Genomic DNA, 118,986 nt, shown 5'->3' with positions numbered 1-118,986 from the left:
TAAGTGGAACTTATCACACAAATGCAGGGGTGATTCAACATAAGACAACTAATGTAATACACCACATTATAAAGTGAAGGGGGAAAAATGAATGATGCAGTAAAACCATTTGACAAAATCCAACAACTTTTCATGATAAAAACACTCAACAAACTAGGAAAAGAAGGGAACTTTCTCAAAAAGATAAACAACATTTATAATAATAATAATACCCACAGCCAACATTATACTCAATGGTGAAAGATTAAAAGCTTTCTGCCTAAAATCGGAAACAAAGATGCCCAATTTCACCACTAATATTTAGCATTTTACAGAAAGTTCTCTGGTGAGAGATGGGCAAGAAAAAGAAATAAAAGGCATTCAAATCGGAGAGGAAGAAATAAATCTTTCCCTATTCATAGATGATATGATGTTATATACAGAAAAGCCCAAAGAATCTACACAGAAACTCTTATAAGTAATAAATGAATTCAGCAGAGTTGAAGGATACAAGATCAACATAGAAAAATCAGTTGTTTTTGGTATACACCAGCAATGAACAATATAAAAATGAAATTAAGAAAATAATTCCATTTAAGATAGTATCCAAAAGAGTAAAATACCCAGGTACAAATTTAACCAAAGAGATGAAAGACTTCTACGCTGAAAACTACAAATCATTGGTAAAACAAAGAAAATATAAATAAAACAAAAGTCACCCTGTGGGGGCGCCTGGGTGGCTTAGTCGTTAAGCGTCTGCTTTCAGCTCAGGTCATGATCCCAGGGTCCTGGGATAGAGCCCCGCATCAGGCTCCCTGCTCAGCGGGGGGCCTGCTTCTCCCCCTTCCACTCCCCCTGCTTGTGTTCCTGCTCTCGCTATCTCTCCCTCTGTCAAATAAACAAATAAAATATTTTTAAAAAAGGTCACCCTGTGTTCATGGATTGGAAGACTTAACGCTGTTAATATGGCAATATGCCCCCAAAGCTTTCTGTTGATTCAATGCAATCCCTATCACAATTCTAATGGTCTTTTTTGCAGAAATGGAGAAGCCAATCCTCAAATTCATATGGGATTGCAAGAGACCCTAATTAGCCAAAACAGTCTTAGAAAAGAACAAAGTGGGAGGATTCAACTTCTCAATTTCAAAACATACTATAAATCTACAGTAATCAAAATGTTGTGGTACTGACATAAGCATAGATAGGCAGAACACTAGAATAGAACTGAGACTCCAGAAATAAACTCATATATCTATGGTCAACTGATTTTTTTTTTTTTTAGTAGACTCCATGCCCAGTGTGGAGTCCAATGCAGGGCTTCAACTCACAACCCTGAGATCAAGACCTGAGCTGAGATCAAGAGTTGGATGCTTAACCAACTGAACCACCCAGGTGCCCCTGGTCAACTGATTTTGAATAAGGATTACAAGACCATTTAGTGGGGGGAAAGAATGATTTCTTCAACAAATGGTCCTGGGACAACTGGATAGCCACATGCCAAAAAAAAAAAAAAAATCAAGTTGGACCCCTACTTCACACCCTACAAAAAAATTAATGAAAATGTATCCATGACTGGGAAGCCTGGGTGGCCCAGATGGTTAAGTGTCTGCCTTCGGCTCAGGTCATGATCCCGAGGTCCTGGGATTGAGCCCCGCATCGGGCTCCTGGCTCAGCGGGGAGCCTGCTTCTCCCTCTCCCTCTGCCTCTCCCCCTCCTCATGCTCTCTCTCTCTGCATCTCTGTGTCTCAAATGAATAAATAAAATCTTTAAAAAAAAAGAAAGAAAGAAAATGTATCCATGACCTAAATATAAGAGCTAATATTATAAAACTTCTAGAAGAAAATATACAGGTAAATCTTTGTGACCTTGGATTTGGCAATGGGTTACTTTTATTTATTTATTTTAAAAAGATTTTATTTATTTATTTGTCAGAGAGAGAGAGCACAAGCAGGGGGAGTGGCAGGCAGAAGGAGAAACAGGCTCCCCGCTGAGCAAGGAGCCCAATGCAGGACTCAGTCCCAGGCATCCCTGGCAATGGGTTTTTATATATGACACCAAAAGCAAAAGCAACAAAAGAAAAAATAGACAAACTGGACCTCATCAAAATTTAGAAATTTGTCTATGGAAGGATTTTATCAAGAAAGTAAGAAGAGGGGCACCTGGGTGGCTCAGTCAGTTAAGTATCTGCCTTCAGCTCAAGTCATGATTCCAGGGTCCTGGGATCGAGCCCCGCATCAGGCTCCCTGCTCAGTGGGAGCCTGCTTCTGCCTTTCCCTCTGTCTCTCCCTCTGCCTCTCCTTCTGCAGCTCCCCCTGCTTGTGCTCTCTCTCTCTCTCTGTTAAATAAATAAATGAAAAAGAAAGAAAGAAAGAAAGAAAGAAAGAAAGAAAGAAAGAAAGAAAGAAAGCAAGAAAGAAAGCAAGAAAGAAAGAAAAGAAAAGAAAAGAAAAGAAAAGAAAGAAAGAAAGAAAGAAAGAAAGAAAGAAAGAAAGAAAGAAAGAAAGAAAGAAAGAAAGAAAGAAAAAGAAAGGGAAGAAGGAAGGAAGGAAGGAAGAAGAGGGGTACCTGGATGGCTCAGTCAGTTGAGTGTCTGCCTTTGGTTCAGGTCATGATCCTGGAGTCTGGGGACTGAGCCCCGTGTGGGCTCCCTGCTCAGCTGGGACTCTGCTTCTCCCTCTCCCTCTGCTCCTCCCCCTGCTCAAGTTCTCTCTCACTCTCTCAAATAAATAAAAAAATCTTAAAAAAAAAGAAAGTGAGAAGAAAACCTACAGAAGGGGAGAAAATACTTGTAAATCATATATAGGGTTAGGACTCAATATCCAGAATATATAAAGAACTTCCATAACTCAAAACCAAAAAGACAAACAACCCAAGTTTTAAATGGCAAAAGGATTTGAATAGACATTTCTCCAAAGAAGAGAAATGGCCAAGAAGCACATAACAAGATACTCAACATCATTAGTCACTGGGAAAAAGCAAATTAAAACCACAATGAAATACCACTTCACACTCATTTAGATGACTTTAATAATAATATAAAATAGGTAAATGGCAAATGTTGGCAAGGATGTAGAGAAATTGGAACCCCTGTACATGGCTGGTGAGAATGTACAATAGTTCAGCCACTATAGAAAAGTTTGTTCCTCAATAAGTCAATAGAATTACCATATAACCTCACTGGTCCACTCCTAGGTATATACTCAAAAGAAATTAAAACAGGCACTCAAACAAATGCTCATACATGCATGTTTATAGCAGCACTATTCACATTAACCAAAAAGTAGAAAAGCTCAAATGTCCATCAGCAGATGAGTAGATAAACAAATTGTGGTGTATCAATACTATGGAATATTACTCAACCAAAAAGGAATGAAGTGCTGATACGTGCTACAATGGGATGAACTTCAGAGACATTATGCTAAATGAAAAAAACCCAGGCCCAAAAGGTCACATATTGTATGACTCCATTTATTTTTATTTTTTTTAAAGAATGTTGGTGTTTCTTTTTTTTTTAAGATTTTATGTATTTATTCATGAGAGAGGCAGAGGGAAGAAGCAGGCTCCCCAAGGAGCAAGGAGCCCGATGCGGGACTCGATCCCAGGATCCTGGGATCATGACCTGAGCCGAAGACAGATGCTTAACCGTCTGAGCCACCCAGGCGCCCTGCGTTTATTTTTTTATTTTTTTAAAAGATTTTATTTATTTGACAAAGAGAGAGAGAGAGAGAGAGAGAGACAGTGAGAAAGGGAATACAAGCAGGGGGAGTGGGAGAGGAAGAAGCAGGCTCCCCACCGAGCAGAGAGCCCAATGTGGGGCCCGATCCCAGGACCCTGGGATCATGACTTGAGCCGAAGGCAGATGCTTAATGACTGAGCCACCCTCCATTTATTTTTTTTTTAATTTTATTTATTTGAGAGAGAGAGAGAGAGCACAAGTGGGGGAGAGGGAGAAGCAGGCTCCTTGCCGAGCAGGGAGCCTGACATGGGGCTCAATCCCAGGACCCTGGGATCATGACCTGAGCCAAAGGCAGACACCCAACCGACTGAGCCACCCAGGCACCCAGTATAACTCTATTTATTTTAAATAGAATAGATAAATCCAGTGGGGCAAAAAGCAGATTTGTGGTTGCCAAGGACTGTGGGAAAGGGGGAATGGGGAATAACTACCTAATGGATACAGGGTTTTCTTGGGGGGTGATTAAAATGTTTTGGAACTAGATAGAGGTGGTGGTTGCACAACATTGTGAATGCTTTAAATGTCACTAAATTAGCCACTTTAAGATAGTTAATTTTGTTTAATGTGAATATCATCTATTTAAAAGTTGCCTATAAAAATCAATTTGCCACGTTTATGTGGGTCTATTTCTGGACTCTTTATTCTATTCCATTGATGTATGTGTCTATCCCTTACCAATACCACACTGTTTTGATTAGTGTATCTTTAGAGAAAGTCTTATAATAGAATGATGTGAATCCTTCAAATCTTTTTTATTTTTCAAAACTGTTTACGCTACTCTAGTTCCTTTACCTTTCCACTTTATATTAAATCTATTGATCATTCTGGGGAGAATCAACATCTTTACTATGTTGAGTCTTTCCAATTTATGAATATGGTACGTCTTTCTATTAATTTAGGACTTCTTTGACTTACTTCACCAGTGGTTTGAAGTTCTCAACATACATATCCTGTGTTTTTTTTGTCCTGTGTTTTGTAAGAGTTATACTTAAATATTTTTTAAAGATTGTATTTATTTATTTGTCAGAGAGAGCACACAACCAGGGGGAGCAGCAAGCAGAGGGAGAAGCAGACTCCCTGCTGAGCAAGGAGTCTGATGTGGGACTGGATTCCAGGACCCTGGGATCATGACCTGAGCCGAGGGCAGATGCTTAACCAACTGAGCCATCCAGGCATCCCTAAATATTTTATTTTTGAAGCTATTGTAAATGATATTGACCCCAGTGTACAGAAAGAGGATTTATTTTGTTTGTTGACTTTGCATCCTATGATCTCACCAAATTTACTTATTCTAGAAATTTTTGTAAGGTTTTAGGATTTTCTACATGGACAATCTATGACATCTGTGAATAGAGAACGTTTTGATTTTTCCTTTCCAATCTAGATGTTTTATATTTCCTTTGCTTGCATTATTGCACTGGCTAAGACTTCTAGTATGATGCTGAATAGGAATAGTAGGAGTGGGATTCTCACCTACTTCCTGATCTCAGAGGGAAATCATTTAATTTTTGACAATTAAGCATGATATCAGGTATAGTTTTTTAAAATAGATGCTCTTTTATAGGTTGAACAAGTTCCATTCCATTCCTAACTTGCTGAGGGTTTTTATCAGAAGTAAATGTTTTATGTTTGTCTCTACTTTTACAACAGTGTTCACTTCCTGGTTTCTAGTTGTGTTGGGATCAAGGGATATCAGAGAAAATAAACTGTAAACTCACAATCAATTCAGTGGTACTTTGAATTCTGGTGCTCTTCTCCATATCACCTCCTGCTACTGGCTCTTTGAAGTCCTAAAATAGCTGCTCCATTTGTTTTATCCAGGTTTTATAGTTGTTTCTATGTGAGAGAAAAGATGAGGCATGTTCATTCCACTTTACCCAGAACTGGAACCTCAATACCAAATAGTTTTGCTTCTGTCTTTCCAATCTTTATTCATTTTACTTCTTCTCTGTATTATTGGCTCTCCCTTCCGAAACCTAGTCCCTGCATACAAAGGAGACTTCCTAAATTAGTTTCTTTTCAAAGCCTTTACTTAATCTTTCTTTCTTTTTGTCCACACTCTTCTTCCCTGTTGCATCCATTAGTTACCTGGAAGCTTACTTGTCACTCTCCACTTTACTCCCATTCTTAGTCAATTTTAATATTGAGCTATAAGTCACTTACCATAAAATGCACCATTTTATTTTAAAGATTTTATTTATTTATTTGACAGAGAGAGACAAGCGAGAGAGGGAACACAAGCAGGGGGAGTAGGAGAGGGAGAAGCAGGCTTCCTGCTGAGCAGGGAGCCCGACGCGGGGTTCGATCCCAGAACCCTGGGACCATGACCTGAGCCAAAGGCAGACGCTTAATGACTGAATCACCCAGGTGCCCCAAATTCACCATTTTAAAGGTTATAACTCAGTGGTTTTATTAGTATAATCCCAATTCATCACAACTATTTAATTCCAGAACATTTGCATCACCTCAAAAAGAAACCCCTTATTCTTTACCACCACCTTCCAGTCCCTTGTGAATGTAAAATCCCAGCACATAAAATAATGCCTGGCACATAGAAAGTGCTCAATAAATATTTGGCCAATGTCGAATGAATGAATGAACACTCACAGTGGATGTCTTTCTAAAAGTTTTAAGGAGCAAACATCCCCATATAGAAATAAGGACAGAACCGGTTTTGGAAGCAGGTTAATTTTAGTGTCAATTTGGGAATTGCAAGTGATAAACAATAGCTTATTGTACCAGCAATTCCAGTTGCAGTAACACTTGGTTAGTTAAGTAGGCTTTTATAAAGGATAAACTACGGAAAATATTAACAGGTTATGAAAGAATCTTTCACAGAAGTATGCAGTACATTTCTTGATGATCAGGGCCCTGGGTGTTGGAATATACAGTGGCTATTTTAGAATAACTCCAGAAAGAGGATCAAGGGATGGAATGGGCACCAACAAAGGAAAAGGAGAGAAAACTTCTCATTAAGAGTAAGTATGATACCAAATGGAGAATAAAATAGAATAGAAATATTAAATTTCCAGGTCACTTTGCATCCTATCTGCTACTGAAGTGTGATGGTCAAATGTTAATTTAAAAAATATTATCAGGCAGGAATGCTGATTTTAGTATAAATCATTTACACATTACACATTATTTCAAGAACAAAAATTTAAAGCCAAGGCAAGTAGGTAAATGAGGACACTTTACCTCGTGGGAGAATGTTCTATACAAATACATAAGGGAATAATAATTATTATTATTTTGTTTTTTAGTTTCCAGAAAACTATCAATTAACTGTTGCCACTGAACTTTTAATGAGTGAATCACTTTGGGCCTTGTTAAAAGTACAGCAGTTGATCATGTAGTTTCACCTTATTAATAAATTACTCTGCTGATTGTTAGAGGCTCCTATCATCCCTCCAGGACCACCCTCATTATGATATATTTGGGTTGCCTGTTTTTCTCATAATTAAATACCACAGAGAGGAACCCCAGAGAGTCCTCTTACATGGCCATCTTGAGAAGTTAGTCAAGTTCTGGTTGCCTTCAGAGCAAGTGAAAAGCAGCTCCCATGTTCTCGATTAAACTTCCCTCTTGTGGGAGAGAGTTCCTCTGTTGAGGGGGAATTTTTTTCTCAAAGATGCTTTAAAATGGAGATTGTCAAGAATTATCTTTTATAAACTAAACTATTTATGGGTAAAATCTTGTAATGTCTGAGATTTCCTTTGAAATACTCCTAAGGGGCAGCTGGCTGGCTCAGTCAGTAGAGCATGCGACTCTTGATCTCAGGGTCATGAGTTTGAGCCCCATGTTGGTGCAGAGATTACTTTAAAAAATAATTTAAAAATAGGGGTTTCTGGGTGGCTCAGTTGGTTAAGCATCTGCCTTCAGCTCAGGTCCTGGGATGAGCCCCACGTTGGGCTCCGTGCTCAGCAGGAGCCCACTTCTCCCTCTGCCCCTCCCCTGCTTGTACTCTTTCTCTCTCAAATAAATAAATAAAATCTTTTTAAAAAATAAAAATAAATAGATAAAACAAAAAATAAAAATACTCCTAAACAAAAAACTCTAACAAAACTAATAGAATAAAAACAAAACAAAAAAACTGGAGGGGATAAATGAAACAAGACTGGCAAAATGTTGAAGCCTACACAGGGGTTCATCATATTACTCTTTTATGTATGTTTAATAATTTCCATAATGGAAAATTTCAAATAGGTGTATATAAAAAGATTCTTCATCTCCTACATCTATATATCAGTTATTTCTCTATGTATTAGGATTCTTTCAGTTATAAAGAACAGAAACTCCAGTTTACACCGGCTTAAACAATAAAAGGAAATGTATAGATTTGTGTAGCTAAAAAGTCAAGGGCAGTTCGAGGTATCAGGTGATGCTTGATCCTACAGCTCAATGGTGTCACCAGGACTGAATATATATCACTCTGCTCTGCCTTCCATGGTAGTTGGTCTCAATCTAAGGCTCACATTTCTCCTAGTTTCAGGAAGACTGCTAACAACCACTGGGTTACATGTATCATCCAGCAAGAGCTGGATTTGTACTAGCATTTTCAACAAAAGTCCTGATGGGACCATTTTAAGGTCATAGGCTTAACACTGAGCCATCTTCCAAACATGGAGGTAGAATCCTCTTTTATTAACTTAGGTTAGGTCACATTCTTTACTCCTAGAAATTAGGGTCGGGAAGCTCACAGATCTCCAAATGGAATAAGTGTTTTTGGGAAAGAGGAAAGGGAGAATGGATGTTAAGAGGCAGTCAACAAATGTCTGCTAAGCTCTCCACATGTAAAGTTTCCAATACAATAGAATAGAGGGCATTGAAAGACATCTTCTAAAACTGAAATACAGATGTAAAGCTATGGTCAGAGAACAGGGACCTGGATAGTCTGTAAAGGTGAAAGATGGCCTTAATGAAAAATGAAAGGACAAGCAGTGTCTGGAGTGGATGGGAATAGTGGTGAGGCATTCTATGAGGCAAGCATTACCACAATACCAAAAACCAGAAAAAAATTACAAAAAAAGACACTTACAAAGCAGTATCTCTCAAGAATATCAATTCAAAAATCCTCAATAAAATACTACCAAATCAAATCCAACAATGTATATTAAGAATTACACAGTCCAGGTGCCTAGGTGGTACAGTTGGTTGAATGTCCAACTCTTGGTTTTGGCTCAGGCCATGATCTCAGGCTCATATCAAGCCCTGCATCAGGCTCTATGCTCAGCATGGAGTCTGCTTGGATTCTCTCTCACTCTCTGTCTGCCCCTCCCCCCTGTGCTCGGTCTCTCTCTCTCTCTCTAAAATAAATAAATTCTAAAAAAAAAGAATTATACAGTGGGACTTATTCCAGGTATGCAAGGCTGGTTCAATAATAAAAAATAAATTAAAATGTCATTCATCACATCAACAGGTTGAAGAATAAAAATCATATGAGCATATCAATAGATGCAGAAAAAGCACTTAGCAAAATCCAACACTGATACATGATAAAAAATTGAGCAAACTAGGAACATAGGTGAATTTCCTCAGCCTGATTAAAAAAAAAAAAACTGCCCAAATACCCTACAACCAATATTGTACTTACTTGTGAGAAACTAGAAGCTTTCCCACTAAGATCAGGAACACAGTAAGAATGTCCCCTCTCACCACTCCTCTTCAACATCATACTGGAAGCCCTATGTAATTCATTAAGACAAAAAAAGGAAATAAAAGGTATACAATTGAGAAAGAAGGAATAAAATGGTCTTTGTTTACAGATGACACGATCATGTATGTGTAAAACAACAAAAAACTCCTTGAACTAATAAAGCATTTGTAGCAAAGTTGCAGGTTTGACAAGGTTACTAAACAAAAGTCAGTCACTTTCCTATACACTAACAATAAACAATTATAATTGAAATTAAAAACAAAATACCATTTACATTAATAAAATAATAAGATGGTTTGCATATCTTATAAATACCAAAACCATGTACAAAATATGTATGAAGAAAACTACAAGATGAAAGAGATAAAAAAATGATAAATGGAAAGATTCCATGTTCATGGATAGGAAGACTCAGTATTGTTCAATGGCATTTCTTCATAACTTGATCTGTAGATTCAATGGAATCCCAATAAAAATCCCAGCAAGTTATTTGGTGGATGTTGATGAAATGATTTTAAAATATATATGGCCAAAAGACACAAAATAACCAATAGAATATGGAAAGAACAAAGTTGGAGGACTATCATTACCCAACATTGAATTACTCTCAACCTACAAGACAATGTGGTATTGGTGAAAAAATAAACAAATAGATCAATGGAACTAAAGAGAGAGCCCAGAAATAAAACTACATAAATATGGTCAACTGATTATTCACAAACGAGTAAAGACACTAAAATAGAGAAAAGATTGTCTTTTCAACAAATGGTATTAAAAGGGGACATCTAGGGCGCCTGGGTGGCTCAGTTGGTTAAGCGACTGCCTTCAGCTCAGGTCATGATCCTGGGGTCCCAGGATCAGGTCCCACATCGGGCTCCCTGCTCAGCAGGGAGTCTGCTTCTCCCTCTGACCCTCTTCCCTCTCATGCTATCTCTCATTCTCTCTCTCTCAAATAAATAAAATCTTTAAAAAAAAGGGGGGGGGGGACATCTACATGTAAAAAAAAAAAGGAAGGAAGGAAGAAAAAGAAAAATGAAATCTAGATGCAGATTTTATACCCTTCAGAAAATTAACTCAAAATGGATTCTAAACCTGGGACACCTGGGTGGCTCAGTCAGTTAAGTGCCTGTCTTCAGCTCAAGTCATGATCCCAGGGTCCTGGGATCAAGTCCCACATGGGGCTCCTTGCTCAGCGGGGAGCCTGCTTCTCCCTCTGCCTGCCACTCCCTCTGCTTGTGCTCTCTCTGACAAATAAATAAAATCTTTAAATAAGAATGGATTGTAAACCTAAATGTAAAATACAAAACAATAAAACTCATGGAAGACAATATAAGGGGAAACCTAGATGACCTTAGGTTTGGTGATGACTTTTTTTTTTTTAAAGATTTTATTTATTTATTTGAGAGAGAAAGAATGAGAGATAGAGAGCACGAGAGGGAAGAGGGTCAGAGGGAGAAGCAGACTCCCTGCTGAGCAGGGAGCCCGATGTGGGACTCGATCCCGGGACTCCAGGATCATGACCTGAGCCGAAGGCAGTCGCTTAACCAACTGAGCCACCCAGGCGCCCTGACTTTTTGGATAACAAAACTAAATACACAATTCATGAAAGAAATGTGATAAGCTGGACTTCATTAAGATTAAAAACTTCTACACTGCCAAACAATTAGACACTGTCAAACAATTAGAAGACACAGACTAGGAGAAAAAATTTGCAAAAGACATATCTTATAGGGGTGCTGGCTGGCTCAGTCAGTAGAACATGAGACTTTTTTGGGGGGGGAGGGGCAGAAGGAGAGGGACAGAAGGAATCCTAGGCAGGCTCCATGCCCATCCCGGAGCCTGATGCTGGGCTCAATCTCACAATACTGAGATCATGACCCGAGCTGAAATCAAGAGTCAAATGCTTAACTGACTGAGCCACCCAGGGGCCTCAGAACATGGGACTCTTGATCTTGGGGTCGTGAGTTCAAGTCCCCCATTGGGTGTAGAGCTTAAAAAAAAAAAAGACATATCTGATAAAGGACTGTTATACAAATTATGTGAAGAACTCTTAAAATGCAAAAATGAGAAAATAAACCCAATAAAAATGGGCAAAGATCTCAACAGGCACCTCACCAAACAAGGTTCACAGATGAAAAGATGCTCCACATCATATGTCATTAGGGAACTGCAAATAAAAACTTAACACTATACAGCTATCAGAATGGTGAAAATCCAAAACCACTGAAAACAATTGCTAGCAAAGATGTGGAGGAACAGGAACTTGTGTTCATTGCTGATGGGAATGCAAAATGGCACAGCTGCTCCTGTTACTCTCCTGCAAGTCTCAGACCCCTTTGAGCCTGAGTATGGTTAGAGGAGGAGCTGTTTCCAGGCCTCAGACTGTGTACAGGAACAAGAAATGATTTTGGAGGACACAGCATTCTGGTTAACTCTTCAGGATTATCCAGGAGAAAAAATTAGGGTTCTTTCTGAAAACAAGACACCATTCCTAAGAAGGGATTTTTAGCCCTTGGAGAGAGGTAAGAGATCAACATTTAGCCCAGAAGCACTTCCCTAGATGTCACTGCCCCAGTCTCTTTCTTCCTTCTGAAATGGCAAGCGCTGATATGAGTCGTCAGGATGGTGGTGGAATGGAGATCCAGCAGGCTGTCTCAGCTGAAGGGGAAGAATGCATAATAAGTAGTCAGCCAGGAGCCCTGATTCTTAAATTCTGTTCCCCAACTGCATGGACAAGAATTTGATTTCTTCCTGGAGCTATCATAATCAAAGGACTTTGTTGTATCTGAAGAAGGAACCAGAAATCCCCAATTTTCTCCCTGCATCTTCTCCAACACAACTTAAGACAATCACTTCCTGACGTTTGCCTTATATACCTCTTAAATGATCACTGTTCTTCGCCCCTCTGGCAAGTAGCATAGATGAGATCCTGTAAGATGAGCTTTGAAGCTGAAAGTTGTTATACTGGATTGATCCTTCACCATAGCCTAGTATCAATGCCCTCTGTAAAATTGAAGTGCCATTATCCAATCCCATTTGCAAAGCACTCTTTGCCATGGCAGATGTTGGAAGCTATTGAGATTGTTCTTGCTAAAACATTCGGACCTTCTAATAGCTATAGAAGATGCCAAACACAATTACTCATGTTGAACTTGGAGAAGTGAATTCTTCTGCCAGGCTCTTGCAAAGAATTCTCCAAGTCATCTCCTAAAAGGAGGATGCACAGGTCCTAGTCTACTGTCTGCAATAGGTAGCATGGGATGTGAAGCTTCAGCTTCCAAAGCTATGTAATAATGATGCCTGTTCCACTAACCGAGAAGCTGTGTGGCATGGGGGAAAAGGATGATAAATTGTGAGTCATGTGTTGTGGGAACTAGTTTTGTCCTACTAAATCAGTTATTCTCCCAGCTTTCAAAAATGGTGAAAGGTTTAACTAGGTCTGTGTTTCCCAAACTGGTGTTTCAAAAACACTCTTGAGTTGTAGGTGAGAGTGTTGCACACAAAAGCCCCACCACAAGGGCCTCCACAAACAGGGCTGGTATTCTGTATGCTTACACTCCTCTATTTTGACTACCCCCCACCCTGAGTTTCACACTACACATTGAAACATAAAAATGCTCTGAGAAATCTTCCTATAACAAAACATTCACTTTATTCTAACCCATTGTCCCCAAATTTACTTGGATGAAGAAAACTTTTCTTCATGGAACATCTCTGCACGTCTCACAGTGTTTTCTGGGTATCGGTTTGGGGCGCACTGACAGGGCTAGATTTCTAAGGTCCTTTCCAGATCCTTCTATCTATGTCCTCCATAGCAGGAGAGGCTCGAGTGCTTGCAAGACCACCAGGTCTATGTGAGCATTCAGGCCCTTATTACCAGCAAGGCAAACGCTAGAGAGCAGACATTGCAGGGATGTGTGCCCGGAGGAGAAGCAACCTGAATGGAGGTGATTTTCCTGCAGTGTACATGGAATCCAGTCCTCCTATTCCACGGTGAAGATCCCTGAGCTTTGAGTTTGAGCATTCCTGTGGATAAAATGATAGCCTTGTATATTCATAGGTTCCCACATTTAATACTATGTGTGATCCTTCAGAGGACTTGATGCTCTTTTCTTCCACCTCTTCTGGTAAAGAGCAAGACAAGGACTCATGGTCATCACAATCAATGAAGCATTTGATACCTCAAGAAGGAAGATTATTGAGCCAGTGGATGTTCTGAGTAAACTAAGCTAGTGTGCAGGGGGCCGTGGCAGGTTCTCTCCTTTGTAATATTCCATTCTTATGTTTATTACATATGATAATGTGTCAGTCTTGTGCTTGACACTGAAGACTCAAGGCTGCACAAGACACAGCCCCTGCCCTGCTTACATTTTAATGGGGGAAGATGGACAAAAACAAGTAAACAAACCAAATAACTCTAAGTGGTGATACATGCTATGATGAAAATATACACAGTGCTCAGAGTGAGAAGAGCAGATATGACTGGTACATGAGTAAAAGGAAGAGAGAGCCCTTGTGCAAGTTTGGATTTTAAACTGTGGGAGTTTTAGAGGGCTCACAGAACTGAATATTGCAAAAGTGCCTCTTCATTGAAAGAATAAGATTGGCAATACAAGCTTTTCCTTTAAGGATGATAAGTAGCATTAATGAGGATGAATGCTCCCCCACCATAGCTAAAGGATGAAGGAAATGTTTTAAAAAACCTGTTCCTCTCTCCACCATAAACTACTGCTCCTTAAGCTACTAATATTTTTAAAGAAAACTTTACTAAAGTTAAACACATTTTACTTTTACCCTTATTAATATTAAAGATCCTTCCCTTTTTTTCTTCTAATGCCCTGACATTGTTCAGTTGTTCATAAACATGGTGGGAAAATACTTAGTGTGAAAATTATAATATCAGAAATCTACCATTTGTTTAAAAAATTCAACAGGAAGCTTTATTACTAAGTTTTCCCTTAAAAGTGCAGAGTATTTAAATACTATAAAGCTTGCTGTTTTTTGTTAGTGCCAAGATCAGTGCAACTCCAAAGTCACCGTCCTGCTGTGTTGGAAGTGAGAAGTGACTCTGACAGTTTTGCTAAATCTGAAACTCAGCATGCTTGATCCCTCTCATGAGAGATAGGGTGACTGCTTTAAAGTGAAGTGCAGGCGTTCTCAGATGTGGTGGGTCGGGTGGGTCACAGGAGAAAAGCCTCAAAAACGTTGCACTGCAGAAAACATTTCACAATAGCCCGGTACCACTGCCCACTGGGGAATTCACACATGAAGGGAAAGCTGCACATAAGCCACACGGCAGACGCTTCAAGAGTACTCCAGCCTTGCTCCCCACTAAACCCACACAAGAAAGAAATGATAAAGGTGACAAGCGTGGACAAGATTTAGTAACAACAATACACTTTTGTCCAAATACGTTTTGCAAGCAACCCTGGAAACACAAAGTGTGAACAAAGGCTCAACCTTCCTACTTGAGAGCACTCCAGAGACTCCGTTCAGGTGAGAACCCACAGAAGCAATGTGAGCCCTTCAGCAAAGAATCCACTCTAAGCAACAAAAGGTAAAACCCAGAGAGGAAAGTAACGGGCAGCCTTGACCCATTACATCGAGTGCAACCGGCCAGGAAATGCAGAGGGTGGTCAGTAAACTCCTGTCTGTGGAGTGACTCAAATGAATGTTTAGAAAATCCTTTAAGGAATTCAAACCTTCTGTGTTATCCCAACTGTCCAGCTGGATCGAAAAGGCTGCTTAGGGCGCCTGGGTGGCTCAGTTGGTTAAGCGACTGCCTTCAGCTCGGGTCATGGTCCTGGAGTCCCGGGATCGAGTCCCGCATCGGGCTTCCTGCTCGGCGGGGAGTCTGCTTCTCCCTCTGACCCTCTTCCCTCTCATGCTTTCTATCTCTCATTCTCTCTCTCTCTCAAATAAATAAATAAAATCTTTAAAAAAAAAAAAGAAAAGAAAAGAAAAGGCTGCTTAGCATTCCTGCTCTCAAGCTCTCCAGGGGAATTAGACACTCTTCTCACGGTTCCAAAAGTTGATCAACCCTAGCACTTTTAGTTTGATTCCAAGCTCTCCTCCTCTGCTTCCCCTCCAGCTAAGACAGTGGAGGGTCTCAAGATCAGCTTGAGGTTCCAGACGCAGTCTGCTTAAGGGTAGGGAGAACCCTGGGTCTGGCACAGTCCCCACACTGTGGCCACTTAGCACACTGCTGAGAGGATTTCAGGGTTACGCTGGTCACTGTTCCAGTTCTTGGAACCAAGCTTGGAGCCACTGTAAGGCTGTTATCTGAACCACCTGAAATGAAGCACCTTCTGGTTTGTCCTAGAATCATTTGGTTATAAAAGACATTTCTGAGAACTTTAATACGAACGTTCCAGGCTAAACTTAAGGTTGTGTGTTGCACTTCAGCTCTACACCAAAGCCTAAATAGGGGCGCCTGAGTGGCTCAGTAGGTTAAGCGTCTACCTTCGGCTCAGGTCATGATTCCAGGGTCCTGGGATCCAGCCCCACATTGGGCTCCCTGCTCCCTGCTCAGCGGGGAGTCTGCTTCTCCCTCAGCTCCTTCCCCGACTCATGCTTGCACTCTCGCACTCTCTCTCTCTGAAATAATATCTTTAACAAAAAAGAAACCAAGCCTAAATAGATTTTATATTGCATTTTTGGTAGTCTGCTCTCATCCCTTTGACAGGGTACAGAAATTGCTTCTTCCAATGTCCACATGTCCACCCCCAAATTTCCAAGCATGAGTTGTGGAATATTGTACTGCTGGTTCTTGGCTATGCAGACATTCCCAACAGAGGTTCTCACTCCTCAACTGCAATGTCCTGCTCCTGCTTTCCTGCATGACCTTCCTCCCAACTACCACCTCTTAGTCCAAGAGGGCAGTCCCCTTCCTCTCTACACTGATCAGGACAAATCTGCTTCTGCCCTATGTCCTGTTTCTGAGGCCAACTTGCAGAAGGTATGAGAGGGGTAGTTACCAAACAATTGCTTAAAATCTGCACTCACAGGCGGAACGAAAGATAACCCCTACCCTCTCTGTAGCCCACTGGTCAATAGCAACCCATCTTTATGTACAAAAGCAGTGGAGCACAGAGGGAGAGCAAGAGAAGAGGAATGAAGCCAGAGAGGGAGGGATGGCTGCTTTGTCCACTTGAAAAAACTGACCAACCTGGACTTGTCTCAGGTAAAAAATCAGTCCTTCTTTCCTATCACCTAGTCTTGTAAGCTCCTCAGTGTGCCTATCAGTGTTACATGAGCTCAGTGGAGCATCTACATGAAGGAAGATCTCTCCTGAGGGCCAAAGTCCACGTGGACTGACACAGAAAGGGCTCCAGAGCTCTAGTAGAATAGCTGTGTCTATGTAGACAGGCCAGGTTATGCTGCAGAAACATACGGCACCAATATCTCTTAAAATAACTTTAACAGAAGTTTATTTCTCATTCCCATAAAATCCATCACAGGTCTAGGGGACCTTCCAGGACAACTGCTCTCCATGTGGGGGGCTCAGCATTCCAGACTACTTTGAACTTGTGGCCCCCGTTTCTGTATACGCTTCCACAACTGAGGTAAGAAGAGCACTATAGAGTGTTGCACCAACAGTCTTCAGCCCAGAAGTGGGGCTTCTGCTCACAACCCTTTACCCACAACTATCCTATGACCCTAATTGCAAGAAGCAGAAAACCATAGCCACTCCTTTATACTCTTCACTAGAATACAAGTCCTGTGAGGGTATGTATTTAGCTCTTTTGTTCACTACTATATTCTCAGTCTAGACCAAACAGTGCCTGGGCACGTAAGAGGCCCCCATGAAACTGAATGAATGTAGCACCGGGAAGATGTCCGCATGTATCCGGGGATGAGATAGAGTATGAGATGAGGGTGATAGATAAAAGCTATGCAGACGAAAGCTTTAAAGCTGGCTGTGCCTAAGAAATAATACTTGATATTGTTCATCTTGGGGAAGAAAACAAAATCCTGCTGAGAGCACCATATCCACAGCTCAGGTGACTTACACCATAAAGTACTGAGGCCAAGGATCAAATCAACTGAGCAACATCACCACCAGCAGTGCACAACTCCTGAAAGGAGCTGAAAATAGCCATAAACACAACTGCTTCCTTACTGCAGTCAGTCTGCCCAGCACATCACTGGGGAACAGGGGAAAGGGAAGCAAATGTACATTGATTGAGCATCTACCACTGGCCAGGCTGTGAAGTGCTTTTCATTCACCAATCCCTCTAGTCCCTAGAATAACCCTGAGTTGAAATAGTTTTCTTTCACAGAACACATGGAGACCTAAGTGTTTCGGGAACCAATCAAGCCACAAGAATGTTTTATAAGTTAGAAGGAGATACAACACTGTGTCATCCAGCCTGGCCCTGCAGGAATAACGTACACATCCTGCTAAACGTGCCTTCAGACCTCCCTGATGCAGCTAGCTGGCAGCGAACAGACCCACTAGCAATAGGGTCTTGAACAAGTCCTGTGTCTCAGCCTTAACTTCATCATTTATAAGGTATTTGGGAGAAATCATTTAACCCCCTTCTTGGTACAACCTAAAAGCTCTAACAGGAACACATGTCACTGCTGTAGGTAGGAGTTCTAAGATCCACAGCCTGGAGAGATGTTCAGCCATCTATATCATTTATCAGCCTAAGGCTGTTAAATGCTGTGTACAGACAGGTAGACCCTGCCTAATAATAGACAGTGTAAGACAACTAACATGAACGTAGAGTCTCCCATCCTTGTCCACCACTCAGCATTAGTTCCCAAACCTTTCCTCTTGGGAACCCAATCTTTTGCCACACCCAGTGAACCACATCCTGCCTGCAGCACACACTATAGTTTTGAAACAACCCTCTGGTGTTCTTATAAATGAAAGCCAAATTAAAAAGCCAGCAAACAAAAACATGATTTGATCCTGAACTTCCATAAATATCCGTTTAGGTCCCAGGAAAGTGCTAATATTTATGGTTGACACTGGAGAGAAAATGTCTAGTTTCTTTTATTGCAGACAATCTTCTTTACATGTAATATATAATCCATGGCTAAAAATTCCAACCCGTTTCCATATGATCTTGATGTTTTCCTCTATCAAACACCACCAATGAGAGGTGTAAGTTAGTACAGTTACTTCTTGCAGATTCTCTAGTGGTGAAGTAAATAGCATTTCATCACAGTAAAAATGGTGCTAAAAGGAATCAAGAGCTAAAATGTTCAAGGAGGAACTCAAATGATACCCAACTTGGGGAACAGTGTCCAATGACAAAGGAGAGGAAGAAAATCCAATTTGGTTCTTGGAAAACTTGACAACAGACCTCATTTTTTGTCATAGGGCTCTTGAAATTGGTAAGCCTACTACCCTGAAGGCAATGGTATTCAATTAAACATGCAGGTTATTCTTTCTTGTTTTGGAAGACCATGCTACAAATGTTTCTATCATGTTTAAAGTGGCTGGAAGATCAATGCAAAACCAACAACATGATGATCACAGAAGACTGATTAATTCCTCGGTGTATTTGCTATTTGAAGCTGAATTTGCTAATTGCCAGGCATACTCATGAAATAGTACATTCTGTACTCAGAATGTTCTTTGAACACCTTTGTTAGGAATTCCCTGAAGTTTTATTAGTAAAATTGTAGTTAGTACAGAACTAATGCACCCCCTGCAGAGTCAACCTTGATTCCTTTCTGAGAAACATGTTTATATCCCCAAATTTTCCACTGATGAATTATTCATGCTTCATAATTTTGTATTTTTCATAAACCTGAGGGTTAAGCTCTACTTGGTGAATTTCCTCAGACTTAGGACACTGGATAGGCTTCTGTTCAGTGGTGGTGTTTCTGTTTTTAAGAAGGCTGGACTGCCTGCTAAAGTTTCTCATGCTTATGCTACATGTGGGTTCTCCGGTGTTTACTAAGGTGGGAATTCTGACTGAATTTCTTTCCACATACGTAACACATAAAGGGTTTCTCTCCAGTGTGAGTTCTTTGGTGTGTACGGAGATTTGAATTTTGACTGAAGCTTTTCCCACACCAGGAGCATTTATATGGTTTTATTCCTTGGTGTATTGTTATGTGCTTATTAAGATCTGATTTCCCTCTAAAGCTCTTACCACAATGTTGACATTTATACGGCTTCACTTCTGTGTGAATTTTTTTGTGTTTAGTAAGATCAGAGGTAAGTCTGAAGTTTTTCCTACACTCCTGGCATGTAAAAGGCTTCTCTACTGCACGGGCTTTCTTGTGAAGATCCATAAGTCTCTGCAGCTCTTCTTCCCAGATTGACAGTTCCTTTGTTTGATTAACTGGAAACTCTTGATGCCACTTCCCCATCCTGTGTGTGTCACCATGATTTTCTTTGCCTGTTGTTTTCTGGGGAACTTTCACTCGGGTCTTTTTTGATACTATGTCTCCTGGTGCTTGTATTTCTAAGTCAGAAAGACACACAGGCTGATGGTTTTCATTGTCAGTTTTGACCTTTAACCCTGTGGGAATAAACATAACAATCAGCCAACTGTATGGCAAAGCAAAACTACAGGAATGGAGAGAAAAATCCAATGATCATTGATTCACAAAATATAGATAGCAGAATTTGAAATGCTAAAGTTGCTATCAAGTCACATTTGTCCTCTTCCCATGGTATATTTACCTGTAGGCAGCCCTCCAGGGCTGTTCTTGAACTCCAAGGGCCCTTGAACCCATGGGTCTTCCCCTTGCTCTAGATAGGAGATCACTTTAGGTTTGGGGAGCACAAATAATGCTGTGAAATGGAAAAAAGGAGGTCAAGGACTGGCAACTCAATAACTGTCCACACTATTTCAGGAAGAGCAAAGGACTGCTTACAGTATGTTACCCAAATGGTCAAATGGGTAGACTCTCCTATCTGGTTTCAGGTTTATACTATACTGCATTTGTGGGTGGATACACAACGTGGAGACAGAGAAATAAACCTAAGCTGGACCCATGTAGAGGAAAAAGGGCATGGGAATCCATCTACACTGCCCCTCTTCTGCCACCAAGATTACCCTGTATTCGAACAAGGTTGAACCAAACCCCAGAGTCTGCAGGGAATACCAATTAGTCCTATTAATTCCTTAGGATTTGCCCAAGTCTAGCAGAGCAAGGTGAAGGTCAGTGGGCTGCATGTCCTATGCACTAGTGATTCCTGTGATGACCACAATAACTTTTTACTTAGCTCTTTTTTTTTTAGAATACATTTATTTTTTTTAAAGGTTTTATTTATTTATTTGAGAGACAGAGAATGAGAGAGAGAGAGCACATGAGAGGGGGGAGGGTCAGAGGGAGAAGCAGACTCCCTGCCAAGCAGTGAGCCCGATGTGGGACTCAATCGAGGGACTCCAGGATCACGACCTGAGCCGAAGGCAGTTGCTTAACCAACTGAGCCACCCAGGGGCCCTACCTTTATTTTTAGAGAGAGACAGTGCAAGCACAGGTGTGCAAGCACACAAGTGAGGGGAGGGGCAGAGGAGGAGAATCTTCAAGCAGACTCCCCTCAGGGTGTGGAGCCCAACAAAGAGTTTGATCTAAAACTCGTAAGATTGTGACCTGAGCTGAAATCAAGAGTCAAAGGTTTAACAAACTGAGCCACCCAGGTGCCCCTACTTTTTACTTAGCCTTTAAGCACCACATACTGGACTAGGAAAGATTCCTCCCACTCCTATAGTTCACTGGTTCTTGTCCAGATGGAAGAAACAGACCAGAATTACTTAATGAAACTTTTCTAAATATACATTGCCAAGTTGGGGAAGTAGTCATCACTCAGTCATTCAAACAATACGTACTGATTGGCTATAATGTGCCAGGAACTCTCTTTGGGCTAATGATATAGTGGTGATTAAGCCAAAGTACCCTGATCTCATGGGATCTCACCTTCCGGTGGGACGAGACAACCAAACCGCAATAAATAAACAAAACGGTCAGCACGTAATAAATATTTTGAAGAAAACTAAGGCAGGTTAACTCCACATTTAAGACTCTGCTTCTCTGAAGCTATTTTAGATGAGGTAGTACAGAAGGCCTCTTTGAAAAACTGATATTGCAGCAGGAATGTAAAAGTGAGTTTTGCCATGTGGCAGAAAACTGTGCCAGGTAGAGAAAAGGGCAAAGTAGAAATGACCATGGCAAGTTCAAGAAACAGACACATCAGTGAGGCTCAAGAGGACTGAGCAGGGGCACAAGTGGCAGCAGATGAGGGCAGGGTGGTGAGTAGGGTCAGACCCTGGAGGACCCTAAGCACTTCAGTAAGGTGTGGATTTTACTCTGAATGTGATGAGAAGTCATCATAAGATTTGAAATGGGAAATGTCATGATTTGACCAGTTTTTAAAAGCGTCTGGCTGCTGTGTGGAAAACAGAGTGTGGCAGGGCACCAGTCAGAAAGTACCTAGCTCATTCTGCTTAGACATGCTGCTGGCTTAAGCCAGGACGCTAACAGCACAAGGAGATGAGACATGGCTGCACTCAGGCTACACTGTGAAGGTGGAACCAAAAGGATAGTGATGCATTACAATGGGGTAGGACAGCAAGATCTCAGTAAGGGATGACTGTACGTTCCTTCCTCTTAGCTACTGGGTGAATGCTCTTTACTGAGAAAAGGGGTCTATGAGAACAGAGTTGGGGAAGGAGAAAAAATAAATCAAGAAATCTACATAGTATATGGAGTGTGCACCTGGACACAGCTCCCCAGGTGATCTGGATACACCTTTCCCCTGTCCACACACCATCTAGTTGAGAAGCAACCTGTTATTGGAACACAACCTCTCAGAGGACTACATTCCCAGTAAGCAGAGAACATGCAGATTACTCAACTTCTACCCAATGGGAGAGGGAGATTCTTTACCTAGAGAGATGACAGTCTCATAGTTTTCCCGCATTACATCATTGTAGAGGGCCTCCTGAGTGGGATCCAGTAACTCCCATTCTTCCTGGGAAAAATACATGGCCACTTCTTCAAATGTCAACAAGCTCTAAAGAAAACAATGGGCTTCAGCTCAGTACTTGCACTACAGAAGCAGCCCTACCATCTGGCCCATGGTAGACCCTAGGCATTCAAGGAATTAATAGCACATTTTTTTTAAAATGCAAAATGGAAAGAAGCAAGGGATCATTAACAGCCTAGGAGGTGCCCAGTTCCCCAGCGAGAACACTAGGGCTAATATGCCTGTGAGCTGGGCAGTCGGGTCCTGGGCAGCAGGGAAAGGCAGCCCTCAATATCTGAATTGCACAGCTCACCTGGGACTCAGGCAAGATGAACTCAGGTGCCACTGTCCAGTCTTTGGTGTTTGTCTTCTCAGAAAAGGCTAGGATCTGGTGAACAGGCATAGCTGTGGGTAGAAAAGAGCAAGCAAAAATTTCTCTCACTTCAGTCTATGAGCATCCTTACCTCATTTCTAAAATACAGAAGATCCTATTCCTTTTGGTACATATGGGACATGTTTACAAATGTTAAGTGATACCTAGTAGTGACCTTCTCACAGTAAATAAGAATCGAGTATCTAATAACCCCCAAAATCATTCCCCAGTTGACTGTCTTCAGTTTTCATGTAGTCAGTAAAAGGAAATCTTACTTTTTCTTATATTATATAAAACGTTTTGAGTTGGGCAAATATCAGGGGTGTTTAAAAATGTAGAACTCAGAGTCAATGTGCCAGTTGAAGAAATGGAAAGGTAGAAATTAGCTTGGTGAGTTAAAGCAACAGCAAAATCAGTGTGGATAAAGAAGACCGAACAAAGACACCAGTGGAAAAAGACAAGGGCAGGAAGGTGAGCAGCAGCCAGATCTTATAGGCTCCTGGGTACCTCAATAAGGAATATGGATTTTATTCTGAATGTATGAGAAGACATCCTAAGATTTACAGCACAGAAATTTCATGATTTGATCAGGACATTAAAATAATAAAAGGATGAGACACGGTTGCACTCTGCCTACACTATGAAGGTGGAGCCAAATGGACAGTGATGCATTAGAAGTGGGTTGTGATTGCAAGATTATGCCTAAGGACGACTGTATTTTTCTGGTGTGACAGATTGGATAAATGATGGTACCTTGTATGGGGATGTGAAAGGTAAAAAAAGAGCAGATTTGGAGGGGATGAAGGGATCAAGAAGTTTAGGGTAAGAAATGACCATGTGCACCTGGACAAAGCTCCCCAGGTGATCTGGATACACCTTTTTCTGTCCACACACCATCTAGGTGAGAAGCATCCTGTTATTGGAACACAGCCTCTCAGAGGAATACATTCCCAGTAAGCAGAGAATATGACAGATTACTCAACTTCTACCCAATGCAAGGGAGATTCTTTACCTAGAGAGATGACAGTCTCATAGTTTTCCCGCATTACATCATTGTAGAGGGCCTTCTGAGTGGGATCCAGTAACTCCCATTCTTCCTGGGAAAAATACATGGCCACTTCTTCAAATGTCAACAAGCTCTAAAGAAGACAATGGGCTTCAGCTCAGTACTTGCACTACAGAACCAGCCCTACCATCTGGCCCATGGTAGATCCTGGGCAATCCAGGAATTAATAACACTTTTTTTTTTTAAGGATTTTTAAAAATATTTACTTATTGGACAGAGAGAGAGAGAGACAGCAAAAGAGAGCATGAGCAGAGGGGTGGGGATGGAGAGGGAGAAGCACGCAGGGCCTGATCCCAGGACCCTGGGATCATTACCTGAGCCTAACGCAATTGCCCAACCAACTGAGCCAAGTAGGTGACCTACTTTTTTTTTTTTTAAAGTGAGAAGGCAAAAAGGAAAAAAAAGCAAGGGATTCCCCAGGGAAAACACTGGGGCTAAGATGCCTGTGAGCTGGGCAGTGTGGGTCCTGGGCAGCAGGAAAAGACAGCCCTCAATAGCTGGATTGCACAGCTCACCTGGGACTCAGGCAAGACGAGCTCAGGTGCCATTGTCCAGTCTTTGGTATTTGTCTTCTCAGAAAAGACTAGGATCTGGTGAATAGGCATAGCTGTGGGTAGAAAAGAGCCAGAGGAAATTGCTCTCACTTCTTTGAACATTCTGACGCTATTTCTAAAATACAGACACTACCAATTCTTTCAACAGAAACAGAACACATTTGCAAGTGTGTATGGTGTCTTAAAGTAGCCTTCTCAACACAAATAGGAGCCAAATTATCAACTGACACCTAGAATAGGTTCCACGATTTTCAGGAGTGACATAATGAAAGAAAAACCGTTTTTAGTTTCCTCTGATGAAATAAATTGTTCTCAATTAGGCAAAACTCATACATATTTAAAAATGAAGTACTCAGGAAATCCAGTGTATAATAAGATACGACTTTTGCATCATTATTCTTTTTCTTGATACATAATTGTGTTCATATTCTGCCACTGATAACCCATTTCTGATCTCAATTTCTTATTTTATGAGAATGAGATGGCTCCTATTACCTCCAGTTTTCTAAAGAGTTCATGGTGTTACTACCAGAGCTCAGTGGTATAGATACTACTATATCATAGGCCAATGTCCAACTTCACCCACAACTGGTCTACTCTACTGACACCTGGGGACTATCATAATTGCTAATCTGTCTGTTTATAGATCCACAGAGCTCAACATATAGAAAATACAAATCGCACAAATTCCTATCAGTTCCTAGGAAATAGTACTTATCATGTCCTGCCCTACCTGTCTCACACACAGGCTCAGTTTCCTTACGAGAATTCCAGCTCAGGTGTTCTTGCAGCCCCTGGTGTATAGTCCAAAATTCATCATGGGACATGTCCACTGGCGGTGACTCTGATGCCTTCCTCTTGAAGCCTGTGACATCTACAGTTTGTCTGAAGAGCACGGCCTCTTTTCCAAACTCTTGGTTTGCAACCTAGAAATAAATAATCTTCACCTACTAACAGATAACTTACTTTTGATTAGGGGGTTGGTGGTAGAAAGAGGAAAAAGCTGAGTACGGATGGTAGGAAGTATGAAACACTAAGAAAAATGACTGAAAGACGAAAGGAGATACTGGGCCACCAATTTCCCACAAGGTATTCACTAAAAACCTGGGGGGAAAAAAAAGTTGTGGCAACTGCTACCTCTCAGACACAGTTGCTCCCACCCATCTGCATGCAGCAAAGCACAGACTAGCAGGGTTGCATAGATTACATATACACGTACTGTCTTGACAGGTTTTCTCCTTGACTTACAACCTTCCCTTAGTGGTTTCCTGTCTTCTACTTTTCATCCATTACCACCTTTTTTGGCAACTGAGACCATGTATGGCCTAGAATAAAATCAATAAAAGGATCTTCTTACTAAAACACTGACAGCAGAAAAAAGTGCACATCAGGAAGAAAGTCACATGAACTTTACTACCCACTACTCATAATGGGTGAAAAATGCACAGAAAATTCCTGCCTTGCTTTCCTTTTATTATGTTTTTTAATTTGACCTTATTTTTTTAAAGATTTTATCTATTTATCTGAGGGGGGGGAGAGAGAGAAAAAGAGCACATGAGAGAAGGGAGGGTCAGAGGGAGAAGCCAATTCCCCAATGAGCAGGGAGCCTGACACGGGTTCAATCTCAGAAGTCAGAGATCATGACCTGGCCCGAGGCAGCCACATAACCGACTGAGCCACCCAGGTGCCCCTGCTCTCCTTTTAAAGAATCCACTGCCAGACCCTTTCTTCTTCTATTATCCACTTGAAATAAGGCACAGCTCATTGATAGAAAAATGCCCACTGAGGACTTCGCCTTTGCAAAAATAATGAGTCAAGAAAGGTTAGACAGTGAGAACATTTACACCCTCTGGAGGCAAGGAGCCTGGGGATTATCCAAAGACTTCATTGCTGTGCTTCCTATGCCAGCTTCCCCATACCAAGGGACATCAGGAGAATATTCTGAGTTCCTCTTAAATTTTAACGTGTCATCCCAGTCTTCTGTCTCTAGTAAGGGGGTCCAACTTCTCTGACCCTTCATCCTCTTGTGAAGACGGAAGCCCTCAGTGCGTGGAACGTTCCAGAGTCTCCTTTCCACTGTACGAATACTGGCAGGAGAGCTGGGACACAGAAGTGAGACCAGAGAAGGAGCAAAGTAATTAGGGAAAAATCAGTCCTATTCTTCTCAGACAGCATCCCCGGATTAAGTAACTAGACGCTCAACACTCTTGTTTGACACTTCCCTGCAAGAAGCATAAAGGGCACCGTGCACAAGATCCATTCCTGTGTTTTTAAATCTCTTTACTTGACCCAGAAAAATCACAGCTGATCTTTGCTTACAAAACGTTTATCCACAGGCCAAGTCGCAAAGGAGGAGAGGAGGAGAGTTGGTGATGTTGAGGGTGACCCTTCGGCCCACCTTCCCTTTCTTCGACGCTCATTTAGACCTCGAGGCGAGACTGAGGAGAGTCCCGGGACCTCGCTTTCCCGGCCGTGAGCCCGCAGGAACGGCACCCAAAGTCGACCAGGATGCCACGGTATTCCCAAATGGCCGGCCGCCGGCTGCCCAGCAAGCTCAGCGGGCACCGGGACGCTTGCCGTGCTTGGGTACCAGCAAAGGCCGACGTCTCCGAGGCTGCACCGCCTGGGTCCCCGGCGCGCGGCAACACCGGCCAGCGAGGCCCCGACGCCGTCTGCGCAAAGGCGGACAACAGGATGGCCTCCGGAGCCTGACGGCGGGGCTTCCAGAAATGGTTCCGCCGTCAGGCTGCGCCGACCGGCCCGAAAACACCGCGGTCCGCGGACAATGGAGGCCGGGGTCCTTCGGGACCTCCGGGGCCGACGCCGCTCCCCCTGCCACCCGCTCACCTGCAGGCCGCCGCCCTCTGCCCCGCGCCGCTCCGAGGCGGACCGGGACCCGCCCCGCGCAGGACCGTCCTCAGCACCGGCCCTCAGGCCCGCGTCACTGCCCGGGCTCCAACCAACACCCCGCTCCGGCCGGAAGCGGAGTGACGCCATTCCGGGGAGGGAGTTGAGCAGCAGCGCGGCGGGCTGCGGCCTCGCGGAGGCAAACCGGTCTTTTCCGGGTGCCGCCCTGGTGGCCGGAAAGAGTTAATGCTACCGAGTGTCCCGTTTCCCGCCGCGGCCTAGAGGGGCCTGCATGCGGCTCGGCTAGCGGCTATCGCCGCCTCGCGTCCCCGCTCCGGGAGGCGCTGCGCGTCCGGCTGGTGCCTGCGTGGCTTTCCGGCGGCCGGCTGCGCCTGATCCCCCGAGCCCCGCCCGGCGAGGGTGGCCGCCCCTGCGCGCGCGGAGCCCTCGGTCTTCCTGGTGTTTGCGTCCCGGTCAGGATCGGCGGCCCCCGAGGGCTTGTTCCCTCCTCTGGGCCGCGCGTCCCTCACAGCGATCACGTTTTCCTGGTGAGGTAGGTTTCAGCCGCTGAGACGGGTCCCATTTGTAGTGTCCTTGACAGGGACATGGAGGCGCGGCTCGGCCCGGGTCCCACGAGCGACGGGCCGCGGCCCCTACTATGGGATTTAGGTCCCCTGCAGTCTTGGCTCCCGCTCCGTCCGCCACGGCATGCTCCCTGGATGATGGGAACCCCCTTCCCATCTTGTGTCGCCTGCAGTCTCTGCCAGAGTTCGTGAACCCTACTTCTTAGGATCCGGGCATTTCGGGTTGTCGGCGTCTCCTGATCATCAGGGCTCTCCTAGCGTCAGCCTTCGCCAGGCAACGGGTTACTTATTAGGTCCGCTACGTGCGGGCAGGGCTGGAATGCACAGGGCAACGTCTTGCTGCAAGGAATCTGGCCAAAGGACCGGGGCATTTTCGTGACCATCAGTAGTTACACAGGCTGGGAAGAGCGCGGGAGGCCTAGGCTGAGCGTTGCGGGAGTCCAAGGAAGTCAAAGTTGACTTATGGTTGGGGAAATGGTCAAAGACCTTGAACCCGATGTGTCCGCACCACGGAGTGGGGCCACATCCACGCAGAGGGAAAGCTGGAAAAGATTGGGGTGTGAGAAGATCCGTCATACGTTTTCACTAAGTGTGATCGGGCTACATTTGGAGGAAGACTTAACAGTGAGAAAATAAGTTCTAGTAGCCCTGTCACGAGGTGCGTTGCATGGCAGTGAAGAGACTGCGTTTAATAAAAGTAAATCCTGGAGCATCGCGGGAGGCTTTCTGAGGGAGCTTCTTTCCAGCGCAGTTCATCTGGAAGTAAGGTGAAGGTGGGAATGAAAATGGGAGACCAGTAGCAGGCCATTATATTACTTTTGCTTTTAGGTGGAATCCTGTTATGCTTCTCTGATCCTTTCTCAAAGGATTAAACACGGGAGATAAGAATAAGCAGCTGCCTAAGACACTTGAATAGGTTTCAGAGCAGGTTCATTTCCATCCGAGTCAGGTTGAGACTTAAGTTTCTTCAAAAGCAATTCTTTCCAGGCTTCCAGAACCAGAGGACAGTAGTGCTCTTAGCATTGAGATCCTCACCATTAGGCCCAAGGCTGAGCATATACTTGGAACTTACTAAACTGAACAAATGAACTTGTCAGTGGTGCCCTTGCATGGTACTGGAGGGCCTGATTCATAACATGGGTACTGAGGTGGTTGGGGGAGAAAAAGTGGGAAAAGAGACCCCCATGAAAGCAAGAAGAAGGCACAAAGTGGTGAATAGTGAAAGAGGGCAAGTAATGATTTTTGTAGTTTGAAGACTGTGCCAGAGTTCCTTTCCCTTGCTGTGGAGCCCACCATCATCCCCTCCCCCAGGGGAATGTGAATCAAAGCCTTGGTACTGCTTGAAAAATGATGAAATGTACAGCTGGGAAGCGATGACAGCAAAACCTGAACTTTATTCTGAGTTACCACACAACTGCAGTAGCGAGCTAAATGGCTTTGCTGCGTGACTGGCTGGAGTTAATAATGCTGCTACTGACTAACCAATTCTCGCTTTTTTCTTTTTCCATTTATATTAGTTATCCCTGAATAATTCCCTTAGTTATGGCTGCCTTTTAGAAAGCTGCTTGATCTTAGTCTGTATTTGCTCCACACCCTATTCATGATCTTATTCTTTCACGATCCTCTCCGTGCTTCATAATCTCTTGAGATCCGGATGTACATGAGTGAGAAGTGTCTAGTAAGGGTGAAGCAGCGGCTCTTGTTGAGGATGTACAAAGTACGCCTGGGCGACAGGTGAGGAAGGGCATTCAGAACCTGGTGAGTTTTGTTATGAAGAACTGAGTGAGAAGCACAGGAATCTGGTTAGTGGAGAGGAACCAAGTTGAGAAATGCACAGAAGCCCTCTCACCCACCAGAAACTATGAGCTAGCTTGGGGTGGTCCCCTGTCCTTCGTCTATGGGGAGAATTTCTCATTTGCTACAATAACGTAGACACTGATATATTCAGGGAATGTTTAGGGTCCCTAATACAAATGTAAAACCTCAGAATAGTTCCGAACAGAAGGCCAGGGAAAGGACAACTATCCCTCACGCAGGGAATCAGGAAAATTAGAGTTGCTGAATTAAAATCCAGTGTCTCTTGCAGAAAGGTTCCTTGAGTGCAGATGCCATGTGCTATACACAAAATAATGTTGTATTAGAGTTCTTCCTGCTGCCAGGATTAAGGGGTCAGTAAGGGATAGTGATGAGTTTCACAAAGTATGCACTTGTCCAGTTAGGGACTAGGTCTGACATCTGGTCAGTGTAATGATCTTGTACATTTTGGGAGAAGGGAGGTGTGACAGGCACAGGAGAAGGAACGTGGCTTTGGTTGTGGGAGATTTGTGGGAAGAAAGCAACTGAGATGCCAATCCCAAGTCTGGGAGAGGCACAGACTAAAGGAGGAGTGTGGGTCAGAGGGACGCTGTAGACTGAGCGGCTCTGTGGTCAACAGGAAGCAGCTCACTGGGTGCGGAGACTGCATCACTGGAACAGGAGATGCTGGTGTCCCCAGTGAGGAGGCAGACATGTCCTCAGGCAGCAGGGGGAAGAGTGTTGTTGACATATGTGGAGAAGGCAGAGCTGTGTGGTGGGGACACTTTGGGGTCTAAGCTGAGGAGGTTCATGAAGGATCCATGAGGTTGGGATAATTAATAACACCTAGGAGGGGGCGGAGAAGGGCAAGCAGTAGCACATGGATGGAGTTAGAGACTGGACAGGAGAACAGCAGGAGCCCCTACATGCTGGTAGGCATCCTGCTCCAGGCCCCCTTGCCCTCTCTCTGTGGGGACGGTCTCTCCCTTGTGACCCCCACCATTTCAGAGCCAAGGTCTTAACAGGAATGCAAAGAGTACAGGAATGTAAGGGTTGAAAGAGCTACGTGAAACCTGCCTGGGATGTGAAGGGCAGAGCAAGAAGTAGAGGTGAGCAAGAAGTGGAGGTGACAGGGAGCAGTGCAGATTGGTAGCATGTGTCAGGACGCCCAGCTGCCTCTCCCTGCCACCCCTTGGTCACCAAGGACCAGTTAGAAGCTTGGGATGTAAGGGATGCAGGTGGCTCTGAGAGACACAAGTAGCTCGGAGGAGCCTGCCACGTGCCACATATTGGTTGGGGATTTCACAGTGAACGTGACAGGCGTGGTCCTTGGCCTGCAGGAGCCTACACTCCGTGGGGGAAACGGACAACAGGCAAAGGAAGAAAGCTACTTTGGGATAAGTGCTCTACAGGAATGAGCAGGCTGACGTGCTGGACAAGGACTGCGGGGCACACAGGAAGCAGGCATGGCCTCTCCAAGGGGAAATTCACAGTACTGTACGATCACCACTTCTGCCCAGTTCCAAAACATTTTCACCCCCAAAAAGGAAACCCTGTACCAATTAGGAAGATACTCCTCGTTCTCTTTCGATTTGCATTTTCTGTGAATTGTAGAAAGGGTATCCTACAACACATGACTTTCCTTGCCGGCCTTCCCTCACTGAGCAGGTTTCAAGGCTGTTATTACTACTTCGTTCCTTTTCATGTCTGAATAATCCATTGCAGGGACGGACCAAGACTCTGTCTTTACACACGTCTTCCAGTGAAACACTGTGGCTGCATACATTTAAAGACGGCCCACAGCCACTGCTGCCTTTTATGGCTGCCTTTTATGCTTAATTGAAAGCTTCCATTATAGGGTGCTCAGTAACTTTTACTTTCTTTTTAAAAAATTACTTATCTAAGTAATCTCGACACCCGACATGGGGCTCGAACTGACAACCTCAAGATCGAGAGCACATGCTCTTCTGACTGAGCCAGCCAGGCATGCCTGCTCCGTAACCTTTAAAAGTCAGCTCTTGTGTCACCTGGGTTCCTCAGTTGGTTAAGCAAGAGCCTTCCGCTCAGTTCATGATCCCGGGTCCTGGGATCGAGCCCCGCATCGGACTCCTTGCTCAGCAGGGAGCCTGCTTCTCCCTCTCCCTCTATCTACTACACCAACGCTTGTGCTCTCTGTCTCTGTCAAATACATAAATTAAAAATCTTTAAAAAAAAAAAAGCTCTTTATTTAATCCAAATTCTATAGGAAACCATGACATGTTCACACTCTGTACGTTGGCTAACTTCGGTTGATGAAGTGGAAAATTGTCTAAGAGGTGTATTTGCTGTAATGTTTTCTACAGATGAAACAATCAGTATCAGTGTAAATCTTAGCATTTACTTCTTTTTAGTCCCTGGGAACATCACTGCTCTCTGGTGTGTGGTTTCTGAGACTCTGGGGTTGAATGTGAAGGGGGGTAGGACTCACCGTGTGCCCAGTTCCGCTGCTGTTGCTCACCCTGGTTTCGGGCTCCTCAGATCCCTAGTACTGTAAACTCCTCAGAGTCACAGACGTGTGTGTGTCCCCCGAGATTCTGTTAATAAGTCAAAAAAATGAACCACTTCCTCACTAGAATTCTTGCAGATGGATTTCTAGGACAGAATATATTATGCTGGCCTGAAAAAAATGAAAGGCTTGAGTTACTGTGGTATCTTTAGGACTACTAGGGTCATCTCTAGGTGGTGGGGCTCGAGCTTTATCTAGAATGTGCATATGAAACATTTTGTTCTGTAATGTGTATATACTACTTTAGAATGAAGCAAGTTTTTGTTTTTGTGTTTTTTTTAAATAAACACCTATTATGCCAGCAATCTGCTGAAAGGAGCTTCTCGCCACCCAGAGGCCACTGGCGCTGGCTCAGACGCACCTGGGGGGCATGTTCGGGCACATCCCCAGAGCTTCAGATACAGTGGGTGCAGGTGGGGCCCAGGAATATGCGTTTGTGACAGGTTACCGGCGCGGCTGGCCTGTGACCCCACTCAGCCCCTGCTCTGTGGCAGCCGCCCTCCACCAGAGGCCGTTTTCTCCCCAGCCTGGCTGATGGCGCAGGCTCCCAGGAACCTTTCCCGGAAGAGGGGTCTTCGAGACCAGGAGACTGTGTGTTGGGCAGCTGGGGCCCAGGTGAGCTGTGCTTGATGCCCGCTGTCTCCCGAGGTTCCCATTTCACTCTTCGCCCCAAGCCCCTTCTTACCAGGGATGTTAGAAAGATCATGAGGTCCATCCACTGGCCGTCCCTTGCATTGTCGTCTGTCCATCTGGCATCTCCACATGACTCTGTGCTCACCCTGGTGCTTCCCTCGGAGGCCTGACCTCCCTGCCTTGCTTTGCCCGCATCTGATGCCAGTGGTCCTGTCTCTGCCCCACGCCAGGCTGGAGCGGTGCTACTTTACAGGCAGCAGCAGCCCCCGGTGTTGTTACAGGGACCAGTCACGTGTGAGGACAGAGCCATATGCCTCTGTCAGGAAGGACAGACACTCTTTGGCCCTACACAGAGGACCCTCTACAGGGGTGTCACTCAGAAGAACGACGAAGATCACTCTCTGCGTAAGGATGCCCATTCCCTCAGGGCCAGACTGTCTGTGTTCCTCTCTTCAGAGAGAGAAGCAGACCCGAAGACCCGAGAAAGGAGGAGACAGAGGCAGTGGAGACTGTTGGGTGGAGGGAGGGAGATAAAGAGGAAGAGTCTACTCACTGATATGAGGAATTCTTAATCTCAGGAAACAAACTGAGTGTTACTGGAGTGGTTGGGGGTGGGAGGGATGGGGTGGCTGGGTGATAGACATTGGGGAGGGTATGTGCTACGGTGAGCGCTGTGAATTGTGCAAGACTATTGAATCACAGATCTGTACTTCTGAAACAATGCAACATATTTTAAGAAAAAAGAAAAAGAAGAAGATAGGAGAGGAAGAATGAAGGGGAGTAAGTCAGAGGGGGAGACGAACCATGAGAGATGATGGACTCTGAAAAACAAACTGAGGGTTCTAGAGGGGAGGGGGGTAGGGGGATGGGTTAGCCTGGTGATGGGTATTAAAGAGGGCACATTCTGCATGGAGCACTGGGTGTTATGAACAAACAATGAATCGTGGAACACTACATAAAAAACTAATGATGTAATATATGGTGATTAACATAACAATAAAAAATTAAAAAAAAAAAGAGGAAGAGTCTAAGAGCAGGCACGACACACAGGGACTGCAAGAAAGGGAAAGCAAGACACCAGAGGGCTCAGGACAGGGTGGACAGCACGTGTGACAGCGAGCGGGAACAAGGGAGGGGCGAGACATGGAAAGCAGTGGGGACAGTGTGGCAGGTAGAGCATGGCACTGGGGGACAGCCTGCAGCGAAGGAGACACGGCCTGTGGGAAGAACAGGGCGACGTGAACGCACACGTGCTCGCGCACACAGCGGAGACCGACCTGAGGGGCAGCGGGCACTCGAACGGAGCCAGCGTGCTTGTGAGCCCAGGCCGTCGGGGGGCAGCGGGCCCTTTCAGACGTCAGACCATTAGAGCCACACTCCCTCAGGGATTCCCCCACCGTGGACACAGGCGAGCATCACACTTACCGTGAGTCAGCTCTCAGGACAAATGAGTGGGATTCAGGATAAGGAGAAACAAAAGGGCAGCTTTGGTAAATATTCCACAGCCCCTTCTCCGTCAGAGAGGATGCCCTTCCCACTATGCCGAGCGTCTGTGTTTTAGGAAAGAAGCCCACAGTGGGGTAGCTTCCCAGGGATGACAGCACACAGTTGTGGCAGAGCCTGACAAACCGGCACGCAACTTCCTGAGCTGCTAACCCGGCCGTGTGGTGTGCAGGGCCCTGTGGTCTTATCGTGTGTCCCCTGGCCCCGGGCAGCAGGTGTACCCTGGGGCGACGAGGAGACCGAGACGCTCCTGGCCACCCTGTGGGATGCTCAGCATCATGAGAAACTCCAATTCGTGAGCACAGCCAGGCCTATAGGGCGGTGGCAGGACGACTCCGGGAGCAGGGCTTTCTGCGGACACCAGAGCAGTGTCGCACCGAGTTCACCAGCCTGCCGTCGTGGTACCACAAGGGGAGGGCAGGCCATGTGCCTGAGCCATGTGTCCTTTATGAGGCAGCAGATGCCCTGTCAAGCTCCCAGGCCGCTGCACCCACGGTGGCAAGCCGTGCTGTTCCTGGCCAAGAGGGAAGGGCTGCAGAGCCCGGAGAGCTGAGTCAGCAGAACGGGGAGCCCACAGAGGTCGAAGGGGCCTGGGCGGATGGTGCAGCCGGGGATGAGCAGGACTTCTGGGATCCTGGCCGGGAAGGTAGGAGACGTGACCTGCCAGTCTTGTTCCCACACAGACTTGGTGGAATTCTTGGCTCTGACAGCCAAGGGACAGGGACGTCCCCCCAGTGGCCATCAGCCCGGCCATCAAGAGGGATCTGCCTCTGCCGCTGGCGTGCTCACTGCCCTGATGGACGGCCTGGCACGGGCCCGGGAGGCCGGCTCTCGGTGTGGAGGCTTTCCCCTTGCCCTTCAGAGCCCAGGCCCGCATGTGCCAGCCTCTTTCACGGAGTACGTGGCGTTTTTCCTGTGCGGCTCCCTTCCTCGGCTTCCTCAGACTGCCAGAGGCTCCGGCCCAGACTCTCTCCCCTGCCCTCCTGCTCCAGCACCACCCTCCTTTCCTGGCCTGAGCGTCTGCTGGCCACGTCGTGGCCACACGCTTACCTCTCATTTCAGCCAAGCTCAGGGCAGCCTGTTGTTACTCAGCTGCCGGCGGCAGGGCCGTCAAGAGTTGAGGTGAAGCCTGGAGACAGACTGGCAGATGACACAGAGCTAGCCTCTCGGCCTCAGACGTGTCACTGTCTTAACATCCAAAAAGAGACAGTACGGGGCGCCTGGGTGGCTCAGTCAGTTAAGTGTCTGCCTTCGGCTCAGGTCGTGATCCCGGGGTCCTGGGATCCAGCCCCGTGTCAGGGTCCCTGCTCAACGGGGAGCCTGCTTCTCCTTCTCCCTCTGCCTGCTGCTCTGCCTACTTGTGCGCACACTCTCTCGGGGTCAAATAAATAAAATCTCTTTTAAAAAAAGAGAGATGGTATAGGACAGTAGGTGGAATCTAGGGGCAATTTTCCCTTGACCACAGGGTTTGGAGCTTGAAAGTACTACAATCGGAGAATGAAACTAGGCTAGTACTTAGCAGAAAGCTGAATCCCGTGAGGAATTCCATTTAGGGGGTGTCTGGGTGGCTTAGTTGGTTAAGCATCTGCCTCTGGCTCAGGTCATAATCCCGGGATTGAGCCCCCATGGGACTGAGCCCCCATGTCGAGCTCCCTGCTTAGTGGGGAACCTGTTTCTTCCTCTCCCTCCCTGGTGCACGCACCTGATTTCTCTCTTTCTCCAATAAATTAGTAAGATCTTTTTAAAAAAAGAAAGGGGGCGGGCGCCTGGGTGGCTCAGTTGCTTAAGCGACTGCCTTCAGCTCAGGTCATGATTCTGGAGTCCCGGGATCGAGTCCCACATCGGGCTCCCTGCTTAGCAGGGAGTCTGCTTCTCCCTCTGACCCTCCCCCCTCTTGTGCTCTCTCTCTCTCATTCTCTGTCTCTCAAACAAATAAATAAAATCTTAGAAGAAGAAAGAAAGAGGGCACCTGGGTGGCTCAGTCGGTTGAGCATCTGCCTTTGGCTCGGGTCATGATCCCGGCGTCCTGGGATCGAGTCGTGCAGAGGGCTCCCCACTCTGTGGGGAGCCTGCTTCTCCTTCTGACTGCTGCTCCCCCTGCTTTCTCTCTCTGTCAAATAAATAAATAAAATCTTCAAAAAAATAAAAAAGAAAGAAAAGAGACAGTATAGAACAGTAGGTGGACTCTAGGGGTTTTTTTCCCCATGACCACAGGCTTTGGAGCTTGAATATACAACAATTGGAAAATGAAACGAGGCTATTACTCAGCAGAAGGCTAAATCCTGTGAAGAATTCCATTTAGGTATTTCTCCCTTATGGTGCTTTAACTGTAACTTTCCTCATTGTTCTGTTCTTTCTCCATAGTCCCATGTCTTTCTGTTCCCTCAGGTCTTGAGATCAAGAACAAAACTAAAACAGAGAATCAGAAATGGGATGATTCAGGGCAAGCAGAAGTGAAGAAGGCCGTATGGAGAAAGTGTAGTGAAATTTTTTGGCACCCTGAGCCCAAGAGAGGCCAGAAGGGTGAGCCTGAGCCCAAAGGGCAATGAAGACGTTCTCCAGGGGAGCGTGCGGGGAGACCCCCTTCCCAGGACAGGAGGAGTCAGCAGAGACTCCATGCCGGCGAGAAGGCCTGTGCGCGTGTCCCGAGTGGGGGAGACTGCTCTCAGCGCTCTCTCTGTCGCCACCAGCCAGTCCCCGAACTGGAAAAAACGTCTAAGTGCCAGCAGTGTGGGAAAAGCTTTAGCCGAGGTTCTTACCTCATTCGGCATCAAAGAATCCATACAGGAGAGAAGCCTCACAAGTGCAGCGAATGTGGGAAAGGCTTCAGTGAGCACTGCCACCTCATTGCCCACCTAAGGACGCACACGGGGGAGAGACCCTACCGCTGTGGGGAATGTGGGAAAAGCTTCAACCAGAGCTCCAGCCTCATCATCCACCAGAGGACCCACACCGGCGAGAAGCCTTATCAGTGCGCTGTCTGTGGGAAGAGATTCAACAACAGCTCCCAGTTCAGTGCTCACCAGTGAGCCCATATCCGGCAGAGCCCCCCGCCGCCCCGCGCACACTGTGGGAAAAGCTTCAACAACGGCGCCCACGGCCATGCCCACCAGAAGACACACACCGGGGAGAAGCTGTACAGGTGCCCTTGGAGTGAGAAAAGCTTCCCCAAGAATCCCCCCCTCATCCACCATCAGGGGGCACACAGGGAGGACACACTCACACCCAAAAAGGGACACATGCTGCAAGGGTGTAGGAAAGCCAACAGATCAATTCCCTAGTTTGAGTCTCCTGGAGCTTCCATCGGCTTGTGGAGGCTTCTGCCAGCCAGTCTGTGGCTCAGCAGGAGAACTACAAGTGGATCTCAAGAACCACAGCGGGACTAGGACTCACCATTAGAGTGCTGAGCTCTCTTTCTACGTCTGCCTGTGACCCCCAGTCCTGTGTCACCGTGGACTTCCATCTGCTTTGAACACAGGATCCAAAGTCCTGCCAGGAAACTAGGGTAACCTTGTTCTGAAGAGAGAATGGGTGGCTAGTGGCCTGGGAACTGTTTCTGGGGCAGGTCAGAGAAGAAATTTTCCCTGCTCATGGGAAGCACATCTGCAAGTGAATGGCCTCGATGTATCCTAAACCAATTAATATCACTAGGCACCTGCTCTCTGGTACATCTACCTCAGAGTAGGTCACTGCTCTGTACTCTAGTCACCCAGAAAAGACAGCAAAGCAGGAGGGACAGCTTAAGCCACAGGGTACCACTACTCTAAGTGACTTAATCTCAGAGCAAGTGTGACATCTGGGCTCCTCTTTCTAAGATTTCTCCTCTAGATCACCCCCACCCAGGTTCCTGGTTTCTTGTGTGTTACATTTAACGGTTTCAACAGGTTTATAAGCATTACTATTTCTAATGAAAATAAAGGTGTTTCTCCCTCCACTCTCTTGGTCCTTGGTGCTAATTTTCTCCATCAGAAACTTTATCCTCATGCGGAGGCCCACAGGGTCCCAAAAGGATCCAAGGGTAGAGCCTGTGGCGGTGGAGAACATACAGAGGAGCAGGAGAATTGGGTTGGGGAGGGTTGCACGCTCACTGGGAGGGGACATCACAGGTGTAAGGAAAACCCAGGGGTGCAGAAGGAATGCGGTGTCAAGAGCACTAAAAACCGATCTAAATCATATTAATTCTAAACAGATATTTAACCTTCTGTGAAATTTCCATGGATAAAACGTGGTAAAAGATGGGCACGTTGTCCTGGTTCCTGGCCTGTGCATACAAGCTGTTAGTACCTTGTCTAATTATGGTGAAAGCAACTGTCATGGTCTCTGCTTCAGTCTTTTTGAAGAATTAAACAAGAACAAAGAAGGATGTTCTACTTCAAAACCAAAAAATAAAACAAATTTAAAAAGTTTTAATTTGGGGGAAGAAAGGTAAGGAAGGCAAGTCCTAAGAATCTATGTCAGTGTTTCCTCCAGTTGAGCCTTGCCCGGGCTCATTTCCCTGCACACACTGTCCCTGAGCATGACCCTCACGACAGGCTAGGCAGGTCAGTTCCCAGAGACCCAGGCTTAACTCTGCTCTACACAGAGGGAAAAAATAACATCTTTCCAGAGCCCGCGTGAAGACAAACAGAGGGGTTTCACTGTGCCGTGACTGGGACAGCTGACTTCACTGGACATCATGGTGGGGAACAGAGACACAGCCCAGGGTGGATCAGTTAGGGAAGGGCTTTGGATACCCGCTCAAAGAGCCGGATTTGCTTAATGAGGGAACCAGTGGAAGTCAATGGAAACAAGGAATGGAGGTGCCCAGGGAGGCCTCTGTAGCAGGCTCCTCCCACTCCTGGGGTGCCGCGGCCAGGGAGTTGGGGGCAACTGCTGACTGCTTGCCTTGTTGGAAGTGGGGGCTGCCTCCACCCTCCAAACTGCTTCATGCTCCAGTCTGCTGGGCAGAGAAAGGAAGTCAGCACAACCCTTGCCTGTCAGCTGCCCCGGACAGTCTGGAGGAGACAGGTAGGAATTGGAGAACACATTCATTTATTCATTCCTTCAGGAAATATTTGATATTTCCTGGTTCTCTGATATACCACATTCCTTAGCAGCCAGATACAACGCCGTCAACGAAGTAGACACTCTGTCTTCCAGAATCACCTCACCAGACCTTCGGAAGTACCAGCACCAGTTGGGCAGCACCACCCAGCTCTGACATCCCCAAGATGTGACCCAGATGTGCAGGGCCTCTCTTCTAAGTCTTGATTACTCCAACCTTTTTGCTGTGTTCCCCCAACCCCATGTGGAGTAGCTGTCCCCTGCACTATGTTAGATACCTTACTGTCTACCTCCCATTGACTCACACAGCCTGATCTCTGCTCCAGCCACTGGAGAATGAATATGAAGTAGGTGTATAAAAGGTAATACCTCCAAGCCTATTGATCTCCTCTCAGGTATAGAACACCCTCCTGGTTTGGTTCAGACCTTCACATGTCTATTGAGAAGCCAGTTTCCCCTCCTGTATACGAAATACTGGGACTCTCCATGTGGTTTCTATACTTCCTCCCTCACTGAAACATTTTAACTAATTGATATAATTTCTCAGTGGACACTTCCTTGCCGAAAATAACTAAGCATTCCTCTAGGCAAGATCCATATTCTCACAACCCAAAGAAGGCCAAAGCCACAGATCACCCTCCCTTCGCATATATCTGTGTGGTTCTTCAGTCTAAGGTAGCAGATGGGTGCCTGTAGCCAAAACAGGAGCTGGATCCCTCCAGCCTCATGACCCCACTTTTTATTCCCCTGGGCACCTCTTCTCAGCCTCTCCTGTGAAGGGACTACCCTACCAGCCAGTGCAGGAACAGGCTGGGGAATCCTGGGACCCTGGGCTGGAGTGTGCCCATTTCACTGCTGACCTCATCACACGCAAATCTCTGCTTTCCCTGTTTTAGCTCCAGCCTCATAGTCCTGGTACTCATCCTTGGCTGGCTTCCTGGCAGACAGTGAGGACTGAGCAATCATTACTCGTGGAGAACACAGGACCCTAGCAAGTAACCTAAGTCCGGTAGGGGTCACGCCTCCAAGAGTGAACTTTGTGCAGCCCTGCTCTGGCAGATGGAGGATGTGGGTCAGACATGGCCATTCTTTTGGCACCTCTGGAGTTTTTGCAGAAGTTTGAGATACACTGAGTATTGCAAGGGTTTCCTGGGAGGCCCAATGGACACTGCTATCACAGGTTAGGTGATGTGCATAGAGATTTGGCGCACGGAGCTGGATTTTGAATGTGGGTCATGTCAATTCCAAAACCTTTAATTACTTCAGTGTTTCACTCCCACAACCTCTCTGGTCAACACTTTCTGTGGAACCTCAGGACACACACCTACTGCATGTTAGTACCATCAGACTAGTCTTGTGGTGCCAGAGACCTGGACCCCCCGAGTATGCAGGCACAGCTTAGGATTCCTGTCACACCTACTACCACCAACTCTCCCAGATGTGCTACAGTGCCTGGGGCACCAGAGTAACAGCTAGGTAGTACAGTAGAGATTAGACATGACGCCTAAGAAGCTTTTACAGCCGCAAGGTGGAAAAGGCTAAAGAAGAGATCTCATTTGTTACAAGCATGCTTACACAGTCCCTCTTACCATCAAGGTATTATCCATTGGAGGGCATCCATGCTTAGCAACAAGCATTGTCCATTGGAATCCGTGGTTGGATTGGCTTTAGGGTCAAGACTTTATACTCGGATACAGTAAGCAGAAAGCAGACATATCCCATGTGGGCTGCCTTACTCACAGTGGTTTCTGGGGTTGGCCAAGCACGATGGGGCCTCATACACTCACCCACAGTCTCCCTCTCCTTGGCTTCCTAGCCTCTGCTAAAAGCTGGGCTTGCAATCATTTTACCTGTACTTTCCTTCTTTTTCAACTGACAAGCAACCTGACATGCCCAAATGGGGTCTTCTAAGTAGAGATGTGTCCCACACCCGCTTTCCCCCGGGTAGTGTTGTCTGATAGATCACCCCTCTGTCCATGCTGAACTAGCTCCCATATATCTGTTCAGAAAACTATCTTATCAGTCTATATTAAGATCAGACACTCTTCCTTGGGTGATGAAAAGGCACCATAAATGCCCCAAGACACAGACTGGTTCATACATGACCCTGCTCAGAGCTATCATGGAATGAGCCTTTTGAGGAGACAACCAGAGGGAACCGTGAAGCCTACATATGGAACTGAGCTGTCTCAACCTGACACCTGCACACCAATTGACTAGCTCTCTGTTCCCAATTCAGGGCATGACACAACTACAAGGTCACGTCTATGATGTCACAGGCAGTGACAAACTCTCATCCCTGATCCTTCCTACCTCTCCCGTTTCCAGCCTGAGACTCTGTATCTCACCATTTTCTTAAAATAATTGGGTTCCCTCTGAAGGCTCCACCGGTCTGAATGTGACTTCTGACTCTTCTCTTGGGAAAATCTCTGTGCATGGGCTTTGTGGGCTCCAAGAGAAGCTTTGCAAGTCCTCACAGAACTGCAGAATTGCTGGCTCTTCTTGGGAGCACACACACCATCACCTGGCAAAAAAACCATCACTGACACCTCACCTCCCCCAGGCAGATCATCATATGGTCCCAGGGAAGAAAGGTATAGGTACACACATTGCTGGAGAGCCAAAGCTAAAAACATAAATGAGGAGTGTGGTATGTGTGGCAGGGCAGAACAGAAAAGTCGGGAACCCAGGGTCACAATGGACAGTGGCAGAGAACACTTCAGAGTCCTGTCTGCTCAGGGGCAGTGCAGGGAGGGCTGTGGCAGCCCCCATGCAGAGCCCTGCAGCTCTGACACCTTGCCACACTGCTCTCAGCCCCCAGCTGGTCTCACTCTGGCCCTCTCCTGAGCAGAAAATCAGTTACATTAGTCTGAGGGAGGGGTATGACCCAGACACTGAGGACACAGCCAAAGCTCTCAGAGCTTGCTGGACATTGCAATTCCTCCACCACAGAGCAGGCCTGTTTAAGAGGCAGAAGGTTCTCCCCACAGAGCTGGCTCAGGTGAATATACCTACAGAACAGAACATTTAGGTTCATTTACAGGGGACAACTATCGCCCTTCCTTCATCCTTGGGGACAGGGACCTACTGAAAGTTCAGTGACTGTGAGGGTCCAACCTCACTCTCCACCCACCATCCTTCCTGCACGGGGGAAGACAGCCTGACCTCGTGGGAAAGCTAGCACCAATGCCCATCAGGAAAATAAACAAGAGCTTAAGCAGCAGCAGAAAAATCAAGTTTCTCCACTTTCAGGCCCTCCACAACCTGGTCTCACTTTCTCTTTACATACTCCCCTTCTCACCATACCTTGGTCTCCCAGGTTCTCACTCCAAATCCTGCACCAAGGTCATTGCCTTCTCAGGGCTTTCTGGATGACATGCCCTCACCCAGGGTTGGATGTCCCCGTGCAGAATGGTCACGAATTGCTTCAGCTCCAGAATCTTCTTTGATGCATCTTGGGCTGCTGCCATCCACAGCAGGCCTCCCAGAGCTGACTGAAGACCTCATGAGGCTGAGCACTTGCTGGTAACTGCAGTCTGAAGAGCTGGCAGGACATCTCCAACTTGCCAAACCCTTAAAGAGGTCAGGATCTGCCATCAGCCGCCTCAGAGAATGTGAGCAATAAAGAGGAATTCACCCCCAACAGATGCTGAACAGTTCCTACAACTTTGAAGATCACCTCCAGGTAGGCCTCTCCAATAAAAACTGCACTCTGGAAAGAGAAAGTGGTGAATGTGAGACTTCATATCTACTTCATTTTCATTAAGTGTAGGAAAAAAAGTAAAGATCTCTTCAAGGGGCATAAGACAGAGTGACACCTAATGGAAATAGCACTGCCTTGGACCATAGGTGGATCCAGTCCCTGCTTCACTCCACACTAATGGATTTGGGGCAAATTATGCATCTTCTCTAAGTCTCTTTTTCACATCTGAGGATAACAATACCTATATTGCAGAAATGAGAAAAAAATTAGAAATGCTATTTGTAAAGCTTCTAGTTCTGTGCTTGGCAGGCAATTAGAAGGTGCAGAGTAAAGGGTGTGTGGTAGTTAAGAGAAACTCCATCTTAGGAATTTCTTCATGGCGTATCTCACCACCTGACATGTAATTATAGATTCAATGTTATTCCCCTGCAAAAATGTAAGGCTCTTGGGAGAGCAGGAATTGGTTTGGTCATGACAGAATCATAGCACCTCCAATACTGTTTGGTGCATTTAACTATTTGGCAAATGAATGAATGGGTGATAAAATACAAGGAAGATGGGGTGCCTGGGTGGCTCAGTCGGTTAAGCATCTGCCTTCAGCTCAGGTCATGATCCCAGGGTCCTGGGATAGAGTCTCACATCGGGCTCCCTACTCCACGGAAAGCCTGCTTCTCCTTCTCCCACTCCCCCTGCTCGTGTTCCCTCTCTCGCTGTGTCTCTGTCAAATAAATAAAAAATAAAATCTTAAAAAAAAAAAGTAAAATAAAATACAAAGAAGACTGGGGTCATCAGATCTGATTAATTGCTTAATTGTCAGGTACTTAGGCATTGGGGCTCCTGGGTGGCTCAGTTGGTTAAGCAGCTGCCTCCGGCTCAGGTCATGATCCCAGGGTCCTGGGATCGAGCCCCATGTCGGACTCCCTGCTCAGTGGAGAATCTGTTTCTCCCTCTCCCTCTGCCTGTCTCTCTGCCTACTTGTGCTCTCACTCTATCTCTCTGTCAAATAAATAAATAAAATCTTAAAAAAAAAAAGGACTTAGGTATTATAAAGAATACAAAAGGAGACAAAACTGAACAGGTCTGTTTGAGATGTCTCTGACATCTGTTTTCCCTCCATTTCCACTATTAACATTCTAAACAGGATTGCTGAACCTCAGCACTACTGATATCTTGGGCCACACAGGTATTTATTGTGGATAGGTGGGGGGGGCGGGGGGGTGTTCCATGCATTATAGGAGACATGTAGCTGCATCCTTGGCCTCCACCCACTAGATGTCATGAGCAACCCTGAGGTGTGACCACAAAATTGGCTCCACTGTTACCAAATCCTTCTGGGGGCAAAATCGTCCTTGGTTAGAAACCCTTGTCTAGGGACAAGTCATTAGACCAGGCTGGTATAAAAGTCTTCATCTCTCCACCTAGTCTTCCTACAGAGCAGATCTGGACTTCCTGACTTTCCATATATCTAATCCAATTGTCTAACTAGTCTCTTTCAAAGCCCTGGAGACTTCCTGTTGCCACTGAAATAAGCCAAGATCTCCAAGCTTACAAGGCTGTCCTCTGCATTCAAGATCCAATCTACCACTCCAGCTTCACTGCCCACTCCTCTATGCGTATTCTCCAACCAGCAGAGGCAATCCAGTCTCAGGTCCTGGAATAAACAGGCTCTGGGATTTCAAGCCTTAGTGCCTTGACCCACTAACTTCTGCCTAAACTACTCTTCTCAGGGTCCGATTCACTGAACACAAGGGGCTGCAGGGTCTCCGTCCCTCCCAACCAGGGGAGGAAGGGCACCTGAGCCTAGAAAGGTAAAAAGATGGATATTTTTATGTCCTCAAGGAGAGCATCATCGAAAGGCAAGCACCCCACAGGATGAGTACTGGCACCACCAACCACCGCCTTCTTGAAGCCTCCGAATGATCTGAATTCCTCGGCCCTGTCTCTTACTGTCTCTCAAAGCGCCTTATCCTAACTCCACCTAATACCAGGATGTTTCTGGTGGGTTTTGATCACCTGTTTGGGAGCTCTCTGAGGGCAAGGGGAGTGTCTGAGTGCTCTTCTGAGGCAATAGCCCTCAGTGAACGAGTGCTTCATCGGCGTAAATCGCAAGGGCAAGAGGTTCGTAACCTTTCAAAGGTCTCTCCCGGGGTAAATGCACGGACGGGTGCCCCGAAGGGAGACGGGTGGCGCGCTGGCCACCTCCTCCCCACAGGGGCGAGGTCCCGGCACACGGCCCCTCGGTGTCTTCGCGTCCCTGGAGGGTAGAGGACGGAGCCGCAGCACTCAGGGCCTTCCCAACAGGAAAGGTCAGCTTCACAAGGATTATTCACCAGCCGCACCATCTTTCCAATGTGCTGGGCCGGAAATAGCCGTGGGGTATGCCGGGACGCCCAGAAGGACGGACGCTAGCGCCAGGCTCAGCCAGAAACGAGCGGGGCGGTACACACAAGCGATACCTAAAGGACCTTTCTGTTGGGGCGCCTGGGTGGCTCAGTCGTTAAGCGTCTGCCTTCGGCTCAGGTCATGATCCCAGTATCCTGGGATGGGGCTCCCTGGTTGGCGGGAAACCTGCTTCTCCCTCTCCCACCCCTGCTGCTTGTGTTCGTTCTCTCGCTGTGTCTCTGTCAAATAAATAAATAAAATCTTAAAAAAAAAAAAAAAAAAGGACTTGTTTCCCCGGTTTCTTCCTTCGCTAATCGACAGCCCTCAGAACCAATGAATCGACAGGATCTTCTTGGCGTCGTGCCCTAGTGCCAATCAGGGTAGTTAAAAAAACGGGGCCCGGGCTATGGCGTTTGTTAACTCTTTCCTATTGGTTACTGCTCTTCTCTTGACTAGGTGCTTCTTGACTTGAATGGGTTCTCTTTCCAACCCTGGTGTTGCTCAGAGGGTTTTATGGATGTGACAGCGACAGTAGTCAGACCGGCACGCTGTTGGTGTGCTAGGCACAGTTGTAAACACGTCCATACTACGTAATCCTGACAACAATCCTATGAAGTCAGTAGTATTACATTTTTCATCCTCCAGAAGGAGAAACCAAGACCGTTTTTAAGTGACTGCCATGACAGAAGTAGGGCTAGAACTCGCTTCCAATTCAGTGTTTAATTCCGTTTCCTTTTTTTTAAAATTCCGTGAGTACCGCAAATCATTCTCACATTAAAAGGAATTCTCTCGATTCCTATTTCCCAAGCTGCACTCTCTTTGCAGAGGAAGTAACTGTTACTTGTGTGTATATCTTTTTGTACCTTCATATGCAATTTTGCCTATTTACCTTGATTTTTTTCTGTTTCAGTATAATGACTTCATTTTTTGTTAAAGCTTCTGCGTTTAGTCATGTACCAGAATATATTCAATCCTCAATCATTTCTTCTTTGATGTACAGCAAAACACTTTCCTAATTTTCACGTATGTTTTTGTATTATTCTAGATTGGGATATTCTGGATTTGTTTTGAAGAGGGAGCTGATGGATTGGGATGTTGAGTGTGAGGGTAAGAATAGTGATCTGTCAGTGTTTTCTGGCCCCTTTATCCATTCATCATTTATGAAGACACTAGTTACACACCGAAGGAGTAGCCCTCCATCAAGATATAAACGGAGGGAGGTGGGATATGAAATAGACTAATAAACCTCCCTTGGAAAACATTCCACTTTGATTAAAAATAACGTGAACGGTTTTCACTAAACACCCCCACATACGTTATCTATTTGATCCTTACCATGTTCCTGCTGGCTATTCTATTCATTTTACATATGATGAAAGGGAGTGCTGGAGAGATCAGATCCATTGGTTACCATTTCTCATTTGCACAGTATACCAAATTGCCCAAGGCTCTTGGCTCCTAGTGTCATGAACTTTTTAAGGTTTCTTGATGCCTCTGTATTCACAGGGCAGTGTAACTGGACCACTACACTAACAGGAAGGAGAGACATAAGAGTCTGATTTGGGGGGGGAGGGAACAATGGCAGAGCAGTGCTTCTCTGTAACCCTAGTTACATGTCTCCTCAGCCTCCTAAAATCTTCTTTAGTGCACCCTTAAGGTCCTTGTTCCTTAGGCAGTGGATGAAAGAGTGGAGTATGGGTGTAACTATGTTAAGAACAGGATAAAGATAAGGAAATTGGTCTGACCAAGGAAGTAGCTATTCTAGGTGAGATTTAGTCAGAGGTAACTATCCCAAAGAGAATTCCTGCACCACCAGGTGGGACCCTTGGGTTCCTAAGCCTTTGCTTTTCTCTGTCCGTGGCTTAGTAGATCCTTGGCCAACTTCTGTAATGTAGATATAGTTGATATAGTTAACAAGGACACAAGGACCAATCCCATGGAGAAAGGATATATGATTGTAGGAAGATGCAGGAAGATGACTGTGGTCACAAAGACATTGAACTTTTGAAACGTTTATGGCCACGTGTACCTTTATCTAGGCAGGCACCTCATAAAGGAAGTGGTCAACTGTCCCTCTGCTTTTTACAGAGGGACAGCTGTAATGTGGCAGGCATCTGAACTAGGGAGTTCTTAAAAACATTATGCAGGGCTGGAGTTGCCAACTTTAAGCAGTTGTATCACTGCTTGACCACAGCATGGTGGAAGGCCAACAGATGACAATGTGTGGCCAAGGTTATCACTGCTAAGAGAATGCTCTCAGAGGAGCTGAGGGCCAGGACAAAAAAAAGGAAAAAAATAAAAATCAACTATAATCTTATGGCATATTTGTGTATGTCTCCAAGTTTCCTAGCTTTCTGGGATTACCATATTTTTTATTATCCAAATAATGACATGAGGCTTCTTCTTGCATGGCTGTAGGATGTTTTTGTTTCACATTTTTCTGCAACTTTTCACTAGACATCTCATTTGTGATACACATCCACGCTGATGCATGTAGCTCTATGTTATTTTTATTGCTGTATAGTATTCCACTGTATGACTACCATATTCATTCATCTATTCTTCTGTTAGTGAACATTTGGGCTATTTTGGTCTTCTATTACAAACAATGCTGTTGTGAACATTATTGTATATGTAAATAGATGTATTTTTTAAAAAGATATTATTTATTTATTTGACAGAGAGAGACACAGTGAGAGAGGTAACACAAGCAGGGGGAGTGGGAGAGGGAGAAGCAGGCTTCCCGCCAAACAGGGAGCCCGATGCAGGGCTTGATCCCAGGACCCTGGGATCATGACCCAAGCCAAAGGCAGACGCTTAACGACTAAGCCACCCAGGCACCCAAATAGATGTATTTTTAAAAGACTTTTGGGGCGCCTGGGTGGCTTAGATTGTTAAGTGTCTGCCTTCAGCTCGGGTCATGATCCCAAGGTCCTGGGATCAAGCCCTGCGTTTTGGGCTCCCTGTTTGGTGGGGATCCTGCTTCTCCCTCTCCTTGTGCTTTCTCGCTCTGTCAAATAAATAAATAAAATCTTTTAAAAAAATTTAAAAAATAAAAGACTTTCTCCAGGGTATGCCACAGGGAAAGAAGTCATTGGTATGCACATCCTCAACCTTAGTAAATAATGCCAAATACCGCAGGCAGTATTTAAAAGTTCCTGGTGTTTGGGGGCACCTGGGTGGCTCAGTCAGTTAACTGTCTGCCTTCGGCTCAGGTCATTATCCCAGGGTCCTGGGATCCAGCCCCGCATCAGGCTCCTTGTTCAGCGGGGAGACGGCTTCTCCCTCTCCCTCTGCCCCTCCCCCCTGCTCTCTCTCTCTCAAATAAATAAATAAAATCTTAAAAATAAATAAATAAAAGTTCCTGGTGTTTCATATCATTGTCATCTCTTGGTATTGTCAGTCTTTTAAATTACTACCAATCAGAAGGAATAAGATAATATTTCATTGTGGCGTTAATTTGAATCCCTGATTCCTAATGAAATTTGGTATATTTTGATAGATGATTAACAAATTGTTTCTTACAATTAGAAATTTAGACCTCAAGTATTTCTCAGATTCTCTAGGAATGCCTTCACTTTCCTGGTTGTCATTTGTCATTTTGTTCTCTGTACAGCTCTGAGTCTTTCCACCTTTCACAATTGGCCCTTTGTTAACTGTTTCTCCACACTGCTTCCACTCTTTCTTGTCTGCTTCTTGCTGCATGCAAAGCTTGGGGCACAGTACTCTTGTTTTGTTTTTCAAAACAGGATTCATATGAGGCTTCCCTGGTGCCTGAGAATAATGGAAATGTAGCACAGAAAACTAAAATCAAAATCAGGTAGTATTCCCTTCTCATTATTGGACATGGCTTTTACAGGGGTTCACCCACTGACTGTCTTTTTAGTTTTTGCCTGACATCATGTTTATGGCATCTGAGCATCTTCTATATTAAAAGCCTCCTTTTTTAAATTTAATGTCTTCACTCTCCTTGTCTCGATCTCCTACTTCTCTCACCAGAAAAAAGAAGTTAATATTATACTGTCTTTGAGATGTATATTACCTTACCAGTAGTAATAGACACACTTGGTGTCCAGAAAGGGGCTTCTAAATACCATTTGAGAGAAATGGTTGGGCTGGGGCAGGGATAATACAAGATGAGCATGGAATATCCTGTGGTGCCAGAAAGCAAAAAAGTGCTGAAAGAATATAGGGAAAAGTCAGAAAAAACAAAAATTTGAATAGGCTCTCAATGATCAAATAGCAGACAATAGTAACAGATTATAAACCATTGGATAAATTAGGAAACCTTGATTCTGTAACATGTAAATGAATAAATTGAGTCTCGTTAGTAACAGGATATTTACCTAGTTTCAAATTACTTCCCCATTAAAGTTATTAATTAGAAAATAAATAAAAATAGATAAAATACAGGAAAAGCCTAGCAGACGCCACCTTCACTTAGTGATCCAAGTAATATCATTAACAATGGGACAAATTGAAATATACATCACCTGTCTTTGTCTGCTCAGGCTGCCATAACAAAATACCATAGAATGGGTAACTCCAACAGGTAAGTATTTTCCCACGTTTCTATAGGCTGGAAAATCAAAGATAAATGTTGTGGGAGGATTCAGTTTATGGTGAGAGCTCTTTCCTGGCTTGCAGATGAACACTTTGTTCACACATGGCATTTTCTTTGAGTGGGTGTGGAGAAAGAGCTCTCCTTTTCTTCCCCTTTTTATAAGGTAACCAATTTTGTTGTATTAGGTGCCTACCTAACCCTAATTAACTCCTAAAGGCCATATCTTCAAATATAATCACACTGGGGACTAGGGCTTCAACGAATTGGGGGGAGGGGGGAATGACACGATTTAGTCCATAGCAATACCTGATAGGATACAATGAGAAGGCAACATCACTGCTGTGGTATTCCTGCCAGAGAGGCAAGACTTGAATCGAATTAAGAGGAAGCATAAAGCCCAAGCTGAGGGATGTTCAATAAAATAACTGGCTAAGATCTTCAAAGTGTCAGAATTATGAATGCCAACAAAAGACTGAGGAACCATGTCAGACTGACAATGATGTGACAGGGCACCTGGTTGGTTCAGTCAGAAGAGCATGCGACTGTGAGTTGGGAGTTCGATCCCCATGTTGGGTGTACAGATTATTTAAAAAGAAGATATCAAAAAATGAGATGTGACAACTAAATGCATGTATAAATCTTAACAAAATCTTCTTGCTATGAAAGACTTTATTGGGACAACTGGCAAAAGCTGAATGGAGTTTGAGGATTAGCTATCATGTGTTAATGTTCATTTAGTAATTTTGATGGCTATATTGTGGTCCCATAGGGGAATGTTCCTGTTTTTTGGAGATACACACGATATTTGGAGGACAGAGTATCAAGTTGTCAGTGTACTCTCAAATGATTCAGAGAGGAAAAGTCCTTTGTATTATGCTTTCCATTTTTCTGTAACTTCATTATTTCAAAAAAGAAAAACTGTTTTTTGAAAAAAGCACAACCTTCACAGTCAAGAGTATTTGGGTTTGATTCCCAGGCCTCCACTATGTACTCTTGAGCAAGTTTCCTCCTGTGCTCCAATGTGCTCATCTTAAAATGGGAACAGTATAGGTTGTTGTGAGGACTAAATGAATTGATTCTGATAAAGAGGTTAGATAATTACCTAACACATGGTAAGTAGTAATAAAGTTAGCTATGGGTGATATAGTCAAATAAACTGGACCTCTTCACCAAATGTTTAATGGAGCTTGCAAATCATTCTGTAATTTAGAGCCCATATGCTAGAGCATAAGCTCACCAAGCCAAACTCACTTTTCAATTCCTATTTCTCACCAACTGCTTTATTGCAACATCTCCTAACCATGGCAATGGAATTGAACCTCAGGGCTGTGAAGACAGGAAAATAACTGACTCCCTGCATCGGCAGGTTCAAAATTTGGTCCTTTGATTCAGGTATTCATACAGACTTCACTACATTATGAGGCACATTATGGTTCTAGATACACTCTACGAAAGGCTCTATATGGTGTGCCCTTAAATTCATTTAAATCCACTGACCAGACTAGCATATTTATATGCTGGGCATCTTTCATTTACTTAGGTTCCTGAAACTTAAAATCGGTCCGGTTGTTTTTTTCATTTTTCAAATTTCCTACTGAGTAAGACACCAAACACACTTTTTCTTCTGGAATTCTGGAAATAGAACTTCAAAGCCCTTCGTGTCAAAAAGCTTGCCTCATATTTAATTGCTTCTTTCCCAGTTTTTGACTTTGTGTCACTGACAAAGTGATTCGCTACTGGGAATGGAATATGAACACATGTGCCATCTGATGTTTAGGATGATCCCCGTGATGCTTTCATGTCCCAAAGCAGTCAGTCAGTCTCCTCCCTCCTGAATTGTTCAGAGTATTGAGAAAAGCAGCCAAGACTGGCTTCTGAAAGACAATCCCAGATGTTGTAATTGCCCACTTTTGCCCGGTTTTCTGCCGATTCCTCCCCTAATTTCACAATACCCCACAAGTAGTAATTTGTGGATTAGCTATCGCGTCAGGAATTGGGATTGGCTGCCTCCTATCATGAAAATTGGTCCTGAGTTGCAAGCACTTCCCATTTGTGACTTTGTGTTCTCAGTATTCTTTGTAGCCTGAGCAATAAAGAAAAATGAAAATTAAAAAAAAAAAAACAAGCATAATCCTAAAATTTTTATCCTCGTAGAGAGGACTAGATGTGTTTTAAGTGTTTAATTTTTTTGGAAGATGGTTGAGAGTGATACTGTTGAGAGGTCAGTTTGTGCCTATCTTGCATGGAATTTCTAACTTACTATTTCCTGGGGACTTGATCAGAATGGGAAATAGGGTTTTCAGTGTAGAATAACATTGAGGTAGTGGGGAAAGTAAACCACAAAACAAGCTTAGTTTAGAAGGATGAAGTCAGAGGAGAAATAAAAGTGAAAATGTCTCCAGTCAGAAAGATTAAGGTATTTGATCAAGGGAAGAGGGATTTTATCCCTGAATCTTAGAATAGGAACACTGGAGAGATTGTAAAAATGATACCGTAGAAGTGCCATTTAACTAAAAAAATAAGAATGGAAATACAAGTTTTTTCCTTTAAGGAGGACAAGTAGCTATGATGCTGGCTAATGCTCCCTCACCATAAAGGATGAAGGAAACATTTAAGCATGCTTTCTGAACTCATCCCTGTAAGCCATTATTCCTTAAGCTAATAATTTTTTTAATCTAAGAAATTCTTTCTAAACTGAAGCACATTTTTTATATTTGTGAATATTAAAGATCCTTCACTCTTTCTTTCTTCAAATGCTTTGACACTGTTCAGTTGTTTTATACACAAAATGGACAAATTCTTAGTGTGAAAATTATGATTTTGGAAACCCATCCATTGGTTTAAAAAATTCAAAAGTAAGCATTCTTAAGTTTTCACTTAAAGGTGCAGAGTATCCAAATACTATAAAGCTTAATGTTGTTTTTGATTTTTTTAGAGGAAGGGGGCAGGGGCTGAGGGAGAGAGAGAGAATCTTAAGCAGGCTCCATGCCCAATGTGGAGCCTGACCCAGGGATCTATCTCACAACCCCAAGATCTTGATCTGAGCCAAAATCAAGAGTCAGAGGCATAACCAACTGAGCCACACACTAACTTTTGTGTTAGTGTCACGATCAGTGCAACTCCAAAGTCATCGTCCTGCTGTGTTGGAAGTGAGAAGCGATTCTGACAGTTTTGCTAAATCTGAAACTCAGCATGCTTGATCCCTCTCATGAGAGATAGGGTGACTGCTTTAAAGTGAAGTGCAGGCGTTCTCAGATGTGGTGGGTCGGGTGGGTCACAGGAGAAAAGCCTCAAAAACGTTGCACTGCAGAAAACATTTCACAATAGCCCGGTACCACTGCCCACTGGGGAATTCACACATGAAGGGAAAGCTGCACATAAGCCACACGGCAGACGCTTCAAGAGTACTCCAGCCTTGCTCCCCACTAAACCCACACAAGAAAGAAATGATAAAGGTGACAAGCGTGGACAAGATTTAGTAACAACAATACACTTTTGTCCAAATACGTTTTGCAAACAACCCTGGAAACACAAAGTGTGAACAAAGGCTCAACCTCCTACTTGAGAGCACTCCAGAGACTCCGTTCAGGTGAGAACCCACAGAAGCAATGTGAGCCCTTCAGCAAAGAATCCACTCTAAGCAACAGAAGGTAAAACCCAGAGAGGAAAGTAACGGGCAGCCTTGACCCATTACATCGAGTGCAACCGGCCAGGAAATGCAGAGGGTGGTCAGTAAACTCCTGTCTGTGGAGTGACTCAAATGAATGTTTAGAAAATCCTTTAAGGAATTCAAACCTTCTGTGTTATCCCAACTGTCCAGCTGGATCGAAAAGGCTGCTTAGCATTCCTGCTCTCAAGCTCTCCAGGGGAATTAGACACTCTTCTCACGGTTCCAAAAGTTGATCAACCCTAGCACTTTTAGTTTGATTCCAAGCTCTCCTCCTCTGCTTCCCCTCCAGCTAAGACAGTGGAGGGTCTCAAGATCAGCTTGAGGTTCCAGACGCAGTCTGCTTAAGGGTAGGGAGAACCCTGGGTCTGGCACAGTCCCCACACTGTGGCCACTTAGCACACTGCTGAGAGGATTTCAGGGTTACGCTGGTCACTGTTCCAGTTCTTGGAACCAAGCTTGGAGCCACTGTAAGGCTGTTATCTGAACCACCTGAAATGAAGCACCTTCTGGTTTGTCCTAGAATCATTTGGTTATAAAAGACATTTCTGAGAACTTTAATACGAACGTTTCAAGCTAAACTTAAGGTTGTGTGTTGCACTTCATCTCTAAACCAAAGCCTAAATAGGGGCGCCTGAGTGGCTCAGTAGGTTAAGCGTCTACCTTCGGCTCAGGTCATGATCCCAGGGTCCTGGGATCCGGCCCCACATCGGGCTCCCTGCTCAGCGGGGAGTCTGCTTCTCCCTCAGCTCCTTCCCCGACTCATGCTTGCACTCTCGCACTCTCTCTCTCTCTGAAATAATATCTTTAACAAAAAAGAAACCAAGCCTAAATAGATTTTGATTTTATGTTGCATTTTTAGTAGTCTGCTCTCACCCCTTTGACAGGGTACAGAAATTGCTTCTTCCAATGTCCACCCCCAAATTTCCAAGCATGAGTTGTGGAACATTGTACTGCTGGTTCTTGGCTATGCAGACATTCCCAACAGAGGCTTCTCACTCCTCAACTGCAATGTCCTGCTCCTGCTTTCCTGCATGACCTTCCTCCCAACTACCACCTCTTAGTCCAAGAGGGCAGTCCCCTTCCTCTCTACACTGATCAGAACAAATCTGCTTCTGCCCTATGTCCTGTTTCTGAGGCCAACTTGCAGAGGGTATGAGAGAGGTAGTTACCAAATGAATGCTTAAAGTCTACTGCACTCACAGGAGGAAAAAAGGTAACCCCTACCCTCTCTGTAGCCCACTGATCAACAGAAACACATCTTTAGGTATAAAAGCAGTGGAGCACAGAGGAAAGGAGAGCAAGGGAAGGGGAATGAAGCCAGAGATGGAGGGATGGTTGCTTTGTCCACTTGAAAAACTAACCAATCGGACTTGTCTCAGGTAAAAAAAAAATCTGTCCTTCTTTCCTATCACCTAGTCTTGTAAGCTCCTCAGTGTGCCTATCAGTGTTACATGAGCTCAGTGGAGCATCTTCAGGACGGCAGATCTCTTCTGAGGGCCAAAGTCCACGTGGACTGACACAGAAAGGGTTCCAGAGCTCTAGTAGAATAGCTGTGTCTATGTAGACAGGCCAGGTTATGCTGCAGAAACACATGACACCAATATCTCAATAGTTTAACAGAAGTTTATTTCTCATTCCCATAAAGTCCATCACAGGTCTGGGCAAATATCCAGGACAACTGCTCTCCATGTGGGGGGGGAGGGGGCGCTCAGCATTCCAGACTACTTTGACCTTGTGGCCCCAGTTTCTGCTGGACTTCCATGACTGAGGTAGGAAGGACACCCCAGAGTTTTGCACAAACAGTCTTCAGCGCAGAAGTGGGGCTTCTGCTCACAACCCGTTACCTTCAACTATCTCATGACCCTAAACTGCAAGGAGCAGAAAACTATAACCAGTCTTCTTTATACTCTTCACTAGAGTATAAGTCCTGTGAGGGTCTATCTTTAGCTCTTTTGTTCACTACTATATTCTCAGTCTAGACCAAACAGTGCCTGGGCACGTAAGAGGCCCCCATGAAACTGAATGAATGTAGCACCAGGAAGATGTCCACATGTATCCGGGGATGAGACAGTACCCGAAGCCTAAGGATGAGGGTGATGGATAAAAGCTATGCAGACGAAAGCTTTAAAGTTGGCTGTGCCTAAGAAATAATACTTGGTATTGTTCATCTTGGGGAAGAAAACAAAATCCTGCTGAGAGCACCATATCCACAGCTCAGGTGACTTACACCATAAAGTACTGAGGCCAAGGATCAAATCAACTGAGCAACATCACCACCAGCAGTGCACAACTCCTGAAAGGAGCTGAAAATAGCCATAAACACAACTGCTTCCTTACTGCAGTCAGTCTGCCCAGCATATCACTGGGGAATAGGGGAAAGGGAAGCAAATGCACATTGATTGAGCATCTACCACTGGCCAGGCTGTGAGGTGCTTTTCATTCATCAATCCCCCTAGTCCCTAGAATAACCCTGGTTGAAACAGTTTTCTCTCTTTCACAGAATACATGGAGACCTCAGTGTTTTGGGAACCAATCAAGCCACAAGAATGTTTTATAAGTTAGAAGTAAATACAACACAATGTCATCCAACCTGGTCCTGCAGGGATAACATACATATCCTCCTAGCCCTGCCTTCAGGCCTCCCTGATGCAGCTAGCTGGCAGCGAACGGACCCACTAGCAATAGGGTCTTGAATCAAGTCCCGTATCTGAGCCTTAACTTCATCGTTTATAAGGTATTTGGGAGAAATCATTTAACCCCCTTCACCCCCCTTCTTGACACAACCTAAAAGCTCTAACAGGAACACATGTCACTGCTGTAGGTAGGAGTTCTAAGAAGATCCACAGCCCGGAGAGATGTTCAGCCATCTATATCACTTATCAGCTAAGGCTGTTGTTAAATGCTGCGTACAAAACAGAGACAGGAAGACCCCGCCTGCTTAGTAATAGTTAACAGTGTAAGACAACCAACATGAATGCAGATTCACCCATCCTTGTCCACCAGTCAACATCAGTTCCCAAACCTTTCCTCTTGGGAATCCAGTCTTCTGCCACACTCAGTGAACCACATCCTGCCTGCAGCACACACTCCAGTTCCTAAACTCTGCCCTTTTTCTTAAAAATAAACAAAGCCAAACAAAAAAGCATATAAAAATGTGAGAAGTTCACCTGAACTTCCATTAATTTTCTTTTAGGCTTCAAGAAAGTGCTATCTTTTATCTTTTATCATACTGAGATTATAAGGGACTAGTTTCTTTTATTGCAGAAAATTAATTACATGTAATACATAATCCATGGCTAAACATTCCAACCCGTTTTCAGATGATCTCATTAGAGATGTTTATCTTTTTCAAACACCACCAATGAGGTATAAGATAGTGCATTATTAGTTTATCTGGCAGATTCCCTAGTGGTGAATAGCATTTCATCACAGTAAAAATGGTGCTAAAAGGATTCAAGAGCTAAAGTTGCTAAAATGTTCAAGAATGAACTCAAATGATGTCCAACGGTGGGAACAGTGTCCAATGACAAGGGAGAGGAAGAAAATCCAATTTGGTTCTTGGAAAATTTGACAACAGACTTCATTTTTGTGTCACAGGGCTCTTGAAATTGGTAAGCCTACTACCTTAAAGGCAATGGTATCCAATTAAACATGCAGGTTATTGCTTTTTCTTTTGGAAGACCAGGCTACAAATGTTTCTATCAATGTGTTTAAAAAGTGGCTGGGAATTCAATACAAAGCCAACAGTATTTACCCTCTGTGATTAGAGAAGACTGATTCATGTATGCATCTGCCATTTAAAGCTGAATTTGCTATTTTGCCAGGTACAACTGCAAAAATGTTTCCCTTACTGAGAATGTTCTTTCAGCACTTTTCTTGCTAAGGAATTCCCCAAAGGTTACGTGTAAAAATGTAAGTAGTACAAAACTACTTACAGAGATCCCTGCAGAGTCAACCTTGATTCCTTCCTGTGAAATATGTTTATATCACCAAATTTTCCTCTGATGAAAACTTATTTATGCTTCATAATTTTGTATTTTTTCATAAATCTCAGGGTCAACCTCTACTTTGTGAATTTCTTCAGAATGAGGACACTGGAATAAACTTCCATTCAGCGGTGGAGTTTCTGGTGTCTAAGAAGACTTGACCTCCTGCTGAAGTTTCTCCTGCATACGCTACAAGTATATGGCTGCTCACCTGTGTGGGTTCTCCGATGTTTAATAAGGTGGGAGTTCTGACTGAATTTTTTCCCACATTCCTGACATGTAAAGGGCTTCTCTCCAGTGTGAGTTCTTTGGTGCGTATGTAGATTTGTATTTTGACTGAAGCTTTTCCCACACCAGGAACATTTATATGGTTTTATTCCTTGGTGTGTTGTTAAGTGCTTATTAAGATCTGAACTCCATCTAAACCTCTTATCACACTGTTGACATTTATATGGTTTCTCTTCAGTGTGAATTCTTTGGTGCTTAATAAGGTCAGAGCTAACTTTGAAGCTTTTCCCACATTCCTGGCATTTAAATGGCTTCTCTCCAGCATGAGCTTTCTTGTGAAGATCCATAAGTTTTAGCAGCTCTTGTTTCCAAGTTGAAAGTTTCTTTCTTTTCTTCACGGGAAAATCTCGGTGCCATTTCCCCATCCTGTGTATATCACCATGATTTTCTTTGCCTGTTGTTTTCTGGGGAACTTTCACTCGGGTCTTTTTTGATACTATGTCTTCCGGTGCTCGTATTTCTAAGTCAGAAAGACACACAGGCTGATGGTTTTCATTGTCAGTTTTGACCTTTAACCCTGTGGGAATAAACATAACAATCAGCCAACTGTATGGCAAAGCAAAAGTACAGGAATGGAGAGAAAATCCAATGATCACTGATTCACAAAATATAGATAAGCAGAATTTGAAATGTTAAGTCTCTAAAGCTTGCTATCAAAGGCGCATTTGTACTCTTCCCATGGTATATATTTACCTGAAGGCAGCTCTCCAGGACTATTCTTCAACTCCAAGGGCCCTTGAACCCATGGGTCTTCCCCTTGCTCTAGATAGGAGATCACTTTAGGTTTGGGGAGCACAAATAATGCTGTGAAATGGAAAAAAAGGGGTCAAGGATTGGCAACTCAACAACTGTCCACCGACTCCACACTATTTCAGGAAGAGCAAAGGACCGTTTACAGTATGATACCCAAATGGTCAAATGGGTAGACTCTCCTATCTGGTTTCAGGTTTATACTATACTGCATTTGTGGGTGGATACACAACGTGGAGACAGAGAAATAAACCTAAGCTGGACCCATGTAGAGGATAAAGGGCATGGGAATCCATCTACACTGCCCCTCTTCTGCCACCAAGATTACCCTGTATTTGAACAAGGTTGAACCAAACCCCAGAGTCTGCAGGGAATACAGGTTAGTCCTATTAATTCCTTAGGATTAGCCCAAGTCTAGCAGAGCAAGGTGAAGGTCAGTGGGCTGCATGTCCTATGTACCAGTGATTCCTATCATAATAACAGTGACTTCTTACTTAGCTCTTGAGCAACACATACTGGACTAGAAAAGATTTCTTACACTCCTTAAGTCACTGGTTTTGTCCAGGTGGAAGAAACAGACTAGAATTACTTAATGAAAATTTTCTAAATATATATCGCCAAGTTGGGGAAGTAGTCATCACTCAGTCATTCAATCAGGATGTACCGACTGGCTATAATGTGCCAGGAACTCTCTTTGGGCTAATGATATAGTGGTGATTAAGTCAAAGCACCCTGATCTCATGGGATCTCACCTTCTGGTGAGACGAGACAACCAAACCGCAATAAATAAACAAAATGGTAAGCACGTAGTAAGTATTTTGAAGAAAACTAAGGCAGGTTAACTCAGCATTTAAGACTCTGCTTCTCTGAAGCTATTTTAGATGAGGTAGTACAGAAGGCCTCTTTGAAAAACTGATATTGCAGCAGGAATGTAAAAGTGAGTTTTGCCATGTGGCAGAAAACTGTGCCAGGTAGAGGAAAGGGCAAAGTAGAAATGACCATGGCAAGTTCAAGAAACAGATACATCAGTGAGGCTCAAGAGGACTGAGCAGGGGCACAAGTGGCAGCAGATGAGGGCAGGGTGGTGAGTAGGGTCAGACCCTGGAGGACCCTAAGCACTTCAGTAAGGTGTGGATTTTACTCTGAATGTGATGAGAAGTCATCATAAGATTTGAAATGGGAAATGTCATGATTTGACCAGTTTTTAAAAGCGTCTGGCTGCTGTGTGGAAAACAGAGTGTGGCAGGGCACCAGTCAGAAAGTACCTAGCTCATTCTGCTTAGACATGCTGCTGGCTTAAGCCAGGACGCTAACAGCACAAGGAGATGAGACATGGCTGCACTCAGGCTACACTGTGAAGGTGGAACCAAAAGGACAGTGATGCATTACAATGGGGTAGGACAGCAAGATCTCAGTAAGGGATGACTGTACGTTCCTTCCTCTTAGCTACTGGGTGAATGCTCTTTACTGAGAAAAGGGGTCTATGAGAACAGAGTTGGGGAAGGAGAAAAAAATAAATCAAGAAATCTACATAGTATATGGAGTGTGCACCTGGACAAAGCTCCCCAGGTGATCTGGATACACCTTTCCCCTGTCCACACACCATCTAGTTGAGAAGCAACCCGTTATTGGAACACAACCTCTCAGAGGACTACATTCCCAGTAAGCAGAGAACATGCAGATTACTCAACTTCTACCCAATGGGAGAGGGAGATTCTTTACCTAGAGAGATGACAGTCTCATAGTTTTCCCGCATTACATCATTGTAGAGGGCCTCCTGAGTGGGATCCAGTAACTCCCATTCTTCCTGGGAAAAATACATGGCCACTTCTTCAAATGTCAACAAGCTCTAAAGAAGACAATGGGCTTCAGCTCAGTACTTGCACTACAGAAGCAGCCCTACCGTCTAGCCCATGAACTACATGGCAGGCCAGGCCGAATGAATTAATAGCAGATAATTTTTTAAGTGAGGAGAGAGAAAAGAAGGAGGCAAAAGGATCAGCAACAGAGTAGGAGATGCCTAGTTCCTAGAGAGAACATTGGCACATGTGAGCACCTGCAGGGCAATGTGGGTTATAGGCAGCAGGGAAAGACAGCTCTCAATAGCTGGATTGCACAGCTCACCTGGGACTCGGGCAAGACGAGCTCAGGTGCCACTGTCCAGTCTTTGGTGATTATCTGCTCAGGAAAGGCTAGGATCTGGTGAGCAGGCACAGCTGTGGGTGGAAAAGAGCCAGAGGAAATTTCTCTTGCTGCTGATTATAAACATCCTTAGCTTATTTCTAAAGTACCGATAATCCCGATTCTTTCTGCAGAGATGGAACACTTTTAAAACCGTTACATGTTACCGAGAAGTAGCCTTCTCATCATAAAGAGGAACTGAGCATTTACTAGCCTCTACAACAGGTTCCACAGTTGATGGTCCTTGGTTTCATGAGTGAAAACAATAAAAGGAATTTTTTTTCACCTCATGTATCATAAATTGTTCAAAGTTGGGGAAAAATTAGATGCATTTAAAATTGCAGAACTCTGTCCAGTGCGCCAAGGATGGGAACGGTAAAGCAAAAAATTAACTTGGTGAGTTCAAGAAACAGCAATATCTTATGTATAAGGAGGACTGAACAAGGGCACAAGTGGCAGATGAATAGGGGCCAGATCTTGGATGCTCCTGGGTACCTCAGTGAGAAATGATTTTATTCTGAATGAGAAGTCATTGTAAGATTTTAAAAAGGATGATATCATGATCAAATCAGGGTTTTAAAAAACCTTGGCTGTTGCATGGTGAGTAGATTGTGACAGGCTCAGAGTGGTGGCAGAAGGCGCCAGTTAGAAAGTACTGAGGTGAGCCTGGTTACACACTCCCCTGGATTAGAACAAGATGCTAACAATTCAAGAGGATGAGACATGGTTGGACTCAGGCTATACCGTGAATGTGGAGCTAAGAGGAGGATTAGGATTGGGGTAGGAGAGCAAGATCAGAGTAAAGAATGACTGCAAATTATCTGGCCTGAAATACTGGGTGAGTGGTGCTGCTCTTTATGGAGATGGGAAAGGTGAAAGAAGAGATTTGGAGGACGGGGGAGGGAGGGATCAAGAATTTTAGCATAGGGGCGCCTGGGTGGCTCAGTCGTTAAGTGTCTGCCTTCGGCTCAGGGCTCCCTGCTTGGCGGGAAGCCTGCTTCTCCCTCTCCCACTCCCCCTGCTTGTGTTCTCTCTCTCTCTGTGTCTCTGTCAAATAAATAAATAAAATCTTAAAAAAAAAAAAAAGAATTTAGCATAAAGAATGAGCATGTACACTTGAAAAAAGCTCCCCAGGTGATCTGGATACACCTCTCCCCTGTCCACACACCATCTAGCTGAGAAACAACCTGTTATCGGAACACAACCTCTCAGAGGAATACATTCCCAGTAAACAGAGAACATGACAGATTACTCAACTTCTACCCAATGCGAGGGAGATTCTTTACCTAGAGAGATGACAGTCTCATAGTTTTCCCGCATTACATCATTGTAGAGGGCCTTCTGAGTGGGATCCAGTAACTCCCATTCTTCCTGGGAAAAATACATGGCCACTTCTTCAAATGTCAACAAGCTCTAAAGAAGACAATGGGCTTCAGCTCAGTACTTGCACTACAGAAGCAGCCCTACCATCTGGCCCATGGTAGACCCTGGGCATTCAAGGAATTAATGGCACTTTTTTTTTTTTTTTTAAGTGAGAAGGCAAAAAGAAAAGAAGCTTGGGATCATCAACAGCCTAGGAGGTGCCCAGTTCCCCAGGCAGAACAGTGGAGCTGTGAGCTGGGCAGTATGGGTCCTGGGGAGCAGGGAAAGGCAGCCGTCAATATCTGGATTGCACAGCTCACCTGGGACTCAGGCAAGATGAGCTCGGGTGCCACTGTCCAGTCTTTAGTGTTTGTCTGCACAGGAAATGCTAGGATCTGTTGAGCAGGCACAGCTGTAAGTGGAAAAGAGCCAGAGGAAATCTCTCTCACTTCTGTCTATAAACATCCTTAGCTCATTTCTAAAACACAGATGATCCCAATTCTTTGGATAGAGTCGGGACACCCTTGCGAGTGTGTGTGGTTCCCTGGAGTGGGTCTTATCATCATACACAAGAGCCAAGTATCTACTGGTCACTAAAATAGGTTCCCCAGTTTTCATGAGTGAATAAATGAAAGACAAACTTCTTATTTTCCCCTCATGATGTAAACTGTTCTAAGGCAAAAATTCAACGTACTCGAAAATGAAGTACTCAGGATATCCAGTGTACGACAGGAGATGTAATTGTTGTTGTTTTTAATCATTTATTATTTTTCTCCTGGTACAGAAGTGTGTTCACATTCTTCTAGTGCTTTCTAAGGAACAGAGTTCATGGGGTTATTACCAGGGTTCTGTAGGTGGAACGTTTCTGTACCCTAGGCCAACGCCCAGCTTTACCCACAGTTGGTGCTCTACTGCCACCTAGGGGACATCATAATTGATAACATGGCTGCGTTTGACCATCCACATAGCCAGGCACCCAGAAAATGCTCACAATGTTCTGGCTGAACAAATTCCTCTAACAGCTCCCAATAGAAGGGAATTATGATGTGCCTTACCCCTCTCACATACAGGCTCAGTTTCTTTATGAATATTCCTGCTCAGTTGTTCTTGCAGACCCTGGTATGTATTCCAGAATTCTTCATCCTGGGCCATTCCCACTGGCTGGGATTCTGCTGTTTCTCCCAAGAGCACTGCCTCCTTTCCCAGCTCTGGGACTGCAACCTAGAAATAATCCCCATCTTGTTACCACAAAAATTACTTTTGGTTTTGGGGTTGAATGTAAAAGGAGGAAATAGTGAACAGTCCAGATGGTGGGAAGTGTGTGACACTAAAGGAAATGACAAAAAGACTTAAAGAAATATCAGGCCACCAATTTTCCAGACAGCTACCCACAAAACGTTGAAATATTAGGGTAAAAGGGGAAAAAATGTGGCTACTGCTAGTCATCTGACACAGCAGGCCCAACCCCTCTGCATAAAGACCAGCTCAGACCACTAGCAGGACTACATACGCCACCTGTTCTCATGCTACTTTGACAGTCTTTCTCTTTGACTCAGATTCCTCCTTAATGTTTTTGTCTTCTCATTTTCTCAAAAGGTCAAAGAGTTGAATAAATGAAGTTGTCTCCTCAACCGTATTATCCCCATGGCCAGGGAAAGTTTTCACAGAACAGGGATGAAATGGAAGAAAGTGTGGCTCAAACCTACCTCCAAAATTTTTTGGCATTAAACATATGCCTGCCCTGTTTCTTCCCAGTAGGCCTGAAGCCAGTTGGTGTTCTGCCACCTGACTAAGGACGTGCTCCCCACTAACCAGTAGAGCCAAGGACCAACCAGTGAGAGCACTGTGGAGGCTCTCACCTGAGTTAGACGAGACTATCCCTCGCCTTCTCTCCGCTACTCTGCTAGGATTTTCAAATCTGTTTCCCTTTCTTCTGCCTACTTTTCTCTCCCTCTGCATTCTTCCCCCATTATTTGGGTTTTCCTTCTCTTTACTATCTCCACTCAACTTTCATTTTAAGTGTTCTCCCTTTTTCAACTCTTCCCCTTCCTCTCCAACTTCTTACTGCCTTTTATTCATTTGGAGCTCAAAACCCATGTCCTTGTACAAGCCAAAGTAGGCTTACTACCCTCAATTCAGTCTGACTCTAAAGAGTACAAAAGCAATCTTTCTCAAAGGCCAGGAAAGTATCTGCCAAGGATCTGCAAAACCTGTGGACTACTGCTGTAGGTTTGTGGTTTCTGGTCCTGCCTTCAATCTGGTCCTGTCCTCCAACAGAACAGTGAACTAATTCACCATATTTCTCAATTAACTGCTCCCACCCCATATCCTCCTTCATTCTATTTCATGGCAGATACCAGGAATCTTTCTTCTCACCCCATTTCTCGTGTGACCAGATTCCCTCTGCAAGTGTTCTACCAGGACCACAGCCTCCTCAATGCTCTGTAGATGGTCCTTCCTTATCCGGCTCTGGGTGTCCCTGGGTAGAATGGTCACAAACTGTTCTAGCACAAGCAGTTCCAAGATCTGCTCTTTTGAGTGGAGCTCTGGTCTCAGCCACTGACGACATAATTCCTGAAGTTGTCCAACAATTTCACGGGGTCCTGCTGCTTCATGATAGCAGAAATTCCGGAAGTGCTGGCGACAGCTTTCAGGACTGAGACTGTCCGTTTGTGCGGTATATTTCTTATTGTGACTGGAACTCGCTATCACAGGCCCCTTGGTCTCCCACAGAACCCTGATCTGAGGGTTCAAACAGTCAGCCACCTTCAGATCTACCATCATTATTCTGCTGCAAGAACAGTTTTACTCCTTTGTTGGATACCCCACCAGCACCACCTTTGGCAAATAAGACCCAGTCAGCTCTGGAACAAAATCAATAAAAGGATCTTCTTCCTAAAACACTGAAAGCAGAAAAAAAGTGCACATCAGTAAGAAAGTCACATGAACTTTACTACGCACTACTCATAACAGGAGAAAAATGAACAGAAAAATCCTGCCTTGCTTTCCTTTTATTTTCTTTTAAAAAGAGTTTATTTATTTATTTGTAAGGGAGAGAAAAAGAGCAGGGGGAAGGACAGAGGGAGAAACAGACTCCCCGATGAGGAGGGAGCCTGACACGGTCCTTGACCTCAGACCTGAAATCATGACCTGGCCCGAGGCAGCCACATAACCGACTGAGCCACCCAGGTGCCCCTGCTCTCCTTTTAAAGAATCCACTGCCAGACCCTTTCTTCTTCTATTATCCACTTGAAATAAGGCACAGCTCATTGATAGAAAAATGCCCACTGAGGACTTGGCCTTTGCAAAAATAATGAGTCAAGAAAGGTTAGACAGTGAGAACATTTACACCCTCTGGAGGCAAGGAGCCTGGAGATTATCCAAAGACTTCATTGCTGTGCTTCCTATGCCAGCTTCCCCATACCAAGGGACATGAGGAGAATATTCTGAGTTCCTCTTAAATTTTAACGTGTCATCCCAGTCTTCTGTCTCTAGTAAGGGGGTCCAACTTCTCTGACCCTTCATCCTCTTGTAAAGACGGAAGCCCTCAGTGCGTGGAACGTTCCAGAGTCTCCTTTCCACTGTACGAATACTGGCAGGAGAGCTGGGACACAGAAGTGAGACCAGAGAAGGAGCAAAGCAATTAGGGAAAAATCAGTCCTATTCTTCTCAGACAGCATCCCCGGATTAAGTAACTAGATGCTCAACACTCTTGTTTGACACTTCCCTGCAAGAAGCATAAAGGGCACCGTGCACAAGATCCATTCCTGTGTTTTTAAATCTCTTTACTTGACCCAGAAAAATCACAGCTGATCTTTGCTTACAAAACGTTTATCCACAGGCCAAGTCGCAAAGGAGGAGAGGAGGAGAGTTGGTGATGTTGAGGGTGACCCTTCGGCCCACCTTCCCTTTCTTCGACGCTCATTTAGACCTCGAGGCGAGACTGAGGAGAGTCCCGGGACCTCGCTTTCCCGGCCGTGAGCCCGCAGGAACGGCACCCAAAGTCGACCAGGATGCCACGGTATTCCCAAATGGCCGGCCGCCGGCTGCCCAGCAAGCTCAGCGGGCACCGGGACGCTTGCCGTGCTTGGGTACCAGCAAAGGCCGACGTCTCCGAGGCTGCACCGCCTGGGTCCCCGGCGCGCGGCAACACCGGCCAGCGAGGCCCCGACGCCGTCTGCGCAAAGGCGGACAACAGGATGGCCTCCGGAGCCTGACGGCGGGGCTTCCAGAAATGGTTCCGCCGTCGGGCTGCGCCGACCGGCCCGGAAACACCGCGGTCCGCGGACAATGGCAGCTGAGGTCCCTCGGGACCTCCGGGGCCGACGCCGCTCCCCCTGCCACCCGCTCACCTGCAGGCCGCCGCCCTCCGCCCCGCGCAGGACCGTCCTCAGCACCGTCCCTCAGGCCCGCGTCGCTACCCGGGCCCCATCCAACACCGCGCTTCGGCCGGAAGCGGGCTGACGCCCTTCCGGGGAGGGGCTTCGAGCAGCCGCACCGCGGGCCGAGGCCTCGCGGAGGGACAGCGGCCTTCCCCCGGGTGCTGCCCTGGTGGCCGGAAAGAGTTAATGCTACCGAGTGTCCCGTTTCCCGCCGCGGCCTAGAGGGGCCTGCGTGCGGCTCGGCTAGCGGCTATCGCCGCCTCGCGTCCCCGCTCCGGGAGGCGCTGCGCGTCCGGCTGGTGCCTGCGTGGCTTTCCGGCGGCCGGCTGCGCCTGATCCCCCGAGCCCCGCCCGGCGAGGGTGGCCGCCCCTGCGCGCGCGGAGCCCTCGGTCTTCCTGGTGTTTGCGTCCCGGTCAGGATCGGCGGCCCCCGAGGGCTTGTTCCCTCCTCTGGGCCGCGCGTCCCTCACAGCGATCACGTTTTCCTGGTGAGGTAGGTTTCAGCCGCTGAGACGGGTCCCATTTGTAGTGTCCTTGACAGGGACATGGAGGCGCGGCTCGGCCCGGGTCCCACGAGCGACGGGCCGCGGCCCCTACTATGGGATTTAGGTCCCCTGCAGTCTTGGCTCCCGCTCCGTCCGCCACGGCATGCTCCCTGGATGATGGGAACCCCCTTCCCATCTTGTGTCGCCTGCAGTCTCTGCCAGAGTTCGTGAACCCTACTTCTTAGGATCCGGGCATTTCGGGTTGTCGGCGTCTCCTGATCATCAGGGCTCTCCTAGCGTCAGCCTTCGCCAGGCAACGGGTTACTTATTAGGTCCGCTACGTGCGGGCAGGGCTGGAGTGCACAGGGCAGTCTTTGCTGCAAGGAATCTGGCCAAAGGACGGGGGCATTTTCGTGACCATCAGTAGTTACACAGGCTAGGAAGAGCGCGGGAGGCCTAGGCTGAGCGCTGCGGGAGTCCAAGGAAGTCAAAGTTGACTTATGGTTGGGGAAATGGTCAAAGACCTTGAACCCGATGTGTCCGCACCACGGAGTGGGGCCACATCCACGCAGAGGGAAAACTGGAAAAGATTGGGGTGTGAGAAGATCCGTCATACGTTTTCACTAAGTGTGATCGGGCTACATTTGGAGGAAGACTTAACAGTGAGAAAATAAGTTCTAGTAGCCCTGTCACGGGGTGCGTTGCATGGCAGTGAAGAGACTGCGTTTAATAAAAGTAAATCCTGGAGCATCGCGGGAGGCTTTCTGAGGGAGCTTCTTTCCAGCGCAGTTCATCTGGAAGTAAGGTGAAGGTGGGAATGAAAATGGGAGACCAGTAGCAGGCCATTATATTACTTTTGCTTTTAGGTGGAATCCTGTTATGCTTCTCTGATCCTTTCTCAAAGGATTAAACACGGGAGATAATAAGCAGCTGCCTAAGACACTTGAATAGGTTTCAGAGCAGGTTCATTTCCTTGGAATCCGAGTCAGGTTGAGACTTAAGTTTCTTCAAAAGCAATTCTTTCCAGGCTTCCAGAACCAGAGGATAATAGTGCTCTTAGCATTGAGATCCTCACCATTAGGCCCAAGGCTGAGCATATACTTGGAACTTACTAAACTGAACAAATGAATTTCTGCAAGTAGTGCCCTTGCATGGTACTGGAGGGCCTGATTCATAACATGAGTGCAGAGATGGTTGGGGGAGAAAAAGTGGGAAAAGAGACCCCGTGAAAACAAGAAGGAGGAACAAACTGGTGGATAGTGAATGAGGGCCAGTAAACAGAAGTAAGCAGACACAAGGCACAAACTGGTGAATAGTGAATGAGGGACAGTAATGATTTTTCATAGTTTGAAGTCTGTGCCAGAGTTCCTTTCCCTTGCTGTGGAACCCACCAACATCCCCCCAGACTTCCCTTTTGAAATTACGTTCCCATACCTGAGCATTGCTTGAAAAATGATGAAATGTACAGTTGGGAAGTGATGACAGCAAAGACCTGCACTTTATTCTGAGTTACCACACAACTGCAGTAGCAGCTGAATGGCTTTGCTGCATGACCGGCTGGAGTTAACAATGCTGCTACTGACTAACCAATTCTTGCTTTTTTCTTTTTCCATTTATATTAGTTATCAGTGAGTAATTCCCTTAGTTATGACTGCCTTTTTCAAAGTTGCTTGATATTAGTCTGTATTTGCTCCACACCCTATTCACGATCATATTCTTTCACCATCTTCTTAGTGTTCCACAAACCAGTTGGCATTTCTAGCAACAAATGTTAGAGGAAAACTAGCAGCCTGGACTCTTTTGGGTTTCTAGATGAGAAGCTTGGGATAATTCTTTGTAGTTGAGGAATGAATGAAAGCCAATCAGGCTCTGCAGTATAGGAGAGGAAAAAATAAGTGAAATGCCATTTTCCTCATTTCGCTGACATACTTTTCTTTCTTCATAGCACCTGAAATGGATAGAAGTTGCAGTTTTTGTTACTTCCCATGAGTTTGTATGTCTGGAATGAAAACAATGAAATTAATCTAGAGTAGGACATTTGTAAGGACATGGAATGGCATTGGGCATCACCAGGAGGACCGGCAAGGAATATCTGAGGATTATCAGAAACACTAGTAGAGAAATCTTTTAAATTTCTTCAAGCAGGGGAAAAAGTGAGTATTGTTTCAAATTAAGCAACATCTACAGTGAAGAGAAATCGAATAAAGTCTCAAATATAACAAATCTGTTACTTAACATCCTAATGTAAATTTAGAGCAAAAAAAAATGAAAGGTCAAATCTTTTTAAAAATGTTTAACTATGATAAAATATTTTTAAAACTTTTGGACTGATCTCTAAGAATGGCCATGACTCTGAAACTCAGTAATTCCGAAATATGGAAAAGCTTCAGTGAAAAATAACACTTAAGAATATACCAGACGTACACAAGGAAGAAGTTCTGAGAGTGGGACAAGTACCACTAACAAATTTTTATATACTTAGAGATTACCTCGGTAAACATAAGAAGTTAAAGCTCCGTCACTGAGAATGCTCCATTGAATGTAATAAATGGGAGATTTCTTCACATGGACAACAGAACCTATTAACGTTCTTTTTCACGTAAAGATACTAAACAGTTGTTCAGGAATGCCAGCTCTCCAGACATCCCAATGTTAGGATAGCGTGGACTCTTTATCCAGGTGGATGGCCTGCTGCCCAGTGAACACTACATACGAGCACCACTTTTGTTTCTGGCAGTGAGGTAAAATCAGGTCGTTTTGGAAGGGGAGAAGCCACTCTGCATCTCTGCTATGTAAGATTACTCTCTCTCTGCCTTTGAGGCTTTCACACTCCCTTCTCAAGCACTACTTTTTATGTAGACTTACCTCACTTGGCTTTGTTCCTGGGGACCCATCTTGCCTCTGCTCCTGTTGTCTGTTTCTGTGTGGAGTTAGGGAGAATATGCAGGTGTTCCTGTCATTCCTGCCTAGTGCTGCCGTACCTGTCAAGAAAGGAGGAGGAGGATGGGGTTCTGAGAACACGTCATCCCTATCTTGCAGGAGCAACAGCTAGATAGGGCTTTGATAGTGGTGGCTTTCTGAGTTCTTAAGACCTTCATCTGTAGGCTAGCACTGCAGTCATGAGCCTTTATCCCTTTTAGCCCAATACCCTTCTGTACAAATGCCTGTGCCTTTTGGGGCTTTAAGCTAGTTTTTTGTTTTGCTTTTAATTTTTTCCAATTCAGTAAGGCTCTTCCTTTTTCTCCTGTTGGTTGTTTGAAACCACCTTCACTATGAATAAAAGAGGGAAATACACAACATTGAATTTGGAGGAGAAAATGAAGGTTCTCAGTAGGATTGAATCCGGACGATCTCTTAAAAGTGTAATGGATGAATTTGGAATCAGTAAGTCAACATTTTATGACATTAAAAAGAATAAGAAATTGATTTTGGACTTTGTACTGAAGCAGGACATGCCGTTAGCAGGGGCTGAGAAGAGAAAGAGGACAACAGGAGCCAAATATGGTGATGTGGATGATGCAGTCTACATGTGGTACCAGCAGAAACGCTCAGCTGGCGTCCCTGTTAGAGGTGTGGAGCTTCAGGCTGCTGCAGAGAGATTCGCACAGTGTTTTGGGCGAACAGACTTTAAAGCTAGCACTGGTTGGCTTTTTAGATTTCGAAATAGGCACGCAATTGGGAATCGAAAAGTTTGTGGGGAACAAGTCCTAAGTTCAGCTTCAGAAAATGTTGAACCATTTCGACGAAAACTCTACATGCTTATCAAAGAGGAGAAACTGAGTCTAGCTCAGCTGTACAGTGGGGATGAGACTGACCTCTTTTGGAAGTCAATGGCAGAAAACATTCAGGCAAGCAGAAAAGAGATCTGCCTGCCTGGGAGGAAAATAAACAAAGAACGGTTGTCTGCTCTTTTATGTGCAAATGCAGATGGAACTCATAAGTTAAAGTCAATCATTATTGGAAAATCAAAGCTGCCCCAAAGTGTGAAAGAGGACACAAATACATTACCTGTGATATATAAGCCTAGTAAAGATGTTTCGTTCACCAGGGAATTGTTTTCAGAATGGTTCTTTCAAAACTTTGTTCCCGAGGTCAGGCATTTTCAACTTAATGTATTAGGATTCCATGAAGAGGATATCAGGGCCTTGTTACTTCTGGACAGTTCTCCAGTTCACTCTCCCACCGAATCACTAACCAGTGAGGATGGTCGAATAAAATGCATGTTCTTTCCCCATAACACTTCAACCTTGATTCAGCCAATGAAGCAAGGTGTGATTTTGAGCTGCAAACGACTTTATAGGTGGAAGCAACTTGAAGAGAGTCTTGTAATTTTTGAAGAAAGTGATGATGAGCAAGATAAAGGAGAAAAAGGAGTTTCCAAGATTAAAATCTACAACATAAAAAGTGCAATTTTTAACTGGGCAAAGAGTTGGGATGAAGTGAAACAAATAACTATAGCAAATGCATGGGAAAATCTTCTTTACAAAAAGGAACCTGAATATGATCTTCAAGGCTTACAAGATGGAGATTATAGAGAAATCCTGGAGAAATGTGGGGAGTTGGAAACCACACTGACTGATGATAGAGTGTGGTTCAACAGGGATGATGAAGAAAAGGGTAGCCCCGCAAAAACAAAAAGTGGAATTACAAAGGAAGTTGTTCAGAAAGGAGGAGGAGCTGAAGAGCAGACTGCTGAATTTAAGTTACCTGCTGTCAGAGAGAGTTTGGACTACCTACTTGACTTTGTTGATGCCACACCTGAGTTTCAGAGGTTCCATTTCACACTGAAAGAGATGCAACAAGAAATAATAAAAAAAGAGTTCCAGAGTAGAATCCATTCTAGGATTGGTAGTTTTTTGAAACCTAGGCCTCATGTTATGAAGGATTCCTTCAATATGCCTTCAACTTCTAGTAATTAGATTTTGTGTTTAAAGGTTTCTGTAGTTACGTATGATGCAGACCTGTTATGAATTGTCATTTTTATCAGCTGACCTCATTTTGCATAGCACTGCCCATTTATATATTGTTTATAATACATACAACTTAAAAATAAATTTCTTTAAAATATAAAAACATTCATTAATCCATTTTTATTTATATTTTAGCCAAGGATCTGAATAACGAAGAGTTATTGTCCCAGATTATCTAAGGTGGAATGGATATGGGAAAAGCATTACGTTCTATCTCATTCAGAGCATATAACAAGAAGCTATATGCTGACTAGTTCTAGTTATTTTTTAAAAGATTTTTTAAAAATACATTAAAAAATAAAAAGATAAGAATGGATTTGGTTTTCAGTCTAATGATGTGACATGCTCTGCTTTCTTAAATTCGTACCACCTGCTGTCCCCCCTTCTTGTGCAAGTAACATGCTGATTATAGAAGATACATATTTAAAAGATGAAAAGCACCCAACATCTGTCGACCAATGATAGTTTAACACTTTGGTATATTTTATGTATTTAAAAAATAGGCAGATTACTTGGTATATAACAAGTTTTTATATCTTACTGTCTTAACATGCTTTAGGTCTTGGCATTAATAAAACGTTAGCATTTGTCTTAAGCCTAGGGTAGGATGGATTGTGGAAGAAGTTGATGGGAATGTCAGATGAGTTTACTGGACAGCTCTCTAGTTCCTTTTAGGTCATTGCATCAAACGCCCCGCTCCCCCGCCCCCCCCCCCCCCCCCCCCCCCGCCACAGGTAATACATTTCCAGAGTAAATGACCGGCAGTCACACCCTTTTGAAAAGTATTCAAATTCTGGAAGCCTCACGTTGCCTGTCCGTGCTAGGTACCGAGTCTGGTGTTGGGCATTTAGACTTGAATTAGAAAGAAAACGAATAGGAACAAACCACCATGCAATGTGTAAGTGCTAGGTGAGTGTGGAGAGGGCTTTGGGAGTGTTTGGGTAGCAGGGGAAGTATCTAAGAGGGTCAAGTGTGACTTCTGAGCTGAGCTTTAAAATTTAGTGCAGGCAGGGCAGTCCGGGCAAAGAGCTCAGGCTCTTCGATTTGAGAGTGAATCTCCCTGGGAAGCTGCAAGATCCCTGGATGGTTGCTGTAGGAGCAGCTGGCAAAGAAAAGCAGGAAAGACAGGTCCAGGCCAAATTTTCATGCTAGGTCATCCTAGGATTTCAGACATCCGTCTGGGCCCACGTAAAGTTCTGTCGGTTCGACATTCTAAATGGCTCACCTTTTGTCTCCACTTCTCCCTCCCTGCTGTTCGTGTCCCGGTCCAGGCTGCCATCACTCCCTGCCTGGACAACTGCATCAGTCTCCTTTCTTGTCCTCTCCCGATCCTTTCTCATCCTGTAGCCCCTTCGTGGGCTTCCCATCGCATTTAAGCAAAGACTCCTGGCCTCAGGTCGGCCTGCAGGCCCGCCCTTCCCGGCGCCTGAACCTCCCCTTTCCCGGCGGCCACACCACCCAGCTCTGCTCTCGCCCCCTGCTGGACCACGAGAGCCGGGCCAGCTGTAGGCCCCGGATAAGCGCACACCTGAGAGACCGGGGAAAGTTTCGTGGAGGGTTGTAGCGCCGCCGGCGTCGGCTGAGGTAGAGGGAAGCCTGCGGCCACGTGGCCCGGCCCAGCCCTATGAGCCGAGAACTGTGCGGAGCGCCAGCCAGTGTGCCAGAGCCACCGGAGCGTGAGGGCGGGACGGCCCTAGGGGAAGTCGCGGCCCGGCGCAGCCATAGGGCGCCCGCCAAGCGGCCCAGAGTGGCCAGGGGAAGAGGCTGCGGGTGGAGAGCCGGCCCAGGGGATGGGCGCAGCCATAGAGTGTCAGGGGGCGGGCCAGAGCGGCCGGGAAGAAGGGGGTGGGCCCGAAGGGAGGAGAGGCGGGGCGCAACCAAGGAGTTCCTGCCAGCGAACTGGAGAGGCTAGAGTTGGGAGGTGCCGCGCCCTAGCTGTACCCGGTCCGGGAGCAGAGGCCGCCAGAGGGCTTGGGCGTGTGGTGAGGGAAGGTTTGTCAGGACTGGGCTGCCAAGCACCCGCCCCGTCAGCTCTTGTTCCTTCCCGGGCCCGCGCAGGAGCCTTTCTCGGTGGGGCAGGAGCGCAGGCAGGCGGTCAGGCCGTCAGGAAGGGGCTGTGTCTTTGGTTCTGGAAATCATATTTTCAGAACTAGAGCTCCTCCCAGAAACCCAGGAACCTCACTCTCGTTCCGGTGGCTGAGCCCCCGCCCCCAGCCCCAGAAGAACAGGAAAGAGTGGGGGTACGGAGGCAAACACGACTCCGCATTATGTCCAAAAACATACCCCAGGATTTGAGAAATAAACTTGGTAATTTCTTTCCCTACCCTTTCTTGCCTGCGGAAATCTGACCACCTCCTCAGAGCAGGTTTGGAACCTGGCGTGGCACCAGTTTTGATTTCTGACTACAGCTTCTTCTGGGACATTTCAGTGATAAATTGAGGATATTAACTGAAAGATTTGTCCAAATGTGTTGGTGTTCCGAGCGACTTTTAATCAACCATTTTCTCATTGTTGAATTTACCTGGACTATTCCCACTGCCTTGACTGCCTACGTGAGGCGTCATATAGCTCCTTTTGGTAAAAATGACTTGATCAGAAACAATTATGTCTCCCTTTCAACAGTGGAAGTCAAATTTTAATCACAAGTGTTTGCAAGCTAGATTGAAGGCTAAAGGAATGAATGCGCCTCTATTTTTTCTAATAAATGCAGCTTTGCTTTAATTAATCTTAACTATTTTTGAGTTGCTGACACCCAAAGTTAGCCCCCTAGCGCTAATAAATTTGCTAGAACTTTTTAATGACTTAGTTGTTCAAATGTTTGTGAAACATTTCCAAAAATTACAAGTCTTAAAGCAGTGGTGGTGATTCTGCACTTTCCAAAATGCTATCAGTTGACAGTGTAATTCAACAGTAAACTCTTCATAAAAAGGCTAGGGGTACAGAATCTTAAACTTTCAGATTATGATATTAAGACCCATAAATCCTTCCCTTACTGCAATAAAAATTCTTAAGTGATTGCTGATGTTTTTTTCTGGAGAAAAAAATTGTTTAATACTTTTTCCAGTCTCTGGCCTTACAAGCTCTGTCCTCAGTGACGTCTGGCCTGCTGCTCTTTAATTTGCCTCTGCCAGGTTTTTTCATAGTGCTTAAATGCGGTACTAATTCTCCACCCAGGATTCCTTCCTTCTGCTGGTCTTCTGTGCTACCTTGGCTCCAAGGACTGTGGCTATTGCTCACGGTCAGTCCACATCTCCCAGGTCTCCTTTGTACCCATCTGGGCTGAGGGGGCAAGGGTCTTTATTGCCCCAGTGTCAGTCTCCCATTGACCTAAGAGCCAGTTGGAGACTTCTGGTTTCTTTTTCAAGGACTAGTGGGTAAAAGTATAAACGTAAAAAGTGTGAGGGTGGCTGGGTGGCTCAGTTGGTTAAGCGACTGCCTTCGGCTCAGGTCATGATCCCGGAGTTCTGGGATCGAGTCCTACATCGGGCTCCCGGCTCAGTGGGGAGCCTGCTTCTCCCTCTGACCCTCTCCCCTCTCATGCTGTTTCTCTCTCTCTCTCAAATAAATAAAATCTTAAAAAAGAAAACAAAAAGTGTGTGTGCAACATTAACGTACAAATGTAAAAAAGCACACATTTGGCCATCCCTTGCAGTGACCTCATGGGACCTCCAACCTGCTCTTTGATATAACCACAAGGAAAGAAATCATCATTCCTGCCTGTCAGTAACAGAAATTTCTGCCAGCGTGGTCTTACACTGGCATCAGTGGCAGGTGCTCAGAAGGCAGTCTTGCCAGTATTTTCTGCCCACAGATGACACCAATAGATGAATACTTTCTGTGTGCCAGGACCTGAGCCAAATTTTTTGCATGGAATATTCTGTGAAATCATCTCATTAAAACAGCCAAGAACAGCTCTGCTTGTGAATTTGCTAGAAGGGGAGCTAAACGGGGGGCGCTTCCTATTGGAAAGACTTTTTAGTGCAGGGAGTGAATTTCTGGGGACTCTCACTGCTCTAGCCTGAAGCTGCAGTGCTCCCAGTAGGAGCAACAGCACTTGAACCACTATCAGATCTGCATGGGTCACACTATGGGGGAGAGGGGTGAAAGGGAGGGGTGCTTTCCATTCTCACGAGATTTACAATCCATGTAAGTTGCAATCTTAACCAGAGTGCTTAGTAACATCAACTTGACGTCACCCACACATTTCATGGCATTAGCAGCCACACCAGTCGGTCCTAAATTAATCTCTCTCAAATCTTCACCCTCTCTCCTGCCCCTCAAACCCTGCACTATACCCCTGCCCTCTTGTGGAGAAAGGAAGAGAAATAAGAAACTAAGATTTTTTTAATCCTTTTTAAAGGTTTTATTTGCCAGAGAGAGCCAGCAAGAGAGCGTGAGAGCACAAGCAGGGGGAGCGGCAGGCAGAGGTAGAAGGAGGCTCCCCACCAAGCAGGGAGCCCGATGTGGGGCTTGATCCCAGGACCCTGAGATCATGACCCGAGCTGAAGGCAGACCCTTAACCAACTGAGCCACCCAGGTGTCCCAAGAAACTAAGATTTTAAATAAAAAACTGGCTCAGAAAACCAAGGATAAACTCATACTACACGGAGGCAGGGCTGAGATAAGGCTGATCAGGAAATGGGGGGAGGGGTATGCACAGTTGTTTCCATAGCCAATTGCCAGGTAATGTTCCACCTTTTTCTCCCAGAGAACAGCTATCTTCCTCCAGGGCCAAATCCTGAGAGGTTTTCCCTGCATCAGAATTACCTACTCCTAGAATACTTCCTGGTAGTCTACCTCTTTCTCATAGATACACATTCCTGGAATTCCTAGTCCCGATTCCCCATTCTAAAATACAAAGCTTTCCCCTAAAAATTTTGCCCTTGCCTCTATCTTCCCTCCATTAACAGGCAATAATTCAGTTATGTCCTGTTTTTGAAGAGCCAGATTTTCCTTCAGCTTTGTCACAAGAAAGTAAACATTCTAAAAATATCAAAGACATTTTTACTGCTGTCCACCACTCAAAGCCTTCTAGGAGACCCTTATGACAACATGACCCCAAGCAGCCACTGGGCTTGACCCTTTGTTACCGTGAAGCAGTCCCAAGCTGGACCGGTCAGGGCCCCCACCCTACCTCAGCCCTCCTCATCCAAACCTTCTTTGACCAACCACAGAAAAAGCTGGTCCTGTGGCCAAAGCAGACAGGAAACAAATCAACACGGAGGCCAAGACAAAAGGTTCTCAATGAAGAGTCACACACGCTCATGTTTCCTGAAGATATTTATTACCATCCAAACATGTTTTCAACAGGGAAAGCCATGATCCCTAATTTCCCCAGCATCCACATTTGCAAAGCCTCCAAGGAAACCCCACTTTCACAGAACCCTCTGAAGACCCCAGAGCTCTGTTTCTTTCTTGGACAGAAGTGGGGTAAGTCTTAATCTCTGCAAGGGTGAACTAATTCAGAATCCGGTTTTCTCTGCCAATACCTGGGCTGAACTGCAAACTCCATCTTACTATTTCCCTCAGGTCTCTGGTTCCTCTTTGTCTGAGGTGATGGTTGTAAGCCTGGCCTGTGCATGGGCCTTCCTATCCGAGAGGCGCTGTGGTGGCTGCCCTGGACTGCCCATGGCCTCCCAGCCATGGCTTCTGGGAGAGCTGCAAGTCACCAACCAGTCTTCTGTGGCCATGAGCTGGTTTCCAGAATACTCCGCTCTTCTTTGGTCCCAGGCTTGAGGAGCCCAAATGCCCCTGCTGAACATTCCAAGTGAGGAAGCGGTAACGGAAAGTCACACGGATTCCCAAAGTTGTTGGGATAAACAATGGATACAGTAAGGCACCCAAATCACAACCTGGCTAAATATACCAAGGGAGTAGGTGTGCCCTGGGACAAGAGGCTTCATAGAGAAGGTCACCTCAAAGACTTGCCACCCTCAATAGTTTGGACAGAATTCCATTTTAGTTCTACGCTAATCCTTTGCTGCCTCTGCACCTCCCTCACAATGACCCCCACCTTGTTCCTCTTTATAGTAATTACTTTAAAAACAGATCATTTGGTAGGCTGGGCAACGAAGACCAGCTCTTAACAGGACCCTCTGAGTATGCCACCTTATCTGGGCCAAAGGGAAATCCCATTGTTTCTATCCCGTGTGAGTTCTCTGGTGACTCATAAGGCGTGAACTCCGAGAAAAGCTCTCTCCACATTCAGAACATTTATAGGGTCTCTCTCCCGTATGGGTTCTCAGATGACGAATCCGATTGGAGCTGTGAGAAAAACTGTCTCCACACTCATGACAGGTATAGGGTTTTTCTCCCGTGTGAATTCTCTGGTGCCTGATTAAGTTTGATCTATGAGAGAAGTTTTCCCCGCAAAGGTTACACTTATATGGTTTCTCCCCTGTGTGCGTTCTCTGATGTCTGGTGAGGTGCATGCCCTGCCGGAAGCTTTTCCCACAAGTCAAACATTCAAAGAGTTTTTTCTCTGCCTTGTGGGTTCCATGATTTGTAAGAAAGAGTGTGCTGTCACTCACTGCTTCCCCACACCCAGAGAAAGGGTAAAGCCTTTCTTTCTCGTGAGTTCTTTCATGTATGACAAGGTGTGAACTGCGAGAGAAATTTTTCCCACACTCGGCACACTTATAAGGTCTCTCTCCCGTGTGAATCCTTTGGTGTCTAAGGAGGTTGGAACTATGAGCAAAGATCTCCCCACACTCGGGGCACTTGTAGGGCTTTTCGCCTGTGTGTGTCCTCTGGTGCCTGTGAAGGTTTGAGTTGCAAGAGAAGCTTTTTCCACATACGTTACATTGATAGGGTTTCTCACCCGTGTGGGTGCGCTGATGGCGAGTCAGGTGGGTATTCTGACTGAAGCTTTTTCCACATTCCAGGCACTTATGGGCCTCCTCTCCCAAGTGTGTTCTGTGTAGTGACAGAAAGTGTGGGTTCCCACCAAAGATTTCGCCACACTCCACACCCATACACAGTCTCTCTGCTGCATGTATTCTCTGGTGCCTAATTAGGTTCGAGTTGTTAGAGAAATTTTTGCCACACAAGGGACATAAGTGGAGCTTCTTCGGCTGCAATTCCTTTGGTCGCCCCAGTTCTCTGCAACTTGTGGCCCCCACTAAGGACGGCTCCATCCCTTCCTCTGGGGGAGGCTCCCAGTGCCCTTCTGCCCTGTCCCGAGGCCTTCCCTGCTCAGGACTCCAGGGCACCTCCCCTCTGGCCTGGCCAGGCAGCAGTGCCTGTGGGTGGACGCTCTCAGGGGAAACAGACTGAGCACTTTCTTCCTGGTTCTCAAACTTCTCTTCTCCTGGCAGAGCAACAGAAACCAAACCCCTGTGTTATTCCTACACCAGAAGAAAGGAATTCCCACATATCTGCTACTTCCTGGAGGTCAGAAGCCCAGAAGGGATGGTTCTACCCCAGTTTCCCATTTTCCACATGTAGGTAGTGTACTCTAGAGAGGAAAAGGGGTGGGGCCATTGCTCAGGAACCAGCGCTCACTCAGACCAGTCCTGAGACCAGTACAGGCAGGCCCCCAATTCCCTCTACAACTGAGCCTCCAGCTTCTGCCCTGTGGAAATGGGTGGGATGGAGCACAGCTGGGACTAGGGTGGGGCCCAGGGGTGAATGCCTCCTTGCATTCTGTACCCTGGGATGGAGGCGGGCAGTGGGGACAAAGGAAGCAATGTATCTTCCTGGCAGCAGCGATGAGCTAGTCCTACGCCCAAATCCTCAAATGCCTCCCTCCCAACAGTGGGAGGCTGGCTGGGCAGGCTGCTCATCTTCATTCCTTACCTGGAGCTGGGCTTCTGAGACTCAGGCCCTCCTTGCAAGTCTGAACACTGGGATCCCATGGCTTTCCTCCTTGTTCCACATGGGTGCTCAGGGTCTCCTGACTAGGAACCTGAGACTCTGTTTACAATGAAAGAAACAGATTTCTATGTCACCGTTTTTCTCTAACAGGCAGAAGAAACAAAGATAATCTCGTTCCCCGCACTTAGTGGACATATCCACAGAAGGTGCATTAAGTCTGACAGCAAATACTTGGAATGTACACTCAACTGTTCTCAGTAATTACCTCCAGAGAAAGAAATTGGAGGAGGGAGACTATGGCTTTTTTTTTTTTTACACTTCTGTAGTACTTGGGACCTTTTGTAATTAAAACAATCAAACAAACATGATTAGAGTGATCAGTTCTTGAGGAATTAGTTTAATATTATAAAAGAGTCCTGACTCTCACAGATAAATATAAACTAGAACTGAGTTCCACTAGACAACTCCAGGAGAAAACATAATATGATGGACAATCAGAAAGAAATCTGGGGCTCTGGGAGAACCCTGAGGTTAAAACCCAAAAGCACCATTCCTGTGCTATGCTAAAACTAAAACCTCATTCCAATCCCAGCAAACATGGACTTTAAACAGTTTCGTTCTAAGAACTTGTGATCCAAACTTCTCTTCCTATGCAGCACTCACTGAAAGCTCTGCTTAAGTTAGGGCACCAAGCCAGGCCCAAGGATGGATAACCTGGACAAGATCCCAATGAAGGGAACCAAACCCAGCGGTGACTCCTATGCAGAATTAGTGCAAGTGAGCTGATACCTGTGCCTCTTTACAAACACCTGATGTATGAAAAAAAGTACGTGTGACTCTTCTCTACCACGTGCTAATACAGCTATAATCTACTGTAACATATAGAATTGTTTTACATTAAGACTTCCTACAACTTTTTATTATGAGAATTTTCATACATCCAAAGTTGAAGGAATTATACAATACCTGTACACTCTTCACCCAGATCCAACTATCAGTTTTTTGTCATATTTCGCAAGCCTCATTTTTAATCTCTGCATAATAGTTCAACACAGAGATGCATCTTAATTTATTTATCCCGTTTTATACATATATATCATTTTCAAATTTCGAAAAGTCCTCCCCCGTTCCTGAATTTTTAAGGGCTGGGATAACTGCTAAGCTGAAATACTGATGCCAGTGCCCCCTGAAAGTTGGGGAAGGGCCTAGAAATACTAATGAAGCATAGAAAATACAAGGTCAGAAGAATAAGCATCTCAAAATTGCAAGGCATCAAGAACTGAGTCTGTGTGATGTGGGGGTGGGGGAGGCTGTCAGTGGATTTGATTTGCTCTGCCCTGGGAAGTCCATAAAGCTCACATTCCCTGCCTCCAGCTCTGGCAGCTGGGGGCCATAAGTTTGCCAACTGCGCCACCTGCCAGATGTTTAAATGATCCTCATTCAGGGGGCTTTAGAAAAAGGGAGGTCTTCTGGCAAAACTCAGAACTTATGTCCTGGAGGTGAGTGGCTAAAGGACAGGCCCCTGGTAAGAAGCGGCTCAGTCTTCATCCCTGGAAAAGAAGTCCTTACCCAGTGAGTCCACATTCTCATAACTCTCCTGCACCGTGTCCCTGGAGAGGGCCCTCTTACTAGGATCCTGATGCCCCCACTCCTCCTGGGAGATGTACATAGCCACGTCCTCTAAGCTCTCAGGCAACTGAAACAGCACAAGATCTCCTTTAGCCCGAGGCACCAAGAACAATTCAAGCAGAGTCATGAGTTATAGGGGCAAAACCCAGGGTGCCAAGGACACATTTCATGGGGAAGAAGGGTGCCAGGCCCACAAGTGAGGTGTGGAGGAAATAAAGAAGGCGGGGAGGCTGCGCGTGGTGAGAGAGAAAGGATCCTCTCTGAGAGGCAAAAAGACCCCATCCCCACAAGAGCAACTGCAGGGAGAGGTACTGGGGGGGAGACAATGGGAACTTCCACATCACCTGGGGCCCAGTCATCTCCTTGTCTTCCATGTTTCCTTCAGCAGGAAAGAGAGAAAGCCAGGGAGCAGACAATGCTGAAGTGACAGAAATCATGATGAGAATGGCATTTGTAATTCTTGGTATCCATTCCCCAACACCCAGTCTCTGCTGAGGACTGTACAATGAGCAAAAGAAGGCAACAGAGGCATAATAAAGCGATATCCAAAATGGCGGGGTGCGGGTAAAAAACACCAGTCAACTGCCCTGCTGGCCTGCAGCATTCAAGTCCTCAATCATCCAAAGCTCTAAATGTCTGTGCTGGGCTTACTTAGAGATCCCCCTCCCGCCTCCCATCCCCAGAAGAACCCAAGCCACCACTTTTAGGTCCTTCACTCCACATCTGGGAACCCTGAGATCAGAAATTCCCTCACCTAGGGAACCGTACTCCACCTGCTTGTGTCAGGGGGCAACCCCGAAGCCCCTCCTCCCTCCCACCTGCCCAGACAACTGTTCCTCACCCCTCTCCTTTACAGCTTGGGGGTCCCTTTTGGGGCTGGGGCCTAGCAGCTCCTGCAGCCTGGGGCCAGGGCTTCGCTCAGTCTCCATTGGCTCCAACTTGAAGCTCGGTGACTCTCGTGCTGTTTCCAGAGGCAAAGGCTCCTCCAAAAGCACTTCTGTTCCCCGCCTATGGTTTGTGACCTGGGAACCAACCCACATCACTTATCATCACAAAAGGGCCCGAGAGGAAGGGAAATTAGTACAGAATTCTGAGGGCAAGCCTTCGACAGAGAACCACTGGCAATCCTTTTGGATCCAGCAAGAGAGAAGGATGGTTCACACTAAAAGCTTTCCTGATCCTCCGTGCATGGGAGAAAATAGGAGGGGAGGGTGTCCGCTCCCAGGGCACCTTCCCTGCACAGCTCTCTGACACACCTGACTTCCTCTTGCCTCCTCCCACTCTTTCTATATGCTTCCATTCCTCACTCCTGGATAAGTTAAACTTGGGTGACCCTGGGGGAAAATGCCCTCAGAACCTCACTGCCAAACTGTTTTCCTAAATTCACCAGTAACCTGACCTAGCTCTGCAGAGGAGACCAGACTGCTGCACCTAACATAACAACAGCTAACAGCCATAAAGCACTATTAGCCAGTAGTGTGATCAAAACTTCATGATGTTCTCCCTGCAACCCTCAAAACAACCCTAAAAAGATGTTTTATCGTTCTCACTTTACCAGTGGCAAATCAGAAGCTCAAAGAGATTAAGTAACTTAACCAAAATCACAAAGCTACAGAGCAGAGTGAGGATTTGAACCCTGCAAATTAACTCTGGGGGTCACACTAATGCAGAACCCCTGCCTCCATGTGGAATTGGACATTCTTCACGGGTCACTCTGTCCTTCCGGGGAAAACCTGGAAAATGAGCCTTCCTGACTAAACTATGAAAAGACCTCTTGCCCATATGAAGTCTACTCGGGGGACCAAATAAAGTTATGGAGAACAGAGCCGCCGCAATGTCCTAGTCCTCGGGGCCAAACCGCAGGTAAGACAGCTCTTTCTCTCACCTGTAGTCGCAGCCTCCCAAGCTCTCTCTGCATGTCCTCCACAAGGGTCACCGCTTCCTCGCCGCTCTCAGGATGCAGCTCCTGCACCCTGCTCTGGATCTCCTGGGGCAGGATGGTCAGGAACTGCTCCAGTACCAGCAGCTCCAGGATTTGCTCCTTGGTACGCATTTCAGGCCGCAGCCACTCATGGCAGAGCTCCTGGAGCCGGCTAAGGGCTTCCCGGGGCCCAGCTGCCTCTTGGAAGCGGAACCGTCTGAAGCGTAAGTGGGAGGCCTCAGGGCTGGGCTCTGGATCTGGCGGGGGCAGCTCCTGGCTCCAGGCGCAGTCCTCCTCCAGTTTCACTATCAGGAGCCCTTCCCGGTCTTGGGAGCCCGGGCCTGACGCCATCGTCAGGCCCCGGGAGCGCCTTGGCCCCGAAACCAGCTGCGCCCGCCCGGGAAGTCTCCCCGGGCCCCGCGGCTGCAAGTCCCGGCCAAGGAGCCCAGCCCCAGCCCGGGCGCAGCTGGCTCCGGCACCTTGGTCTCAGTCGATCACGAGCGCCAACCCCGATCCAGTCACCCGCAGGACGCCCCCCCCACCCATCCACCCAGGGCGCGACCTGAACGCCGAGCTTTCACGATTGTCGCAGTCTCACGTAAGACTAGGCGCTCGGCTTCACGCCGGAAGTCCCAGCGCGCGTTTGGCGACCACAGCCAACGGCGCAGCCTCGGGACCAACTTCCGGGTCACGATCCGCGAACTCTAGCGGCCATTGGGACAGGTCTCGCCACGGACTCACCGCCGACCAACCAGAAGGGAAGATTTGCCTCCAGGGGCGGGACGAGCGACGGGCCAATTAGAGACGAGAGGCGGGGCAGGTAAGTTTAGTGGAAAACAAGCCTAAGGAGGGCGTGACCGGTGGGCTACCGCCGGAAAGCTTGCTAAAGTGAAAATCCCTGAGCCACACGAAATACAGTGCGTCAGTGTCCGGGGGAGGGGGGCAGCAATCTGAATTGTTAAGCTCTTTCCCCAGAGACAAGTTTGAGAACCACTGTCCCGATTTAAGGGCAGTCCCCACCCGCTCTGGTTACTCGGGGCTGCTGGAGAGGGTCCCGTGGCCCCGACGGCCTCAGAAGCAGGCAAGCCAGGGTGCTCGCCGCCGCCGCGCTGCTTCCGGGGAAGGGCGGGAAGCGTGCGGACCCGCCCCGGTCAGCGTCGCCCCGGGGCTTGCCGGGAGACGTAGTCTGTGACGGGCCTCGCGCCCCGAGTCTGCGCCCACCCCGCTGCAGGTACCCACCGGTGGGGAGCTATACGCCGCGGCTGTGCGTCCCGCGGGTTGCTGTCCCTCACCCGGTCAGAGCTTCGCTCCTGGAGGCTGGACGTCCCCGAGGGCTCTTGGAGGCTGCTTATTGTCCATCCCTGCGAGGGCAGGATCGTTATTCAGCTCCCTCCTAGGTCCTAGGTCTTGTGATGAAAGCTGTGAACTTCACTGCGAGGGGCGAACGGAAGGAAACCCCAAGAGTTGGTTCAGCATCTCCTTTCCCCTCGGCGACATTCAAGACCGTGGGCTCAAGAAATAGAGGCTTCGTAGAAGTGAATCGTGACAACCAGTAACCTCTTATTGAGCGCCTGCCTAATGCAGCTGGACGCTCACAGCACACAAAACTGTGGGACGGAGACGCTATTATCATCCCCATGTACGGATAACAGCATCAAGTGTCAGTTAACGCCCTGTTCGGGGTCACACAGCTAGTCTGTCGCTAAAGTTCAAGGCTGCCATAATAGTAAAGGGTGATGTGAGGACCGAGAGGCTGGCTTTGGACGACTGGGTGGAAAGAGTCCTGAGTATTTTGGTTTTTTCTTGTGCTCGAGGGAAAGAGGTCCACAGCTGTTGTGGCAAATATGGCCTCAGCAGCCGAAGAGCACGCAGGCAGGTATACGTCCATTTCATAAACCCTTGTTGAGACATGTGACCTCAGAGTCCTCTAAGGCCATTTTCATGTTTTTGACATATTTCAGAAGACTACAGATTCTAACCTAATAACCATTTCGCTGGCATTTACTACGTTATCTCAAACAAGTTATTCAATCTCACTAATCCGCAAACTTCAGTTCTCTCACCTGTTTTGAGGGGATAAGACTATCCCGACCTTGTAACATTGGGTGAGGATTAAATGACCTAACGTGTAGGATGCTTAGAATGGTACCGGGCACTTAGTATGAACTCAGTGTAATACTAGCTGTTACTAATGCACAGTAAACTCCTGAAGGCTCACCCTATCTCACAGAAAAGCCACTTGGATTTTTATTGCAGGATGTGGGACATGGGAATGTTTGCAAAACTACACATACCTTGAGATGGGGAAGAATGAATCATCTGTTATTTAAGTTTAGGGTTTTTAAAAAAGATTTTATTTATTTGACAGCGAGCACAGCAGGGGGCGCAGCAGAGGGAGAGGGAAAAGCAGGCTCTCCACTGAGCAGGAAGCCTGCGATCATGATCTGAGCCGAAGGCAGATAGATACCCAATTGACTGAGCCACCCAGGCACCCCTAAATTAAGGTTATTAATGGAGACTTGAAGCTAGATGGACTTTCTGAGTTATTAAAAATTACTGTTAATATTCCTCCTCCGTTTCTTTGAGGCCTATTCAGACAGAGAAAATAGCTGGAATATTACTGGGAGTGGGGTTACAGGCCAGTAGATCTACAGGGGCTCATTTGGGGCAGGAGTTCTTAACCTAGAGTCCATGAAATTATGGAGCAGCACTGTCTAGTAGAATTTACTGCAATGGTAAAATGCAGCTCATGTTCCTAAGTGCCACTACGTGGCTACTGTCCTGGCTAGTGCAGCTCTTGGAGGGTCACAATTGTTGGATTTGGAGATCTTTTAACTTTTGATACTGTATGCAGAACGGCATGTATATGTGTATTTTCTAGGAAGCGGATCCATGGCTTTCATGAAGTTCTCAAAACCACCAAAAAAATTAAGAACCACTATTTTAGGTCTTTGGTGAAAAGTAAATTCAGGGAAGTAAATATGCCCTCTGGCGACCATTATTGATTCTGCTTTCTTATATTTTCTTGTCCTCGGCTGTCAGTGGCTCCCTGACTATTATAACCGAGAAAAACAAATTTGAATCTCAGATAAAGAATAATCCTGGCCTTAGCTGTCATGGTCACTAGATTCTGTCTCTGGAGCTGCTTTCTGTCCTTACCTAGGTCTTATAGATTCCCCTGCACTCAAGTGGGGCAGTTGTCTGTGCATGGTCTTCAAACCGGTATTTGATGAAATACACAGTGTTAAGACTTTTTGGTCTGTGCTCTTTGGTGAGGGAGCAGACAAATAAGCAGCTCCTCTCAGTCTGAAATGTTGCTTTCCCTGCCTCTCCGCTGAGGATACCCTGGCCTCCAGGTTTCTGCCACCCTAAGCCTTTGCTATTTGCCACTCTTCCCAGCTTTGGTTTGATACTACTTTACTGGACTACAGATTTCCTGTGGTCTATGGCTCAGGATTTGGCCTTACATGTATGAAATTACTCTGATCTTACTCTTAGCTTTGAAATTCAATTATAAACAAAATACTGACTTACAACACATTTTACTTTTATTAATCTGAAATATGTTGCCTTACTCCATGAAAATAATAAAATAAGGCATGTTGCACCACTTTCTGTATTTTGATAAAATGTTCTAGAATTTAAGTTTTCCTTCAGATTAACATTAACGAAACTAACTTGCTAATATTGTTTGGTAATGTTAATATTTAAACATTTTCCTCATGTTTATTCCTCATATTTAAACATAATTATCATGTTTAAACATTTCCTCATGTTTCCTCCTTGTATCATAAACCACCATTTACCAACCCACACTTTATTGCAGAGCAGTAAATTTTGTCAGGGGTGAGGAGGGGTAAGAAGGGACACAGAAAGAGGTTGCAACCTATAGCTGCTCTCAGCGAGGGAAGCAGTGGTAGGACGTAGCAGGGACCTAAGCTGGACATGATTTTCCTAGCTGTCTTTGGCTTGCCAGAAACACTGTTAGATAGTTGTTTCAGTTAACTTCAAGATAATCCACTTCTAGGCTTCAGCTAAAAGAAACATATAAAGACAGTATTTGCTGGTCACCACCAACCAAGTTCAGATATCAATTTTTATTTGAAAATCTCTTAACTGAAATTAATCCAGGACACAGTTCCCAAACTCCCACTTTTACCCCCCTCTCTCTCTTCTTTTGGCGTTTTAGTCCTGACTTAGATAATTCTCTTAATAAAGTCTTCAAAAGATAATATAAAACTAATTTAGTGCATTGATTTTAACACAGAATTAATTCACTCCTCGTCCACAGATTGGATGGAGGACAATAGCCTTGAATTGAGCACAAAAGCCTTCCCCTCATTTTGGTTTTATATTAACACTGAAATACTGCCTGACAGAGGTTCTAGGTGAAATCATCCTTACTGAAGAAATAGAGGCCGTCTGCCCCAGAAATCGGCCTGAATCCAGGAACAATCAGTGGTGACCCAAACTCTTATGCTTCCTGTCTTTCTTGTGGCCAGGATATCCAGTACCAAAGCCTGGCCTGAGCTTCCCAGCAGAGCACAGAGAAGAGCCATGGGTAAAAGGACTGCAGAATTCCAAAGAAATGAAACAAGGATTTCGCTTCAAGTTAAGGCGTTCACTGGATACAAGGGAAGAAAGAAAAGAAAACATCAGACTTAATTGGAGTAAAAACCTTTGAGATTTACTTAGGCGTTTCTATCATCCCATTACTGGTTTAATACAACTTTTTCTCCCCCTCACTTTGTTTCTCCTTGGAACAGGACGACATTTTCAATTTTCATTTTTTCTCTCAGGTTTTAAGATCAGGAGAAACCCAGATATGTACCTGCGGCTATTTGGTCAGCTAATCTTTAAAGAATATCCAGTGGAAAAAAGACAGTCTCTTCAACAAATCGTGTTGGTAAAATTGGACAGCAGCATGCAGAAGAATGAAATTGGATCGCTTTCTTATACCATACACAAAAATAAATTCAAAATGGATGAAATACCTAAATGTGAGACATAAAACCATCAAAATCCTAGAGGAGAACACAGGGTGAAACCTCTTTGATCTCGGCTGCAGCAACTTCTTGCTAGACACGTCACTAGAGGCGAGGGAACAAAACCAAAAATGAACTATCGGAACTTCATCAAGATAAAAAGCTTCTGCACAGCAAAGGAAACAATCAACAAAACTAAAAGGCCACCTACAGAATGGGAGAAGATATTTGCAAATGACATATCTGATAAAGGGTTAGTATCCAAAATCTGTAAAGACTTATCAAACTCAACACCCAAAAAACAAATAATCCAGTTAAGAAATGGACAGAAAACATGAACACTTTTCCAAAGACATCCAGATGGCTTACAGACACATGAAAAGATGTTCAACATCATTCATCATCAGGGAAATACAAATCAAAACCACAATGAGATGCCACCTCACACCTGTGAGAATGGCTAAAATTAACAACAGAAGAAACAACGGGTGTTGGGGAGGATGTGGATAAAGGGGAACCCTCTTTCACTGTTGGTGGGAATGCAAAGTGGTGCAGCCATTCTGGAGAACAGTTTGGAGGTTCCTCAAAAAGTTAAAAATAGAACCACCCTACAATCCAGCAATTGCACTAGTAGGTATTTGACCCAAAGGATACAAAATACAGTAGATATTTAACCCAAAGTATACAAAAATACAGATTCAAAGGGGCACAAGCACCCTGATGTTTATAGCAGCATTATCAACAATAACTAAACTATGGAGAGCGTCCAAATGTCCATCGTTGACTGATGAATGGATAAAGATGTGATAGACACACACACACACACACACACACACACACTGGAATATTATTCAACCATCAAGAAGAATGAAATCTTGCCATTTGCAATGACATGGATGGAGCTAGAGTGCTAAGTGAAATAAGTCAGTCAGAGAAAGACAAATACCCTATGATCTCACTCATATGTGTAATTTAAGTAAGAAAACAGACGAACATATGGGAAGGGAGAAAGGAAAAAGGAGAGAGGGAAACAAGCCATACATGATTTTTTTTTTAAAGATTTCATTTATTTATTTGACAGAGACACAGCGAGAAAGGGAACACAAGCAGAGGGGGTGGGAGAGGGAGAAGCAGGCTTCCCATTAAGCATGGGAAGTGCGGGGCTCGATCCCAGGACCCCGGGATCATGACCCGAGCCAAAGGCAGACACTTAATGACTGAGCCACCCAGGCGCCCCGACCATATGTGATTCTTAACGATAGAGAATAAACTGAGGGTTGATGGAGGGAGTTGTGGGGGGAGGGACAGATGGGTGATGGATATTAAAGAGGGCACTTGTGATGAGCACTGGGTGTTGTGTGTAAGTGAGTCATTGAATTCTACTCCAGAATCCAGTATTGCACTGTATGTTAAATTACTAAAATTTAATTTAAAAAATTAGGAGAGACGAAGCTTCTTAAAAGCAGAAAAAACCTGGGAACTCTGCATCCATTCACTGTTACCTTAGAATGGAATGCTCTCTGAGGTTCTGTTTTACAAAAAACAAACAAACAAAAAATAGAAAATCAACTTGGAAATCCCAAGATTTAGAACTTACAGAGCATCAAACCACTCTATACAGAGGAAACCCTGAGAACTTCACCCTAGAAGAACCTGTCAACATTAGACTCCCTGAGCATCGGGGCTCATTCAGGAAAGGAGCCTCACTAGTGCCCCAGCTGTGGGAAAAGCTTCCTTCATTCAGACCTTTATAGACACCAACATCTCCCAACGGGGGAGAGACCCTGTAAATGCATTACACTTTATGGAAAGCAATTTGATGGTGTGTTTTAAGAATCATAAATTTTTTTCCTTTTTGATCAAGTAGTTCCACATCTGAGAAACTATTCTGAAGGGGAAAAACAAAACAAAATAGTAACAACAAAAATTTAAAAGTTTAGAAAAGTCTACACACACACACACACACACACACACACACACACACACATACACACACACACACCCTCCAGTGGTTCCCCACTGTCCTGATAATGAAGCACGGACTCCTAAACAAGGCCCTGAACTGTGGCAATAAGCACTGCAGTTGACTTTTGCTACCACAAGTCAAAATCACTTTCTTCTGGGCTCCCATGATACTTTGTTAAGACCTTATTTTTTAGCACTAAAAGTTTGCCTTAACTGGGAGGGTTAGTTACAATCATACTATGACCTGTGTCCTTTTCTGCCCTTCCAACATACATACATCAACGTCACATACACTGACTGGAGTATAGGGTAGAGAACATCAATTATTCATCTCTTCATCCCTTAAAGTTCTGTATACATAATAAACATTAATAAATGTAGCAGTGAATCAAGAAAGGTGTGAAGTACTCTTGAAAACTAAGAACCTAGGCCATTGCATGGATAGTGCTAGTTATACTTCAGAGCATTTTGAAAAGACAAGAGCAGGGGCGCCTGGGTGGCTCAGTCATTAAGCGTCTGCCTTCGGCTCAGGTCATGATCCCAGGGTCCTGGGATCGAGCCCCGCATCAGGATCCCTGCTCCGTAGGAGGCCTGTTTCTCCCTCTCCCACTCCCCCTGCTTGTGTTCCCTCTCTCACTGTGTCTCTCTCTGTCATATAAATAAGTAAAATCTTAAAAAAAAAAGACAAGAGCAAAAAATAGTGTCTGCCTCATAAGCACTACAAAGATTAAGTAAAATATATTTAAGTGCAATTTCCATACGAACTAAACTTTCAATAAATACCAGTGTATTTAATTTTGTTAAAAGATCTATTTATTTATTTGAGAGAGAGAGCAAGTGCATGAGTGGGAGGGGCAGAGGGAGAGAGAGAATTTCAAGCAGACTCCATGCTGCACCCAACATGGGGCTCCATCTCATGACCATGAGATCACAACCTGAGTGGAAATAAGAGTCAGATGCTTAAGACTGTGCCACCCAGGTGCCCCAGTGTATTTAATTTCTAGTCTCTGTTTAATGATAAAAGCATTTAAGGCTATGAGTTTTCCTCTAAGTGCAGCTTTGATTATTTCCCATAATTTTAATATACAATATTCTCACTGGTCGTTTCAAAATAGCTTGTCATTATAGTTTTTATTTTATTTCCTCCTTCAGCCAAGAGTTGGTTAACTGGTCAAAAAAATTTTCCTCTTAAATTTTTTTTCCTGCATTGATTAGAAAATGAGGTTCATTCTACTGTGCTTGAAAAGTTCATTTATGTTTTCCTGTAGACTTATACTTGATAAGGCTTGTTAAGTATCCCCAAAGCCCTAGAAAACAAGGGTTCTATTTATAGGACACAAATGTAGTCTTGGACCTCTCAAATATTTTGGAAACACCCTTGGTGTTTGCGTAAAGGAGAAGTGAGGGAGAGGAGTTTGGGTTGCTTCCCATTCTGCCTCCTTGAGGTTTTTTTTACTTCCTCTTCCCTTGTTAAGAGGCTTTAAAAACAAACAAACAAAACTATTTTATGGACTTTATACAGCAATTCTTAATAGCTCCCTAGCTATTAAAGCTAGCAGTGAGAATAGAAGGCCAAAGGGCCTTGGAGAGGCTTCATCCCTTTCTCCAGCTGAGACAATCTTCCCAAAGATGCCATAGCTGTTTGTCTTCTTGAAAGCAGAAAAAAACCACAGGGACCACATTAAGATTTTTCCAATTGTGACCTTCCAGAATTTGCAGGGATTCTTTCACAGTGGGCTGTCTAGACTAAAATCAAGGAAATCAGGGAACAGACTGGTGACTGAGCCCCCAAGGGACTCATGACATGGTGGGGGTGGGGGAGGGGTGAGGGTGAGAGAGCATACATAGCCCTCCTGCACATGCAGTCATCTTCACATTCCTGAAGAAACAAAGGGCGATCCAGGAAACTGATCTTTAATTCTGAAATGAGTACTAGTCTTAAAACCCCCTCTCATTTCTAGCCTAGTGATCTGGGCAGAATAATCTCAGAAACACCCAAAACTCAGACTTAAGCTTACAGGCCCAGCTCCCTGCTTCCTCCCCTTGAGTCCCCTGTAAGGACGTGGAACAAGGTGGAAAGGAGAGCTCACCTCTTGGACTCTCCTCAGCACTTATATTCAGTTCAGTCAGCCCCCAAATCTGTGTGAGTCTGAGGGTTTGAACAACTGGCATTGGGGATTTTTTCTATCCCCAGAATGAGACAAGTCACCCTCCATCCTGTCTTTTCCAGTTGATCAGACAGGATTTCTCAGAAGTCTAGCAAAGCCTATCCCCACATTTTTTAAGCCTCCTAGAAAATTAAGATACTATAAAAACTGTGGTATAGTTTACATGTTTGCATCTGGCATTCTTAACACCAAACACAAGAACACAACTAGGTGTTTTCCTGGAGAGAACTTCAAAAATAAAAAACTTGAGACCTTTCATAAAGGTGAGACCATACCAAATGGCCCTAAGAGAAGCCTATCCATACCACTTTGCATTCTATAGTAACTCTTTAGTCACCTCTCTAAAACTTGGGCCCCTTCCTAAGGGGAAGGGAGAGTGTAGGGGAGCAAAAAAGAACAAGTGGCCCCTCACCTTGATCTGGGCTCAGGGCACACTTCCAGTGCCTTATCTCTTGAGACAGTATAGTTCACCCTGGGCAGGATGGAGTCCCTCCTCCTAAAATGTTTTTCTCAGGGTTGTCCAAATGCTAGAGAGCTCCCAACATAAAAGGTCTTGCACCTTCCACTTTGTTGACTAGAAGAATTTGCTCTGGAATCTCACCTAAGTAGTCTAACTACCCTAAGAGTACCACACATAGCCTCTCCATTCATGGGCAGTCCAGAGGTGCCTGGTTTCTTAAAAATAGAAATAACAAAAATCAAGTAAATAGCCATCATAACATGTGTTAATTGTGAGGGATGGTTACATAGGTAATTATGTTCTGTGTATTAAAAAATATATCCATCTCCAAGGAAAGAAGCATAATGGCATAATTACCAAGGTTATTCCAGGCAATCTCTGACTATTGGTTTGAAGAAAGGCTTACACTCTGGCCACAAGAAGAAATCTCTTCCAAAAACAAAAAGGAAAAAAGTTGTAGGTTCTGCTGTGGGGAGGGTGGTGGGGAACACAAGAGATGGGGATCTGGGTCCTTGGCCCTGTCAAGTCTTCCTGTCCACCCTACCTGCTCTGAGGTGCTGGGAGTACCCCCTCAGACCTTTGCATTTTTTTCCTCAAGACCTTGCTGGCAGACAGATGAGCCATTCACATGAGACCTCTATTTCCCAAAGGCTCCCTTCTGTCTCCTTCCCCCAGAAACTCAGGGTTTGCCAAGTTCCCTGTGGTTCTATCAGGCAGCTCCAACAGGATAGAGCTTCCCCTGGGAAGTAAACAGGCAGCTTGTAGGATTTATGTTACTTCAGAAAGTGCCGTGTTCTCTGTCCTTATAACCATTTGCTCAACCACAAGGTCCTTGAGCAAAGGACTTATAGAATAGGAGTCAGACCCAGCACAGGCAGAAGCTGCCCACAGAGATGCTTCATCCTTGGAGCTGGCTGCAGTAAGCAGGTGAAAGATGCAACCTCCTTAACTGGAGAGCTTGAAGGGGCCTCCGTGGAGCATGGCAGTCAACCCTGGAAAGGGAGGACTTGGCTTTAGCCATCAGTCAAAACTTCTTGCAATTCCATGACCAGATTCACACATCCAACCCATTGCTTTGCCAACAATGACTGTTGGCTGACAAGTGCTAAGCAGCCACTTCTGGAAGCCACTGGTGCTGGAGAAGTTACTAAAAATCTGAACCAGAGATTCTGATCCTTATTAAACACTGGAATCATCTGTGGAGCTTTAAAAAATCTGACACCTAAAACAGTCTTGATCTATTAGGGCTACTGTAACAAAATATTATGGCCCGGGTAGCTTATAAACAACAGAAATTTCTCTTTTTTAAAGGTTTTATTTTAAGTAATCTCTATGCTCAACGTGGGGCTCAAATTCACAACCCCAAGATCAAGAGTCACATGCTCCATTGACTGAGCCAGCCAGGCACCCCAGAAATTTATTTCTCATAGCTCTGGAGACTATGAGAAATCAGGGTGCCAGTATGGTCAGGTGGATGCCCTCTTCTGGGTCTCAGACTGCCAACCTTTGTGTCCTCACGTGGTGGAAGGGACTTGGGAGCTCTGTGGTGGTCTCATATACAAGAGGATTAATCCCACTAATGAGGGCTCTACCCTCATGACCCAAGAAATTCCCAAATGTCCCACCCATCTAATATTATCACATTGGGCATTAGGATTTCAACATATGAATTTTGAGGAGACACAAACATGCAGACCATAGCACCTGAGTGGTACCCCCTGGAGACTCTGATGTATTTTGTTTGGGCAGCAAGAGTTTTTAAAGCTCCCCAGATAATCCTTTTTTTAAAAGATTTTTTTATTCATTTGAGAGAAAGAGAGAAAGCATGCAGAATCAGAGGGAGAGGGAGAAGCAGGCCCCCTGATGAGCAGGGATCCTGATGCAGGGCTCGATCTAAGAACCCTGAGATCATGACCTGAGCTGAAGGCAGTCGCTTAACCAACTGAGCCACCCACGTGCCGCCTCCCCAGATGATTTAAACATTTTTTTAAAGGTTTTATTTATTTGTCAGAGAGAGAGAGAGCACAAGCAGAGGGAGCGGCAGACAGAGGGAGAGGGAGAAGCAGGCTCCCCACTGAGGAGGGAGCCCGATGTGGGACCCGATCCCAGGACACTGGGATCATGACCTGAGCCAAAGGCAGAACTGAGTCACCCAGGCGTCCCTCCCCAGATGATTCTAATGTGTAACCAAAGATGAGAATCACTGAGTTAAACATTAATTTGCAGAATGGCATAAGAAACTTGAATGGAAGCAACAGTCCTAGTAGAGGATTTCCAAAGAGACTGTACATTTGCAATGACTGGTGAGAGAAATGAAAGAGGTGGGTGTGCTCTGCTGGAATGAAGGTCACTATAAATCATAGGTCAGGGTGAATTTCCTGTAAAAAGTCTTTATTTTTAACAAATAAGTGTGGTAGGTTAAAAACAGCTACAAATTCCTTATTACTTATTGAGAGGGGGTTCCTAGACTAATCTTAATGACATGCTTAGGCAACAGAATGAAATGGAAGTGACTTTCTGGGACTACCTAAGAAGTCTTAAAGCTACAACCAGAGGCTTCAGGGAAAGCTACTTCTGGGAACACCAGCTGCCATTTAAGAAGGCTGATTATCTTGAGACTGCCATGCTGTGAGGAAGCCCAAGCTGTGCACATGGACAGAAATGGATGTGCAGCAAACTCTAGCTGTTCCAGCCATCCCAGCCCAGGCACTCCACATACAAGTGAAGAAGTCATTTGGATGTTCCAGTCCCAGCAGAACAAGGGGAAGAAACAAGCAGTCACCCAGAGAGCCAGTACCGAGGCCCCAGACACATAGCCCCAGTCAATTATAGCCATTCCAGCAATCTGCAGACATAGGAGCCACCCCAGTTGGAGCTCCAGTCATGCAGCAGACATGAGTTGTCCCTCCTGTGTCCTGCTCAAAATCCTGACCACAAAATCATGAGAATAAAAAGGGCTTTTATACCACCAACTTATGAGGTGTTTGTTATGCAACAATAGTAATACATGAATAGTCATTGTACAAGATTCAAAGAATACAGATGTATACAAAGAAAGTGAGGAAACTTTTCATCACCCCTTTATTTCACTTCTACTCATTTTTATAGGTAACAGTTGGCTGTACATTCTACCAATCTCCTTCTGATGTGTTCACATATACGTATTTATTATGTGTAGTACATGTTTTCCCACTTTTCCCTTTAATAACAGTGCCTGGATCAAGATGAACAGGGCTTTCTTACTCTTATCAGATGTACAGTATGCCACAGTATGGGTGTACCACAATTGTACTTACTATCTCCTCTACTGATGGACATTTAGGTTGTTTCTAGTTCTTGGTTTAATAAACAATTCTGCAATGGACATCTTGGAGTGCAACTTTCTGTACACTCAATAATTATTTTAGGATGCTCCCAGAAATAGAATAATTGAATTGAGGAGTATGTGTATTTTTGAGGTTTTTGGGGTGGTAAAATATACATAACCTAAAATTTCCATTTTAATAATTGTTAAGTATACAATTCAGTGACATTAAGTGCATTCACATTGTTGTACAACCATCACCACCACCCATCCCCAGAACTTTCTCATCATCCCATTCTGAAATTCTAACCATTAAATAACTCTCCATTACCCTCCATTCCCAGCCCCTGTTAAACACTATTCTACTTTATGTCTCTGAATTTGACTATTCCAGGCACCTCATAGAGGTACAATCATACAACATTTACCCTTTTGTGTCTGTCATGTGTTGTGCCATTATCAGAGTTTCCTTCCTTTTCAAGGCTGAATAAGTAGATAGGTCCATCACTCAGCCAGTGTCACACAAATGGTTAACTGTAGGCACAGTATTCTCACTGAGGCAGTCCGACTCCAGAGCCTATGCTATGAAGGCATATAAGGCACTCATATGATATATCACACACAATGTGCCCAATATATGTTAGCTTCAATCGTAAGTGTCACTCATGTGTTTCTCTATGGGCACAGTGTGCTTTTTAAAAACCATTTTCCTAATCCTCTGCACTATAATGAAAAAAATATTCCAGTTCATGAGATTTTATTTGTTTTTGTTATAAAAAATAATGAGCAGGGACACCTTGCTGGCTCAGTCAGTAGAGCGTGTGACTCAATCTCAGGCTCTCAATTTGAGCCTCATGTTGGTCATGGAGCCTACAAAAATACATAAACAAATAAATAAATAAACACATAAATAAATAAATAATGAGCAAAACATGAAAGTCTTCCTCTAACATTAGCTTGTTATATTTTCTGTTTTGCCTTATTATTTTACACTTAGAATATATTCACAGATGATTTTTCATGTGTCATAAAATGTTTAAATGCTTATTGAAAAACACAAAAACATATAGAAGACACAGTGAAAAGCACAACCTCTATCCCTAATTCTACTCTCTGGAGGTTGCCATGGTATTTCTTGTTCCCCTTTAGATATTTAAGTTTTAAAGATATTTTTCCTGTTATTTACAAACGTGGGATTATATTGTCATGTTGTACTGTAAACATGCTCTTTTTCACCTTACATATTGACCATCTCCACACATTAGCATACAAAAACCCACTGCAGGGGCGCCTTGGTGGCTCAGTCATTGAGCATCTGCCTTGGCTCAAGTCATGGTCCCAGAGTCCTGGGATCAAGCCCCCCATCGGGCTCCCTGCCCGGCAGGAAGCCTGCTTCTCCCTCTCCCACTCCCCCTGCTTGTGTTCCCTCTCTCGCTGTGTCTCTCCCTGTCAAACAAATAAATAAAATCTTAAAAAAAAAAAAAAACCCACTGCACATTTTCAACGGATGCGGTGCAGTCCATAGAATAGATTCACCAAAATTTACTCAGCCAGTTGCCTGGTGATATTCATTTAAGTCGTTTACAGTTTCTAACTAATTGGCAAGTGTGGCAGGCAAGGGAACGTTCCACGAGGGTTACAAGGATTTGAGTAAGAAGGTGCCCCTCACATTACCAGGGAGGTGAATACAGTATGGTTATGTTTACCTGAGACTAGAAAGTAGTCTTGATGGGAAGGACTTAAACAAATAGAATGTTGGGACTAGAAATACAGATAGACCGTCTGGATGGGTGTTCCTCCCCCGCTCCGCCCTCGGTGGATCAAAGGAAATCTTCCTTGAAGGTGAAATATATAAAACAATTTAAAAGTACGGGCGGCTTTGACTGACGGGAGGGTCCATACCTAGAGCTCCGTGCCAGGTTCCTCCCAGCAGATTTCAGGAAGTCACGAATCCCCTGAAATGATACACGAAACTGCAGGTCCATGTGCTTTTTTTCTGAACAAAACCATTATCTCCACTACCCATAGCATTTCCCTAGATTTTTCAAAATGAATCACGATAGAAGTTTAAGAATCGGTACCCTAGGGTTCCTGGTGTTTGAAAACCGACAAGATGACAGTGCTGGCGTCGGGCTGAATGAATTCCTTTCACTGCTCTCGCCGCGAGTGGAGACCAACCCCCTCCCTGTAAGTCCTGAGACAAGCGCCCTGGGGCAGGGGAGCCGCCTGACCTGCCAGTCTTCGCCCCGGCACAGCAACGGGTGCACAGCAGGCACTTGGTAAATACTTGCCGGTAACACGACTGAACGAGGACTAGGGGCTCTTAAAGGGTGGAGCAATGTAGGGAGCCACGCTGCAGCGCAGCCCCCGGGCACCCTCGCGCGCCAACCCCGGGCCGCGGGCGGCCGCGTTGACTGCCCTTCTTGGCATCGTGCCCAGGATACCAGCGGCGATGGCCACTCCTTCTCCGCGCCAGGCGTTGGCCCCTCTGGGGAGACACAGCTATAGGCTGCTGGGGCTGCCGATCCCGACCACGGCGCCGCGCCCCAGCACCCCCTGGGAGACGTAGGCCCCGCTGAGCCCGCCTACTCGCCCTCCGATTGGTTCCGCTTACTCCCGGGGCCCCCTGGAAGATGTAGTTTAGGGCGTGGCCCTCGGACGCACTAGCGCGGCGGTAGGGGGGCCGGCCGCCGGGAGGGTCGCGCCTCCTCGGGCTTTCCCGCCTTGGGCAGAGCCCGCGGGGCCCCGGACTCTATGCCGGGTTGTCTCTACTCCAGTGCCTGCCAGCCTGCCTATCGGGGCTCCTCGCTGACACTTCCGTTTTATCCTCGGGCTACTCTTCCCGCGGACAAACCCCCTCCCGCCCAGGCCGCTTCCCCTCGGAGCGACTGCCCCAAGGGGGTTGCTGCCGGGCGTGAGACCCGCGGAGTGGGGTCTTCCTGCCCCCACGCGCGGAAGCGAGCGCAGCGGCCGGGAACCGCGCGCTGTGGGCTGGGGTCTCGGAGGTGACGGCTGTGCGGGGCGGGGATCCTGTGTCCGGCCCTCAGACGCCGCCCACGACTAGCCTGGCGCTGTGCTAGGCGCTGGAGCATCAAAAGACCTAGCTGACGCTGACCCACGGTGCCAGGCTCTTTAGCATACATTATCTCATTGAAATTCCCAAACCACCCATTTGACAGGAAACTCAGAGACGTCGGGTAACTGGCCCAGGCCACACGTCCTAGATCTTGGAGTCCCGTTTTTTTCCCCCACTACTTTGTTTATATTCGAAACTTACTGAGTAGGCATTGACCGAAGCACCCGGGGCAGGTCTGCTGCGGGTAAAAGGACAGGGAGATCCGAGTGGGACAGGATTATGTAAATCAAACCTCAAAGGGTGCAAGGGAAGGGAGAGCAGGCAACTGGGTTATTCCCCTTCACTAACATGTAAGCCTTTGGCGGTCAGGGACTGTATGCCCACAGCCAGCCTCCTAGAAGGGTCCCTAGAAATATTAGGAAAACAAAATTTTTTCAGTGTTTTAAATTATAAAATGTTTAAATATGTAAAAAAAATTAAAGAGTAAAATGAACACCCACTTACTCTCCGTCTAGATTTAACAATGAGAATAAATAATGTGTATAGCACTTTAGAGCTCATAAAGCTTCTTGCTTGGCGTTACCATATTGCAAATGAAACTCTCACTGGTGGACCAATCCGGGAACTATTCCGACCCTACTACTGTACAACCTCCACAAGTCAAGTCCACCTAGGAAGCTGCCTTTCTCTCCCTGTTTCCAACCTGCTCAGGAGGTTGGAGGTTGCACCAGAACTTGGTGTGCTCTCAGAAAGCCCAGTTACAAGTATGTTTCCCAGTGGGAGGTTCATTGCCTGGAAATTCACTTTGAAATTGAGATTTCTCTCAATTTCTCAGATTTCAAAGTCTCAGATTTCTCCCTTAAAATTCAATATACTGGAGGGTGAGGAAGAATTTGGGTCACAATGGGATCCATTACTTCCAACTCCGGATTAACACAGGAACTCTTCCATGATCTTGCCTATGGCTCTCTCAATAACCAGTATGTACTATATTTAACTACCATAAACCTCAACATGATGGTTGTGGGGACAGAACTGATATCCCCTTGGAGGCTGAGCTAATTATAAAATACTTTTTTAAAACTATCCTTTTCTTTTATAAAAGTAATACATATTGATTTAAAAAATCTCAAAGTGATGCAAAAATGAATGTGTTAGAAAGTGAAACCCTGATGGAGTAAGTTAGAAAGATGAAACCCAGGCATGGATTTAAGGTTGGGATGTCTGGGCTGTGCATTACTTAGGATAAGAGCGGAGGCTGAAGTAGCTCTGCTTGCAGCAGCTGCGATAGATTTAGATTGGTCATGTTGTTCCCAAATAAGGGCATACATACAGTCACAGAGGCACAAGAAAGATTTCATCGACACTCCACTACCGCTGTTCAAACATTCAAAAGTCACCGAGAGCTATAATCGTCTTTTCACATCTCTTCATTTTATTTATTTATTTATTTTTAAAAGATTTTATTTATTTAGTTGAGAGAATGAGAGAGAGAGAGAGCATGACAGGGGGGAGGGTCAGAGGGAGAAGCAGACTCCCTGCTGAGCAGTGAGCCTGATGTGGGACTTGATCCTGGGACTCGATCCCAGGACTCGATCCCAGGACTCCAGGATCATGACCTGAGCTGAATGCAGTCGCTTAACCAACTGAGCCACCCAGGTGCCCCCACATTTCTTCATTTAAAAAAAATTACTGGAACCTCAAAAAATGGAACCTCTTTCAGCTTCTCTTGACCTAGAAATGCCACTACCTCACAAGTAAGTCCATGCCTTGGAGCAACTAGGTGGCTCAGTTGGTTGAGTGACTGACTCTTGGTTTCACCTCAGGTCATGCCTCAGGGTCATGATCTCAGGGTTGCAAGATTAAGCCCAGTGTAGGGCTCCAAGCTCAGTGGGGAGTCTGCTTGAGATTCTCTCTCCTCTTCCGCTGCCCCTCCTTCCCCCCCACCCCTGCTTGCTTACTCTCTCTTAAAAAAAAAAAAAAAAAAAGGCAAGTCCATGCCTCAGAATTGCTCCCTGTTGCAAAAGGTATCACTGCAATTGCAAAATATCCTGCTATAGACTGGAAAGCCCCAGTTCCTGCCCAATCCTGCTGTGGGTGTGTTAGTTTGAGCTTAAAGGAGTTTCCTGGCCAGTTAAGACAGGGTTAGGGACCCCAGGAACAAGAAGGACCGTGTGTTATTGCACAATTTCAGTTGTCTCAGGAGTGGGAGGCTCCCTGTGAGGTGGCTGTGTTACTGCCTTCTGAAATCTTGCACAGGCCATGATCCCAGAGATGCTCAGTCAACACCCTTCCGGCCCAACCTGAGAATATCACACATCCAACATTTGCACCACAAATATGCATGCATTTGAGTCCATCCATTTTTTAGTGAGTATGTTGGGGTTGGGGTTATTTTCTCAGCAGGATCCAGAAAACTGGATGCTGTCAGCTATTAAACCAAAAGCACTGAGTAATCTGTAAAATATGAAGTATGTGGACCAAGTGGATAGTAAGATAACATTCAACCAAGCAGAACTCATCAAAGCCTTGGTCCCAGCTGGTCACACACAGGCTGGTCACACACAGTGTTGTTTGTTCTGCCAGGCATCAGAATGTTGCAAATGACCTGTGGGGAGTGGTCAGAATAGCCCATTTTGAGTCTCGTTAGACAGCTGAAAAAAGTAACAGCTGGCCTTAGTGAGGAACAGTAAAATAATAAATTATTATCATGCACGGAGACGATATTGCAAAGTGGTTAAAAGAGGGAGTTTGAATCCTGGCTCAGTCACTGAGCAAGTCACTGAACCACTAATCCTGGCAGTGAGGATGATGAATCCTTCCCTGAAGGCATGCTGCAGAGATTTTAGGAGATAATGGATATAAAGCAAGCTGTGCCTGGCACACAGTAACCACAATTGTGTTAAAAACAAAACATCTGGGGGTGCCTGGGTGGCTCAGTTGTTGAGCATCTGCCTTCAGCTCAGGTCATGATCCCAGCGTCCTGGGATCAAGCCCCACATTGGGCTCCCTGCTCAGCGGGGGGCCTGCTTCTCCCTCTCCCACTCCCCCTGCTTGTGTTCCTGCTCTGGCTATCTCTCTCTGTGAAATAAATAAATAAAATCTTTAAAAAAAAAATCTGTAAGCCAAAAACTTCATAAGAAATGCGGAAAGCTTAAACCAGGACATGCAAATGATGCCAGCTAAGTGATAGAAATATAACCATTTTGCAAGTACCATTGTAGCAACTGATTTAGGAAAGGATCATTAATGAATGCTAAAATCATGGGGTGAAAGATTGTAGGAGAACAAGACGTTTCCACATTCTCAGGTTACTTACTAATTACAACAAAAAACATCCTTTTACAATGGAGACATCTTGAGCACCTGAATATACCTTCAGTCTAATAATGAGGAAATGATGCACAGACCTAAATTAAGGGACATTCTGCTTGGAACGGACTTTTCCAAAAACATTGACAGAATTTAAAAAGGCGGGGAAGTGTGAAAGTGTTCTAGTAGAAGCAGAGTATAGAGATGTGACAACTAAATGCAGTGCAGGATCCCTGATCGGACCGTGGGCTGGAAAAAATAAAGCTGTCAAGGACATTATCAGTCCTTTGGAGAAATTTGATTATGGACTCATTATAGTATTATAATGATGTTAATTTTCCTGAGTATGATAATTGTATTCTGATTATTTAAAATAATATCCTTATATCCTTGTTCATTGTACTTAGGGTATTTAGGATATTTGGAGTGACATCTGATAATGTTTTCAATTCATTACCAAATGGTTCAGAGGGGAAAAAAGGAAAAATGAAGTGCATGCATGTGTGTATGTAAGAGAGAGAATCACTAAATACTGTAAAATGTAAACAGTTGGTGAATCTCGGTAACTTTTCTGTAGGTTTGAAATTTTTCAAAACACAAAGTTCGGGATAAAAATCAGCGTATGCAGAAAGACAGAAGCAGTTAACTGGAAGAAGTCCGCTCACCCACATACAACTTCCATTAGCTCTGGAGTGACTTCTGGAGCCCCACACTGGGACATGAGCTCCAAAGGACACCTATGTCTTTTTTCACCCTTGTTTCTCCACATCCTGGCAGGGTGTCCAAAATATGTGTTCAGGGGCACCTGACTGGCTCAGTCAGTAGAGCATGTGACCTTTGTTCTCGGGGTTCTGAGTTCAAGCCTCACATTGGATGTAGAGCTTACTTAAAAAAATAAAAACACAAACACAAACAAAAAAAAAAAACTTGTTCAGTAAAAGTGCATGGACAAGCATCCTCCCTCATGGGTATGCTCTCGGGAAGCCAGGCAGAGTAGAGAACACACAAATCAGGATGACAGTTCCAGGCATGGCATTTTGAGCCTTCGTGATGCTGAAAGTACCAGACAACTGGAACTACATCAACAGGGGTGACACCAGGGCTTGTGTCCTGGCAGTGTCCTTCTGGCTTCACCTCCTTCTTGGGCAGGGAAGGGCAAAACTTGCAGGGCTACATTTTTGCCCCCAGTCCGACCCTCCCCACCATTTGCTTTGGAGGGCCAATAAAATCCCAAGAGTCTGGAGGAGAACAACTGGCCAAAGAGACTGACCCTCATCATGGTCCTCTGCGGCGTGGGACCAGGGAGAAGAAGCATCTGAGTGCCTGCCCAGGATCAGTACTCTGGAATCCAGCCCCAGCCCCTCCTTCACATACTTACCACTGCTCTGCTGGGCAGTATTCGAAGGTGAGGGCTGGGGCGCTAGAGGACCACGTGGCTGACCTTGAGCCCTCCCAGCTGTAAAAGCCTCCAAATCTGTGAGAAAGAGAACACAAGTGTCATCACTGGGAACAAACAAATGATGACACTCATAGCTCAGTTCCCGCCAGAGCGCAGAGCATTTCCTGTGCCTCTTCCGTTATTTCACAAACAGCTTCTTTTTACCCAGCCTCTGGGTTTCCAGGGCAGAGGCTGTTTCAGACAGCTGTCTCTGGCCTCTCCTGGTCAACACCATGATCAAGACCCCCAGTGACCATGTGCTGGAGTCCCTGGAGTCGCTGGTGCCCAGTGACTTTGAGAAGTTCAAGTTTAAGCTGCAGAACATCAGCCTGGAGAAGGATCACTCCCGGATCCCTCGGGGCCAGCTCCCGAATGCCAGGCCAGTGAGGCTGGCCGATCTGATGATCACCCACTATGGGGAAGAGTATGCTGTGAGGCTGACCCTGCAAGTCCTGAGGGCCATCAACCAGAACTTTCTGGCAGAGGAGCTTGACAGGGCCATCAGCCCAGGTAAGCAGGCCCCATGCCCCATTCCTCTCCCAGTGTGACTGCTGGCTATTCATGGAGTGGGGTAGAAGGTGCAAGAGGGAACTTGTGTTTAGACCACTGTGTTGTGACTTGGGGGGTTAGGAGTCCCAGGTCTACCATGACCCCAGTGACTCTGGCCGAGCAAGTCCTTTCTGCTGCTTAGGTCTCTGGAGCTGGGTTAGTACAGCTAAGGCTCCCAATGGCTTTAAAAAAGGGCGAGGGAGGCTGAGATTCTCACTGTGGGGCAGAATCGGGAGAGCAAGAGCTAAGATGCCTGATCTTAGAGGGGCCCTAACTTCATTGTGATTAACCCCTATGTACAGACCAGTATCTTCAGGAGAGAAAAAAAGGGCTTGCTAACTGACCACATCAGCTGGGTGGACTGGTAATCTTCACGTTGAAATCCACCTGTTTTCAGTTTTGAGTTCTTCTTTGACATATTTCACAAAGGTATTCTAAAATTCTCAATTCTTTTTCTTCCCTTCTTTCATCTTTTCTCTTTCCTTGTTTTTCTTCCTTCTTCTCCTCCTTCTTCTATTCCTGTTTTGCTGTAACTTCCTGATTTTATCCCACTGTGATCAACGAATGTGGCCTCTATGTATTTTTCTGAAGTAAATGTTTAAATAACATAAAATTTCTCCACTCTTTGAAAGACTGATAAGACTAAACCATAATCTGAGTCCAGTGTAATTTGATGAGTAGAATTTTTAAGTTACCTTTTCATGTTTTAAAACCTGGTTATTTGGACACCTGGGTGGCTCAGTTGGTTAAGCGTCTGCCTTCGGCTCAGGTCATGATCCCGGAGTCCTGGGATCGAGTCTCACATCGGGCTCCTTGCTCAGCAGGGAGCCTGCTCTCCCTCTGCCTGCTGCTTCCCCTGCTATGCTTTCTCTCTCTCGCTCTCTGACAAATAAATGAATTTTTTTAAAAACCAGAAACAATAAAACCTGGTTATTAGCATCTTTAGGGCTTTCCCATTAGTTCTTGAGCCAGTTCAGGGAACTTAACATTTTCCTAGGAAGCAAAGTGTTTGCAACAGCAAAGTGTTTTAACAACTCTGAAGCAATTTTAATAAGAGCCTCTTCTACCACAAATTAAACTGCTGATTACAGGATATCTTCATTTCTTTATTAGACTAGTGGTTTTCAAGTTACATCCAAGGAAGATATTTCAGGGATTCTTTAGAATGTTAACAAACACTTAATCCAAATTTTATTAATTTTTCTAATTTACAAAACCAACAAATTCATATTAAAATGTGTCATTAGGGGCGCCTGGGTGGCTCAGTCGTTGGGCATCTGCCTTTGGCTCAGGTCATGATCCCAGTGTCCTGGGATCGAGCCCCACATCAGGCTCCTTGCTCAGCAGGGAGCCTGCTTCTCTCTCTTCCACTCCCCCTGCTTGTGTTCCCTCTCTAGCTGTCTCTCTCTCTCTGTCAAATAAACAAATAAAATCTTTTAACAAAAAAATAAAATGTGTCATTAATCAAATTTTGAAATGCTAGAGGCCACCAGGTGATAGTTTGTGCTGTACTTGAATTCCTTTTTATGTAGACCTTGGAATTAAGCATTTCCTGTCATTTCTGTTTAATGAAACTGTATCCTGAAACTTCCAACCAAGCAAGCTGTTTAAAAAAAAAAAATCTCCATTTACACTTACTTACCTGTGTGTTAGGATTTTCTTCACATCGTGAAACCAAAGAATAAAACAGAAGTAAATTAGTTTCTGAAGTTTTAATTGTCCTTCAAAATCTGTTTTCAAATTTTTGTGCCAAATACCTTAATTCTTCTTTATTGATGGATTTTATGAGTTTTATACACCTATAATCACACACACATTTATACCAGTAAACTAGGGGTTTATTTATTTTATGAATTAACAATTTTGTGTAAGACTTTATATTGGAAACTTCTCCTGCCAAAGAAGTTTGAAAAGCACTATTTGAGAAATATATAACAAATAATTAGCATTTTCTTATTTAAGGGTAATTGACTGTTGTTGCCTAGAACATTCTGAACTTCTGTAATTTCTGAGGGGATTTTTCCTTCTCTCCCTTCTCTCCCAACCCCTGGCCCTGAACACTGCACAATTTCATGCCTTTGCATCCTGTTGTCTTCGCAGAGTATCTGATACAAGAAAGTGGCCCAAACAGTTCAACAATGTCTTGTTCCTCTGGGGAGAATAAGCCCAAGGGCCTGAAGATACCAGATGGCCTGGAAGGTGATAGGCAGCGGCAAAGTGGTGATGGGGCCCTCAGCCTGCCATCCAGCCAGCATGAGGCTGGAAGGGGGCCCCAGAAGAAGCCTCGGGGCAAAGGGAGAGGTCAGAAGAGCTCTGAGGGCCTGGATGTGCTGGGCAAGCCAGGGGCCAGGAGCGTGACTCTGTCCTCCAGGAGAAGCCCACTCTCTGGCAAGCCACAGGTGGAGAAGTGGAGTCCTAGTGTCACGCTACGCAGGAATGTCAGCTCTTTAGGAAGGCTCCAAGGAGATGCCTGTGAGTCGCTTACTGGGTCCCTAGGAAGAGTAAAATCCAGGATCTCTGATCATTTACCTTCAGAGCAGAAGAGACCCAGAAGTCTTGAATTTACCATTTTTTTGGGAGAGAGAGAACCCCCCAATCCAGAAACTCTTCTGCCTCAAGAGAAAATGAGAAGTGACCATCCAGACTCAGCAGCCACCCCCAGTAAAGTGGCCACTCTGGATGTAGGTACTACTGTGGCTCCAGAGAAAGGCTCCAAGAATCCAGAACAGTCCATGATCCTGAAGGGGGGAGTATTCAGGAATACACTTTCCAATGTATCACTGTCTGGAGACCAGACGACCTGGGAGAATCCAGAATCTACAGGACCTTCAAAGAAAAATGGAATCGAGGGTCAAGAACCTTCTGAGACCTTGAGGGAGGTGGTAGGCAGTGAGCTCCACCAGCCTTCAGGTCCAGAAGTCCCTCCTTCTTCAGGTAAGAAAGGACCCCAAAACTCAGAAAACCTGGTATCCTTAGGAATGGTGACCTGTGCAGGTGTTTCCTCACAACACCAGATCCCTGGGTGCCCCTGGGATCTGAGGTAGGCTGTGAATCCTGAAAAAAATGCACATACACACATCTTCATAAAATGTTGCATCAAAGTTCAAGTTCTTAGATACTCTGAAATCCGTTAGAATTCCAAGGAATTCATGGACCCCAGCTTGAGCATCTGGGAAAGACTGGGTAAAAATACCTGCTTCTCACAATGACCCCATGGCAGTATGTCATGGGACTGAGATTGTGCCATTCACCTCTCTGGGCAGGGAGGAGAGCTGTTGGCTAAAATCCTAAATCTCTTTTACTAAGGAGGCAGAAATTGGGATTATGTTGGGTTGTGGATGACAGAAATGCCAAAATAATGCTAACTGAAACAAGATAGAAGTTTGTTTCTCCTTCACATAAATAACACAGATGGTCCAGAACAGATGTGGTACATTATGGGCCAGGAACCCAGGCTCCTGCTGTTTTTCTGCTCCACAAAATTTGCTCTCAAGCTCATGGTCTCAGAGGGTGGCATCCTCATTCCAAGCAGCAGGATAGAAGGACAAAGGAGAAGAGTATCACTTAGGGAAAGTTTCCAGAAGTTTCTAGAAGCTGTTCATGATGCCTTCATTTATATCCCTTTGGCCAGAATGTAGTCAAACAGCCACACCTAACTGCAAGAAATGAGTTTTTTTGGGGGCGGGGAGGGAAGCAGCCATCAATTGATGGGCAGCAATCAATTCTATCATAAGGGAAGGAGGGGAGAATGGTTACTGGGGGGGCCTCCCACAGTCTCACTTACAGATGTGATATGAATTCCTGGGACCTTGTGAAAGGTGGTGGGAGGGGACTAATGAATTGAGTGGGGGTCTGTTTCTTCTTGTACCTCCTGTCATTTCTGCTTTATGAAGTTGTGCTATGGTCTTGGGGCACAGCTAGTCATGGCTGTTTGTCATCATGGTGGATTATACCCTTCATCCTTATAAAGTCAAGTCCCTTTCCTTACTTCCATTTAATTCTTCATGAACCTGGATGTGAGGAGAGGTCCCTTTAGTTCTTTCATTCAACACACACTTCTCAAATCCTTACCATGTGCCAGGGACTCTGCTAGGGGTCAGGCTATGAGTGAATCACTGTCCCCAGGGGGCTCCCACTCGAGTGATGAGCAGCCTGGTTGGTTTTAAGTGGCAAAGCAAACACTGGTTAGAACGTCTCACTGCCTTTATATCACCTGCTAGATCTGTATATATGTGGGAGGAAGGCATAGAATTTATAACAAAAGGCTTTTCATTAGGATAAATATCCAGGAATTCCAAGTCTCAGGGCTGTCATGAGATCTAGCCCTTTGCCCTCACTTTTGCTGGGTGGTTTGCTACCTTGCTGGAGCGAAGTCAGGGGAAGACAAGTTAGAAGTTGCCACAGTCTAACCAGGAATTTGTGTGTCCCAGGCATGGGCTCTCTATCTCTCTCTTCTGTGTTTTGTAGCACCCCTTCATAACATTTTGGGTTTGTCACTCAGGAAATTTTTCCACTGCTATGTCCCCAGGGAAGCCACAGGATGAGGCTGTGTATCCCGTTTGCCGTGCCCAGGAAGGAGATGATTCCTGCAGATACTCCGTTGCTTCTAGGTATCCTAAGACCTCAGGCAAATGCTCACCCAGCGGCTTCCTAAGCCTGGCCTCACTCACAGTAAATAACTCTGAAGACTACAAGCATCAAGAAGGCCTGCAGATAGCCAGCTTGAGTCCCAAGTCCTTGCCACAGTGTGAGCGACACATGAAGCAGGTCCAGCTGCTCTTCTGTGAGGACCATAAGGAGCCTATCTGCCTCATCTGCAGGCTGAGTCAGGAACATCAAGGCCACTGGGTGCGCCCCATCGAAGAGGCTGCCCTGGAATACAAGGTAGGGCTTCTTGGGGGTGGGGTGGGGAGGGGTTTTTAAAAGTAGTCAGGGCTGGGTGCCTGGGTGGCTCAGTTGGTTAAGCGACTACTTTCGGCTCAGGTCATGATCCTGGAGTCCCGGGATCGAGTCCCGCATGGGGCTCCCGGCTCAGCAGGGAGTCTGCTTCTTCCTCTGACCCAACCCCCTCTCATGCGCTCTCTCTCTCTCTCTCTCTCAAATAAATAAATAAAATCTTTTTTAAAAAAAAAGTAGTCAGGGCTACTTTATTTCCCAACCCTAGGATGTTGGTGCATTAGTCAGCATCCCTGGTCTGTAAGTGGCAAAAACACAATATAAACCAGACCAGCAAAGAGGGAATTTACTGGTTCATGTAGTTGACATCCAAGGGCACTAGCTTCAGGTATTGCTAATTCCAGGTGCCCACATGTCATTAAGAATCTCTCTCTCACCACCTCTTGGATCTGCTTCCCTTGGTATGATGGATTCATTCTTCCTCTTTCCTGGGCACCATCCCTGTGCTCTTGGCTGCAGCACCCTCAGCTTTACTCCCTAAAGCAGATTTTTTCCCTCTAGAGTTGGCACCAACTAAAGATGGAAGAGGCCAAGTTTAGGCTTCAACAAGTGCCCCTTTTCCAGGAGCAAATTCAAAAGCAGCTGGAGCATCTGAAGGAGTTGAGAAAATGTGGGGAGGAGCAGAGATCTCAGGGGGATAAGAAGACTGCGAAATTCCTGGTAAGGTCAGGGGTGTTCTGTGGCCAATCCTTGCCTGAGTTCACCCCTGCAAAAGGAGGGAGGGGACCAAAAGTGAGCAGGGGGTTCCCAAATTATGTTCTGGTTCATAGAGAAGCAGAACTGATCACCTATGTAGAATCACCTGCTCTTGAGGGGGCAGGGAGGTAATAGGAGTCCAAGGATGAGCTTGTCCCTGAAGAGGGAGACCCACCCTCAGCATGGAAGGAAATCTCTGAGGAGCCTGTGCTTTCTCATATTCACTACAAAATGGTTTAGAGAAATTAACACCAGTGGCTGTCGCTGAGGGATGGGATTGAGGAAATGGGAGGAGAGACTTTTCCATTTTAAATACTCCTTTGTATCGTTTTTTATAATTGTTGTCCATTTTGTTTTTTTTTAAATATGGAATTTTAAAATTCAAATGGTTAGACATTCTCTTTAAAACTGTCATTTTGTGATGCCACGGATTTCAATAAATACACTGTTGGCCTTCCTCTGTTGAACCTGGACACATAAGTTGCTTCCATTTTCCCTGCAAGCAAATTCAGCTACCCCAAAGAGCCTTAAATTGTCTGACCCATTTCTGTTGGTTGGATCCCATCTCCCAAACCACAATGGGAAACAGGCAAAGATAACAAAGGGCAGGAATGAGAGCGGGCATGGCATTGGTCCAGGTGTCTAACTTTTGGGAAACTCATGAAGTGTAGTAAAAGAAAACCCCTTTCTAGGGCGCCAAGATGGCTCAGTCAGTTAAGAGTATGACTTGATTTCAGCTCAGGTCATGATCTCAGGGTCGTGAGATCTGAGCCCTGCATCGGGCTCCACAGTGGGTGTGGAACCTGCTTAAGATTCTTTCTCTCCCTCTCCCTCTGCCCTTCCCATCATCACCTCCCCCTCCCCTGCACTCACCAGCTTTCTCTTTCTCTTTCTAAAAAAGAAAACACCTTTCCTATAATACCAGGTGGCTTGGAGCTTGTGGGTGAAGCAGAGGTCAGGGATGCCCCCCACCATGATGGTGAGGCAGAAGCGTGGGCCACAGTGAAACTCAGGGAGACAAGAAGGTCTGGTCTTCCCTTAAGACACTACAGTGACATGAGCTCCCGTGGAAAGGTGATGTTGTTTTCAAGACTTCTGCTCATCCTCCTTTCAATAGTCAAAATATATATATAATTTTTTAATCATATGGAAGGGGGAGGGGAAACTCTTTTTTATAGCACAATGTCAGCTAAAACAAGTATGGAAGAATGGTTATGGGGTGTCTGGCTGGCTCAGTCAGAGAGTACATGACTCTTGATTTCAGGGTTGTGAGGTTAAGCCCCAAGATGGTTACAGAGATTACTTAAATAAATAAAAACTTCTAAAAAATCTCAAAAAGGAAATTTTCCACTATACAAACACCAGTATAACAATCAACACCAAAAGAGATCATCAACAAATGCTAAAATTTTTCACAGATTATAACAGAATAGGATATTGACATCCTCTAAGTACCACTCCTCCAATTACTTAATAATTATAAAGGAAATAATATATATTGACACTGGAGAGATGGGGCAGACCCCTCCTCAACCAAGTGACTGATCTCTGTATCACAATAATGGTGATGGACAAACTGGACACTCTTTGCCTCCCCATGGGCTATGGCTAGGGAGCCCAGCACATTAAGAATATGGTATTCTTGTCTAAGATGCTTAACCTGAATTTAATCACGAGCAAAATTATCAGACAATTTTAGAACATAGGCCATTGAACATGACAACTAACCTGTCCTCTTTAAGGAAAAAAAGCCAACATTAGCACCCTCAACAACAAAAGGTGAGGAAACATTTCTGGTTCGAAAGGACTAAAGAGCTCAAAATGATGAGACTTCATAAGTCCAGTCTTAGAAGATTCGAAGGGGCTTCTCCCTCCATGGAGGAAGGAGAAGGTTCCCTAGAGCCACTTCACCTTTCCACAGAAACTCTGGATAGAACATGGGCCAGATGGCTGACCTATGTGCAATGGTAGTAGAAGTCAAGTTCACTTACAGTCACATAAATGGACTGACTGCCTTCATTCAGAGCCACATTGAGGACCTTCTGCATGCCAGCGCTTTGGTGGGAAGTAGAGAGAAGTCTCCTTCCTGGACACTTTGGTAGTCATAACCTTGTCCATTTACAAACCCAGGCAAATGTTATCCTCACACTGGCTTTCAAGGAAGGAAAAAGATGACACCAGATATCTTAGTGTCCTGTGGCTGCCATTTACAGAGTACCACAGACCGAATGGCTTAAACCACAAAAATGTATTCTCTCACAATTCTACAGGCCAGAAGTCCATAGTCAAGATGTAGGCAGGAGTGGTTCCTTCTGAGGGCCATGAAGGAGACATCTTCCAGGCCTTTCCCTTCAGCTGGTAGATGTCATCTTTTCCCTGTGTTTTCTTCCCATGGTGTTCTCCCTGTGTCTGTGTCCTAACTTCCCCACTCCAGTGGCCCACTCCAGTATGATCTCATCTTAACTAACTACATCTGCAATGATGCTATTTCCAAATAAGATCGTATTCTTTAGGTACTAGAGGTTAGGACTTTAACATAAATTTTGGAGGAGATACAAATCAACCCAGAATACTAGGTTTTAGGGCATTTTACAAGAGCCAGTCCCTGCCACCTTCAGTCTGTTCTGGAAGGTTCTGGCCCATTTTGTTTCCTTCTAGGAAATCTAGTCCTCCAAGAAGCTGAGGGATCCAGCCTCATAGCCACCTCCAGGAGGTGGGCTTCTTGGGATTCCCTGGGCACACACATCAGGACACTGCATAGACCCCTACACCTTTCTGTTCCCCCAGAAACAAACTGAAACCCAGAAGCAGAGACTCCGGCACCAGTTGGAGCAGCTGTACCATCTTCTGGAGCAGCAAGAGAAGCTCTTTGTGGCCTCAATAGAGGATCTGAACCAGACCATTGGCCAGGTCAGGGAGAAATACAGCACCCAAGTATCCAGAGACATTGCCCTTCTTGACGAGCTGATTGGGGAGCTGGAGGCCAAGCAGTACCAGCCGGAATGGGAGCTCATGCAGGTGAGTGTGGCTTCCCCTGCCCGCTGTGCCCAGTAGGATGACATGGGCTCCCAGCACTGCCATTAACTCTGCCCAAGTCAGTACAAGACAAAGGTCTTGTGCCCAGACCCCTTTAATGAGCTGTCAGAAGCCCAGGGTGGCCCAGCTTTCAGGGGATCCCCTGGCATCTCCCAGAAGAGAAAAGCAGGGTTTGGGTGCACTTCTGTTGCAAGCCCCACCAGGCTGCCATTTTGGGTGATGAAAATTAGAATGGGGGAGAGATGCCCTAGTTTTGCTGACACCCCAGGGCTGTGAGCCCAGGAGGAAAGACCAGGAGTCAATGCAGCCCCTAGGAGACTGGTAATGGAGAGCTTCCCTCTTTTCTCTCCTAGGACATCGGAGTCACCCTGCACAGGTACCGAGAGGTCCCCTCGTGTTCCCTTGGGTATCCTGCAGAAAGCAGTCGGGGAGGCATCCCTAGGAGGGAGATGCTCCCAACCCCGGGTCTGTGACACTTCCTGGGCTCCTCCTATCTCCTGAAGCTTCCTAAGGCCTTTCTGGATTTGTGTAGGAAAAATGGGAGTGTGATCAGGAGAGAGAGCATGGGCTGAAGACTGGAAAGAACGAACACAGCTTATCGTGCTAATGATGGTTCCTAAGAAACCTCCCTAAAGATTGCACTTTGCCTCATGAAAACTGTTCCTGCAGAAGTGCCTCCCTCCCCGAGGCCACAAGTGCTTGTGGTCTCAGGGAGAGAAGCACTTTCTAGCAGTGGAGATGCTAAGCCCAGACAGGGGAAGGAAGGGGAGGGAAGGGAGGAGGCTGGACATTACAATCACCCCACGAGCTTTACAAAATCCTGACATCCAGGCCCTGGCACACAAATTAAATCCAAATCTTTAAGAGTGTGACCCTAGCATAAACTTTTTTGTTTTTTTCTTTTTTTGGTGGTAAAATACATATAAAATGAAATTTACCACTCTAACCATTTTTAAATGTGCAGTTCCATGGCATTAAGTACATTCGTATTATTGTACAACCAACACCACTATCATCTGCAGCACTTTTTTATCCTCCCAAATGGAAACTCCACACTATTAAAACATAACTCCCTATTGCCCCCTCACCCAGGAAGCAAGGAATGGCAACCACCACTCTATGTTCTGTCTTTATGAATTTGACTACTCTAACTGCTTCATATAAGTGGAATCATACAGTATTTGTGCTTTTGTGTCTGGCTTATTTCACTTAGCATAATGTCTTCAAGGTTCATCCACACTATAGAATGTGTCAGAATTTCATTCCTTTGTAAGGCTGAGTAATATTCCACTGTATGTATATACCACAATTTGTTTATCCTTTCATCCATCAGTGGACACTTGGGTTGTTTCCACCTTTTGGCTATTGTGAATAATGCTGCTATGAATATTGCTGAACATATATCTGTTTGAGTCTCTGTTTTCAATTTTTTTTTTAAAGATTTTTATTTATTTGACAGAGACAGAGAGCGAGAGCAGGAACACAAGCAGCGGGAGTGGGAAAGGGAGAGCAGGCTTCCCGCCGAGCAGGGAGCCCGATGTGGAACTCGATCCCAGGACCCTGGGATCATGACCTGAGCTGAAGGCAGACATTTAACGACTGAGCCACTCAGGCGCCCTTCTGCTTTCAATTATTTTGGGCATATACCTAGAAGTGGAATTGATGTGTCATATGGTAATTCTATGTTTAGTTTTTTGAGGAACCACTATACTACTTCCCACAGTGTCTGTACCATTTTACGCTCCTACCACCAATGCACAAGGGTCCCAACTGTTCCACATCCTTGCCAATACCTGTCATTTTGATTTTTTCAAAATAATAATAACCATCCTAATGAGTCATATCTCACTGTGCTTTTTTTCTTATTATCATTTTTATTTCAACAGAAAAGGACTAAAGAAGTATAATTAATTTGACATAGATAATTCTAGGCTGAGCATTTCAATATTAGCACCATTTTAAGGCCACTATTAAAACTCACCATGGTTTCGATATCAGTGGTTTTTATAACTCCCTAGGTGATGCCAATCTGTGGCCAAAGTTGAGAACCAGTGTTAAAAACTGAGAGTCCAGAGAGGATTTTCTTTGCCAAGCCCAAGTGGGCTGGGTGTCCCCTGTGGAGCCTGCACCTTATTTCCACCTCATGGAAACTTGGGCTACCCCCATGCACCAGCCCTCTCTGGCCAGCAGTCTTTTGTCTCTAGGGTCAAGATGGCGACTGTTCCTAAGCCATGGAACACTCCTCCAGAGGTGGAAAAAAAGATCCACTTCATCTACCAGAAATCAGAGTTTGTGGAGAAGAGCATGAAGTCCTTCCTGGGTAGGTGGGCTTGGGGGAAAAGGGGAGGCACCTGCTCACTTCCTCCCTGATGTCCATGTAGCCCAAACCCCTCTGGCATCCCTTCTTCATCTCCCATGGCCTTTCTGACACTGCCTTCAGCCTCTTCTTGATCTGTCCCTAAATGGGGAACCTAACTCAAGCTCCCTTTCTTCTTTTAGAAACCCTGCGTTCAGAAATGGACACCTTTAATGGTGAGTATGGTGATGGCAGAATGTGCTTGCCAGGGGTTACTGTGATATTCCCTACACTGTTGATTTCTGGGCATTATTTAGAAGAGAGAAAAACACCTGTAACAAAGGCAGAAGAAAGCCTTCACAGGCTCTGTGCTGGACTTGTTGGCTGGGTCAACTCATCAGACCACAGAGTCACCAAGGCAGTCTCCAAGGTCTAGGAGGAATGGGGTTAATCCAAGCAAAGGAAGCAAGGTCCTGAGCTGGGGTAGGGGTCCTTGTCTTTCCTTGTTGTGGTGACGAGGGTACATTTAGCCTCTCTGAATTGGAATACTCAGGTTTTTCCCCACATCTTCTTTTTCTCTGTAGTTCCAGAACTGATTTGCGCTCAGGCACATGCCGGTAAGTGCCCAGACTAAGGCAGGTGGACTTCCCTGCTGGGTACCTGTGCTGAACTCTAGTGCATTCCAGAAGACTGTCCCTATCCATGTTTCCTGGAGGTGGGGAGAACCCTGTGGGTACACTGCCCATGCAACCCCAGCTAGGTATTCTAATTCTTTCTGCAGTTAATGTGATTCTGGATGCAGAAACTGCCCACCCCAACCTCATCTTCTCTAATAACCTGAAGAGTGTGAAACTTGGAAACAAGTGGAATCGTCTGCCTGATAATCCAGAAAGATTTGATAGTTGCATCATTGCCCTAGGCCTTCCAAGCTTCCTCTCTGGCCGCCATTACTGGGAAGTGGAGGTGGGAAACAAGACAGGGTGGATCCTGGGCATCTGCAAGGCATCCGCGAGCAGGAAAGGGAGCATGACTCTATCACCCGACAATGGCTACTGGGTGGTGATGATGATGAAGCGGAATGAGTACCAGGTGTCCACCATTCCCCCAACACGCTTGCAGATAAAGGAACCCCCCAGACGTGTGGGCATCTTCCTGGACTACAAGGCTGGAGATATTTCCTTTTACAATGTAACATACAAATCCCTCATCTACACATTCACCAGTTTCTCTTCTTCTGGGCCCCTTCAGCCTATGTTCAGCCCTGGAACACATGATGGAGGGAAGAACATGGATCCTCTGACCATCTGTCCAGTGGGTGACCAGGGGACTCACTGAATGCCCAACACTTTGCATCTCTCTTCTGGCTCCCAGCCTTGTATCTTGAATCTGCACACTCAATGGTCATTATTGAACACCTACTGGGTTCCAGCTGCTGTGGGTAATATAACAAAGAGAAGAGTGCCTGTGCCCAAAGAGCCTATGGAATGGTAGCAGAAATAAGCTGGGTACCTAAATATTGGTAAGCCAAGGGTGAAGAGAGCACATGTACTGATGACACCTCAGAGGAAGAAGTACATGGCTGATGCTTAATAAATCCTTGTATGAATTAGCACCCTAAGATGCCCCTAAGGCAGAGATCTCACCTTCATTTTCCCTCAGAACTCTATGGCAAGGATGTGTCGCTTCATCCTATCCCCCTGTTTCTTAAGGACTTGCAAAGCTGAGAAATAAAACAAGCAGACTGGATTGTTATATTTTTGTACCTGGATTAATGAGCTATGGATATTAAGAGTATTGGCTAGGCATCATAAATAAATCAATTAGAAAAGTTGGTCATAATTGCACTCAATTTGCACTCAATATGTTGTCACTTAGTCAATCATTGTAAGATCCCATTTCCCTACTGAACACCATGAAAAAGATGGTGCTGCTATAGTGGGAAAAAATTTGACAAATATTCCAAGTATCAGATTTTTTAAAATTCTGTCCTGATCTGTATCTGAAAATCTATTCTAGTTCAAAGATATCCCCTCTATCATCCCCCATTTAAAGAGATGTAAAGAGAAAGGATGTAAGGGGAAAAAAGGAATCAGATGAAGATTAGGCTCCAAACCCCTCTTACCCCAACTCATCTTTCCATCTTCACACTAGAGTCTAGACTGGACTCAGCTTCTCCATGATTGTGGCCCTGGTTTCTTCATGGAGCTTTGTTCTATGAATATAATCCATACCCTGACAGAGTTCATGTGCTTTATTTGCTTAGCTGTTCCCAATTCTCCCTTGCTATAACCTTTCCAAGAGCAGCTTCCTGTATTTTTTCCACCACCTCCCCATACACATTTTTTTCTCCTGTTATTCCTAAAATGGCTCCAGAATGTGAACTATTTCATAACACTTGCTACAGTTGGTCATACAATCCCTCAGAAAGATTAAATAATGTTTTACGCCCAAAGCAATGTTTGTCATTTAAAATATTTTGCTCATTTGGGGCGCCTGGGTGGCTCAGTCAGTTAAGCGTCTGCCTTCGGCTCAGGTCATGATCCTGGGGTCCTGGGATCAAGCCCCGCATCGAGCTCCCTTCTCACTGGGGAGTCTGCTTCACCCTCTGACCTGCCCCCCTCTCGTGCTCTGTCTCTCTCAAATAAATAAAATCTTTAAAAAAAATAAATTTTGGGGCGCCTGGGTGGCTCAGTTGGTTGGGCGACTGCCTTCGGCTCAGGTCATGATCCTGGAGTCCCGGGATCGAGTCCCACATGGGGCTCCCTGCTCGGCAGGGAGTCTGCCTCTCCTTCTGACCCTCTTCCCTCTCATGCTCTCTATCTCTCATTCTCTCTCTCTCAAATAAATAAATAAAAAATAATAATAATAAATTTGGGGGGGGGCGCCTGGGTGGCTCAGTCGTTAAGCATCTGCCTTTGGCTCAGGTCATGGGGATTGAGCCCCACATTGGGCTCCCTGCTCCGAGGGAAGCCTGCTTCTCCCTCTCCCACTCCCCCTGCTTGTGTTCCCTCTCTCGCTGTGTCTCTCTCTGTCAAATGAATAAAATCTTTAAACAATAATAGAAAATAAAATACAATAAAAAAGTAAAATTTATTGTTCATTCAATAGAGATATAATGGAGTTTTACCTATGTTTTAATTTATTTCATCATCTATTAGTGAGGCTGTGAATTTTCCATGCGGACTTCTATCTTTTGCTTCATTCCACAGAAACAGCACAGCTTCTTTGACTACTTGCTATGTGTAATCTAAATATTGAACTTAGTTGTCTGTAGTACTTCTTCAAAAGTATTTTATTATTTTTAAAGTTTTATTTGTCAGAGAGAGAATACAAGCAGGGGAACAGCAGGCAGAGCGAGAAGCAGGATCCCTGCTGAGCACGGACCCCAATGCAGGACTCCATCC

At 45.4% G+C, this 118,986-nt stretch overlaps 6 protein-coding genes across 19 annotated transcripts; 3 read left to right on the top strand and 3 right to left on the bottom strand.

Moving 5' to 3' along the window:
• Window positions 1–18,359: 18,359 nt before the first annotated feature.
• LOC113932462 (zinc finger protein 75A-like) lies at window positions 18,360–27,316 on the bottom strand. 2 transcript variants are annotated; one of them, XM_035722296.1, is made up of 8 exons: window positions 27,152–27,316; window positions 25,038–25,230; window positions 24,266–24,357; window positions 23,697–23,823; window positions 22,625–22,716; window positions 22,233–22,359; window positions 20,023–20,133; window positions 18,360–19,858 (listed from the first exon to the last, which is right to left on the bottom strand). In XM_035722296.1, exons 1-8 carry the CDS (start codon window positions 27,299–27,301, stop codon window positions 19,263–19,265), a joined length of 1,488 nt encoding a protein of 495 aa, XP_035578189.1. In that variant the 5' UTR covers window positions 27,302–27,316; the 3' UTR covers window positions 18,360–19,262. The 2 variants fall into 2 exon arrangements, with proteins under 2 accessions (XP_035578189.1, XP_035578190.1); XM_035722297.1 differs by lacking the exons at window positions 22,233–22,359; window positions 22,625–22,716.
• Window positions 27,317–33,885: 6,569 nt separating this feature from the next.
• On the top strand, window positions 33,886–38,138 carry LOC113932561 (zinc finger and SCAN domain-containing protein 32). Its single transcript, XM_035722210.1, is given in 4 exon segments — window positions 33,886–34,023; window positions 34,356–34,500; window positions 34,503–34,898; window positions 36,599–38,138. Coding segments are annotated over 4 exon segments (1,572 nt in total). The 3' UTR covers window positions 37,492–38,138.
• Window positions 38,139–55,200: 17,062 nt separating this feature from the next.
• On the bottom strand, window positions 55,201–68,956 carry ZNF75A (zinc finger protein 75a). 8 transcript variants are annotated; one of them, XM_035722289.1, is made up of 9 exons: window positions 68,441–68,956; window positions 64,516–65,042; window positions 63,195–63,360; window positions 62,460–62,551; window positions 62,064–62,190; window positions 60,721–60,812; window positions 60,319–60,445; window positions 58,540–58,650; window positions 55,201–58,363 (listed from the first exon to the last, which is right to left on the bottom strand). In XM_035722289.1, the coding sequence occupies exons 2-9, from the start codon at window positions 64,921–64,923 to the stop codon at window positions 57,684–57,686; spliced, it is 1,803 nt and encodes a 600-aa protein (XP_035578182.1). In that variant the 5' UTR covers window positions 64,924–65,042; window positions 68,441–68,956; the 3' UTR covers window positions 55,201–57,683. The 8 variants fall into 8 exon arrangements, with proteins under 8 accessions (XP_035578182.1, XP_035578181.1, XP_035578183.1 ...); XM_035722288.1 differs by lacking the exon at window positions 68,441–68,956 and adding an exon at window positions 66,492–66,619; XM_035722290.1 differs by lacking the exon at window positions 68,441–68,956 and adding an exon at window positions 65,964–66,483.
• A 1,286-nt stretch (window positions 68,957–70,242) lies between these two features.
• Window positions 70,243–72,099, top strand: TIGD7 (tigger transposable element derived 7). Its single transcript, XM_027611662.2, has one exon. It carries the CDS (start codon window positions 70,279–70,281, stop codon window positions 71,923–71,925), a length of 1,647 nt encoding a protein of 548 aa, XP_027467463.1. The 5' UTR covers window positions 70,243–70,278; the 3' UTR covers window positions 71,926–72,099.
• A 5,152-nt stretch (window positions 72,100–77,251) lies between these two features.
• On the bottom strand, window positions 77,252–83,969 carry ZNF263 (zinc finger protein 263). 3 transcript variants are annotated; one of them, XM_027611652.2, is made up of 6 exons: window positions 83,306–83,969; window positions 82,262–82,442; window positions 81,765–81,838; window positions 81,361–81,487; window positions 79,774–79,890; window positions 77,252–77,730 (listed from the first exon to the last, which is right to left on the bottom strand). In XM_027611652.2, exons 1-6 carry the CDS (start codon window positions 83,690–83,692, stop codon window positions 77,642–77,644), a joined length of 975 nt encoding a protein of 324 aa, XP_027467453.1. In that variant the 5' UTR covers window positions 83,693–83,969; the 3' UTR covers window positions 77,252–77,641. The 3 variants fall into 3 exon arrangements, with proteins under 3 accessions (XP_027467453.1, XP_027467451.1, XP_027467452.1); XM_027611650.2 differs by having other exon boundaries at window positions 77,252–79,285; window positions 83,306–83,956; XM_027611651.2 differs by lacking the exons at window positions 81,765–81,838; window positions 82,262–82,442 and having other exon boundaries at window positions 77,252–79,285; window positions 83,306–83,953.
• A 20,223-nt stretch (window positions 83,970–104,192) lies between these two features.
• Window positions 104,193–117,350, top strand: MEFV (MEFV innate immuity regulator, pyrin). Of its 4 annotated transcripts, none has more exons than XM_027611646.2 (10): window positions 104,193–104,559; window positions 106,699–107,532; window positions 109,127–109,482; window positions 110,056–110,214; window positions 113,038–113,268; window positions 113,640–113,662; window positions 115,491–115,606; window positions 115,786–115,818; window positions 116,167–116,199; window positions 116,364–117,350. In XM_027611646.2, the coding sequence occupies exons 1-10, from the start codon at window positions 104,283–104,285 to the stop codon at window positions 116,915–116,917; spliced, it is 2,616 nt and encodes an 871-aa protein (XP_027467447.1). In that variant the 5' UTR covers window positions 104,193–104,282; the 3' UTR covers window positions 116,918–117,350. The 4 variants fall into 4 exon arrangements, with proteins under 4 accessions (XP_027467447.1, XP_027467450.1, XP_027467448.1 ...); XM_027611648.2 differs by having other exon boundaries at window positions 104,194–104,559; window positions 110,119–110,214; XM_027611649.2 differs by lacking the exon at window positions 110,056–110,214.
• Window positions 117,351–118,986: the final 1,636 nt, after the last annotated feature.

This window comes from Zalophus californianus, chromosome 10 (assembly GCF_009762305.2).
Source record: "Zalophus californianus isolate mZalCal1 chromosome 10, mZalCal1.pri.v2, whole genome shotgun sequence".
Lineage (NCBI taxonomy): Eukaryota > Metazoa > Chordata > Mammalia > Carnivora > Otariidae > Zalophus > Zalophus californianus.
Note: the sequence above shows the minus strand (reverse complement) of the source record. Positions and strands in the feature narration are given on the sequence as shown.

Bases quoted from the DNA above. Each gene is read 5' to 3' on its own strand.
- ZNF75A (XM_035722289.1), bottom strand. From the start codon at position 64,923: ATGATGGTAGATCTGAAGGTGGCTGACTGTTTGAACCCTCAGATCAGG. The intron at 58,651-60,318 runs GTAAAGAATCTC...TCCATTTCACAG, and splicing joins TGAGACTGTCATCTCTCTAG to CATTATTTGTGCTCCCCAAA. The intron at 58,364-58,539 runs GTAAATATATAC...TTATTCCCACAG, and splicing joins TCCTGGAGAGCTGCCTTCAG to GGTTAAAGGTCAAAACTGAC.
- ZNF263 (XM_027611650.2), bottom strand. From the start codon at position 83,692: ATGGCGTCAGGCCCGGGCTCCCAAGACCGGGAAGGGCTCCTGATAGTG. The intron at 81,839-82,261 runs GTGAGGAACAGT...CTGTCACTTCAG, and splicing joins CCAAGCTGTAAAGGAGAGGG to CATTGTCTGCTCCCTGGCTT. The intron at 81,488-81,764 runs GTGATGTGGAAG...GTGCTGTTTCAG, and splicing joins AGGAGATGACTGGGCCCCAG to TTGCCTGAGAGCTTAGAGGA.
- MEFV (XM_027611646.2), top strand. From the start codon at position 104,283: ATGATCAAGACCCCCAGTGACCATGTGCTGGAGTCCCTGGAGTCGCTG. The intron at 109,483-110,055 runs GTAGGGCTTCTT...TTTTCCCTCTAG, and splicing joins AGGCTGCCCTGGAATACAAG to AGTTGGCACCAACTAAAGAT. The intron at 113,269-113,639 runs GTGAGTGTGGCT...TTTCTCTCCTAG, and splicing joins CGGAATGGGAGCTCATGCAG to GACATCGGAGTCACCCTGCA.
- LOC113932462 (XM_035722296.1), bottom strand. From the start codon at position 27,301: ATGGCGTCACTCCGCTTCCGGCCGGAGCGGGGTGTTGGTTGGAGCCCG. The intron at 24,358-25,037 runs GTAGGGCAGGAC...TTCTACCCACAG, and splicing joins TGAGCCTGTGTGTGAGACAG to CTATGCCTATTCACCAGATC. The intron at 22,717-23,696 runs GTAAAGAATCTC...TTCTACCCACAG, and splicing joins TGAGACTGTCATCTCTCTAG to CTATGCCTGTTCACCAGATC.
- TIGD7 (XM_027611662.2), top strand. From the start codon at position 70,279: ATGAATAAAAGAGGGAAATACACAACATTGAATTTGGAGGAGAAAATG.